The sequence below is a fragment of the Micromys minutus genome (genome assembly GCF_963924665.1).
Source record: "Micromys minutus genome assembly, chromosome: 24".
Classification (NCBI taxonomy): domain Eukaryota; kingdom Metazoa; phylum Chordata; class Mammalia; order Rodentia; family Muridae; genus Micromys; species Micromys minutus.
Genome location: NC_137959.1, coordinates 43,584,458 through 43,725,732, shown reverse-complemented (window position 1 = coordinate 43,725,732; position 141,275 = coordinate 43,584,458). Strand labels below are relative to the sequence as shown.

Here is a 141,275-nt window from a genome sequence, read left to right as displayed (position 1 = left end):
TGTGGTCTGAATACTTCTCAGTAAAATGGGATGGAGATCCCTGTGGGGGTTCCTCTTTATCCTTCCAGGGTGCTGGTTCATAAGGCTACTCAGCCTAGAAGCTTCTGTGTTTCCCTTGGCAGGAAACCAGAAACCAGGTGCCAAGGGGAAGGAGCCGGTGCTAAGATGGCACATCCTGGTCCCTTGTGTCACCATCCTCCCAGCAACTGTGTGTTCTGCCTCAGCCTCTCTTTCAGCTTCATTTGCTGACCTTAAAAAATTAGAAGAAGAAGAAGAAGAAGAAGAAGAAGAAGAAGAAGAAGAAGAAGAAGAAGAAGAAGAAGAAGAAGAAGAAGAAGAAGAAGAAGAAGAAGAAGAAGAAGAAGCCAAGGGCTGGAGAGATTGCTCAGTGGTTAGAGCACTGACTGCTGTTCTGGGATCTGATGCCCTCTTCTGGTGTGTCTGAAGACAGCTACAGTGCACTTACATATAATAAATAAATAATTCTAAAAAAAACAAAACAAAACAAAACAAAACAGATGGCCAGGTGGTGGTACTTGCCTTTAATCCCAGTGCTCAGGAGGCAGAGGCACTCTTTGCTCTTCCAGAAGACTTGGGTGTGGTTCAATTCCCAGCAGCTCACAACCAACTTTAGCTCCAGTCTCAGGGGATCCTTCTTCTGGCATCCTTGGGTTCGGGTATGTAGATGGTGCAAGGACATACATGCAGACAAAAGACTAATGCATATAACATATTTGTAGGTGACTAGACAGTCATCCTAGCACTCAGGAGATAGAAAGACATTCTTGGCTACATCCTGAGTTCAAAGCTGGCCTGGGTTACCTAGGAGACCAAAGAGAGATAGAGAGGGGGAGGGGAGAGATAACAGAGAGATAGATGATAGAGATGGATGGATAGGTAGATGAGAGGAAGGGAGGAGAGAAAGAAAGAACTGGCAAGAATGAGATTGCACACCTAAAATCCCAACACTTAGTCCATAAGAGGCAATATCATTGCCCCAGTTTTAGTTAGCCTGGTCTTAAACAGGGAGCTGTAGGCTAGCCTGAGCTACATAGGAAGACTTTGCCTCAAAATGGAAACAGATCTGGGGAGGTGACTCAGTAAGGAAGGCTCTTGCTTCATAAGCATGAGGATCTGAGTTTGGATCCTGCCGACTACATGAAGTCAGCTGAGGCGGGCACACATGTAATCCCGGAATGTGGGCGTGGAGACGAGAGGATGCCTGAGGCTTGGAGCTTGCCAATCAGTCAGCCTAGACTCGATGCTGAGCTATACAGGTTCAGAGAAAGGCCCTGTCCAAAAATAAAATAGGTGGAGAGTGGCAGAGTACTGTGGACATTGACCTCTTCCACATGTGTGCCCATGTATGTGCATGTGCACACACACACTCACCAGCACGAACGAACACATGCATACACACTCATTGTACTGACTAGTTTTCTGTCAATTTGACACAAGCTGGAGTTGTCAGAAAGAAGCCCCCTTGAGGAAATGCCTCCATGAGATCCAGCTGTAAGGCATTTTCTCAACTAGAGATCAAGGGAAGAGGGCCCAGCCCATCGTGGGTGGAGCCATCCCTGGGCTGGTAGACCTGGGTTCTATAAGAAAGCAGGCTGAGCAAGCCAAGGGAAGCAAGCCAGTAAGTAACATCCCTCCATGGCCTCTGCATCAGCTCCTGCTTCCTGACCTGCTTGAGTTCCAGTCCTGACTTCCTTTGGTGGTGAACAGCAATGTGGAAGTGTAAGCTGAATTAACCCTTTCCTCCCCAGCTTGCTTCTTGGTCATGATGTTTGTGCAGGAATAGAAACCCTGACTAAGACACTCAGGCACACACACACACACACACACACACACACACACATATACACACACTCATGTACACAAGCTCATGCACATTCACACAGTCGCACTCATGCACACAGACATATGCACTCATGCACACACACTCATGCACACAGATACACACGCACCAGGCTGGTCCGCTGGGTCACAAGCATCAGCCATGTTGTTTGGGAAGTCAGACTCCAATATTTTTGTAAATTCTCACGATTTCATTGTTACTGGGTCTCCTCCTTTAAAATACTCCAGGGGCACTGCATTGTTTTTAGTGTGCAAGTGAGGTGGACTTTTTAAAATATTTATTTTTATGTGCATGGGTGTTTTGCCTGCATGAGTGTGTGCCATGTCCTTGGAGGGCAGAGGAGGCCTTGGATCCCCTGGGGCTGGATTTACAGATGGCTATGTGCTGCCTGCCATGTGGGTGCTGGGAATCAAACCGGAATCTTTTGGGAGAGCAGCCAGTGCTCTTAACGGAGAGGCCATCTCTCCAATCCCACAGATATGTTTTCTGTGAGTTTCATTTTAAAATAAATAAGGCACCATCTTGAAGTCTTTTCAAAAGCCGTGGCAGGGGAGGACTAGAGCAATGATTCATTGGTTAAGGGCACTTGGCTGTTCTTTTAGAGGACCCAGGTTCAGTTCCTAACACCCACACTGGGTGGTTCACAACCACCTGTAACTCCAGCTTCAGGGAGATCCCACACCTCTGGCCTCCCAGGTGTCATACACACTTGTACGTATGGATGCAGACATACAATTAAAAGTAATAAAAATCATTTGTTTGTTTGAGTCACGGTTTCTCTACAAAGCCCTGGCTGTCCTGGAACTCACTATGTAGATGATGCAGGCCTCGAATTCACAGAGATCCACCTGCCTCTGCTTCCTAAATGCTGAGATTAAATATGTGTGTACCTGCAGGCCTCGCCAAAAAAAAAAAAAAAAAAACTTTAAAAAAGCCATTGAACAATGGGATGGGGAGGTAGCTCAGTGGTGAAAACTTTAAAAAGCCATTGGACAATGGGATGGGGAGGTAGCTCAGTGGTGAAAACTTTAAAAAGCCATTGAACAATGGGATGGGAAGGTAGCTCAGTGGTGAAAACTTTAAAAAGCCATTGAACAATGGGATGGGGAGGTAGCTCAGTGGTGAAGAACACCCGTTGCCCCTTCAGAAGATCCATGTTCAATTCCCAGCACACACAGATATGATGGCTCACAAATGTCTGAGTCCCAGGGAATCAGGTGCCTGTTGCTGACTTCTACGACATTGCACACAATGTGCACACACAGACAAACATGTGGGCAAAGTACCATACACATACGTTTTGAAAAGACCCCGGGAGCCAGTGAGATAGTTCTGTAGGTGAAATCACTGGCTACCAAGCCTGATAATCTGAGTTTGGTCTTTGGGAACCACACGGTGGAAGGAGAAAACTGACTCCCACAAATTGTCCTCTGACCTCCTCATACAACACACACACAATAAATAAATGCAATTATAAAATCTTTAAAAACTTCAATGTTGGAACTGGAGACATGGCTCAGTGGTTAAGAGCACTGGCTGCTCTTCCAGAGGTCCTGAGTTCAGTTCCCAGCAACCACATGGTGGTTCACAACCATCTGTAATGGGATCCGATGCCCTCTTCTGGTGTGTCTGAAGGCAGCTACAGTGTAGTCATATGCATGAAATAAATGAATAAACAAATAAACTTTAATGTCATTGAGTCAGTGTGGTTCCAGGAGCTGTTGAGACAGTTAATTACTTCCTTCCAGTTCTCAAAAAACAATGAAACTGGACCACAAAAACTACGTTTTCCTTGATTTAAACAGAGCAAAGTGTGCACCTGTCCTTGAGGCTCATGCCCCTCTGAGGAAGTGCAAAGCAAATCTCACAGCTGAAAAGTCTCTGGCCCTTCAGACTCTGTTCCTGTTGGGTTTCGTTTTCTTTAAGACAAGGTCTCTTGGGATTGGAGAGATGGCTCGGTGGTTAAGAGCACTGACTACTCTTCCAGAGGTCCTGAGTTCAATTCCCACCAACCACACGGTGGCTCACAACCATCTGTAGTGGGATTTGATGCCCTCTTCTGGTGTGTGTGAAGACAGCTGCAGTGTACTTATATATAATAAATAAACAAATCTTAAAAAAAAAAAAAAAAAAAAAAAAAGACAAGGTATCTCTGTGTAGATGGCCTCAAACTTGACAAACTTCCTGAGTGCTGGGATTAAAGGGGTGAGCCACTAGTCTGGTCCTATGTCTGGTTTTTAAGACAGGGTCTCTCTATGTAGCCCAGGTTGGCCTGGTACCCACAATCCTCATCTCTACCCCCTGAACGCTGGAGTGTGACAGATGAACACTGTCACACCTACTTCTGAAGACTCAATACAAATCCCCTTGCTCGCCTTGTCAGACATTTTCACACGTGACCTTCAGCTGCAACACGTCTGCCTGGTTTATTTTCTTTTCCCTTCTGAAGGGAGGGGCGAGGCTGACATCCCAAACTGAAAGTCTTTCTGGAGCAATCTTTGTGCCGTAACAAGTTAAATGCTGACTTGGAATGTTTCGTCAACGTTGTTTTCCTGGAAGGAAAAATAAAATAAGAAGAGCCAGGACTCCAAGGAAGTGTCTGGTAACAAATTCCCACGTGTGCATGCGGTTCGAGCCGCGTGACCGGCTCTGCTGATGCTCCCTGGGCTTGTACCCGTAGAGCTCTCTGAAGGCGGCCTAAAAGGGCTGGCTGGGCGCCCCTTTCCCCTGGTGAGGAACAGAGCGTTCACGAAGGCTGGTGTCAGAGACGCCTTGCAGAACCCACAGATGTGCCAGGGGGCGGGGGTGGGAAGCAAGCGTGGGGGAAAGGAGCCTCACCCAAACAGCCAGTCCCATGGCAAAGGAGGCTCAGGGCTGCAGTGTCCTCTGAAACTCTGCAGGCACCTGTAACCCTGTCTCTGCCGATGGAGTTAGCCGGGATAAATAAAATCAGGCTGGATCTGGGGACCCCGAACATGACAGGGATGCTTGTGTAAGCAGAGCAGAGGACAGAGGGACACACAGGGGAAGGCATGCAGGGGCAGAGGCTGGAATGGTGTGGGGAAAAGCTGAGGGATGCCAAGGACTTCAGGAGCCAAACAAGGATCTGAGAAACCAAGGCAAGTTCTGCCTGGAGCTGCCAGACGAGGGGTGGGGGCTCAATCTTGTTAAGTTCCTTCTATCTGTAGGTTCCTGCCATCTGTCATGACAGCCATGGGAAGTTCACCCAAGGCCTCTGAGGGAAAACATGGAAGTGTGTGTGCTGTTTGCGGTCCCTCCCATTTCCACGCTGTCCCTCTGTCTAGCCTACCAGGGAAGAATCTGATTTCAGATGGAGAGCAGACTATGGGTGTGGGGTCAGCCTGTCGATGGCCTTTAGGGAGTTCACAGGCTCACTGGGCCCTGGCATTGGTTAGTACCTACTAAGTGAAGCCACCTCCTTTCTCTCACAGGTATACTTGGTGACATTAATAATAAATGACACACATGGAGTTCGTTGTCCAAGAGAGAACAGACAAATGTAGAGAACAGACAAACTGTATTGTACCTGTGGCATTAGTAACTTTTAAAAACTTATTTTACAGCCGGGTGGTGGTGGCGCCCACCTTCAATCCCGGAAAATCTCGGGAAGCAGAGGCAGGAGTATTTTTGAGTTTGAGGGCAGCCTGGTCTATAGAGCAAATTCCAGGACTGCCAGGGCTACACAGAGAAACCTTGTCCAAAAAAAAAAAAAAATTGTGAATGCGCACACATAGGCTCAGTGCCCTAAGAGACCAAAAGAGGGCATCAAATCCCCCTGAGTTGGAGTTCAATTGCTTGTGAGACACCTGATGTAGATACTAAGTGCTAAAATCAGGTCCGCTGAGAGAAGAGAAATCGCTCTTAATTACTGAGCTAGCTCAAGCTTCTGCATTAATAACTTTATCAAGGCACATGAGCTGGGAACTCCACTGAAAAAGTTACTCTCCAAACAACTGCACTGTAGGTCACCGAATATCAGGTACGGAAATCGGCAAGGTACACTTGGGTAGACTTTTAAGAATGACAGAAACTGTCCTTTAAAGTGTCATTGCTTGTAAACATGTCTCAACTCTAATGATGTCAGAGTGCAGGCTTAGGGTTGGGGAGATCTGGCATTAACAGCTCCCTGTGCCTTGGGTTAGGAATGTGAAGCTAATTCCAAGGGAGAGCTAATCCGACCCTCTATGCCTGCATGTATTGGCACAGTTGGTATCGCCGCAGAGTTTTCCAACTATCTCCAGTGCATACTGACTTAGGCTGTGCCACCTATTACTGTCTATCTTCTTTTAATATTTGAACCTTCAGTTCTTAGTGGGGGGGCTCATGACCACTCAGTAGAAACTACATGTCCCAGCCTCCTTTGCAGCTCATGTGGCCATGTGATTAGGTTCTAACCAATTGGAAATAATCACAAGAGGGGAAAAATCTTGTAAGCATCATGCTTTATAAGGAAGAAAATTCCCATTCATTTCCCCTTCCCTTTGTGTTTTCTGGAATGTAGATGTGTTGATAGGAGCAAGAGCATCCAGCATAGGTCTTAGGGTGGAACCCACATGTTCTGGGGTCGGCACACAGAAGAGATGCGCACCAAACAAGGCATTTGCCTGTCGGCTAGGGTTGCTTAATCCTTGGCTGTTTCATAGGAAGCAATCTGCTCCTTGTCTATAAGGCACTGTTAGTTTGGCCTCTGTTCCAGCAGCAGTGCTGCTGATAAACCCACACCTTTCTGACTCATGCCACCCCAGGGGCTGTCTCTATCTTCTGAGAGCAGCAGGCTGACTACACAGAGATCAAGCGCCTACTTCAAGGCTGAGCCCAGAGGCTGGACTTCAGCACCTTGTCTGGCAGTGGTGGAAAAACACAACTCATTCTACTTCATTCCCCTCCTGATCCCTACATCCCAATGGATGACATGTCTCCCTGACAGACAGGAACATTCATGGTCTCGTCCCAGACATGGCTTCTTAGGCTGCAATGGGCCTTGACTATTGCCTTCTCTCTTAGCCTAACAAGATGCTCACAAGCCTAATGAGGTGGTCTCTCTTTGTTACCACCCTTCATCAGGACAGAGGGCCACTTGTGACCCAGCACGGGCAGGTAGCTGGAGCTTGACATGTGGGTTGGCTTCTTGTCTTAGAGACTTCAGTCAGCCTTGGTGAGGAGGGTCCTGTAGGATTGGCTCATACTGTGGATGAGGAAGCGTGTGAAAGGGATGAGGAGGAGCAAACGGATAGGGAAAGGGAGGGCAAGGGTGCCCACCCACAATCCCCAGCAGCCTCATATTCTATTGAGGCTCTTGGCCAATGGGATGGTCCCACTGATGTCTCAGGGTTCCTCACCCTCTCCCAGACACACTGGTGTGATACTGCTCTCCTCGGTCCTTCTCGGTCCAGCCAAATTCACAGTCAAGATCAACCTTCAAAGGCCCTAAGCCAGAAGGAAATTTTACTAGGCACCGGTTTGCAGCTATGGGCAATCTGCAGATCTGCCTTCTCCACTGCGATTTTGAGCATCCGTGGGAGATGTCACAGTCCTGATGGCTGTGTGACAAATAACCCCAAATTCTTGCAACTTAGGACAACCCCGGCCCCCGGTCATGATGATGCAGTGTTGTGACCTTTTGCTCTGCAACATGGAGTTTGGGAACCAGAGGACACAGCCCTCAAGTTTGGGATTGTCTGAAGTTGAGTTAGTGTCTTGTGTACCCTGTAGTTGGTACTGGCTGCCCAAGAGAGCTTGTCTCATCAGGCCCCCTCCTCTGAACTCACAGCAGACCCTCATGTGGGTTCACACCCCACCCCTGACCCACACCCAGGTCGCAGGGCAGTGTTGCTGGTTCCAAAAGCTACTTGTCACTAGAACATGAGAATCAGGCAAAAGTCATGTGACCCTTTTAGACCCAATCCTGGAGGTCACGTGTTAGGTCTACCATTAGAGACAAGGTCAGGAGGAGAGGTCTGAAGGACGCTTGCTCACATTGTAAGAACGTTTGGGCAGACATTAAGTTAGGAACCAAATTCAGAACATAACTTTCTGTAAACTGTAGAACTACCATCTTTCCTTCTCAGACAGACAGACAGACAAACATGTCTGTTTACGAACAACCCTAACACGTAGAGCAAAAAGCAAGGGTGTGCTCCCCGTCCTAGTCCCTGGATCCAGACCCATCTGTGGATTTATTTTCCATTTAATAAGCCTATGAAGGGGCTTTCATTCAGTTCAACAGAGTACCTGTATATAGTACATGATGCTCTGGGTTCAGTGCCCAACAGCTCAGGAAACTGTGATGGTGCATGTCTGTAATCCCAGGACTCTTAGGAGGTGAAACTGGAAAGCTCGGAAGCTTGAGATCATCCTCAGACACGCAGAACTGGTGTTTTATTCTTATTTTAGTTTGTGTATATTGGTGTTTTGCCTGCATGGATGTCTGGTCACTGAGTGTGCCTGGTACCCACAGAGGCAGGGAAAGAAACACAGAGTGCATGGTAATGGAGTTATAGGAAGTTGTGAGCTGCCATGTGGGTGCTGGGAACAGAACCCAAGTCCTAGGGAAGAGAACCCAGTACTGGAGAGATGGCTCAGCAGTTAAGAGGACCCAGGTTCGATTCCCAGAACTCACATGGCAGCTCACAACTGACTACTCCAGTTCCGGAGGATCTGACACCCTCTACCTCCTACGGCACCAAGCACCCATGCAATACACAGATATACATGCAGGCAAAATGCCCCCACACACAAAATAGATAGTTTTAATTTTAATCCCAGTACTCAGGAGGCAGAGGCAGGCATATCTCCGCAAGTTCAAGGCCAGCCTGGTCTACAAGAGTTCAAAAAAAAAAAAAAAAAAGTTCCAGAATGGCCAGGGATACATAATTAAGGCCTGTCTCGAAACAAGGCCATTCCTCTAGACCCAGATATGTGAGTTTTAGGTCACCCAGGGCTTGAGACTCTGGATAGAGGTGGGGAGTGGGACTTAATAGACCACAAAAATTATTTGGGGCTGTGGGTGTAGCTCACTGGCAGAGTTTGTTGTTAATGTAGATAGTACAAGTTCCTGAGTCCAAATTACACACATACTCACATGCACACACACACTCGTGCACACACACATGCCCGAGCACATGCTTGCTTAGTAGTTACAGCTGACCTTCTGCCACTAGCATTCAAGAGAGTCCTGATTGAGACCAGGGGTACATGGAGGTGCCCAGTTGGTACCAGGGCATTGTCTAGTGTTGTTAACTTCATTTCATTTGTGGACTTTTTTTTTTTTTCCTGACAGGTTTATTGTTGCCCGGGATGGCCTTAAACTCATTATGCAGCCCAGACTGGCCTCCAACCTGTGATCTGTCTGTCTCAACCGCCTAATTATAGATATATGCCACCATGCCTAGTGTAGCTGGTGCTTTGAAGGGGCAGTTTTCCTCTGTCCCTGAGGAGCAGGTACCGCCCTGGTCTGAGCTGTCGCTCCCTAAGGGTTCGAGGTTGCTATTTGATTTGTTCATCTGTTTCTTTGTGTGTTGTGGGGGAGGGGGAGTGGCATGCACATGCCATGGTGCACATGTGGAGGTCAGAGGGCAACTTGAGGGTATTGGTTCCTTCCTCCTGACATGTAGGTTTCAGAGATGTGACTGAGATGGTCAAGTTTGGCAGCAAGTGCTTTTACCTGCCGGGCAGTCTTGCTGGCCTTTCATTAGATCTTAAGTACCCAGAACATTCCCTTCTTTCCCTGAGGGCAACACAGCAACCATCCACAGCCCCTGGATGGTGTTGTGAAGTGGCCTGGTCCAGGAGTGGGCAACTCTTGGCTAGAACATTCCTCCAGCCTGGGTCTCCGGGGAAGAACAGAAAGTTCACACTCTGGCACCCACCTGGTAGCTGACAACAACCCTGCAAAAGACACCTCATTCTTTGTCACAGAGGAAGAAACAAGGGAGGCGGTGGCTCGTGGCTCGCTGTGGCAGTCAGCCTGTTATCAGGACCCTGGACTGTGGCATTGGCTCTATCAGATTGGCCTGTGGGCATATATATTTGTGAGACGGTTTCTTGACAGCTAACTGGTCTAGGAGCGCTCAGCTCCTTACAGGTTCCAGCCCTAGGCAGGTGAGCCTGCACTATGTAAAAAAAGAAAATAAAAGAGCTCAGCAAGTCAGTAAGCCGCACTCCTCCATGGTTTCTGCTTCAAGCCTCCGTGCCTTGACCTCTTTTGATGATGAACGGTACCATGTAAGCTAAAGGTAAATCCTTTCCTCCCCAAGCTGCTTTTTTTTTTTTTTTTCTTTTTTCGCAGACAAAACAGAACATGGAGGCAGACGAAGGTGGCACAGCATATCCGAGAGCCATAGCCGAGAAGCTCTGAAGCCGACCGTGTGCCCTGCCTTCCTTAGCGCCAGGCCCAGGGAGCCTGAAGGGGCATGAGGGATGAGGGCTAGGGGAGAGAAATGCAAGGGTTAGGTGGTGAGGTACAGTTGGGTGGGGGTGCTCAGCCCAAGAAGGGGAGGGACTTGGCTTCTGGTAAGTCCAGCCTAGCCAGCTGAGCTGGGGTTGAGTGGCTGCAAACTGTCTCCCCCTCCCCGCCAGTCTCTTGGCTGGGTGGCCACAAGTGAGTCACACTCCCCGTGCCTGCCTGGCCCCCCTTCTGCCTGGTCCTCAGTCTCATGATCCAAAGAAACAATGTTTGTCTGAGGTTTCAGGATCTGGGAGGAAGCCCTGATCAGAGTAGGCAGGGATGGGAACCTGGTTCTCTCTAGACCACAGAGGTCTGTAAAAAGACTGAGTTCTTTGTACAAAGAAAGAGCCAGGAAGAAGCAGAACACCTCCTCCCAAAGGTGGGCATGCCCCATCCCCCATTCCTAGAGCCACTCGCCTGCAGCCTTCCTGCCACCTGACTGTTACCTTTCCCAGCTGATAAGCTCCCTTATGTTCCTGTAGCAACTGTTGAAGCCTCATCCTAACTAGAGGGGCTCTGCTTCTGTTATTACAGTCCCCCAAATCCCGGCTGGAATATCTGTAGAGGCTTCGGTTCATCAACCCACAACCTCCAAGGTTTTAGAAGGAGCAGGCGGCACCCTTGGCCTTCAGGCCTTCTAGGAGAGGCACCCTTCTCCCGAGGTACCAGTGCAGACAAAGAAGTCCACATCGGAGGGATCGTGCACGGGAGGCAGCACCCTGTGCAGTCGGCAGGGAGGGTGCTCATGAGTGGGGTGGGGCTACATGTGTCAGAGCTGCTGAGATGCCAGGCAGGATGTGATTAACATTACGGTGGGTGTGACAGCCATCCTGCCTGCCAGCCCCCAAGCCCATTGTTCGGCAGCCTGGCAGCCCCCCTTCCTTCGCCCCACCCTGCTGCAGTGTGCCCAGCCTCTGCGTGTCAGGTCCCCTCTGCTCCCTACCCGGCACTTATCCACTGTGCCAGCCCCCTAAAAATAGCAGCCTGCCTGAAATGGAGGCCTGAGGCGAACTCCACAAGAGGAGAAGGCCTCCTCCTTTTGCCTTGGCGCAAGCCTCATGAGCTGTCCACCGTGAAGCTGAGCTCAGGGCCTGCCTTTGCCTGCTGTGCTAAACAAAGGGAACGCCACCAGCAGGCTTCTGCTTATAGCCCAGGCACCTGGCTCTGCTTCTGTCTTTCCAGGGATACTCTCTTCTCTCCAGGCCCCTCCGTATCCCACTGGGCTCAGCCTTGGTGTGAGAGAGGAAGGAGGGAGTTCTAGTCCTTGCACCTCTACCTCTGTCCCACCCATTGGTCCTGGAACCCTCTCTGACCACATGTCTTGTTGGCATCACTGGAAATAGCAGGAGAGATGGCTCAGTAGGTGTACAGCACCTTTTGCAGAGGACGGGGGTTTGAGTCCCATCACCCACCAGGTGTGGCTTATAACTGTCCCAAGGGAATTCAATGCCCTTTTCTGGTCTTCAAAGTTACTTCTCGCTCACACACACACACACACACACACACACACACACACACACACATACAATCAGGGACAATGCCCAATACACACAAAATAATTTAGACTTAAAACAATAAAAGACTAACAGGAGAGCTGGATTGGTGGCACACACCTTTAATCTCAGCACTCGAGAATCAGAGGCAGGCAGACCTCTGTGAGTTCAATATATATACATTATATGTGTAAATATATATGTGTGTGTATGTGTGGGTGTGTACATATACACATACACATATACATATTGGAAGAATGCTGGAAACTCAAGCATGCTGTGACATGTGACAAGGCTCGAGGAGTTAGTTCTGTGGTTTCTGGAAGCCTCTTGTTTGTCTCATCTTAGACACTGTGCCATGTCATTCATGCCCTGAATTGGTAACCCCATTATAGGGAGAGGAGAAGAAATGGCTGGGATGTGTCTCCTGAGATTCATTCGAAAACACCCATGAGCCTGGCATGTTGGTGTCCCCAGAACTTGGGAGACAAAGCTGGTGTCCCCCAGAACTTGGGAGACAAAGCTGGAGGAGGATGAGTTTGAGGCTAGTCTGGGTTAAGAGCACCAGGGTAGTTCTCAAATGCAAGCAATAACCCCAAAAAACTATGACAAAGCAGTTGGAGGTGTATCTTACCTGTGAATCCCAGTGCCCCAGAGGTCAGGAGTTCAAGGTCATCCTTGACTATACAGCAAGGGTCTGTTTCTAATAATAGTAAAAAAATATCAACAAACACATCTTTATTTGTAAATATGAAACCGTGAAATGCCCATGCTGTGGTAAAATGTGGTAACGTGGGTATATATGCTTCTTTAAGATTCATTTTATGTTGTGTGTAAAGACGCTTGGCCAGCTTATGTGTGTGTGCACCTCATGTGTGCCTGGTGCCTGAGGAGGGTTCAGATTTACTGAAGCTGGACTTACAGATGTTTTTATCAACCACCATGTAGATGCTGGGAGTGGGGAGGGGAGGGAGGGAGAGAGTCTGTTGAGACATGGTGGGGGTGGTTTGGTTTGCTTTGGTTTGGCTTGAGACAGAATCTCACTGTGTTCACCCATGCTGGCCCCGAACTCACAGAGATCTGAATGCCTCTGCCTCCAGTGTGTGCCTCGAAATTAGAGGTGTGTGCTACCACACCCGGCTCGCTTGAGTATATTTTTAGATTAAAAAAAAAAAAAAGTGGAGTGTTGAGGATGTTTACTTAGATCGTAAAGTGTTTGCATGAGAACCGGAGTTCAAATCCATACTGGTCATGGAGAAAGCCAGTTTTGGCGGATTGTATTTGTAATCCCAGCTCTAAGCTATAAATTAGAGGTTAACTATCCCATGATTGACACAATCTCAATTTCCCTCTCCCCCTCCCTCTCATCCTCCCCCTCCCCCTCTCCCTCTCTCTCCAGACAGGGTTTCTCTGTGTAGCTTCTGTGCTGTCTTAGAACTCACTCTGTAGACCAGGCAAGTGTCAAACTCACAGATTCTCGCCTGCCTCTGCTTCCCAAGTGCTGAGATTAAAGGCTGTGCGCCACCACCATCTGGTTGGAGGTTGTTTCTGAAGAGCGGAGAAGATGGTTGGAATGCCTGCTGTCGGCCATGACACTAAGATGTGCTCTCTGACATAAAACAGTCCCGTGACTTGAGCAGAGCTACCGAAACACCAAGCATGAAGCACTGGACACAGAGATCGGGCACCGTGGCTGAGTAACGTAAAGGAAGTGTGGCTGCAGTGCATACCGGGGCTGGGGCAGGCACTGCATTAGCTACCGACTGAGCAGCTTTTGCCCCAAGGAGCCTCCGAGGGACAGCTGGGAGCCTTCCAAAAGCAGGCCCTGTGGACTCACTTCCTGGAACTCAGCTGAGCCTCTTTCTCTAGGAGACCCCAGACGTTGTCCAAATAAACAAAGGGCTGCTGGGAAACAGCGGGCCGGGAGGTCAGGGAGGCTGGCGCAGCCAGGCGGAGGAGGAGGAGGAAGTCAGTGGTTCCTGGGATCCTGGGATTGTGGGCTGTGGGCTCTGTGGCTAGCAGCTGGCTCCTGGAGTCTAGCTCCGCAGGACAAACAGCCCACATGCTGGCAGGCCCAGCCCAACCGCAGAGGACTCAGGGGCTGGGCCACCGGGATCCATGCAGGACCAACACAGACTCTCATGTTTGTTCTTTAGTCTCCCGGCCCTTCCCCTTCCCTTCGGCATCTTGCATCTTGCGAGGGTTGCAGACTCACAAGCCTTAAGAAACAGCAGACTGGGGCTCAGGAGGTGGCTCTCTATCGAGTACCAGCCTTGCACGTCTGGGGACCTGAGTTTGATTTCCAGAACCACATTAAAAATAAATAGATAGGTAGATAAATAAATAAATAGATAAATAAATAAATAGATAGATAACTCATAAGCTGGGTGGAGCAGCTTACACTTGTAATCCTGGGGAGGCTTCAGGCTTCCCCGACAGTGGGCCTAGCCTATTTAACGAGCTCCACATCAGTGACCGCAACAGCAAAGTCTGGAAGGTGCGTGAAGGATAATTTCTGGAGTTAACTTGTGTTCTCTAGAAAACTGACACAGACATGCGCACAGAACATCATCAGGAATGCCTTCAGCTACTAAAAAAAAAAAAAAAAAAAAAAAAAAAAAAAAAAAAACTCCAAAACAGCATTCACTTGCCTTTGTCTGTGGCCAGTCTGGGCCTGTGGATGTTGGGAAGACCTTTCTCCATCACTTTCTTTAGAATGACCCAGAACCATACCTTCCCTGATGGCACCTTTAGGACCAGAATTCTAAGGAGAGGCAGGGCCAGGACTGCCCCCATAGTGTCTGGATACTGGAAGCTGAAGATCCCTCGGCTACTGTTAATACCTGCAAACTGCCCAGGAGAGGGAACTAACAGGGGGGAGGAGTCATGCCTGTGTCCTAACACACCCATAAGACGGAATAAAGCCAACACCAAACGTGCTAGCCTTGTCTACCCACAAGACCGGCCCAGAGCTCCGAGCCTCCTGTCGGCCTCTGTGTGAACTTCTCAGCACACACTGCATGTCCTGTCACAGCGTCTCCCACCTATGGGAGGGCCACCTGCTTGTGAGGAAAGCAAGCCCCACTTCATGGAAGCTGCTCCTCTAGTTTTACCCTTAACTTTCTCCGAGGTGAGCGCCACACTGCATGCGATGATCCTCCCTGGTGGTCCTGGGCAGAGAGGGACAAGCGGGAGAAGCCAGCATTCCAGATGTGCCGTGCTTGCCCAGCTGTCTAGCAGATCTGGTGTATTTGGGCCCATTGTCAGGTTATTGTAGCTGCTATTGTGACAAAATGCTTGGCTACTGTGTCCTAAATGACTTAATGGATTTATTTGTTAGGAGTCCAGTCTGTCAAAGCTTGGAGAATGAGGAGGAGAGCAGCTCACTGCTTGTTACGGATGACCCTGAACTTCTAACCATCCTGCCTCTACCTCCTGAGTACTGGGACATAGAGCTCGTGCCATCATATCTGATTTATGCAGAGCTGGGAGTGGAACCTATGGCTTTCCTCACACTGGGCAAGGACTCTACCAACTGAGCCACATCCCAGCCCAAGCTGCATCTGGGAGAGCTAACTCTTCTTATCTGCTGACAAATGGGTTAATCTTGACAGCCCCCCGGAGATCTGCTTCCAGCAAAGGTTATTTTTTTGTTTGTTTGTTTTTTCCATCCCCAGATTATTGCTCAAAGAAAAGGAAATACCAACACTATTTTGGAAAACTTCCATCTGCAAGCATTCCAAGAGAAACCAGAGACACACGTGACTAGTCCTAATTAATGGATAAGACCATCAAGGGAAGGAACGGCCAAAGTTCATGGTCTGCACGGAAGTGGACTTTGGAAGAAGCATCACCGAGACTTATGCTGGAAGTCAGACAGACCACTGGCAAGTCTGAATGAACGCCTCCTGTATACACAGGACCCACTGAGGGTTGGAAGTCCACAGCAACAGGGTATTAGCACGATCCTTGCCCTTTAGGAGCTTCTGTCCTCACTGGGTGTGTCATGTGTCAGCGGGGTTGACCTGTCAGGATACCACAAGTTACTCGGTGTCTGATCACACTGATGACCATCCTGACGGTCTGTACAGGTGTCCCAGAAGTCATCCCTGGGAAAAACCACCTGTTGGAATATCAAGAAGGATCAAAGGGTGGAAGGGGGCCACAGGGGTGACATATGGATATGCAGGTTTAAAAGAAACCCAGGCCCATGACTCAGTTAGCAGAGCACTTGCCTTGCAAGCAAGAAAACCCAAGTTCAGTCCCTGAATGCATGCAAAAAGAGCCAGCCTGATGACTTGGGCTTATAATCCTAACGTCGGACATAGGTCGATCCGTGGATTTCGCTAGCCAGCCAGCCTAGCCTAATGGGTGAATTCCAGGCAAGAAACAGACTGTTATAAAAAACAAAGTAGATGTTGCCTGGGGAAGGGCAGGTGAGATTGCAACTGTCCTCTGGTCTCCATGTGCACACACACGTGCAAGATGAACACAAACACACACACAAAAGAAAATGCAGACCCCCAGACTCCTATCCCAAAAGAGCTGGAGCCAGATCCCCCCACCACCACTCCCAGAGCTGCTGGGAGCCAAACACAGGAGACAATGAGGAGAGCAGTGTTGTAATCAGCATACTGATCTGTCCTTCCTGACCATGCTGGGCTCCCGGCCTCAGTTTTTCTATAATGGGTGAGAGGGTACCACTGCTGTGAAGCGATGTACCACTGAGATGAGACACTTCAGCAGGGCTGAGGTGTCTGCTTGGCTCCTCCAGGGCAGCTGAGGACTGACCGCCATTGTGAACTCCTCTCCCATATGGACGCCATCGGGACCCGGCCTCTGTCTGCAGCCCATCATAGGGGAACAGGGCAGTGGGTTCAGGACCACACGCCATCCCTGCCGCCTGACTTCCCCTGCACGTGGGGACAGTGATATACTGACTTCGAAGTGTACCACAAGGGTGAAATGAGCCGTGAAGGTGCTCTGTCTCCCGGTTGGCATTGCTCCCTTCCTGTTCTTGATGCCAAAACCTTTACTCTGGTAGGCTTGGCAGGAGGCAAGAGAAGGGTGCCAGCCTCAAGACATAGCTCTGCCATTCACTGTGTGTCCTCTACAAGCGACTTGGCCTCTCTGTGGTCAGCTTTTCTTTGATACTTAGAACTGTGGTGCATTAGCATTAGCCCACAGGGAATTACCGATTCATGTTGGAGTGTCTGCCTACACACACACACACACACACACACACACACACACACCATGAGGTGAGAGGTGCTGTGACTGTTAGAATCCTGGCAGCCCATCCACAGCTACAGTGAAGTGCTACCACACTTCACTATCTCTGCTCCTCCCAGCTCTCAGGGGGGAGGCCTGAGCTGCTTCTCTCCATTTCCAGGGAAGACCAGACCAGGGTGGACTGCTAGCTGTGGAGTGGGCAGCTGGGGAGTGAGTGGTCCTGAGGAGGGAAGAGGTGGAGGCTGGAGGGAAGGTGTGTTCACAAGCCAAGGGATGACAGAAAGACCCTCAGTCACCAAAAGCTGGCGGGCTGAGAGCCACAGAAGAAAGCAGCTTGTCTGCTTTAATGGCAGACTTCTGGCCTGCAGAGCCAGCAAGGTATCTTGTGTGCTGTGACCAAGCTTGTGACCCTTTATAGCCACTGTAAGAAGCTGGGTTTAAACTGCTGTTGAGGCTGCAGAAATGGCTCAACCCTGAAGAGCACTGGCTGTTCTGACAGAGGACATGGGTTCAGTTCCCAACACCCGCATGCAACTCACCACTGTCTGTAACCTTCATTCCGGAGATCTGGAATGTGATCCTTCTATGAACCCCAGCCCAACCCAAATGGGACAAAGTCCAGGCAGGGAAGACTGTCCTCGGTGTTTCCTCAGCATAGACTTGAGTGCCCAGAACTGAGAGACGTGTCCAGGCACGTGATTGTAGTCTCTTGGGAGCTAGAGGCAGGCAGATCTCTGCGACTTAGAGGCCAGCCTGGTCTACAGAGAGCTCCTGGACAGCTAGGGTTACACAGAGAAACCCTGTCTTGAAAACAACAAAACAAAACACATACACACACAAAAAGAAAACATAAAAAAACCCCAAACCAAGAAGTGTGTGTGTGTGTGTGTGTGTGTGTGTGTGTGTATGTACGAATGTGTGTGCATGTATGTGTGTATAGGGCTCAGTGGTTAAGAGTGCTCAATGCTCTTCCAGAGAACCTGTGTTTTGTTCTCAGTACCCATGTAATAGGACGCTCACAACCTCCTATAACTCTGGCTCCAGGGGATTGGAAGCCTCTGACTTCTATGGACAACCTTACTCATGCACATACTTCCTCACATCAACATAACTGAAAATAAAATAGTATACAGAGTCTGACACACACACACACACACACACACACACGCACGCACACAGGCACCAAACATTTTTACTATACCAGTCTTTAAGAATAAATCCACCCCAGGCGAAACCGGAAGGTAAGGGTGTGAGGAGATACTGCAGCTTTGGGTGTGGTTCGACATCTTCCAAGTGCCCACTGATAGAGTAAAAACAAGCAGAAGCCAGTGCCTTGTGAGGAGGGTGAGGCAGGTACCGGCCTTGAAGCACAGTCGTGGAATATAGGAAACACAGACCTAGAAGGAACACACCATACACACACACACACACATACATACACACACATACACCCACACACAAACACAAGTGGGGAGGAGATCCACAAGAGGATCCCAAAGCCATGGACTGAGAGATTTCAGTTGAGGGATCTACCATCCAAGACTCAGTTTCCCCTTCATGTCTTTGCCAAGTGGTGTGTGTTTCAAACACCATCTTTGTTGTGCTTTGTGACTTTAGACCATTTTTCTGGGTTGATGTTGAACTCTCTACGTAGACCAGGCTAGCAATTCTTTCACGATAGCCTCCTAAATGCTGAGATAACCTGTGTGAGACACTCTACTCAACAGAGTTTATGTGGAAAAGTCCCTAGAAAGGAAAAAACAGTTCGATTTTTATTTTTAAAAGTCCATGGTAAATGGCCAAAAAAAAAAAAAAAAAAAAAAAAAAAACCCAAAAACAACAACAAAAAAAAAAAAACCATTCTCTAATCATGTTCCTTTTCACAGCCACCAAGACAAAGTCAGAAATTTCAAATAAAAACATAAAATTAAAACCGAGACATATCTGAACATGCCTCCTGGACATTTTGGCACCTTAGGTTTCTTTTACACTATCTCGCCGGCATTTCCTTCTGCCTGTTAACCCTTGGGTTAACAGTTTATGATAATGTGAGAATGTATGCATGAGAAGGTTTTATAATTTCATTTCGGCTTGATTCTGTTCCAAAATAGTGAATAAATATCAAAAGAACATTGTTCTATTTTTAAAAAAGTATCCTGTAAGAGATTATTTAAGAAAACAAACAAAAGAAGGAAAGCCTCTAGGGGCCTGGGAGCAGAAACCCCACATCTCAGGAGCATTTCCATGGTGTGTGTGTGTGTGTGTGTGTGTGTGTGTGTGTATACACATCATGGAACACATGTAGAAGTCAGAGGACAGCTGGCAGGAATGGATTCTTTCTACTGGGAACTTAAGTTGTCAGGCTGAGCAGCAGGGGCCTCTGCCTCCTGAGAGTCCTGCCAATCTCTTAAAGGCAGGGTCTCGATGTTTCTGTATTGTTGTGTATTCCCAGGCCAGCCAGTCCCTGGACCTCTGGGAGCGTCTCATCTCCCATGTCCCACATGGATGAGCTGCCCCGCCGGGCTGCTGTCTGAACTGGTCAACAGCTGGGCATCCTGACTTGGATGACAGCATCAGGACCCATTGCTGAGGTGGTGGTGCTGGGAAGCTGCCCTGATGGTAAGTGTTCCACTAGTGGCAGCTGGAGAGGTGGCTCAGAAGTTAAGAATATTGTTGCCATCGCAGAGGACCTGGGTTTGATTCCCAGCACTCACTTGTGGCTGACAAACCATCGGTGGTAACTCCAGTTCCAGGTGGTCTGGTGCACTCTTTTGAGCTCTGCAGGCACCAGGGATACATACGAACACACAGACAGGCAAAGTGTCCATGCACATAAAAAAAAAAAGAAAGAAAGAAAGAAAGAAGAACCAGCAAGTTAGGGTCTAGGCCCCACTGAGGGGTTTAAATCTTGGGCTGCTAGAGATTGTTCCTTCTAATCAAATCCTAGTTCACATGGGGTTCTCTGTCCTGATCAGAGTCTTGGTTTGCCTTTGTGGGTTCATGGCTGCTGGGCCCCCATACTAATCCTTCTCCCTGGCTGGCTGTTGAGGCAGAGGAAAAGCAAGACTCTGGCACTGGGAGGGAAGGGCCCTTAGGGAGGAGGGTGATGCATCCTCCCAGAGTTGGGATTACTAGTACGGACACAGGGACAAATACAGGCACGTCACATCATTGGGACGGTCTACTCTGGGGACTTGGAGGGGGGGTTTAACACCACATCTCATGTAATCTGGGCTGTACTCAGTTCTTTTGAAGGGAGTCCTCTCTTCCAGATCTTACTCCTAAAGGAAGCTGGTTTGGACTAGACATAAATGCAGGCAGGCAAGCCGAGCTACCCCAGACTGGATAATGTTCTGGAAGGCTTCCGGTCTGTATGTATCAGCAGCATCTCCACAGCTGCATTCCCAGGCAGAGGGCCTTGGGGCCTGGATGACAGCCATTTCCACTTAGAGCAGGCCTCCTCCTGTGCTGCTCCTCAGAAGCTCAGCAGCCCTCCTGGTTCAGCCCGAGCCCCAGGGTCAGTTCCCAGCACTTCCTATCCTCCCTCCCCCCCAGTCCTTCCTAATATCCCGTACTCCAGTACTTGGAAAGGAGTAGACAGGCCAGGTGAGGGGACAAAGGTTGGAACCAGCATGCAGCCTGCAATCCCTCAGGCCTAGGCAAACATGGTAGTGGATGGATCAGGATTCCACGGCCAAGGCTGTGCCAAAGAGGGAGCCCTAGACCTGCCACAGACACCCGGAACTGTGCAAACCAACCCAAGGCCTGGAGCTCGAGTAGGTCTGGCAACAGTGGCACGGACAGAACATGCTCAGGACTGAGCTGAGGCTGGGAAGACAGGGTAGGGATGACAGACCTCTACAGCTCGGGTGTGTGGGTTTGAGTTTCTCAATTCCATGTCCCCAAACCTCAAATCTCCAGGGCTGGGCTCTAGGTTGCCTTTACGGATGAGGACACTGAGGCTTAGAAGGGCTGAGTAGATGGCCCCAGTCACATAGCCAGCCAGAGTCTGGGCAAGGTACCCAAGTGTCCATGGGTTCTGGGGTACTCCTGCAAGGAGTAGGGGTGTGCTCTGTTCCAGGTCAGGCTTCCTTGCTTTCTGGCTCCTAGATTTAGGAAGGGATGTCTTCCCCCAAACTGCAGAGAATTATGATTCATACAGTAGCCTGCCCTGGGTAAAAGGGTGGTAGTGCCTGGTGGACTCCCCCTAAGCCTCCCAGTACACTGGGGTAGCCAGAGAAATGTGCCCAAGAAGGTGGGTAGGGCCAGGGGGACAGTTTCCCTGTCTCTTGGTGGCAATATCTGCTCAAGGTGGGAAATCCAAGGCCAGGAATGTTCTGCTGAGAGAGTTTTCAGCACCTTGGACCAGACTGGAAGGATCTACTTACTGGCTCCATAGGCCTGGCTGCAGACTCAGTACCGGAGCTCAGCTTAGCCCAGGTCTCGATGCCCTATACACCCAGGACGTCAAAGGATGCCATCTAGGAATGGGAGTGGGGCATCTTGTCCCAGGGCCTCAGTTTCTCTGTCTACACAAGGCGGGCCCTACATTCAAAGGACTGGAAGGGGATAGGTGCCAGCCTGCCCCTCCCCCAACTGCATCCGGGTGCCAACCAAAAGCCAGGGTGGTGGCAGTCCTTGAGCCCTGCCTCTGCCCCGCGGGTTTGCATTTTCTCGGTTCCAGAGCCCCAGGTACCCGCTGACAGAGCGAGCTGACAGACTTGGCTAGCAGATCTAGGGGAGAAGGCTAGTTCCTCGCATCATCCTCGCCCTAGGTGGGCCCGCCGCCTCAAAAACGCAGGTGCTCACCCACTGTGAGCTCACTGCCTTCTTAGCAGCCCTCCCGGAGGGTATTATTACCCGCATCTTCCCCGGGAGGCACAATGGGCTCAGAGAAAAATCGCGACTCGCCCAAGGTCACACAGCTCGGCTCAGGTAGATCAGAGGAAAGTCCGGCTCCAGTAGCTCTTTTGGGCCTACCGCCGCCTCCTTGCCGTCACATTCGTGAATAAAGCATCAAGGCCCAACGCCCAGCTTTGCCCAAAAAACAAGGCTCCGGGCTAATCCGAGGGAACAAAAGCGACCCAAAATCCATCCCGTGTTTTCCACCACGCCGATTCCCACCGACCAATCCACTAGCGCGGGTCGGTAGGGGACGGGTGCAGGCGGACCCGGCGTGATCGACAGTCCCTTTCAGAGGCGGGGCCTAAGTTTCGACCAATCCTGTGGAGTTGCTGAAACGAGCCGGCACGCAGGACAGGTGGCTTGGCCAATCGGCGTGGGGGGGGCGGGTCCGGCCAGCCCGGGCTGTCGCGAGAGGCGGCCACCCCGCCCACTCCGCTGGCCGCGGCCGCCCGTGCTCGCGAGCGCGCTCTGCTCAGCTCCGACGGCCCGGGCCGCGATCCGTCCGCGGGTCCGGCTGGATCCCTCCGCTGCGCCAGGCCCGTCCGGGCGCCGCGCCCAGCCTCTCAGCGGGTAACGGTCAGCCTGGGCGCAAGCGCAGGAGGCGGCATGGCCGGGGCGGCTCCGTCGGGGGGCGGCCCACACTGACAGACCCTGCGGCGCGCGGGGAGATGGGGGCGGCCGCCTCCTGGGCGACGACGACGACGACGAGGAGCGGCCGCCGCCGCTGCCGCGCACCGGCCGCCGCTGGGGACGGGCGCTGGCAGGGCGCCTCCCCGTGAGCGGCGGCCCCGAGGCCGCTCGCCGTCTCCGGTCGCCCCGGCCGCGGCCCCGGCTCCGGCCGCCGCGGGGCCCCTGGCGGGCGGCTCCCCCGGCCCGCGCGCGCCCGGCCCGCGCCCGCGCCCGGTTCGCGCGCGCGCGGCCTCGCCCGGCGCCCGGCCGCGGCCCTGCGCGCCCCCCGGCCGCCCGCGCGCGGCTCCCGGGCCCGGCGGCGGGCGCGGCGCGGGCGGCAGCATGGTGGAGAAGCGTTGTCCGCTGCAGAGGGACGGCGTGTACCGCTGGTTCTCCGAACTGCCATCGCCGCAGCGCGTGGAGTTTCTGTGCGGCCTGCTGGACCTGTGCATCCCGCTCGAGTTGCGCTTCCTCGGCTCGTGCCTGGAGGACCTGGCACGCAAGGACTACCATTCCCTGCGCGACTCGGAGATTAAGGCCAACAACCCAGCGGACCTGGGCAGCCTCACCAATCTGACGGACGAGGTGGTGCGCAGCAAGCTGCTGGTGTCGCTGGCGCTGCTGGGCTCGGAGCAGCGCGAGGCTGCGGGCGTGTTGTACCGCACGCTCACGCACACCGACTCCATCATCCACAACTATGGGCTACAACTCAACGAGGGCCGCACGGGTGATGAGTTCCTTCTGCTCTTCACCATGGCCTCCAACCACCCGGCTTTCAGCTTCCACCAGAAGCAGGTGCTGCGCCAGGAGCTCACGCAGATCCAGAGCAGCCTGAACGGCGGCGGTGGCAGCAGCGGCGGCAGCGGTGGTGGCGGTGGCAAGAGCGCTCCCGGACCCAGCGGTGCGCTGCCCACCTGCTCGGCCTGCCACAAGGTGAGTGCATGCGCGCGGTAGGACAGCACGGCTGAGGTCCTTTACTGGCCAACCTGGAAGAGGACCCACTAGGGTCCCGGTGGTAGGCGTCCATCCGCGCCGCCCCTTTGTGTGTTCTGTGTCACAGCCCAGGCTGGAGACACGATAAGGCCTTTGTCCTGTCAAGCCCGGCTCCTAGGTGACATAGCATTCAGCAATATGTCCACTTGCACGGGCCAGATGTGGTGCTGGAACCTGGGCTCAGGTGGGCCCTGCCCCTGCCTGTCTGGCACAGGTGTCCCCGGCGTGCGTGGCAGGGGTACCGATGTATAGGGACACGTGTATGCGTGTGAATTCATGGGGGTTGTGCACACTTGTCTGTCTGGAGAGCCTGGCCACCGACAAGGTGCTTTGCAGCCTCAGCTTGTCTGTCTGTGTAAGCTGTCACTGGTGATCCACCATCGGGGAGAATCCAAGCTCACTGATGTGGGATCTGGTCTTGGGGTGATAATGTCAGCTTGCTGGGCAGGAAGGGCAGCCTGACCGTCAGCTCAGAAATGCCAGCTTTGGCCGAAATGTTTGAGGACTGGTGAAGCACATGGTTCTTGTGGAAGCTGAAGGCTGGTTGTTTGGAGACCGTGGTGAAGAGGAGATGGAATCCATCTCCGGGGTAGCCCCTCTTAGCTGCAGCTCATAGTTGTGGATGATACAGTCAGTGTGCATTTGGACCTTTGGAGGCAGCAGCCCTGGAGCCTGGAACCCGTTTGTTATGAGAGAAAGGCTCTCCAGTGCCAGGGGGCATTGAGGTCCCATACTGTGCCCTTCGTTGTAGGAGACCACATTCGGGTCTCCTGTCCAGCTGCTCTGCAGTCTGAGTTTTTGAAGTTAAAACCCTTATTCTGTTTCCCCTGCCCAAGGTGAAACCAGGTGGGGTAGTTGGGAAATCAGACCTTGGTCAGTTTTTCTTTTAGCTCTCTTTGAAGTTTGGGTTGTGGCTTCTTCTTTTTAATGTCTTCCTCTAAGAAGCGGCTGTGGTTCCTGAATGGGTTTCTGTGGTGTCTTATCTTTTCGCTGACATTTGCCTCTGATACTGTGGTTTGGTCTTTGTTTTTTTTTTTTTCTTTTTCTTTTTTCTTTTTTTCTATACATATACACACTTTCCCACCTCACTTCCCTCTTGTGTGTTAGGCAGCTGTCAACCAGAAAGGCAGGGCCCAAGTAGAGTTCAGTTCCTCAGGCCAGCCAGCTGTCACCTGTCTGCGGGCTCCTCAGCTACAGTTAGTTTCAACCAAGCCTGGGACTTTGTCATCTCCCACCCTGTACAGTCAGACCACTGTGTGAGTGAAGCTGCGCTCATCAGGGGTCTTTGTCACTCTGTGTACAAGATGGGGACTGTTTTTTAGCAGGGCAGTGAATTCAGAATAGAAGTATCTAGAACAAATGTCTTGGGTCCTCTCCCCCAACTACACAGTACTAGGGATGGCCCCACCCCACTACAACCAGCCCTCATAATTTATATAAGATAGCCTTTGTCTCAGGCAAAAGTCTCTCCATTGAGAGAACTTAGTCCTAGTCCCGAGGGTCTGGGCACTGGTCATTAGCCTTTGTCTCCTGTGCTGTAGAAGGCTGGGCTGATGTCCTGCAGAGGTGACAGGGCAGCTGGCAGCTGCGTTCCCCAGGTGCTTCCCTGCCATGGTAGCTGTCAGTGCACTTTGAAGAGGCGTGCACTGCCTGGCTTGAATGTCTGGCTTGCCCTGAGCATTGCAGCTGTTGCAGTTTTCAGGAATCTTGCGGGCCTGACAGAGTTGGGGTTCTCTTTGGAAAGTTAGGGACATTGCTTGACTCTAGCACAGGGGCTCTTGACTTAGCAATGAAGGCTGGGTCTCGTTTGCTCAGGTCCACACAGACCCATTTCTCTTTCCTTCCCCTGCCTGTGTCACTCCCAAGTGGACTGTCTGCAAAGCTGGACTGTGGGCTCCCTTGAAGCTCAGAAACTGAAGCTTGATGGTGTCCTTTGAGGGGGAGTCCCACAGAGTGCCCGCTTAGCACTCTGCTGAACTTGGACCTCGGCGTCCTCAGAGGAAGGTGGCTCTTGCATTGCTTCCTGAGCTTTGTCACTTGGTCTTGAACTTAGGACTGACACTTCGCTCTCAGAAGTGAAGGTGTAGAGTGTGTTTGGATGTCGTTTGATTTAAATTTTTTTTTTTTTTTTAAAGATGTGTTTATTTATTTCATGTATGTGAGTACACTGTAGCTATCTTCAGACACACCAGAAGAGGGCATCAGATCCCATTACAGATGGTTGTGAGCCACCATGTGGTTGCTGGGAGTCGATCTCAGGACCTCTGGAAGAAGAGTCTGTGCTCTTAACCTCTGAGCCATCTCTCCAGCCCCTCGATTTAAATTTTTATTTTTCCTGAGTTTTCTGGAAAGCTTCATTTCCCTTTTTATTTTAAAATATAATGTTCAGAGGAACTCTGAAGTTTAAAAATGTGGTTTATTTATTTTAAAGACCAAGGTTTTGGGAATGTGGGGAGGGACTCTGTAAGGGAGACAGACAGTGTTTGGGATATAAATAAAATAAAATAAAGACCAAAGTTTTATTGTGTTGCTCACCCTGGCCTGGGAGTTGCTGTCCTCCTGCCTCAATCTTTGGAAAGCTGAGAGGATAGATATACAACAAGCCCACCCGTGGACATATTAAGTAGCATGGCTTATTTCAGAAAACCATTACTGTATCTACTGATGGGAACATGGGGGGCTTCAGGGCTTGATCTACTGAATGTATTCTGTCCCTTATGTGTGATCAGGATGCTGAGAACAATATGTGTGTTTTATTTAAATAGAAAGCCTTGGTTTTGGAAGCAGGTTAAATCAAGACATTTAACTGGGTATGAGGTACCAACTTGTAATCAACCCCAGCACTCAGGAGGCAGAAGGAAGGAGGCTCAACTTCAGGCTACCCTGACACTTAAGCTGGTGTCTGAGCTGGTGCGAGAGAGCACTCGCTCTGAATTGTGGTCAGGGTTGTTGTGCAGAAGTGTGTAGCCATTGACATTGAACTTTAGATCGTTTGGTTACTCCTTAAAGACACACCAGTGCTTGTGAGCAATGACCAAATGTCTGTCTGTGAGTTTGTTTTCTCTGATCTTGTTGTATAAATGGAATCATAAATACTTAGCCTTCTGTGCTGGGCTGCTTTCGCTCAGCATGCTTTTAAGGCTTCTCTTGTAAGAGTGCACAGCACTTTGCTCTTTTTTTATGGCTGAGTAATATTCATTCATTATGTGGTTAGACCATAGTTTATCTGCTCACCAGGGGGTGGAGGTTTGGATTGAAGCTTAGTTGAGGTTGTTCTTCATGGTGAACTCCTGAATGCCTGGCACTAACACATGCTCCTTGGCACATTATCAGTGAATGGCTATCCTGAGGGACTTCATTCTCAGGATGGGCTGTCACCTGGGGGGGTGGTGCTTAAAGGTGCAGCATAGTTGTCAGGCCCTCTGGGCTCTGTGGTTACAGTGACAGGTGGAGCTAACTGGCACTGTCCTGCTCTGTGTGGTGGAACTGTGGGTTGGATTTTTTTTTTTTCCTTTAAGGGGGTCTGAAATGGTGTGCTGCCTGTGGGGTATAGTGAGGTTCTGGTCTTGGTTTTGGTGGATGTCTGTACAGTTCCAGAGCTGTCCACTTGGGTTTGGCCATGTATGCCCTAAGGTTAGCCTTGTGTAGACTTTTAACTATCTCCACAGATTATGAATAAAGCTGCTAGTAAGCTCTTGCCTGAGATGGGCTACAGTTCCACTTGGCTGCTTGTCTCTGGTAAGCTCTTGCAAGTCATTACAGTTCAAAGGTCAGGCATTGAGGCATTTTTGTCCTGTGGGTATCATGTGAGGAGTAGATGGCTTTGCTTGGTTTCTCTTTTAACCCTGACCCCTGCACACGGTTGTCAGAAGCCCCTAGCATTCCAGAAGAGCTAGAAGAGTTTGTATCTTCATCAGTGACCCGAGGCTGAGGGTGCTGTTTTCTCTAGGGTGGCAGGATCTCCTCCGAGGTCTGTACTGAGTCTGCTGTCTGTGTTTTGTCTAGGTGGGAGTACTCCAATGCAACCCCCTCAAACTCTGTTTAAGGTATATATATATATAAGGTATAAGGCCTTCTTAGTGGTATATTCCAACAGCAAGTAGAAGCTGTGTCATGTCTTGAGTTTTAGGAGGTCCCTTTGATTCACTGGTACGGCTGTGTGGTTCTGAAGTGTCTGTTTCCCCACATATGGAGCTCTAAGGCTGTGGCTTTCACGGTAACCAGCCCACATGTCCCTTCACCATTTGAACTTCATCGGAGCTGTGTGCTGGAACATCATGCTTTAGAATCTGGAACCTATCACAGCAGGGTCTGCTGCATAGCACAGTGGCATTGCATGCACAGGTATCTAGCAAGTGACCAGGAACAAACAGTGACAAGTCTTGCTGCTTTTCTGAAGTCATTTTTACTGAAGTTCCATTCTGTATATTTGCCTTGGTCCTGTATGCTATGCTTACTTTGCCTTGGGTTGAAAGCACACTTAGGATTTGGAGTTTCAGAACATTGGCATGCAAACTGCTAGAAGTGCCACCTCTACGTGCTGTGTCTGTTGACTGGGTGGCTGCTGGCCTCTGGGAGGCTAAGGGTAGATCACAGTAAAACTTCTTAAAAAGACTTATTTTTCTGTTGTGTGTCTGAGTATTTTGCCTGTAGCACATACACACCTGGTGCCAGTGGATGACCAAAAAGACACCATGCCCATGGGCCTGGAATTACTGCCATGTGGGTGCTGGGAATTGAACCCAGATTAGCCAGTGCTCTTATTTGCTGAGCCAGTTCTCCAACCCCACATTTTTATAAATTATTTCTTGCCCTGGAGAAATAATTTCTACATTAGGGTTCCCTCTTCCTTATCAGGGTCAGATTTCAGAAAAAGCCCACAACTTCCAGGAATTGAGCTCACTAGTGAGATGGCTGAGGCTTTGACTTCAGACCTTAGCTGTACTTTCTGAGGCAGTGTTAGCAAAGCAAGAAGGAATACTGTAGAAGTATGGCCTGGCAAGGGTAACGTTACTTTGTCTCTTGAGAGGCTGGGGCAGAAGGCTTGTCATGAGTTCAAGGGTATTCTTTTTTATAAAGCAGTGACTCTGGGATTTGTTGTGGGCTGAAAGGCTTGAAGTTGTTTAAAGTGAGACCAGGATGGAAGAAAACATTCACTTGTAGTGGTTCGCCTTCTAATTGCCTATAGGCACTTGGCTAGGGTACGGAGGAGCCTAGGCTGGTCTTACACTAGCTTACCTACTTCTCCTTGGCCACACACAGAAAGGTACAGGCTTCTCTTGATGTCCTGGCCTTAACTATCTTGTTTCCTTGGGGACTTTGCCAGGTCAGGTGTCTGAACTTTACTGCTTCCTGTTTCTCTTCTTTCCCTTCAGCACCTTTGACTTCCAGTGTTTTTCTGCTTGGCCCCTAAGCATGTTGATAGATTTTCTAAACAAAGCTAGCTACTCTTCTTTGTTCCTCCTGAGCATGGCTCCACCTTCTGGTCAGGTCAGCATTTCTTCTGGACATGCTCATGGTGTCTGCTCTCACCTTCAGACACACCAGCCTGTGGTCATTCCCTTTGACATCTCATGTCTTCAGCTAAGACAGTTTTTGTTGATGGGAATTCAGTAGTTTCTTAAATTAAGAGATGTTTTAAATTGGCTTTATAATCAGACAAGTGGCCAAAATGGTACAAAAAGACCCTGAATAGAGAGTCTCCTTACCAGGGCCAGCTGCTGTTCTCATCCTTCCCTGGGGCTCAGGTCCCTTAGGTTCACATTTAAGGGGCCTGCTGAAGGCCCTCCAGCCAGCACTTCAGAGGCAGATGCTACATCGTAAAAGTGCCTTAAACGGAAAACCCCTCAAAAAACAGTTTTACCTTTCCCCAGTCACCTATCCTCCTTTATAGAGCAGTTCTTTTTAGAACTTTTAGGAAAGATTGTATGTACTTGCATGTTTCTTCCTCATATACCCATCCCTTGGACTCCTCACCTGACCCTACTATATGAGCATGACTGAATTGTTCACCTTGCTCTTGTGAATGTGGCTATTTATCTGCCTTGAGTGTCACCATGCCCATGACACATCCTGCTGAGTACTGACAGGTACTGTAGTGTGTGTGTATATATGGGGGGGGGGAATGTCTGTGCTCTTTAAGGTTGTGGCAGAGTGTGTCTACATGCTCCTGTCCCCATGCCTGCTAGTGTATTAGCAGACCTTGGTCACACTCATAGAGAGCCATCCTTCTTCAGGTGACGTTGCACATCTCCTCAGGTGACCACGGTACCAGTTTGTCACTGCTTTTCCCACCAGTTAAGGGCTCTGTGGTGTAGAGACCACTAACTTCTGAGAACGCTGATGTAGGGGAAGCTGTGTTTTGTTTTCCCATCTTTGGCTTTCCTCCATGGTTTGACTGGTTATACTGTATATGACCTTTAGTGTTGGCCTAAGTAGATCACGTGTACTGAGAAGGGCACATATGTGATGCACACATGTTAAGCATAACACTGCTCAAGTGAGGGTGCTTCCCTGTATCTTGTATTTTGTGGCCAGAACTTGTTGAGCCTCTTGTCAGTTGACTCGCCCGAGTGGGAATTGATTTGGTGTGAACATGACATGCATGCGCTGGTGTGTCTCTCAGCCGTCTGCTGGATGGCGGCCTTAACTCCCTGCGTGAAGCAGCTCTTTCATCATGCTCCCAGCACTGTTTGGATTTGCTTCCGAACTATCTGGATGGTTTTGTGGGTGTGTGGGAGGATTTTGTTGTTGTTCAATTTTTAGTTAGCTAATTTGCTTACTTTGAGATAGAATCTCACTCTATGGTCTAGGTTTTCCAGAAGCTCCTACTTTAGCCTCCTTAGCGTAGGGCTAGAGTTGTGTACCAGCAGGCTGGCTCCTGTGATGTCGTTCGCAGGATAAACTCTTAGCCTTCAGTGGAGTATAAGCCTCTGCTCTGGCCACTCCTCCCTTGTCCAGGGAATGCCATCTTTTCAGTTTTAGTTGTAAGCAACATGACTGTTGAGCAGTTCCCCACATGGTGGTTTGTGGGGCAGGGCTTAGCTGGCTGCACCTACCTTGTGTGAGGAGATTGGCTCTTTTCTTTCTTTTCTTTAGGTGTATAATTCATGGTATTTTCAGCTTTGATTTTGCCATTCTCAGTCATAACTGTGTGCCCCTTCTCTGCCCCCTGAATCCAGGGCTGGAGTCCAAGTGGGCATCCCTAGTTAGCCAGCCTATGGCAAGGCAAGCTGCTCACGCCTGCGCCACCCAGATACCCAGGCCTTCTAGGTATTCTTGTCACTGCTAAGCATTCTAGCCTGGTGTAATATCCTCAGGTCCATTCCTGCTTCTCTCTTCCCCACTCCCTCTCATCTCCTCTTGCTCCCAGCAATGCTTATGGTGACAGATACATGGAACAATGTCTGTGCATAAGGCACAGATGGTACCTGGGGCATGTGCTGTGCATATACGCCAAAGGGCACGTGTGTAGCACATTTCTTCATATGCTGGTGTCATTATTGTTCATCTTAAACAGGAAACATCTTCCCAGCTTCTTGCTTTTTTTTTTTAAGTCACCAGAAAGTTAACTAACTCTCCTTAGAAATCACAGCAGTACTCGTGACTTGTGACCTTGCCCTGGGTCTGTTTTCTAATAGCAGGTATTGTGATGGTGCCTGCATTTGGTCTTGGAAAGGTGCTTTTGTTTCCCCTACCTGGCCTACAGTTGTCAGTATGCCATGGTGTGCCTGTCTCTGCATGCCATCTTCTCTTGCAGTTCCTGCTGTTTCCTCACTTCCCCTTACCTTGCGGCTGTGCAGGTGTGGCTGCCTCATTGCTGCTGCATGGCTCACACACACTCACCTTTTTTGTTTTGTCCTTAGATTTGTCTGCCTGGTAAGATCATAGGTGTCTTTTTGTTTCTGTTGAAAGACACTGGAGACAAAGGTAGTTGGTGGAGCACAGAGGTAGTGATCGCCCAGCGTCCCTGCACTGCCAGCTCCAGACACATCTATTCCAGCCTGTGGGTAGACGCAGGGGCTGGTGCTGTGGCCGGTTCCAGGTATGCTCTGTGGCACTCATGGACTGTGGGCTATTGCCAGGGAATTTCATGCTCTGTGTCCTACATAGTGGTCTTTGACTTGGTCTTCCCCCAATGCTGGCTGTGCATCTCTGGGGAGAAAGCACTGTGGTGTGGCATTTGGCCTTGTGTTGCCTGCACTGTTGACACATAGAACCCACAGGGTCCTGAGAAAGTTCACCCATGGCGTAGGCCCTGGGAGGCATGGGAACACCTTAGCAAACTGTTTTCCTGTGGCTCCCTAGTGGCTTAACTCAGTTTTGCAGAGTAGCTTTTGCTCCTGTGAAGGCTTATGAGCTGTGCTCCTTTTGTGTTCACATGGCTCAAGTGTGTTGTGGTTGTTGACAATGGCAGGAAAGGGAGCAGGCCTGTGGCTTGAGTGGCCAGCCTGCTTCTCTCAGTCTAACTGGTGACACTAGGTCACCATCAGAAGGGAGAGTCATGGAATCATTTTCTGGTTGTTTGTAATTAGTATGTCCTCAGGCCTGTATTGACTCATATGAGCCTCATTAAAGCATGTGTAGGTGGGAAGTCCTAGATGTGCCGAGTACATCACAGGAGGTTCTGCAGGTTGCAGTCAAGATTTAGTGTATAAAGCAGAGGCCCAGCACTGCACCCATTACTCTGAACATGTGGGAATGATGCCTGACAACCTCGTGGTGCTGAATTTGGTAAAGTTGAAGAGACATTTGAGGTGTCAAGTGGCAGCTATGGGAAGGTTGATGTGATATGCCCATGCATTGCCTGTGCCAGGCTTTTTGAGATGGGGCAGAGACTTCTGTGCAGGGTGCTGAAGGTCAGCAGGTGTAGCACATGAGGAGGACGATCCTGTTAGTATGGGGGTGGGGAGGGGGTTCCTGGACTGAAAAAAGAGCAGGAAGCACGGGACCCATCAGGTGGACAGATGTGAGATAGAGAGCAAAGGTCTAAGGAAGGCGGATGATGGTAGCTCACACCTTCCATGTGCTCAGCACTGTCTCCAGTGCAGCCCAGGGGCATGCTGAATTGTCACCACAGAAAGTTGGTTGATCTATGTTCTATGTTCTATGTTTTGGCACCAAGAAAATAGGTAAGTCTTAACAGTTTGCAATGGTGACATCAGCTAGTGGCTATTTTTATTATGTGTAAACAAAATGAGGTGTTTGTTTTAGTTCATTGTTAGAAATGAAAGGGAATCCCCAGGGAATGAGATGTGAAGATGGTGTTGGTCTGGAGGCTGTAGAGGCTGCAGGGCTGTTCAGTGGGGTGGGGATACCCATAGGGCTCTACCGGGGGTCTATAGTCCTCTCCCAGGGCTGCGCTGGGGCCTTCAAGCCTAGTGCTGCTCAGTCCTACACACCAGTACTTTGCAGTGACTCATTTAAACACAAAACTTACACTGGACATAAAGCATGGTCTTCTCTGCACTGTTTGGACTGTGTGAGCTGTGTGAGCAACCATAGTGCAAGGGAGACAGCCAATCTCTCTTCCATTCCTACCTTCATCCCTTGACTTCCTCAAGTCTTTCTGCTTGTCGTCTTTGTTCTATCTGCTACTTTTCTACCCCTGGTTGGCTTTGTGTATTCTCAAGGCTTCCTTTAACACTCATAGGCTTCCGTTTTCTCTGTCTTCCTTCCCACTGTGTGGTTTCATGATGAGGGGACACACACACACACACACACACACACACACACACACACAACAGAGGCCCTAAGTCCCATAGTACAGTGTAGTAGTCTGCTTCAGCGAGAGGAGTTTTTGTTCTATTTTAAAATCGAAATGATGATAGAGGCTGGGCTAAAGCTCGGTGGCAGAATACTTGCCTAGTGAGCACAAGGCCCTTACCATATAGTTCAGCATACCAGTAAATACTCAGTGTTGAGGGAGGGAGGGAGAGGAGAGCAGAGCAGAGGAGAGGAGGCAGGAAGTGGCCGTATGTACCAGTAATCACAACACTTAGAAGTCTGAAGCAGGAAGGCCCCAAGTTCAAGTCTAGCTTGGGCTCTAGAACAGAACCATCGGAATGAGTGATTGAGTGCACAGTCCTTTACATTTGCTCACATTCTTACCATTTTGTGCATTTTCTTCCCTTAGAAGCCCCAGCTTGGTGCCACATCCTTTCAGCATGTGCTAGCACACAGCTTTGCTTTTGCTTGTCCCATCAGAGGATATTGTAATGGAGTTCAGCACTCTAGGTTGATAGCTTTTTCCCTCTTCTGGCTTTGAAAAGCAGAACACTGTCTGACTGTTCTGTACTTCCTTTGTTACCCTCTGGCTAGACTCAGGATTTTCTTGTGTTCATGGCTTTGCTGTGCCCGTGTGCTCTCTTGAACTTGCCTTCTGGGTGTTCTCTGGACATTTGGAGCTATGAATCTATGCTTTTTGCTGAATTTGGGGTTCAGTAAACATTCCAGCCACATGTCTTGTTTCCGGTGAGGCTGCAGTCACAGGCATGTTGCTAGTGTATGTGGCTCATGTGTGTTGAGTTGAGGTATGTTGGAGACCAGTATCTTTTGAGCTGCTGAGAGCTTTGGTTTTTAGAGCCCTTCAGCACCTTTTTGGGTGGTTGGCGGTCCCCCAGGGCTTTGCTGGTCCTACCCAGGCACTTGCTCTGATGTCAGGACATTGATCAGGCTGGTTACACCAGGGGCTTACTTTGACATCAGAACACGGAGCAGGAACCAGCCCCATACCTGGGCTTCTCAGAACTCTTTCTGAAGTATGGCACAATGGCTGGGTAGGGTTTGGGTGTCTCTCTTAGAGTATGTGTGTGTGTGTGGGTTGTCTCTGTGCAGCTGCACTGGAATTCTACCAATAGACTAAACCCTGAATCAGCTCATGGGTTCTCTCTGGCCTTCCCTGATGAGCACAGAACACAGCTCTCAGGATAAGATCCTACCCCTCATCCTGTGATAGCCTCACTAGTCTGCTGCTTTCGGCAATGTCCAGCTTGTCAGTGTTTGGGCTGGCTGCTGATAGTAGTTTTGATGCTGTGGAGCCCATGTCTAGGGCTACACAGCAGTCCCTTTAGCATTCTGTCTGTTGTCGAGGCTCTATCTTAGGCAGCCAAGTCATTAGTGGATTTACTGTGATTTGGTCAGTTTCTCCTACAGAACTCCAAGGTGAAAACATGATTCTGAGCCAGGCTTGGTCACAGACACCTGGGAACCTGATGTGGGAACATTGCTTGAGGCCAAGATTTTGGTGACTTGAGACAGCCTGGACAAGGTAGTAAGACCCTTCCTCATTTGTTAAAGAAACATGTTCCTAACCAGAATATTGTGTGTGTGGTTTGTCTTTAATGTCAGCAGTCCTTGAGATAAACACCCACAACTAGTTTCTCTCTCCTGTTCCTTGGTTGTGGGGTCGGGTCCTGACTCCCACTTGTAGGTGTGGAGCAGAGGATAGTGTGTGCTGCCTGAGTTTAGGTGTCCTGGGTTTCTGCCTGTCAGGTTTTCTTGGGGAGGAGGGCTGAGATATGGTTTGCTGCTTTACTTTAGATAGCAGACACTGTATTGGAGTGAGCTTCTTGTACCAGGGTTCATCAGTTAAGAACACTGATTGTTCTTCCAGCGAACCCGGATCTGGGTTTGATTTTCAGCACCTACAGGTAGCTCACAAAGTGTCTGTAATTCCAATTACAGGGGATCTCACACCCTCTTTTGGCCTCTGGAGGTCCTGTACACATGTGATACACAGGCATATACATAGACGGAACATTTGTAAATACAATAAAAATAATAAACCACTAAGCATGGTCATGCACACCTTTAATTCTAGCACTTAGGAAGCAAAGACAGGTAGATCTGTGTGAGTTCAAGGCTTGGACTGGTCTACATAGAAGGCTGCAGGCCAGCCAAGGCTACATAAAGAGACCCTGCTTCAAACAACAACCAACAAATTTATGGGCTGGAGAGGTGACTCAGGAGTTAGGAATACATACTGTCCTTCCAGAGGATCTGAATTCGATTGGAAGTGCCCACATCAAGCAGTTCACCAACCATGTGTGACTCCTCTGACCTCTGCAGACACCTGCACTCCTGTGTGCACACCCATACGCAGAATTTTTAAATGGTAAACTTGACCTCTGAGCATTCTCTCACCTTCATGGTCATGATCACACCTTACTGCTAATAGTGGATCTTTCTCTTTGGCAACTGTGGAACCTCCCCACCTCCACTACCCTAGCCAGGCAGCCCCTTACCACCCACCCATCATAGAGGAGACACTGAAGCTAGAGTCTGAGTCTGAGTCTGAGATGTATTGCACAGACTCCCTTCTGCCTTTTCACATCTTCTGATGTGGCTGTATAGTAGCTGACAGACTGCGTTACAAGCCCCGTTCTGGGCTGCTCCTGAGAGCCAGCTCCTGAGAGCCAGCAGCTCAGTCTTGAGGTTCATACAATCTGTTAGAGAGGCCACCAGGGCCTTCCAGCTGAACGCACAACCAGTGTATGCTATAGGGTTCCCAAGGGCAAGAGTGCAGGCCATGGCTCTCGACTATAGGAGGCCGATGGGGTCACCACCCTGTTCATCTCTGTCTCTAGTGCCTGGACCCATTGTGGAAAGCTGGGATGGAGTGCTGGGCAGTAATGTTGCCACAGAAGCAATGAGGCAGTAGCCAGCCCCAGTCAGGAGAATGGGGAGGCTTGGACCTGCCTCAAATTGTGACAGGTACAATGAGAAGAAGCAGTTTATTACTTTGAGAAGCATTGTGTGTGCACTAAACTCAGCCCTCAGTCACATACATCTGTGGAGACACGTTCAGCACCGTAAACCAGCGCATGGTCACCAGGAGGAGCCTGCTTACACAGTTCCAGCCTCTGTGGTGCTGTAGGGTTCCTCCAGCAAGTCTGGGGTTTTTTTTGCTGACTGTGTTGAGTAGTTAGCTACCCATGTAAGGTGTGGGGCCAGTTTATGATGGGGTGTCTGTGTGTCCTACCTAGCAGACTTACTGACTGTGGAAGAAGCCTGCTCTGCTGGCCACTTAGGAAACCCTCCTAGTACCTCTGCCATAACCAAGCAGTCTTCTTTCTTCCATCTGTCTCTTAGTCTCCATTTTCTCTATCTATCTAGTAAGAAACGTTGAAAAGAATGTTTTGTGTGGAAAGTGGTTTTTGGTTAGCATTGGCTTTCATTTGGCCTAAGTCAGCAAATAGCTTTCACTATTAAACTATTTTCTTGTTCTGGTTTAGAGACACATAATGACTATTTTAGTAAAGTGCTTACAAATCAGTTTTCTTTCTTTTTTTTTTTTTTAATTTACATTGACTTGAAAGCATATAGCAGATGTTGCTCTTTCCTGCTAGCCCTGGCTGTGCTTGAGTAGACTGTGCTTGGGTTGTAGTGCCAGCTCCTGTTGCCTTGGCTGTACACACTGTCATGCCTAACGGCCTATCCCCAGGACTTGGTAGCTCTGCCTGCCAGTTATGCCTATGGTTTTCTGACCACTATCTCATCCTCTCCACTTGATCACCTTGAAGTTGTCAAACGGCATCTGGGGTCTTGATCGGGTGTCTACCCCTTCCCCCCAGTCTTGGGCAGCACCTGGGGACCTAGCTTGTAGGGGATGTGCATCTGTATTCAGACTGTATCTTTAGCTTCGTTTCTGTAACGTCTGTTCTTTGAAGAAAAGTTGGAAAATGGAAAACTAGAAAATAAAGTCAGACATGGTGGTGTGTGCCTGTAACTTCAGTTCTCAGGAGGCTGAGGCTGGAGGATCACTGCAAGTTTGAGGCCCTTGTGGGTCATAAAGTAAGATACTGTCCCAAAAACTTAACTAGTCTTTGGCCTCGTCACACATTTGCAGCTGTTCTGATGCCACTGTTACTGAGGGGTTTGTTGGGCTCTACCCTGTGGCTGGGGGGCGCTCATGCCCAGTTTCATTCCAGCTGCTACAGGAGCAGCTGGAAGGGAGGGCTCACTTCCTGCTTCCTGTGTTTCTTCCTGCCTGTGGGCTGGGTCCTGTCACCCTGTCATATCTGGAGAACTACAAGAAGCAGTAGAGAGGTGGGGCTGTCTACCCAACATCCTGTGACCAGACCACCTTTGCCAGCTCTTCCTGTCTTCTGTGGTCATGACTGGCCTTCCCTGGGATCATGGTTCAATTACAGTTACCTTTTCTGTAGGCATCTTGATGTCTCCATGGTGACAGCTGAGACCACATTTATAGGCTCTGCTTGATGTAGTCCACCTTGTAACACTAAAGTCTATTTAAACCTTGCTAAACAAGTGGTAGTCACCCATATAAATGCCTTGAACTCCTTTTGAGGTTTTTTTGTTTTGTTTTTGGTCTCTTTTTGGTGCCTCTCTGCTTGTAGACAAACTTTCCTCTTTTCTACCTGTGAACATTCTGTATACTTTCTGTTTAACGGACTCCTGGTCTGCAATTGGATGGCTGTGGTTTGTGTCACTTGTGAATTTGATGAGTGTTGATGTCATTGGTTTTCACCTGTGAAGGTGAGTATGTTTTCCTGCAAACAATTTCTTGGCCATGTCACTGGTTGGTGACAGCTTAAGACTCTGTTGAGTCCTCCAGGTAGCTTTAGTCAGTCAGAAGGTGCAAAAGTGTCATGATGTCTCTGCCTTGCCTCCTGGCTGTCTAGTAGTGACACCAGTTGACACTTGGCAGTTGAGGCTAACTGCTGCCGGTCTTGAAATATGATTGTTTTATTGAAGTTCATGTAAAGAAACGACTTCTTAAATGTCATTGCTAGTTTTAGAAGAGGCCATGGCCTGTCTTGGTAGACTTATGGGGTCTGTTTGAAGGAGACCCTGGATTCTAACACAGGATGTGGGCATTGGTAGCTGTTAGAAGTTCTTCCCAGGAGGGCAGGGGAGCTCTGTAGGACCCCTGCCTTACGACCTTTCTATGTGGTCATATGTTTTCACTGTGCTGCCCATGGCAGCCACCCTGTGTGCCAGTGTTAGCAGTAAGTGTCCAGCTCCTGTCTTCCAACTTGGTAAGCTCAGTAACTGCATTTTTAATACCACTAAAGCCCCTGGAATTACCTGCTATTAGTTTTCATGTTGCAACGAAAGAGACTGAAACAGAACAAGATGAAATCTCAGCAGTCTCATCAGTGAGCCATGTTCTCTGCCCAGTCTCTTGTCTTCTTGTCTTCCCTTCCCTCTCTCCCTCCTGTTTATTTTGAGACAGGGTCTTGTTATGTAGCCCAGGCTGACCTAGAAGTTGTGACTTTCCTGCCTCAGCTCCCATGAGTGCTAGGATCACAGATGTGTGTCCCCATGCCCACTGGTCCCTCCACGTTGGTGGCTGCCATGTATCACTTTTCCTTCCCAACTGGGCATTTGGCCAGTTGGGAGCTGTGCTTGACTTTTATTTGTAATGTGGGGACAACTTAATCTGTTAACGTGGGCTGATGGTGGTACCCACTCCAGCAGCTCACTACCATTTCCTGTTGGAGCAGTGGTGCTAGGCTATGGGAAGCCCAGGCTTCCTCTAGTCGGCTTGTCTGTGGCAGTCTGTATTTGGGGAACTCTACTTCCAGAAATCTGATTATATATGAGCATGTCCTCTTTGAAGGTGGAATTGGTGTTTAAAAATTAAATTTCTAAAGATAGTGTTCCTGATCTATGAATATTAAAAGTGAATCTACATGCAGCTTTAAAGAAACCTATGTGAAGTTTTTCATGGTTCATACAATCTGAGGAAAACCTTTTCAAAATGGTCCTTATCTGAGGGGCAATTATTAGCTATCATGATGGGACCAACATTGGTTATGAAGCCACATGACCCCCATGACTTACCTGGAAGGGATACAAACAAGTCTTGATTGGTCTGATTGTCCACATGCCCTGGGTTTCTGTTCATGTCCCTTCTTATGGAGCAGCCTTTGGTCTGACCCAGGAGTAATCCTTTATTTTGAAATGTCCCAGTAGTAGGAATGCAGAATCTCAGAATCTACCTGAGTCAGAATACACATGTACTATGTGTTAGGAAAAAGATAAAGAGAGTAGATATGTTCTGTGGAGGTGTGGTGAGGTATGTGGGTAAGGGGATGACTCTGGCGGACCCATGAAGAGGCAGATCCATGTTGAGGCATCTCTTCCCCCTGACGGACCAGCTTCAGGACGATATAGTATAGAATACAGTTTATTCAGGGCATGGGGAAGGGAGTTCCAAGAGTAGTAGGGGCAGAGAAGAGAAGAGAAAAGAGGAGTAGAGAAGTAGAGGCCGTGGAGAGGGGGGGGGGAAGGGAATGGGGAGAGGAGGGACAAAGGGGTAAGGGCAAGAGAAGAGAGTAAGAGCAAGAGAGTGAGGAGGGGGCAAGCAGCCCCTTTTATAGTGCCAGGTAACTGTAGGGTAGGGTTTACAGAATCCTAACACCATGGTCTGGAAACTCTTGTTTTGTTTTACATGGTCCTGGGTATCAAGTCTAGGCTTTGAATGTTCCAGGTGAAACTCTGAGTGAATTAGGGACACACTGCCTCTTTTCACTTTTTGAGACAGGCTATCTGTCACCAAGTCACCCAGTCTGGCCTTGAACTTAGTCTCTAGCTTGAACCATCCATCCTCTGTAGTCTCCTGACTCTCTGAGGTTACATGCCTGTACCCCTAGGTGAAACCTAAAGGTCTTTACATACTAGGGGTGTGCTGCTTGGGACAGGCACCTAAACTGCACTCCAGCAAGGCACTTAGGAACAGGCAGTAGCACTGGTGCTCAGATGAGTTTTTTGGGGCCCTTAGGAGGAGTATGTTCTAGTCTTGGAACAGATGTGAGCATCAGATCTGCCTATAGCCATGGCCTGTTGGCACCCATGCAGAGTGGCTGAGATCCTTGTGATGCCAGCCAGGCAAGATGGGAGTGTAGATCATCATCTGGAAATCAGTGCTGTTGGGGCCGTGGGAACTTGGGCTGTAGCTGAATGGAAGGTCTTGTATGAGCAGGAGATCCCTAAATGATCAGAATGGTTCATAGAGATGAGACACTGAAGGAGCAGAGTCAAGGTCCTTTAGAAGAGACTGCATGTCCACTGGGCTGGGGTGAGGAGTAGGTAAATGGGATGGGGTGTCTGCCTGGGTCTTTGAGCTATGCCACAGGCCCTGTTGGGTTTGGCTGTGATGATGCAAGGATAGTTAGCCGGACAGCAGAACCTCTGACCTTTCCATGAAAGTTGAGTAAAGTGCTTTGCTTACTCAAAGAGAGCATTTGAACTCAGGATGAGCTGGGGAAGGGTATCTTGGCTTAGTCTACAGGCCTCGCACAGTATGGGAGGGGGACATATGCACATGGGACCATTGGAACTCTACTGAAATGAGTCAGAGAGCATCTGAGTCGAACTGCGGGTCATGTGGACAAATTAACCAAAAATAGCCTAAAACAGCATTTCTGGGAATTGCAGTTGAAGACAGGATCCAGTGTAAACAGAAGAGCAGGAGGTGAGAGAAGACCAGCCAGCCAGACGGGCAGACAGACATACAAGCACATTTGGCCCAGTCATCACTTTGAAAGCATCTTTTCCTGCCTGTGTTTCATGAAGCAGCTCGCAGCCTTACCCTGACCTAGACAAGGCTGGTCACTGGCCTGAGGACAGCAGCCCTCAGCTCTGGACTGACTCTACATGGACTCAGGAAGTGCTTCCTGTTGTTACTAGAGACTCCAGGGGGCATGCTGATGTTTTGTGAAGTGGTCCTTATCTCAGTACCTGGCATCACACAAGATGAACCCCTGCAGGACTGGCCCAGGTTTATAGGGCAACCCTGGTGAGCCCTGTTGTCAGCACACCCCTACTCTGCCTTCATCTGTAGTCTTGGGGTTTTGCTAGTGGCTCTTTGTGATGGGGGATGCTGGTCTCCTGTGACTGGTGAGGACACTCCTGGCCTCCTCTTGGAACCAGGATGTGAAGTCAGGAACTGTAGGAGTCAAGCAATCAGGACAAGCTGCTGGTGGCTGATGGCTGGTAGCCATGTACTGAAAGGTTGTAGCTGAGCTGCTCACTAAGTGGTACCCAAATCTTGTCTTCTGATAGGGTGTGCCTTGTGTACACACTTTGGGTTGGTTAGTAGAGAAGGCATTCTTATTCTCAGTGTTCAGCTGCCGAAAGATGAAACTGATCTGAAGGTGGCTGGCTGGCTGTGTTGTCCAGGCTGGCTTGGAATTAGAGCACTTCTATTCTGACTTCCAGGTACCAGGGATCATGGGCACATGTAAGATAATAGCTTTACAAATGTAAACATGTTCTGTTGTCTTATGATTTTATTAGTATTGTGTGTGCACATGGTTTGGGTACGTTGTCATCCTGACACCATACATGTGGGAGACAGAAGACAGCCCTGGGGAGTAGGTCTTCCTACCTTCTTAGTTTTCAGGGATTGAATTTAGACTTGTAAATTAAATGTCTTTATTCATTGAGCCATTTTGTCCAGCCCTCTTCATTGACTTCTTTTCCCCCTTGCCTGCCTCCCCTCCCTCCCTCCTTCCTTCGATCCTGAAACAGAATTTCATCTAGCCCACATTAGCTCTGAACTTGCTATATAACCAAGGGGAACACTGAACTTTTGATCTCTTTGTCTCTACCTCTGGGGTGCTAGGATTGCAGGTTTGCTCCATCCAGCTTCCGTCTTATGGAGTGTTGGGGATCAAAGTTAGGAAGTCATGTATGCTAGGCAAGCACTCTGCCAACACTTCAAGACCCAATTTAAATTTCTTGATAACTTCTTGGTAAAGTTTGCCACAGTGAATTGTCTTTGTTAAAGTGAATGAATGACTAGGATTTGTTTTCTTGAGTTTAATAGAGACTGTCTGGTGGCACATTGCGTATAGGCATCTGTTGTGCTTAGGAACACTGGGATGCAGAGTAAGCCTTTTGTGGTGGTAGTGTTGTTAGGACAGGGTCTCTCTATATAATCCTGGCTGGCCTGGAACTCACAATGTAGGTCAGACTGGCCTCTCTGACTTACAGAGATCCACCAGCCTCTGCTTTCCAAGTACTAAGATTAAGGGCATACCTCCATGCCTGGTCAAGAGTAAGCCTTCTTGACCCCAGTTTGACCAGGTTTCTACTGAGTAGTTGTGACACAGGGCAGCAGCCTGTGCCTTCTTTATTTCATGTCCTCTATCCACCTCAGCCACAGGCCTCTGGGCCTGCCATCTGCCAACACCAGGCAGGTAACAATGGGAAGCCATGGGCAAAGGGCTAGGATTGCAGGAGCAGCTTATCCCAACTGTTCACTGCTCAGGTTCAAGGCTCTGGATCAAGAGCTGCTAGCTCCTTAACTTCATGGCCCCATGGTACACACAGCAGCCATGCTCACGAAACCTACAAGTCTTTTGCCAAGATTTAAAACGTTGAGCCTTTTTCTAAATTAGAATATTTGAGATCTTAAGACTATGAAAGCATTGCTATTTTTAAATTTTACATCTAATCTATTTGTGCTGTAAAATTTTCCAATACTGATGGGGGGGGGGTTGAGGATACTGCAGTCCATTTCCTTCCCAAGGGCCAGTCAGCTGACCAGGGCTGTGGGCCCAGTTCCTTGTGTACACATGAGAATCTTCTCCTTAAACCCCAAAAAGATTGGATGCTGTGTCACAGTGCAGCTGTGGTGTCCCATGGTGTATACACAGGGTTCCTGTCTGGACAATGAAGTTTTCTGTATCAGTTCTCTTGTCCTGCAAAGCTTTGGTGTGAATCTGCGTGTGGGATAGAACCTTTGGGGGGAGGGTGCTGAGCACATCTGCTCACCCCAGACCAGGGACCCAAGACAGTCCAAGTACAGATACCACCAAGTCCAACTTGAGTTTTATCGGGTTACTTATAGGAACATAAATGACTCAAAGACAGTTCCCTCACCAAGGCCCACCCTATCATGGGTGACAGCCCAGAAAGTTGGGGTGCACTGCATGGCCTACAGGCAACTCAAAAGGTTGGATAGTGTTCTTTCCAAGTGACTCAGTTGGTCTAAACCTCTTCCAGGCAGCTTGGTCTTGGAGTCTTTGCGACTTGGTCTCTTGACAGTCATCTTCCCTGCTCCGCTTCACTGCCATATTTACTTCTCTGGGAGTATTTGCTGCTTGGCTTTCTTCCATCTGAAAGGACTTTAAGTTTTTATTGTTTACTCTAGCAGGGAGGGCGGAGCCTAGTGAATCTGGTCAGTTTCAGGGTCTTCCTGAAGCTATCTTGAGTTGTTTACCTTCCTGCTCAAAGAGCTTCCTCTCAGGATGGAATGTTTCAGTCTAGGAAGAAGATATTACAGAACAGTTCCTAGAAGTAGAATTTTAGGATTCTCTTTGAGCTGTTCAAATTGTACCTGGCCAGATGTGTTGTTCTCTGCTTTTCTGTGGCTTTCAGAGCTCTGTGGAATTTTTCACAGGAAAATACTTAATTTAAAGCTGTAAAAACAAGGTTTTGCCTTAGATGAAAACATTCAATGCATGCCACCATGGCTAGGACTGCCATCCTGGGTGGTTGCTGACTGCCTAGACAGAAGCCCAGGATCACTGATGGGTTCGGGGAGAGGAGTGGATCACGGTGCTCCTCTTCCTCAGGAAGTATGCTGCTGTGTTGGTAGTGAGGCTTGAAGCCATGTTTGTGTGTGTGACTCTCAACAAGAGACAGTTGTGCAGCAAAAAGTAAGAAGATGATATTCTGTCTCCTCAGATGGCTCCCAGAACTGAGACCCCCGTCAGCAACATCAGCAACAGTCTGGAGAACGCATTGCATACGTCTGCACATTCCACGGAGGAGGCCCTGCCCAAGAGGCCTTTGGGAAAACATAGCAAAGGTGGGTGAGTTATGCTGGACAGTAGTGGGAGATACCAGGTAGAGGGAGAAGGTGTGGACTGTTAAGACAGTATCTTCAGGTGTGCTCAGCCAGGCTGTTCTGATTTTCCCAAGGAATGTGTGATCACACTTCAGCAATATGAACTTTAAACACTTATGCTTATTAAGGGAGAAAAGAAAAGGTTTAAATATTTTCTTTTAATATTTACACAGAACAAGGCCTAAAATCTAAAGCAGCTGAGCCATAGAACATTTCTTTCCCAACCAAATGGGCTCCAAAGTCTTACTACATGCTGATGTGGTGACAGGTACTCCTGCCCTTACTCACCCATTGCCTGCCACCAGCCTCAGTGAAGTCCCACACTGCCCATACCCTGAATAAGTAACCTTTATTACCTCTAATAAAAAACGCAATTAGAGTGTGGGTAGCTCAGTGTGGCTCTGCAGCTGATGGAGCCTCTCACCACAGGTCCGGGTCCTTCTGACTTCATGCCCAGATTGGCTCAGGAAGTACCTGGGCACTCACAGAGGTGACTGGGTATAATTTAAACAGGATGAGGGTATTGGTGAGACCAAACCTTAGCAGAGTTAGGCAGGGAGACCTGTCCTGACTGGTCATACACTTTGAGGCTCCTGGGAGACTGCCCGTGCTGACTCCTCACAGATGTGTCTGTGCCTTCTGTAGGTCGAGTGGGTCCTTCTGCCCGCTCTGTGCTTGTCTCCTGGGCACTAGCTCCTGTCTCACAGCTCTGTCCTGTGCTGGGCTTGAAAGGCCTGGGCTCCCTGTGTGTGCTGCTCTCTGCTCTGCTAGGTTGCAGCCCAGGGCAGTCTGCTTTCTTGCTGCTGTGTCACACATGCGTCTTGAGACCATGGTACAGTGGAGAGCAGTGGGTGACAGATCCTGTGAAGTCTGTTTTCCACCCGGCACTGGCTGCAGGCTCACAGTATACATAGTGCGGGTTGTTCCCAGGAGACCATATTCCTCTGTTAACCATTTGTCCCACCAGGTCTTCTTAGCAATGCTAACTCAGAGTGGAGGTTGCATCTGCTGTACCCTCCAGACCATGCAGGGCATGTGCCACACACAGGGCTTTTTCTTGAGACATAACCAAGGGGTTGTAGGTTATGATTTCTCTCTTCTCTCTCCCTTTTTAAGGTTTATATCTTCTTTCATGGATATGGGTGTTTTGCCAGCATTCATGCCTGTGTGATGTATCTGTAGTGCTTGTGGAGACTAGCAGAGGGCATTGACACCCTGGGACTGGAGTATAGACCCCTTTACATGGGGGTGCTGGCAACTAGACCCAAGTCTTCTAGAAGAGCAGCCTGTGTACTAACCACTGAGAAAACTCTCCAGCCTCTGGGTATAATTTAAAAACATGGCTTTACCTACTTTTCCCTGACTACATGCTTAAACGCCTGGGAGGATGGAGCCTGAGCAGATGTGGCTCTGGCTGTGGTGGAGCACACTGCAGGCTGTCCTGTAAGACCATGCTGCTCACTCTTAGCTGACCTAGCATCAGCCATCATCAACCAACACCAGGAGTTTTTTCTGTTCAGCGTAAGTAGGCAAGCTAGCTCAGTTTTCATTCCTTTCTCACGGTCCATTCTTGTGTGCTGGGCAATTTTCTCTGTTGTCTTAGAAGTCTTAGGGCAGTATGATGGAACTCACTGAATGGTCAGGCATTGGCAGCACTCGTAAAGCATCTTGTGCTCCCACTCTTTCACAGTGCTCTCAGTATGGAACCAAACCCTTATTCTCTGCAGGAACACACCCACTTTGCAGATGAGACTTAAGTCACAGACACGAGCTGTGTCTGAGAGCCTGCTGAGATGAGGAGAGGGAAGGGGTAATGCCAGCAGTGCAGTCTCTCTCCTGATGCTTTCTCTTACCTTTTTGTGTAGGAGCAGAGGTATTGGTTTGGTGTGGGAAATTCACAGACCTGGAGAGTGGTTGCCTTCCCTCCATACTCCCTCCTCCTTCCCCCATCCCTCCCTCCCTGATGTGGTTGGGGACCATTGTACCTAGAGAGCTCATCTCAGATCCCAGTCCCTGTGCCGCTTATTTAAGCACCAAGGGACTAGGGGCCTACCCAAGTGCAGGTGGAAGAGGAGACACCACTGGTAATACTCACTGCGGGCGGTAGGGGCTGGGGTTCTGTGCCTGTGCACCCAGAGCTGGAGTAGCATCTGTTTCTGACAAGAGTGAAGGTAGGCTGCTTCGGTTGCCTTGATTAAATGCAGATCTGAAACATCTCAGAACTCAGGTTCTTTGTACTCTTAAAAATGATAGACTTGTTCACATGTATCAAGTCTGTAGTAACTGTATACCTTCAGACAAAGTGGAGGGTCCCAGCCTGGGCAGTGTTTGGTTCTTATATTATTTGTTATATAATGTTACCATAGTGAAGAGCAGCTAAAAGACTGAACCAACTGAAAGAGTCTTGGGCTTTTAATAGAAAATGAAACTCCAAGTAAAAGCATGAATTTTAGCAAGCTAACTACTGAAACATAGCAGTGTGTTCTCCTGAGTTTGCTCTGGGACCACAGTGTGGAACAGATAAGAAGCCTTAGCTCCAGATTCTCCTGGTTCTGTGTTTGGCCTCACCTGAGGACAGAGAGCATAGTTCAGAGCTTTGGCAGTGAGTGCCCTGCCTGGACCAGTTTTATGTTACTGTTCTGGCTTTTAATTTGTTGTTGTGGTTGTTGTTGTGCAGTGCTAGAGATCAAACCCTGGGCCTTGCACGTTGTGTCTTAGGTCAGTGCTGTCCCATTTCTAGGTAGGCTATTCACAGCCTTTCTCAGCAATTCTCATTTGAACCACAGGACACACAACAGCATTTGAGTGACTTCTTCCTCAGTTTTCTTAAAGAAAATGAAGCTGGGATTTGGGATTAAGAGACATTCCCCTCAGGGTTTCTATAGGAGGTAGGTGAGGCTGGGTAGTGTGCACCTTTCACTTTTCAGGCTCTACCTGAGCTAACATCCCACACTTTATATAAAATGTATGAATCTGGGTTAGAAAGATGGTTCAGTGGCCTGGAGTCCAAGGCTGCTCTTTAGGAAGACCCCAGTTTGAATCCAGATGATGGCTCAAAACCATCCCAATTCCAATTGCAGGGAGTACTATGTTCTCCTATGACCTTTATGGTCACCAGGAATACATGTGGTACACATATATAAATGCAGGCAAAATATTTATACACATAAAATTAAGTAAAATTTGAAAAACATAAATCTAAGAGTCTTGGCCAGTGTGTGCACACACCAGCTCTGGAGATTGAGCTTCAGGACTCAAGTCCGAGATGTTGATTGGTGGCAGTGTCACCACTTCTGGCAGTGGCAGGAGCTGTGAGTGAAGGTACTCGGAATGGCTGTGGTTCCCACGTGCCCTGTGCAGAGCTGCCACGTGTACCTCACCTGCAAATGCTGTGGACTTTGTCTGACCTTAAGGTTTTTGCATCAATTTTGAGAAGGGGAAACGATAGTCTTTGAATGATGTGTTTATCCCCCGGCTGCCCTTTTCTTCCTGAAAGCTTCTGCTCGCAGTTTATTTTGTGCTGTGATCTGCAGGTATGGACTCTGCCTCTTTTCTTTAGCCTGACGATGGATATGGCTCCCTATGTCTTAATTCTTGCTGCTTGTGTGATGCTTGGCTGAGTTGGTTTTGCTCTTGAGCTTTGCCAGAGGCGCTTCTGTTTGTCTGCCTGCTGTGTGCGGTTGGCAGTCTTTATGCCAGGGCTATTTTTCTCTGGTTGTTTTTGCAGTTTTCTTTGGTTGGTAGTCATTTGACTACACTGTCCCTATGTGTGGTTTTTCTTATAGTTCCATCACTTCTTGTATTTCCCAAGTCTGGAGGATTTCCAGCTGTTACAGGCTCTTTCTTCTCCTTTTCATTGGGCACTCCAGGGGCTGTGTGCTGTTTCTCCCCATTTCAGATTCGTTTGCACCCTTACCCTCTCCTCCAAGACAGGACACTTCTTCTCAGCCTGCCTGACACTCAGTATTCTTACATCGAGATAGCATTTCTTCATTTAAAAATCTTCATTTAATTCTCCTTTTGCTGTTTGGCTTTGCTTTGTTGAGGTAGGATCTCATGTAGCACAGGCTAGCCTCAGACTCAGCTGCATAGCTGATGATGAGCCTGGGCCTCTGACCCTGTCCCTACTTCCCCAGTGCAGGGATTGGATTTAGTTACTACACTTAGCAGATTGGTGCTGATGGTAATTGGGGTGCAGAAATGGTTGGTTTTCTCTACCGAGTACAGAACTACAAAGTACGAAAGATTTGTGAAGGCAAATTCTGTATGGACAGTGAGACAGAAAGCAGGTACCTGGATGATGAGGGCTGTAACCTGGGGTCCCAGCAGAGCCACCATACGAGACCAGGGAAATGTGGGTCCCTCCTAGTGTTCTTGGTCTCATTAATGAAATAATTTAAGAAGGGACACAAATGGAAGTTTGAAGACAATTTACTAAAATCTGAAAGGAGAACCCTAGGCAGGCAAGCTCTAAATCTCACAGCTGCCTAGAGAACAGAGAGGGTCAGCCAGCATGGGGGCAAGCGCGCCGCAGAAGCAGCCTCGCAGAAGAAACTGGAAAGAACACAGACACTAAAGCACTAGTTAGAAAATAGGCCCTGGCCATCTGTAGGAAAAAGAAGTGTTTACACATTTCTAAGTTAGATCCCAGGAAGGTGAGCAGACCCAGCCGAACCTCAGGGTGGCTCATAGGAACTACCCAAGGGGTGGGAATTCTGGAAGGAAAAATATCTTACAGTGAACCCATACTCCTAGAGATGGTCCTGGTCTTTCTTACTTTTCATCTTGTAAAGTTTGTTTTATTTATGGGTAAACACTGACATGGATATATGTTTACCACATAGTGTCTGGTGACATCAGAGGACAGAGAGGACATCAGATTCCTCCCTTCTGGAACTGCAGTTACAGACTATTGTGGGCTGCCATGTGGGTGCTGGGAACTGAACCCATGTTCTCTGAAAAAGAAGCAAGTGTTCTTAACTGATGAGCAATCTCTCCAGCTCCCCCATTCTTTTCTGTTGCATGACCAAAGCAATTCATAGAAGGAAGTTTCTTTTGGGTTAAGGTTCTAGAAAGTTAAGAATTCATAATGTTAGGGCAGGGGCAGCAAGCAGGCATGGTGGGTAGGGCAGGGGCAACATGCTGAAAGCTCACATTTTGAAGCACAGACACAAAGTAGAGAAAGCAAACTGAAAATGGTACAAGTCTTTAAACTGTTAGAGCTCACACCTAGTGACATACTTCTTCCAACAAAGCCACATATTCTAAACCTCCCCAAACAGTGCTACTAACTGGGACCAAGTATTTAAGTGCCCCAGACCATGGAGGACATTCTCATGCAAACCAGCACTTAGGACTAGAGTTTGATTCTGTAACCGTAGCCCCAGGGTATTCTGTGCCCTCTTCTGACCTCCACAGGCACCTGGCACACATGTGGTACATACACACACAAACAGGCAAACACTCACACACAAAATAAAATGAAAAACCTGCAACAAATATAAAGAAAAAGGAAATGTCAGGCAGCTTGTGTCGTACAAGATGGTCCCAGACCTGTGAAACTGTCAGGCCTGGACCTGTGGACTCAGTGTCTTCTTGCGTCTGCATCTTCATCCTTGTTTTCTGGACTCTCCATTCTGTTCCTCTGGTGAGGACTGCTGTCTTAGCTCACAGCCTGGCAGCATCCCAAGCCCTGGTGCTGTGGGTGTTGGTGTGCTGTGTTGTAGTCTCCTGAAGTTCCTCTCCTTGATGAATAGACGAGGCTTACAGGGACCCAGTAACTGCCAACACTATGAATGGCAAGCCTCATACCACCATCAGGCCATCTGGACAGTCATGAGCTGCCTAGAACATAAAGGTAAGCTCAGGGTTTCTTCACATGGTATCATGAGTGTGGCCCTCATTCCTCTGACCTTTTCTCTGACCCTGGTATCATCTGACACTAGCTCTCAAGGTAGTCTTGTGGACAGCTGTAGTGTCCTGCCCCTAGACCTTGATAAGCATCAGCTGTGACTTGTCCACATCAGTGCTGGGTACAATCCTGGTGGCACAGTGCCAGCTCTTCACAGGATTCTTTGAGTACCTGCTGTCAGCTTCATTTCCTACATTATACAGTTGCATGCAAAGATGCAAGATCATAAGAACCCACACACTGCCAGGGTTCTTAAGTGTGGTACAGTCTATCCTGACATACAGGAAAGGAAGAGCAGTAGAAGCCAGTGCTCAGAGGTGTCCTTTACTTACCTTCTGTGGGTGCTGTTCAGAGCAGTGGGCAGGGTTCTGGGGAGCAGCTTTGTCACTGCCCTAAATGCAGATACAGAGCTGCCTCGCTGTTGTGTGGGAATGCCTGTCTCTGGCTCTCTTTTCCAATGGAGGAGGGGGCAGCAACCTCAAGTGCTGCTCAGTCCAGCTTCGGTGTGAGGTGCCTGCTGTTGCTGTGAGAGTCCGTTCGAGGCTCATGTGCATACCAGGGATGCACTGCCACTGAGGCAGGCCTCTGATTCCTACAATCACGGCACCTAGTGACCTCAAGTTGAAGAGGGCATTGAAACGTGGTGTTTTAAAGCATTCTTGTTATATACGTTTGTTTGTTTGTTTGTTTAGTGTGTGTGTGTGTGTGTGTGTGCGCGCGCGTGCACGTGCGTGCGTGCTATGACGTGGCACATTAGTGCAGGTCAGAGAACTCACATGGTTGGTTCTGTCGTTCTATACCATGCATCCTGAGGATTGAATCAGGCCATCTGGCCTGGTGGGAGGTTCCTTTACCTGCTAAGCCACTGTCCTGCTCTGGGCATCAGGAACCTGGAAGAAGAGCCTATGATTATTAGCTGGGTGTTGAGGCTGCTGGCAGCAGGGCAGTAAGATTAGTATTTAGCTTTAAAACATATTTCATGGGCTGGCTGTGAGTCCTTGGCCTCGCTCCAGAATGCTTTTATATTCAGACAGCTAAATGATATTTATCTACTTTGCCCATTTTCCTGTCCAGCTGTGAGTCACTTCCCTTGGTCCAAATGAGCTTTTCCTTTTTCCTTTCTCATGCACCCTGTTGCTCTTTGGTCTGGGAACACTGGGTTCACATTGATTCTCTGGGTAGGGCAGGCAGTGGTCCTACAGTTGCTTAGAGAAGGGGGTGGTGTAGAATGTTGTTACTGAGTCTGGGCTGAGGGTTGCTTCCTGCCCGTCTCTAGCTGATGGAGGGACTGGAATGGCCAGGACACCATGCTGGCCATCAGGATAATGGCACATATCTTTTCCCTGTAGATCCCTGACTGGCCTTCATTTTCCCTGCAGCTTATCTTTACTGGGGCCTTACAGTCCGGTCACGCTGTCTGAGAAGCACCGTGATCCTCCCAGACCTTGCTGCACAGAGCTTCCTTGCAGCAAAGCTGAGTGACAGTGGGCGGGCACCAGGCTTCTCATGTAGACTGTTCACCTTGGGAGGAAGGACACCATCATGCTCTTCCCAGGAATTGGACCCAATTCATGATCACCTTGAAGGACAGCACAAGGACTTACAAATGTGTGGTTCCAATCAAGACCCTACACTACACTTCCTTTCTTGGGATTTGGTTGTGGGAACTCTCGAGGCCCTGGTTCTGGCAGCCTTGTATGGGATAGCTACGTGTTACTTGCCCAGTAATCATGTGTAACTTAAAGTTTTACTTCCTTCTTAGAATTCTGTGTTTTGTTTTTACAGTGAATGTTGAAAAGATAGACCTGAAGGGATTATCACACACGAAAAATGAGAGAAGTGTTGAGTGTTCCTTTGAGGTAAGCTGCTGTTTCCCCTCTCCTTGGAGCTATCCAGAGGCACACATGTTACTTCACTACCACAGGAAAAGCTTTGCTTCCTGCATAACAATGGTGCTGAGGTGGGCTTGGAGCCTGGCTGGGTCAGGGGTCTCTAGGGTGGGCTAGGGTGTCAGGGGATACCCACCTCTTCAGAGAGAAGCTAAGCTCTAGGGCCTATGAATTTAGTCCTGGTTACATGTAACTGGGACAGTGGCTGAACTGGCCTTCTTCCTTGGGGGAGGAGAGAGATGGTTGCATTCACTCTGGGTGTGGAAAAAGTCTAGGCTATGACAGTAAGTACCTAGATGTATGTCCCTTGAGACACATATACATGCTGGTTGCATGGCTAGTTGATCTCAAGGGAAATGTGCTACAAACTGACACGCCATGGAAATAGGACTATGTTTGTGATGAAAAGCCTGCCACAACTGAGACAATCCAAAAGTTCCTTTTATTTCCTAGTAACGGTGCTCAGGGAGGTAGACCCAGGCCTCCATCAGAGCTGGGTCCTAGCTAACACCAGCTTGCCTTGCGCATGGCTGCAGGGTATATAGTTGTTGGCCTTGTGGTCCAAAATGGCAGCTGGGGCTCTAGTACTCAAATATGCATCCTTATTGGGGGGCAGGACTCAAACTCAAAAGGAGGAATGTGCTCAGGAGCAACTGGAAGAGTTTCCATTTACATTTTGTTGACAAGAATTGGTCTAACTTAGCTGCATAGGAAGCTGGAGATGCATTGCTGGCTTGTATTCATGGTTCTGTTACTCACCTGACATGGCAGGCTAGACATTTCTCAGACCCTGTCTTCAGACAAAATGGCAGATCATAAGACTCTGCCCCAGCAGTAATGGTAAGCACACTCAAGAGACTCCTGTTCAGTGTTTAGCACTGCATGTGAGCCAGACCTCTTTTTCAGGAGGTACTGTGTGGTAAGAACCTGTTGTGTTGCAGAAGAGCCCTTGGTAGAGATTCTAGAGGCTGTTGACTGTGGTAACACTGGAGCACCATGAGTCCACCAAGCCCTAGTGCTCAAGGTGGTGTGGGCAGCAGGTTCTAAAGGGCCAGGAAAGTCTGTGGTCACAGTCTACTTAGAAACTTGGATGTCTTGTGGTATTTGAAGAGGTGATCTTGTGTCATTTCTTCCTGACTGTCCTGTTTTGCTCTGCTTTATCTGAGAGGGGTGTTCTCAGCCCCGTGAGGACTGTTGGCAGAGATAATGTGCATGGATTCTTCTGGTCCTCAGTACAGTTACTGTGGCAAAGGAATCTGGGCTTTGGTGACATGGTACCCAGTGCTGCCTACAGCTTTTTCATGTAGAGGCAGATGTTGGTAGTGTGGCTCCCTGACCTCTTCTGGAAGGAGGAGCTCTTAGTAGAGAGGATAGGAGTTGTTGCTGCTATGTGCTGAGGACAGAGCAGCAGAGGTCCCCAAGGCAAAGTACTGCTTGCTGGAGCAGACTTTCTTGGTGCTCATCTGGTGACTGACTAGTGGCACAGGACCACAGAGATGCTTTCTGCCCCAGAAGTCTGAACTGGTTGGCTCTACAGAGGACAGAGGCTCAAGGAACACAGGCTGACTTGGAATAGACATCTGCCCTAGATCTCACTCACAGGCATTAACTCAGAAATGACCAGAGACTTAACTGGCAGTCAGGTACTATAAAGTTAACTCAGAAATGACCAGAGACTTAGCTAGGAGTCAGGTACTATAAGGTTTCCAGAGGAAAGCAGAGAAGGCTTTGGGAGACAAGTGGAAGGCTCTGAGCCCAGTGCTAAAGTGTGCTCTATACCACTTGCAGCTCATATAGGTAGGCTGTTGTCTGCTGTAAAGCTGCTGTCCAGGGCTCTGAAGAGAGAGAAGAGTTGACATGTGAAGTCCACAGAGCTCTCAGCTCAGTAATGAGAACATTTGGTCAACAATAGGGCCAGACTTGGTAACTCATGACTTTAGTCCCAGCACTGGGGGAGGCAGGGGCAGTGGAGCTATATGAGTTCAAGGCCAGTCAAGGCTATATAGTGAGACACTGTCTGAAATAAAAGAGACAAAGAGAGAGAGAGAGAAACAGACAGAAAGGCAGAGAGAGACAGAGATAGATACAGAGAAAGAGAGACAAAGACACAGAGAATGTGTGTAAAAAAAAAAAATTGGGCAAAAGATTTGGACAGACAGTACCAAGAAAGAGGCATGACTGGCAGTGAGCATGTGTGGAAGGCGTGCGGGCAGCCTGAACTCTTGTCATGCAAAGAGCTGACGTGAAGAAGGCTGGCTGCACCTGATTTTCTAAGACTGGAGTTCTGTGTGCATCTGTCTCTGGGAGTGGGGAGTGGCTTAGGCACACTGGGCATCCGACAGCTTTCAAAAGGCAAAGAAACTCCTCTGCAAGATCTTTTGAGTCCTTGCCTGCTACAGATCCTTGTTTATGTATGTGCTGCACAGCATTATTTGTGATGCTTCAGGATGCAAGGTAAAAGATGGGAGTGCCTGTCCTGGGAGCCTGTCCGCAAGTGGGACATTACTCGAGGGGTGCAGAGAGACACAGTGACCCAGACTCTCTCCCAGATAGGTGTTAACTGTGCAAGCCAGTTACATACAACTTTATAAAATGCAAACTACTCCATGGTGAAGGAGCTTACCAGAAGCTTCTGTGAAAAGGATGAGTGAGAGTCTGCTGAGGGCCTAGGGGTGATGTGCTCAACTGTCCTGAGTAGGAAGGGCTTCACAGGTGCAGGACTTCTGACCACATGCTTGTATGTGGCTTACCATCAACTGTAAGTCAAAAGGGAACTTTTCCTTTTTTTTTTTTTCTTCCTCTTTTTAAGCTTCCTATTGATAAAGTCTAAGGTTTTGCTGTGTGTCCCAGGCTGGCTTTGAATGTGCCATCCTCTTGCTTCAGCTTCCCAATTGTGGCTTACCAGAGTGGGTATCAGAAATCTTTTTGTTTTGTTTTTATTGGATATTCTCTGTATTGACATTTTAAATGTTAAAATCTTTTTAAAAGATTTATTTATTTATTTATTTTATGTGAGTACACTGTAGCTGTCTTCAGACACACCAGAAGAGGGCATCAGATCCCATTACAGATGGTTTTGAGCCACCATGTGCTTGCTGGAATTTGAACTCAGGACCTCTGGAAGAGCAGTCAGTGCTCTTAACCGCTGAGCCATCTCTCCAGCCCGGTATCAGAATCTTAAAATGTTGTTTGAGAATCAGTGTGCCCTGACTCCACAGACCGGTGGACTAAAACAGAACGTGTGCCTAGTGAGCGGGAGCAGTATCTGGTGCACTGCTGCTTGAGCCCTGGAGACTTGTGGTGGCCGTGTTTGCAGTGTTGGACTCCATGTGCTTTGGGAGAGAAGCCTGTGGCTTCCACCCAGCTTTATGGCTCTCTAGAGCTTTGTTAGATGGTTAGGGTTTCTGCTGCTGTGACAAACACTGTGATCAGAGCAGCTTTGGGAGAAAAGGGTTTTTTTCAGCTCACACCTCTTGGTCACACTCTGAGGGAAGTCAGGACAGGAGTTCAAGGCAACAACTGAAGCAGGGGCCACAGAGGAGTATTGCTGCTCATCCAACTTCTTACACTGCTCACCTGGGCTGGGCCTCCCATAGAAATCAGAGAAGGTGCACTGCAGGTCCTCCAGAGTCATTTTCTCAGCTGAGTTTTGTTCCTCCAAGTGGTTCTTAGCCTTCCTAAGGCTGTGACCCTTTAATACAGTTGGTGACCCCAACCATAAAATTATTGTCCTGCTACTTCATTGAAACTGTATGAAGCTTTCCTGTTTCTTTCCTATGGGTTTGTGTTTGCTGACACTGCACTTGCTAGTCCCACTGAGGCCCAGACTGTCTTAGAACGAACACGGGGAATGCATCTGAAGGAAAAAAAATAGCCGAGGCTCTTGAGAAGTGTGGAGGATAAAAAGGAGAAACGGTGGGGACTGAGTTCAGTTGACTTGAATTACAAGGCAGAACTAGTGCGATGCCCCCTCAGAAGCCACTGTGTTTTTTCTGTCTTTAGGTTTGTTTTCATTTGAGAGCTTCTTGTTGTTGTTTGGTTTTTGTTTGTTTTTCAGTACAACGTTTCTCTGTGTAGCCCTGGCTGTCCTAGAACTCACCCTGTAGAGCATACTGGCCTCAAACTCAGAGAGAGCTGCCTGCCTCTGTGCCCTTAACTTCTAAAGGTGTTTTATTTTTTGGCTTATTGTGGATGGTAAATCACTTAGAACAGGTGTGTGGTCAGATGTTTTGGCACCTCTGAAACCCTTCCTACTCAGGATAGTAGAAGGTGTCTGTCATCACCGTCCCAGCTGGAGGCCATTTTTTTTAACCCTTTAATTTTTTAAAATTCTGATTCGCCATTTTAAACCAAAAAGGAAAAAATAAATCAAATAAGTTCCCCTGCCTTGTGTTATGTCTGGTTAAGGCAGGGTAAATCGTCTTATGGAGTCAAAGGGAAACTTCATTCTCTGGCCCTGTTTTTATTCTGGCTATCATTAAATGCCTGGCTGGGTGAGAAAAACCTAGCTTTTTATAACAAAAGCATTCTGTCTGTTGAAATCTCTTGTGTTATTCCTTAATTTCCTCTTTAGAAAGTAAAAGCAGCTAAGCATGGTGGTGCAGGCCTTTGACCCCAGCACTTGGTGGGTTTAGGCAGATGGGTCTTTCAAGCTTGGAACCAGCCTAGGCTTCATTGCCAGCCAGGGTTGCATAGTGTGGTGATGTCTCTAAAACACCCAAATCAAAAAAATCTTTTCAGAACAACCAAATCCACGCTAAACTTCTTGTCAGAGGCTCATTTTAAAAGCACATAGGGAAAAGACAGGACAGAAAAGATAAACTTACCTGGTATACATAAGATTTAGGGTCAGGCCCCGGAGAAAGGTGGGACCATAATGAGGCAAATAAGTTGGTTTTTCCTGCTGAAATATACAGTGAACGTGGACCACCAGTTCCCTGTGCTGTATAAACACAGGTATAAACCTTGTTTGGGGCCAGCTTTCCTGATAGAAGATGAAGGTCATCCAGGCACTTTGCTCTGAGCATAATCAGCAAAGTATTTTGTGTCTTTGCTCTCAGACCATGTTCTCTAGTCTCATTCTGATTTTCCAGCCTGCTAAGGAGGAAACCATGTGATGGCAAAATCTAAAATCTCTTCATCTTAGTCCCTTGTCCTAAACTTTGACTCAAATAGAATGGCACTTGTCTTTTAAAAGGCAGCCATGCCTGTCAGTCTGTTAAACACACTTTAAAAACAAAACAAAACTGAAGTCCTGGAATCAAATTGTACAAACGAGGGGGGGTTAAAAGAAAACAGCTTCTTGTAAAAAGAATGTCCATGAAAACACCAATTGGACTAAACCATAAAAAGCGTGTATTAGTCACATGCATAGCAGAGGCTGGCCCCTGGCTAGAGGCCATTTTTAACTAGCCAGACAAGGTGGTGCAGCCTGTACGTGGCCATAGGGTGACTGGACAGCACCCGGCAGTGCTGAGGGGACACCTTCCTGGCTTATCCCGAGATGTTCTCCGAGAGTGGTGGCTGTTGTAGTTGTTGCTGTTGTGTGTGTTCTCCCTCCAGACAGGGTTTCTCTGTGTAGCCCTGACACTCGATTCATAGACCAGGCTAGCCTTGAATTCAGAGATCACTTGCCTCTGCCTTTTGAGTACTGGGATAAAAAGTGTGTGCCATCACCGCTGGCCAGTCATCCATTTTTAACAGTGTCTGGCAGAGCTAGTCGGGCAATATTATTTGATGCTTTCTGTTGAGATGCTTCACCTAACCCCACTGGCCATTAATAATGAGTTGTATGGCTTTTTTTTGTTTGTTTGTTTGTTTTTTGGGTTTTTTTTGTTTTGTTTTTGTTTTTGAGAGAGTTTCTCTGTGTAGCGTCAACTGTTCTGGAACTCTATGTAGAGTGGGCTGCCTTGAATTCACAGAAACCCACTTGTCATTTCTTCTTGGTGCTGCCATTAAAAAACAAGTATGCCATAATGTCTCTACTCAGCTTTTCTGTTTTCTCGTTTGTCTATCTGGAGGTTTACTGGGGCCTGTGCTGTCTTCTGTGGCATACCATTACCTGTTCCCATTGTCTCAGCCCAAGCTCCTCTTGTGCTCTTGGCATCAGCGCCTGAGCGCGTGGGCTGCAGCTTTCATCCTCCATGCTGTGTTTTCTTAAGATGCCTGGGAGGTTGGGTAGGTAGAGTAGGGGACCTTAGGCTGTGTCTGCTCCCAGGTACCTTGTGGGCTGGGTGGGGCCTTCTGCCAGCACACATAGCACCTTGCTGGTATGGAAGGAAGCACATGGCATTTTTGTGGCTCTAGACAGAGGTGCTGCATGTGGGGCTGGCCCCCACCTATGTGTTGCTTGCCTGTTTTGTCTTTCTTGTGTGATGTAAGAATCAGGTCAGTCCCAGCATTGCTCTGCAGCTCTTAGAGGAAGTAGTTGGTGCTGTGTGCCTCCACCCTCCTGGAGTGCCTGCTGATGGGGTGGGAAGGGATGGGTTCCTGAAGTTGGATGGCAGAGGCCAGCTCTGATTGGGTGTGTACTGCATACATGTCTTATTACTTCTCCCTGCCTTTGTGTGGCCCGTCTTCCTCCAACACCAGTGTTGAGTGGGTGGAGAGTGAGTGTGGGGCCAGAGCAGCGTTGGGCCCTGGCCAGCTGAAGTTTGGTAACTTGTAAATGAATCCCAGTGGGTCTCTGGGACCTGCCTGTGACTCTCCCAGCCTGTGTTCTTGGCTGCAGTGACAACCCCAGAACACAAACACAGGCACAACCGTGTCATGGCAGGGTTGGAGTGCTGCTTTCAGCATGACTGTCTTGCTGCCCTTGTTTGCCTGTGGGCTTCGTGCTTTCCTTGTATTTGATGCATTCTGTGGAATGGAGGTGGAAGAAAAGACTCCCGTTAGAAACAGGTTGCCAGCCATCTCTACTAAAGGCTTTGGGTGACTCAAGTTTTCACTTTAATCTGGAATGTCAGGGTGGATATAAGCCACACTCAGGGACCCCAGCTCTGTAGAATTGTTAGAGGACCAGATGCACTGAGGCATCTTCCTACCAAGTGCATACAAGTCAGGATGGAAGCCATGGTTCTGGTAGCAACTGGCTGAGACTGGAGTTGCCCCACCTGTGAAGTCACAGGCCTCTATCCATTTGCCGAGCTCTCTCAGATTATTGGTAGAGATCTCAGGAATACAAAGGAAGGATTGGAGGCTTGGCATCTTGAGCTCTTACCTCTATACCAGGCTAAATGTGATGGGTTCCTTGTGGACTTCTGGCTTTTAGGTACAATTTGTGTTTTGTATCTCCCAGTCAGCCTGAGCCTCAAGCCTTCTGTGCTTGCCTTTTTAAGTGGATACAGTTTTTTTTACAGAGACCACTCCCTGTCCCCAATTAAAACACACACACACACACACACACACACACACACACACACACACCCCTCTGCAGAAGTGGCTTCATTCAGGCTGCATAGCACCGTCATGAGCACAGGCATTACAGTCAGAAGGGACGCCAGAGAGCTCAGCCAGTGCCACAGCTGTGTGAAGTCAGAAGCCCGTGCTGGCCACAGTGCTATGGCTACAGCAGGTGCCAAGCCCACAGGCATGTTTAGCATCTGCCATCAAGTTCTGCCCACCTCCCAGAATCTGAGGGCCCATGCCAGCCTTGGATCAGATTTTTATGTAGCCACAGCACCTGTGTGGTACAGACACCTGCTTCCAGATGAAGAGGCTGATTTCTATGACTTGATGCTGTGTCCAACATCACATGCACCATGAAGAGAAAAATACATGCTTAGTACACATGGGTGTCCAGATGGCAAGCAACTTCCTAGGAGTGAGCCCTTGGTCTAGTGACTCAGCAGTGCACTAATGCATTGGAGTTATAGGAGTGCTGTTTTCACAGCAAGTCAGGAGTGTGAGTGGACCCTTTCCCCAGTAGTGGTTACAGCTGTGAGCCCTGGACACTTAGACTGAGTGTGTGGCATCTGTTTTTTAAGGCTTGTTTATTTGTTTTTAAGGTCTTATGGTCTGATTCTTCAATAACATCAGTAACTAAGTCTTCCTCAGAAGTGACTGAATTTATTTCAAAGGTAAGGTAATGAAGGCCTCTCCAGCAGTCAGAAGTGCACTGGTGTCCAACCTTCTTCTAGTTGTGACTGTCAGCAGAGGCTCTGGGGTCACAAGCATGAGCCACCTTATGTCTCCTCATGACACTGGCAGTTGTCTCCCTGACCCATATTTTTGCATGTCTCTGAGGTGTTTATTGAATCTTGGGCATTATCTTTGGAAGGCTGTAGAATCTGAGGGAACAGTAGTTATGCCTACTGTGGGAACTCTTCTCCCCCAGGCCAGTAGTAAGGTCCTTGGGTCAGTCTAAGCAGGCATTGCTAGTGATGAGACATCTTCTTTGATGGGCTGTTGTTTCCTGGGTTTGGAGCTTTCTGGAATATTGGAGGGCTGTCCAGAGCCTTGCTTACTACACAGCTCTCAACAGTCCCAGTGCACCTGAGATGCAGAGATCTCTTCCTGTTTGTGTCCTCTCTCAGATGATTGCTAGTGCCCATTACTTGGTGCTAGACTTTTGTAAGGGTAAGAGAAGGGTTTTCCACTGTCCTGTCCTGCTCGTAGACACAGGGCTGCCATGCCTGTTTTTGTCAACCCCAGCCCCTTCCTGGTGAGATAGGGTCCTACACCCATGGGGATTTTATGTCCTTGCTCCTGGGCCAGATGTTAACTTTTCCTGGACCAGAAGTTTTCTCTTCTAGAGCACTGCCTGTCTGAGAAACTGGGGGCCTTTTTAATACACCGAGCCAGGAATAGTCTCTCCTAAAGGTTAAGGACCTTTGCCTTAGAGACAAAGCTCTGGGAGTTTAGATCTGTTACCAGGTACTTGTGGCACCCTTGGTGGCTCTGTCTCTGTATAGTGGCCATGTGTGGCCCAGGGGAATTCATCCATCTTACCCCATCTGTTCTGACCATGGTATAGCATCAAAGAGTCTGTGTTTTCCTTAGAGGCTTGGTTCCTGTTTACATTGTGGCCAGGACCTGGCCCTGTGGCTCATTATGTTAGACTCAGGGAAAGTTGAGTAGATTGTGGGGCTTTGCTTGCCTGTGGTGGGATGGGTGTCGTGCATGCTTGTAGATCCTTAGTAGCTGGAAAGGTCCAAGTTCTACTACCGACATTTGAAACGAGGCCCCACTGGTGTGCTGTGGAGACTGACCTTCCTGTCCTTTCTTTCAGTTATCCCAACTCTGTCCTGAAGAGAACTTGGACAAACTCATTCCTTGCTTGGCTGGCCCAGATTCCTTCTATGTGGAGCGTAACCATGTTGATTTGGAAGCAGGCCTAAGGTAAATAAGGCTCTTGGCTAGGTGGCTGTGGCTGTTCTGGTGTGGGCCTGCGCTTATCTCCAGGACTGTTGTGAGGGTCTGAAGGATGTGGCCTACCTTACAGTAAGTTGAGGAAGAGGTGGAGGAATCAAATGCCATACATGTTGTGGGGCTTTGCTCTGTGAGATATAAGCAGTCAGCTGTGAAGATCAGCTCCCTGGGTCTTCACCATGCCCCACACAGTGGCACGTGCCCTGCTGAGACTCACTGGTTCTGTTTTGTTGGGGTTTTTTGAGACCAAGGAAGGCACTTCATTTGTAACCCTGCTTCTGGTATCATGGGCGAGCTTGCTGCACAAGTTTATGTGGTGTTAGGATGGGACCCAGGGATTGTGTATGCTGGATAAACATTCTACCACCCGAGTCACTGCTACAGCCTGGGCTGCTTCTCTAGTGTATAAGAAGCTACTGTCTTAGGCTCTGGCAGCAATGTCTTCATGTTGTGACTCGGTTCCAGCAGCCTCGGACTGTAGGTTCTAGTGCTTGAGTCATTCATTGCAAGAGACAGCGAAGGGGCTTGAGAAGAACTGTACAAGCTGAATGACAGCAAAGAGTCAGGCTGTGGACTTGTTTTTCTCTAACATCTTATTCTCTTGGATGAAGTTTTCAGAGGCTCTCAGTGTTGCTGGTTTTGTTGTGTTTTTTGGGTGTCATTTCAATGCTGATGAGCTGCTGTGTTGCTCCCCAGGTTCTTGGCGTCAATGCCTTCACATGCACTGAAGCACGACCATGTTAGGAAGTTCTTCAGTGCTTCAGCTCCCTCCCAACAGCTCCAAAATCCAAGTAAGTTTGTAAAATGGTTAAAATATAAATAAAGTTACGTTATTATTGTCTGTAAGTGTCTGTGATCCTTTTCTTCTACTTTGTAGGTCCTGGCAACCCCTCCCTTCCTAAAGTGGGCACCATGATGGGTGTGTCTGGAAGGTTAGTGGCCCCCTTTAGCCAGCATGGTCAGCAGCGTCTCCTGTGTGTGAGCAGCTGTTCTTGTAGCTGCCTGAGCTACATCTTGGATAATACCAGGAGAGGATTGGGTAGAAGGAATCAGCTTTTGGCTTCCCAGTTTTATGGTTTTCTCATTGCTAAGTAGCTTGTTTTAATGCATGATGTACTGGTATCATTTTGTTCCTTGGAAGTGACAGAACCAGGTAGCTCAGTTGAATCTCTACACACAAACACACACAGCACACAGGCACAGGAGTGTCCTGTGGGCACTGCTGTGAGGAGGGATGACGTGGTGGTCGGACAGGATTCCAGGTGTGCTATGAGCTGAACACCAGGTGCCGACATGGGATACCTCTAACCTGGTGCTGCCTGGCAGCTTGGTAAGGCAGCACCTGTACTCCATTGTCTCCTGTCCTGCAGGCCTGTGTGTGGCGTGGCTGGCATCCCTTCCTCGCAGAGCAGTACCCAGCACCACCTGCAGCACTCAGCCAGTACATCTGCTTCCCTGCCCCACTGCTCCCACGCAGGAGGCACAGGCTCAGCGCTGGCTTACCGCACCCAAGTGGACAACTCACCCACCATCCTGATGCCCTCTAGTCTGCAGGCGCCTCAGCCCCAGGAGCAGAATGGGATTTTAGACTGGCTTAGGAAACTGCGTTTGCACAAGTATTACCCCGTCTTTAAACAGCTCACCATGGAAAAGGTAAGTTGGCTACTCAGAAGGCATACAATGTGCTTTGTGTTTCCCTAGTAGCCCGTGCCCCATCCTCATTCCTAGAAGGGTCAAGTAAGGCTTTTAAACACTATAACATGGAAGAGCTTGGGTGGTAACCACATGGCTTGGTGCCAGAGAGGACCAGTATTTCATTCCCAGTCTGCAGCCAAAACAAACCAAAGCCAGACAAACAAATAGCTTTTCTGACGTTCAGGTCTTGACAAACCAGGAACTCTATGACTTAAAATGGCTCCCTCCCTCAAGGTGCTGTAGGTCAAAGCTCATTCAGATGCTGTTTGCTCCTCTTTAAGGCAGTTCCATTATAGCTCATGTCTTAGTGTGGCCACAAGCAAGTAGGGCTCAGACAACCAAGGTTATGTAACATTTAATGGTTAGACCTGAAGTCACGGAAGAAAGCTGGCCTTCTCAGAATCCCATGTTTTAGTGGACGGTTTTGACTCGGGATAGGTGTTGGCATTTTCTAAGCCAAATGATTCCTGCACAGGAATTTGGATTCTCACTCCCCCTGCTGGACAGGATGACTCCTAACAGTTCTACCCATCTAAAACTCCCTTGTTAACCTTGAAGATGGAGCTTTGTAGACAGTGGCAAGTACTTCCGATGCTGCTGATGAGGGTCCATAAATCTTAAGGACAAGAGATTTTTCCTACCAATTGTCATAGTCAGTTTGAATTTTCTACTCAGAATTATGAGGGGACTAGATTCCACAGCTGGCTGATATGGTAAGCCAGCTGTCCTGGGGTGTCAGGCCTGTGAGTTCATCATTTCTTCTGGATAGTGCTTTCTTTCTACATTTCTTGGGTCCTCACCAAGTTGCTGAAGGTGATTTGCTGGGGAAAAAAATTTTTTTCCAGGTCTTAAGCCAAGTAACTCAATTCTGTTCCAGTGTACAGAGCCTGGTGTATGCCAATAAGACCGTCTTCAGCGGGCAGAGATGGCCTTCAGTTGTAAATGTTTAGTGGTTAAAACTGTGAATCTCTGCCTAGTGACTGGGCTGCAGGAAATGGTGTCAGGGCCTCAGGTTTTTGTTTGCTATCCCTTTAGTCTGTTACCCTCTCAGCTCCTGTCACTTCCAGAGTTCTTGTGGTCATCTTCATAACTGTCTTTTGTTTCTCCTATGCAAGTTTCTGAGCCTTACTGAAGAAGATCTGAACAAATTTGAGTCCCTTACCATGGGAGCAAAGAAAAAACTCAAGACTCAGTTGGAGCTAGAGAAGTAAGCATGTTCTCATTTGTATGCTGGGGGAATGGGGTGCATGCCTTTAATCCCAGCACTCAGGAGGCAGGTCTCTTGTTTGAGGTTAGCCTGGTCTATCGAATGAGTTTCAGGATAGCCTGGGCTACACAGAGAAATCCTGTCTTGAAAAATCAAAAAAAAAAAAAAAAAAAAGAAAGAAAGAAAGAAAGAAAATCATTTGATGTGTGCTTTGCTGGGTGGGGCCACAGTGCAGTTCTAGTACTTAGGCTGGAGCTTGGAAATTTGAGGTAGCCTGGGCTACATAGTGAGACAGTGTCTCAAAACACCAAATCAACACAGAACAAACTCTGTTTTAATTTTTCATTTGCCAAGCAGTGTTAGAAGCTGCAGGTCTTTACAATGTCTGTCCGGGTTACTTCGTTTCTTACCCAGTTCTCAGTGAGACTCACCACAGGCATAGTTCTGGCCTCTGGACCTGTCTGGGAGACGCACTGTGCTTGCTATTCACAGGGAGAAGTCAGAGAGACGGTGCCTCAACTCCTCAGCCCCATCCTTGGTCACCAGCAGTGGAGTGGCTCGAATCACCCCCACCAGCCACGTGGGGCCTGTGCAGCCTGGGCGTAGCAGCCACGCTTCAGGTGTGTGAGGCCTTGTACAGATGTGTGGCATGTATACAGGTGTGGTGTGGTGGTGTTTTGACTTTGGAAGAATTTGGGCATTCAGTCACTCTTGTTTTATATTTACAGGTTCTAAAAGATCTTTTTTTTTTTTTTTTTTTTTTTTTTTGTTCTGACTCATTAGTGTCTAGTACAGGCAAGTAGTTGTACGGATGGCCGTGGGCGCCAAACACTAGTGCCTGGCCCAAGGTGATTTGGGTAGCACTTTAGATCCTGAACTCTTACGCTGTGAGGGGAAGCAAGTTACAGTCCAGAGAGCTGAAAGGATCTCTGCCACGCAGGTGCCCTTCAGGCATGAGCTGTCCTGCAGGAAGTGCTAAGCTCTGCTCTGCTCACCAACAAGATGAGCTGTGCGGTGCGGATTGGGAAGGAATCAGTCTGCACTGAACAGTGCTGTGGGGCCCAGGGAGCCGTGTTCTCTACTCCACAGCATGGAGCAAGGTGTCCCACACTGACTGGCCCTCCACCTTGAGTGTACTAGCCTGAGTCACAAGTACCCCTTTGGACCTGGAGAAGTGGCTCAGTGGTTAAGAGAACTAGCTGCTCTTCCAGGTGACCCAGGTTCAGTTCCCAGCAATCAAATGGCAGCTCACAACTGCCTGTAACTCCAGTTCCAGGGGATCCAGTAGCCTCATACAGACATTCATGCAGGAAAAAACAAATGCATAGGAAATAAAAATAAATTTAAAAAGAAGTACCCCCTTTGATTTGTCACTTAAAAACGCAGCCTTGAGTGCTTGGTGCAGCTTTCAAGATTCTTGGAACTTGGTCTGACTTTGGCTGGGGCCCTGCTCCTGTTCATGGCAGGATTCTTCTGCCTGTGGGCAAGTGCCACACATCTGTTGACCTTTACCTGCCTTCTCCACAGAGCTGAGGGTGGAGGTGGAGCCACCGGCTCACCAGCTGCCTCGAGAAGGCAGCTCCTCCGAGTATTCCAGTTCCTCCTCTAGCCCCATGGGTGTGCAGGTTCGAGAGGAGAGCTCAGACAGCGCCGAGGAGAGCGATAGACGTAAGATCCCTGTGCTGTGGCTGTGTCCTGCCCCACCCACTGAGCTTGCAGTTACCCTGCTAACAGTCTTCCCTGTCCTCAGGTGTGGACATCCATGTTGAGGGGACTGAGAAGGAGAAGCCTGTGATGCTCCTGGCTCACTTCCCATCCAGTTCTGCAAGACCCACAGCTCAGGTTCTGCCTGTGCAGAACGAGACTGGCTCCAGCCCTGCGGGCCACCATCCTCTGCCCCCGCAGCTCGTGCCTGCAGCTTCACATCTGGCACCTGTCCGCATGCTCAACTCGGTGCACAAGTCAGACAGAGGCAGCACAGACGTGAAGCTCCTCTCGTCTTCTGTCCACTCCCTTCTGTCTTTGGAAGAAAGGAACAAGGGGCCTGGTCCTAGAAGCGGCACGAAAGTGGACAAGAGCTTTGGTGGGGCTGTGCTGGACACACTGCCTTCAGCAGCGCCCCACCCGCCAGTGCAGGGCCTCTCAGGCCTGGTAGAGAATAACTCTGTATCACCCACGGTCTCCTTTGGTCCCCGGGCCAAAGTTGTGCACGCAGCTACACTGGACAGGGTGCTGAAGACAGCACAGCAGCCAGCCTTGACTATAGAGACCAGCTCAGCCGCCACAGGGACACCAAGCACCGTCCTGCATGTGGCCCGGCCACCCATAAAGCTGCTGCTGTCTTCCTCTGTTCCTGCTGATGCTGCCATCTCTGGGCAGACTTCTTGTCCCAACAACGGGCAGATCAGCGTGCCCCCTGCAATAATGAACCCCAGGACTGCTCTGTACACAGCCAACACCAAAGTTGCCTTCTCTGCAGTGAGCAGTGTGCCTGTGGGCCCACTGCAGGGCAGCTTCTGCGCCAATAGCAACACTGCCTCCCCCAGCAGCCACCCCTCCACATCGTTTGCGAGCATGGCTACTCTGCCCAGTTGCCCAGCCCCCAGCTCCAGCCCTGCCCTCTCTTCTGTCCCCGAAAGCAGCTTCTACAGTGGTGGTGCCGGCAGCAGCTCCCCAGGAAACATTCCTGTCTCAAGCCAGAGCCACCACCACCACCACCACCATCAGCAGCCTCCTGCACCCCCCCAGCCTGCCCCACCCCCACCTGGCTGCATTGTCTGCACGTCCTGTGGGTGCAGCGGCAGCTGTGGCTCCAATGGCCTGACTGTCAGCTATGCCAACTACTTCCAGCACCCGTTCTCGGGGCCGTCCGTGCTCACCTTCCCTTTCCTGCCCTTCAGTCCCATGTGTGGCAGTGGCTACGTCAGTGCTCAGCAGTATGGCGGTGGCTCTGCCTTCCCTGTGGTACACACAGCCTACAATGGCAGTGTGACTCCAGACCCTGTCCTAGGTGGGCAGTCCACATTTGCAGTGCCACCCATGCAGAACTTCATGGCTGGGACAGCGGGGGTGTACCAAGCCCAAGGCCTGGTGGGCAGCACCAATGGCTCCAGTCACAAAAAGAATGGGAATCTGTCCTGTTACAACTGTGGGGCCACTGGCCACCGTGCCCAGGACTGCAAGCAACCGTCCATGGACTTCAACCGGCAAGGTAAAGCATCAGGAGGAGCCTTGGCCCCCTGCTCTGTTGCTTGTGGCTCCTGGGAGAAGTGTCCACGGCTGTTTGGCTTTTCTGCAAACAGTGAACTTGTTTTTAAAGAGAACCAGGTTAAGTTCCTGTACTCATGTTGGGTCGTTCACAACTGCCTGCCATTTTAGATGTAGGGAGTCCATTACCCTCTCCTGGCCTCTGTAGTCATTTGTACACGCACAACACACGCACATGCACACCTTGAAAACAAGAACCTCAGAGTCTCTTTATCTAAACAGAATGAGCTGGGTGGAACTTCGGGATTGTAGAATTGTCAGCCATTGTTGCCGCCTCCTGGAAGATGTTTAAGGATTGAGCAGTCAGCTAAGGAATCCCTCGCCAGCATAGCCCCCTCTGCTGGTCTGCCTGTTCAGTGCGGCTGTATGCCTGTGTCAGGCTGTGTCCTGCTGACTGGCAGCTGCCGCCTTCCTGTTAATTTCCTGTAGTCTGTGCTCTTCACATTGAAATGTCTACTGTATCATGCCAGGCTTACTTACACTTTTGTTGTATTGCCCGGTGTCAGCCTCCAGAATGCTGGGATGCCACCTACCAGGTTCTCCAGGTTCACTCCTGCTATTTGTTTTGGGAAAATTACAGTATGGTTAGGAAAATTGTTCCTACTTTGCCCAGCTCTAGGACCCTAGCACCTCCATCTCTGGTTGTGATTCTCACCATCTGCAGAGCTTTTTGAAGCCCAGTCAATACCGTGGCCCGAGCAGTGCAGTAGTGGTGCAGGGTGCTGCGCCCATCCCTTCTGAGGGCCATACTGCATCTGCCCAGTCCAGGCCTTCTCTGCCCCTGTGTGTTACCAGTTTGAGTGTAAGGTCCATGTCTAGAGAAAGATCCAATGACTGAGATGGGCAGTGATGCTCAGTGGTCACCCCCGGGAGGTCTCATACCTTTGACATGCAGCTGTGCATGGGTGTGGTTGGTACTAAGTGGCATCTCAGAGCAGGTGGGTGGTGTGTGCACTTCTGTAACTGACTCAGGCTTCACCCTCTCCTCTCTCTCTCTCTCTTTCTCTCTCTCTTTCTCTCTTTCTCTCCAGGAACTTTTAGGTTGAAATACGCCCCTCCAGCAGAAAGTCTGGATTCCACGGACTGATCCTTTTTTTTTTTTTTTGGAAACAGAACATTTTATTAAGCCATGAAAAATCACATAGAGAACTGAAGTCAAGTTGCTGTGGAGCCATGGAGACCTAAGGAAAACCACATATTGAGCTGAAGTCGAGTTGCTGTGGAGCTTAAATATTTTTAACCCAAAGGTGCTTTACTTCACTATACTGGATAGCGAATCTAGCGTACAAGTACGTCATACTCGATTTCATTGCCAAATTCCTAGTTTTGGAGCTTGATCCAAGGATTGCCTAGTGGACACCGCTATGGCAGTAACGTGGCTGTCATACCATTGCTGCAGCATGAAGACCTGTCTCCTGAAGGTCGATGGTCCTTCTAGGCTCACACGTAATTCCAGGGCAGCTATGCACGACCTGAGTCAAGACTGCAGGTCGGAGTTCTCTCAAGTTCCCCCGTCGGATCCAGGACCCCTTTTTGGGCTAGGAAGCACCAGCTGGATTTTGCTGTTTCCTAAAGTGGGAGCCTCATGTCTGGCTTCTTAGGGATTGCACTACCTGGCAAGGGCCTCTGCAGTCTGGGAGGCGGACTCTGCTGGACCTGACAATGTAGGGGACTCCATCGGTGGGCATTGGAGTTGGCACCAGCAGGCTGCTCCAGCAAGTACACCCAGAAGTCGATCGAAGGGTGTTCTGTAGACATTTGGAGCAGTTCCAGGTTTTTAATATTTTTTTCTGTAAACAAATTTACACTATATTAGTAAATAAGACATAGCTCACTCTCGACAACTTCATTTCTAAGGGTCCAAGTCCCAGGGAATCCAGTTACCAAGGCTTGAGACCACCCCTCCCGTTGGAGGCTTTGAGCCTGTTCTCTCCAAACAAGAACCAACTCTTGAGGACACGGGGAATGACTCTGCTTTGTGAGTTGTCTATGACTGATGCGCCTCATTCTTCAGGAAGCTGGCAAGCTGTTGTGTCTCAAATGGCTTCCCCAGGACTACAGCCCCAGAGCTCACTGCTAATGAATTCACTCTTGACACAGACATCCAGCAGTAATATAGTCCTGTGGTCTGTGAACAAAGGACTGGAAACTGTCGGCTTTTTTTTGTATTAGGCTGTGAGTTGATTGTTAATTCCGTTAAAATTGCCTGGAAAACTTCAGTAGAGAGATGCAAGACTCCTCGGAACCGCTCACCAGTTACAGTCCAGACCAAGAGTGGGGGTGGACGTTTCAACCCACCACAGCGGAGGCATAAGGGACTTAGACCTCCGAGGTTAAAGGGAATTTTATGCTCAAATAACATTATTTATAATGCTAAAGCCTTCAGTATTAAAAATTGATGGTAAGATCTTGCCAAGGATTTCCCAGCTTCCTGTTCATTGGAGAAGAAAAAAAAAATCACAGTCCTTAAACCATTCTTCTGATGGGACAATCACCCTCATGCTGAATTAGTGTAAACACAAAATACCCTAGAACTGGAGGCGCAGTGATATAAGGCTTCGTATTCACAGACTTTCTATCTGTGGAGACCCACGGAAGGCTTGAGTGTTGTGGGTTCTATGCAATGCAGGATCGATAACGTCTGTTCTGTCCGTGGCACACAGCATCACGTCTGTTCTGAGGTGACGGTGATGAGGCATTAGGGGGTGCTCTGTTGATCTCTCACCCAGAAACACTACAAATGTCAATACAAGAACTGACACAACTTTGCCTTAAAGAGCACAGACTGGGATTGGTCGCATTGTGTTAATAAGGAAGACCTAGAGTGTTCACTGATGTTTACGATTTTAATATTTCTGAAGGCCATCACAGTGGCCTGGGTATGTGCTGAAAGCCAAACTTTTAAAGTTTTTTTTTTTTTTTTTTTTTAACAAAGAAATATTTTAAATAAATCCTATTTCAACACAGTTGTTGAAAACTGTCTCATAGCAAAAGAAAAAAATCATATTTAAGTTTTCTGTTTTGTGGTCAGTATAGGGAATGGGAGTGTCCTAACAGCTGTTGACCTGCTGTGGCAACTTCCATGTTACCTTGTGGCATCCAGCCGAGGTGAGCGAGCTCCAGCACCATCGCAGCTGCACAGGCAGCAGAAGTCTCCTTTGGAAGAGCTTGTGCGGTGCAGCGTTTCTGTGAACCCGCTGGCGAGGATGAGGAGCATGCGCAGCCTGGAAGTACAGGCGGATGTGTGCAGGTGGGGCTCCTTCCCAGAGCCTGGAGCCAGCCTGGCCAGCAGGCGCTTCCTCACCAGACTTCAGTGCACACACCTAACAGACCAGCCCTTCCCCGTCATTTCTCTAAAACTGCTCAGTCAGGTGGCAGTGGTGCCCAGGTGAGATGGCCCCAGGACTCCATGTCAGATTCTAACGCTGTATTAACATCTCGGGTACAAAGTGGGATATTCATATAGGAAGGAGGGCACAATGTTGGAACAAAACAGCTATGTGACCTTTTTGTTGTAGCAAAATATTGTTTTCTACCTTCCTTTCCAGTTATTTCAGTCAATAGTGAAAACTGGAAAGTGTCTTAGTGCTGAAAACTCCTGCTGCTGAGGGGCGCCGAGATGGGATCTAGTGCTCACAGTACAGTTGTTTGTGAGCGTATGTATGGTTGGGTGTCAGGAAACCAGTGGCATGTTCATCTCCAATGATGACAGTACTCAGCAGTTTCTGTGTAGAACTCATTAGGCTTCCAGTCATTTCTGCAGGTCAGCCTGGCTTGTACCACACGCACATGCATGTGTGCCATGACAGTCCCCCCAAGGACAGTCCGATGGGAATTGGGTCTCACCCTCCTCACTCCATCCTTGTTTCTCTGCTTCCTGGCATTTGGTCTGACATGCTTGTTTTACAGCCAGCTAACAGGTGACATTACTTGCTGAAGTCTTAAAAGGTTGCAGGGACTTAGTCTATCTGTTCAACCTCATCCCCAAGGACTTGGGGAACTTGAGCAGGGACAACTGTCCTTTCCAAAGTGCAGATGACTTCTATAGAGCAAATCAGGTGGCCCAAGAAACCATCAGTCCAGAGATGGGACTGCTAACCCATCCCAGGGTTTCACTGAAAATGCAGGCACCTGTAGTCAACACTTGGCAATACTTAAGAAAACCACACACTGTACTGGCAGGGCCAGGGCACTGCTCCCAGCCTTCAGCACAGGTCAGTTCTTACGCACACAGTGTTGGTACCAAGACTGAAACCTTCAGATTCTATTGGGCATATTTTCTTTTTAGGAATGAAGGACAATTCTCCCATTTTTGAGCCATTCTTTTGTCAATTCTACAAAATTGCATGTAACTTTATAAATATTTTTAAAAAATATAGTTTTGTAAATATTTAATATTCTGCTAATTTGATTTTGAATTGTAAATGTCAAGTATTGTTTTTGGGGTTTTTATGTTTTATTATACTTTGTTAAAAAAAGAAAAATTGTACATTTTTAGACTGTTTTTATGAGTAAATTTAATGTACGGAAAATAAAAATTTTAAAAAACTCCAAAGCGTTCAACGTTCTCAGATCTTTGTCAGTGAGGCAGGTCCTTCCATTTTTCCTTGCTATCTGTCAAGGGTCCCAGCTTTACAGTGTCACATAGGACTCTAGGATATGGCCGGCCCGCCCTTCCAGAAAGGGCACCTGCTCAACAGTACTGCCTGAGACAGACTTGAATGATGCTCTCACTGAGGTGGCGCTGTATTACCCAGTGCCTTATTATCCTGGGCTGAGGGCACTCTGCAGCATTGCAGAGCCCGCTGTCTGCCCTAAGCTGACGTTCAAAGCACTATCAGCTGTCCACGTGAGTAAATTCTTTGGTATGTGCTCTGGTGGCAGTGTCATCATGTGTTCCCACAGCACCAATGTGCACCTGACAGTTAGCAGGTCAGCTACTTCCCCCTCCCCAGCCAGAGTAGCCTGGACACTGCAGGACCCGATTCCCACCCTGACAGCAGACAGCACTCAAGACAGGTTCAGTTGTGCCTTTATTGACTTAGCGCATCAGAGCGTACAGTGTCCTAGAATGGAGGCCACCCTGTGGGCAGTGTTTTAAAGCAGTACACAGGAATCCTTACTGATCGCACCATAGTTATAAAAACCAGGGACATAATGACATACACAACCTACACACGACAGCAGTGAGAATATACACAATGTAAAATTACATTGAGGGTTAGCAAGGACAGCTGCATGCAGGGAGGGTGCGGTGCCTGTAAGGAGCTAGGTTGGAAGGTGGCTGTGTTGGCTTCTGTCCATGACAGCAGGCAGCTCTCACTGAGATTCTCAGACCAGTGAGTGAACAGGGATGGTCTGAGTGTCACAGTGGGCTACATGCAGGTAACAGGAAGCAGAGGCTTGCTTTAGTTGCAAGTGACCATGTCTGTCAAGAGCATGACTCCTGTTGCAGTTGCCTTCACAGCTAACATGTATATACTGACATGAAATGGGGAAATCCCAACAGCGGTCAGAACCGCCCTTACAGTTACACGCTAACAAATAGGTGTGAGCCAAGTCCAAGGTGAGTACATTTGGACTTCCAGGCTACCATTTGACAACTGCATCCTAAGGCCAGCATTGCACACCTGCTTGCTTTCTACCTGAAGCAGGCATGGACCAGACAAAATCCAAACCAGGAAAAAAACCACTTTGCTGTGCAGTCTCTTAAGCTAGACTAAGCAACCCCTGGACACGGTTAGAGCTGGCCTGAGCAGTGGTGCGTGTGGTAACATCTAGACAGCAGCAAGTGAGCATTCTGCACTGCTGAGGAGAAATGGCAGAGTGTCTGGGGGTCAGGACCAGGACCCACTGGGGTCCTTAGAGCTATGTCCTTACACACCTGACCTGTCTGGGGCAAAGCCAGACCCCCCTGGGGACCTCTGCTAGGTAACCTGGGCGAGACAGTTTAGAGGGACTTCTCTCCGAGTGGAAGCCCTTTTAGAGAAGGCAGCAGGTCCCAGGAAGAGACTGCCCCTGACAGTGCTCTTCTGTCAAGTCCCTACTAGGGAGAAAAATGTCAAAATAACTTGGTCTCTTTATTGGCAACTTAGGATGCAAAGTATTTTATTTTTAAACTTCTAAAGTTTGAACACAAGATAGCCTAGTTTAGATGAGTTTCCAAGCTGAATGCACTTGCATGGAGCTCAGTTTCTGGCTGATAAACAGTTCCTAATACCCTATGTGGGTGCCTACGTTCTGATCTGTGTGGGGTGAGCTGACAAGCTTCCACTGGTAACGTCCCTTTTTGCCTTGGTGAGGGCTTAACAAACATTAGGCATTGTTCTAGTCTTACACAGCCAGTGCTGTCCCGAATGTCTCCTGGGAGGCATAGACCATGTACAGGAAGCCGTCTTCATCTCTCTCACTCTCGTACACTTCAGAGATGGGTGTGGACACACTCACCATGCTGTGCCCATTCACCAGGAGAAAGAAGGCTTGGTTAGCATTGAGCTGCAGGCGCCTCCTGTGGAGAGAAGAGAGTGGGTGGGTGGGAAAGCTCACTGAGGTCTCTACAACCTCGGCTCCACTGACCAGCAAGACCAAGCATGCTCCCTGCTCCCGGTGATGGCTGGAATCAGGGACTAGCATCCACACGGCCATCAGCGTTCTCAGCCTTTGAGCTGCTGCAGCCAAAAGATCTTACAAACGCTCCCTGTGCAACTCAAACTGGGGCCAGCAGCAATCCACCATCCAGTAGGTATGTCGACCCTGTAGTCCCTCAGAGGTTTTGTCTTTATGCTAGAGCACATTCACAGCTGACCTGAGATACACGCAGCTGAAACCTGGACACGCCTGACTTTAGGACATGAAAGAAGCAAGAGGGACCTAAGTTTGGCACGGAGATGGTTAGAGAACAAGTATCACTCAAGGGAACAGGGTAAGAAGTGGCCAGATACCTAATTATCTTGATGAGCTCACTCATATTCACGTGATCAGGTACAAGGAACTTGGTCTTGTCCAGGACGGGTAGCTGCTTCTCACCCTTGTATCGCTCTATGATCACCTGCAGAGAGAGGCCAGACACTCAGCAGCACACACAGCACTCCCCATGCTGAGCCTGGCAGTCCAGTCACCTGACCCAGGCCTACTTTGCTTGCCCATAGCACTCTTGTGATCAGTGCTCGTTCACAGCCGCCAGTGTCCCCGCAAGCAAACCGTGACAAGGCCACCAGGGACCTCTTTGTTGTCTGAACAGTGCTAGGATTAAAGATGCATGCCATACCCGGTAGTTTCACATAGTAGACCAGGATGGCTCTCCACCTGCATCAGCCTCCTGTGCTAGGATTATAGATGTGAGCCTCATACCCAGCAATATACTCAGCCGAAGTTTTATGGAACAGATGGTTGTGAGCTGACGTGGGTGCTGGGAATCAAACCCAGGTCCTTCGTGAGAGAAACAATGCTCTAAGCCACTGACCTGTCGTCTCTCTGCCCCCCCCCAAATTATTAAATAAAAGCAGCCTGGTATGGTGGTACACACCTTTAATCCCACCACTTGGAAGGTAAATCTCTTATGAGTTTGACACCAGACTGGTCTGTCTACACAATGATTTTTAAGACAGCCAGACCTACATAGTGAAACCCCACACCAATAAACAAATCTTAACCAAAATAAATGTTAATCTAGGGCACATATTTCTATTCCCAGCATCTGAAGACTCAGAAGTGAACTGCCTTGAACTCAAGGCTAGCCTGGATAAGACCAGCCTCCAAACCAAACCAGAAGGTCTGAGTCCTGAGGACTGCTGGCCTGGGAACCTCAGCACTCCACAGCTTCCAGGTGCCACGGACATTCACCTGCACGACAGAAAGCCATGCCCAGTCACAGCATGGCAGAGAGGGACACCACCTGTGCGACTTCAGGAGGGAAAGTGCTTGTCTCAACATGCTTCCTAGATGTAACCTGCGTGTGGTTCCTTGAAAGGCAGCCTTAAGCTGCCATCCCTCCCCATTCCTGACAAGACTGAAAGTTGCATCTTGTGGGCTGTTTGGAAGCACCCATAGGGAATGCCAGCTATGGGTGCCACACACCTAGGGTTGAGGCAGACTCCCCAGAGGAGAACAAAAGAATAAAGGAGGTCCAATGCATTCTTCCACAACACCAGGATGCTGGAGAGCTGTCCCTGTCCCCTTTCCTTGCTCACTGTCCTAAGGCAGGCTGTGAGCAGATTCCAGCCCCTTGTTGGGAAGCCCCACAGTGACACATCATCAAAACATGCCTGGCTCCCTCTCCACTCCCTAACTTCTGCTTTACTCTCTAGTTTGGGAAGACAGACTGGATGGTCTGAAATAGGCCTCTCTTCAAAGTTTCCAGCCTGGAAAGACTGGGAGCCACCAGTGCGGCCACCCTGTTCTCAATGAGGCAGCAGAGCCCGGCTCTCGTGCTTGCTTGGTGTCAATAGCAGAAGATGGCAGCTGAGTTTCCTACTTAGCAAAGATCCTCTAGCACTGTAGAAGCCCTGGCTGTGTTGAGACCACAGCTTGCAGGAAGCCGTGTGCAAATCCTGGCAGGCTTAGACAGCTGAGCTTCCTCAAGTAGGTCGGGCAAGCACTCCAAAATGAAGGACTGTTTCACCCAGGAAAAGCTGTTCACAGGACTGGCCCAGGAAGCCCCACCCCCAGGTAAGGACATACTGGGAATGTCCAGCCAGTTCCTAACAGCACTGCCCCCTCCACACCCCCCCAGTCTCCTTCTCTCCTTACCAATGCTTCTCTTTCAGAAAGGTTCCAAGGCTGTGGAGAAGGCTGCACAGGGATACACATGCAGGGTTTGGTGCCGGGGCTTTTAACACTGGGAAAACGGACATACTACCAGAGAATGAGGCCTGACACCAGAATCCTTCCCAGATGTAAGGTCTAGCTGGAGAACAGCCATTTTAAGCAGTGGCCTGTCTATGTGTGACTCTGCATGCAGCTCTGTGTAAGGTCTAGAGCAGGGCATACGGTATGCAGGGTGTATGCAGTAGGGGCTGAGAGTCAGTCCTTTATCTCCATAAAGCAGTCATGCCACCCCAGGATGACTGACCCCACAGCAATTATCGTTTCCTGCAGTTCATCAACAGAATCCCTGACACCACAGAGAAAAAGCAAAACAGTCTGGCCCACCTGTCCCTTTCCCCTTTGACATGCCCAAGAACAGCAAGCTCAGATTAGGAGGCATGTGGTTAGTGGCCACATAAAGCCCATGAGTCCAAGGGCTCCAGGGGGCTCTAATGGGGCTTGGGGTCCCCTCTTGCCCGGAAGCATAGCTGCAGGAGAACCTACTGGGATCTTGGTGGGGTGCTGCTCCCGGATGAGCCGAACATCTTCCACTCTTTGCTCTGTAAGAAAGAGACACAACGCTATCAGGGGCCATGCTGCCAGGGTCTGCTTTTGACTGTCCCATGTGCTGAGGCAGGGCACTCAGTAGATCCTACCAACATGGTCCAAGGGGTAAAGCCCTCATTGCAAGGAGCTGCAAACCCAGATGGACAGCCACACATCTGGGACAGAAGGTACCCGTGTAACTTCTATCACCACTGTTAAGTTTTGTTAATTTTTCAGCCCTGGTAAAACACGGACTAAAGCTGTTTTTGCTGGGAAAGGAAGGATTGGCTTGTTTATTTTCTAAGATGGTCAATGTATCTATCCCAGGCTGGTCTCCACTCAGATCCTTTGTCTTCCCAGTACTGAAATCGTATCTGTGCACCAAGGCTAGTGGGAGATGCTCTCAAAACACTCCCACCCCCTCCCCCAGCCAAAACACCGTAGCCAACTGCTGAATACTGTTCTGAGAACGTCTCCTTCCCACTTTGTTTTCGTGATAGGCTCTCCTGTACTACAGCTTAGCCTCGAACTCATGTAGCTAAAGATGACTTTGAACTCCTCACTCTGCTGGGAGGTCTTTGGCCAGCCTTATCTTCATTTTCAACCCTGTACCAAGCTTGCACTGCAGGGTCTAAGCAGGTAGCCATGCCACTGGAGATGGGCTTGCCCTGCGCACTTCTCTATTTTGAAGTACTAGCTGACCTCTCCAAACCATTCCTGTCACCCCACAGATGGGATGGTACCATCTATTCACATGGCTTCCTGCAACTTTCCAGAAGGAGCCTCCATTTTACACCTGCTGACTACTCCATTTCTGGCATCTATGGGCACAAAGCATGCACATGGTACAGACATATATGTAGGCAAAAGACCCAGACAGATAAAATAGAAAGTAGAACCCAACTTGGCAAACTCCAGGCCAGCTTGAAGTACAGAGCAGAACCTGCCAAGCAGTGGTGGCACATGCCTTTATTTAATCCTTACACAGCAGGAGGATCCCTATCCAAGTTTGAAGCCTGATCAGGGCCACATAGAGAAACCCTGTCCCAACAAAGAGCCAGGCACAATGACACACCTTTAATCCCAGCACTAGGGAGGCAGACAAGAAGGTCTCTGTAAGTTCAAGGCCAGCCCAGGCCACACAATGAGGCCCAGTTTAAATCAAGAAACCAACCACTGACAGCAGAAACCCTTAACCTAGCACAGGGTGAGACGGGACGGGGTTAGAGCTTCTTTATGGGCAGAAACACTTAACACTGGTATGAGAAGAAATGCAGGCCACAGAGTTCTACCGCCAACTACAATGTCATTCTGATTTGCCCCAAAGGGAAAGACAGGAATAGTTGCCTTTACTAAAGCAAACAAGGGCCAACACTGATGGCCTATAGGACCTGCTCAGCCCTAGCTGGCTGCAGGGACAGGGACCCAGGAAGAGGCCTGCAAGAGCTGGGACACTCAGGCACACTGGTGGCCTTTTTAAGCAGACAGCTGTGGGTAGGCCAACAGCTTGTACTGAAGACTGGCTCTTTAACTGCTATGACATACTTATCCATGTCTCTCTGCACACACGGTCCAGCAACCAGAGACAGCTTCAGCAACTCCTTGTCCCACAAGTGCCCCCTCACCCCGCTTGTGAAGATGACTAAGGACCAAATAAAAATCACAACATGGCAGGGACCCACTGAAGGGGCTCAGCAAGGTCCAAGCTTAGCTCATTTCCTTCAACCTCTGGAAACCAGGAGTCAGGAGAGCAGACACGGTGAGAGCACGTCTAAGAATGTACTGTCTTTAGGAGTGATCTGGAAGAACACCACCCCTAGCCTCCACTGCTACTTTGTATCTCCAGCCCTGAGAGACACAGCTTAAATTCCTGAAGCCACCTAGGTGTTTTGTTTGAGAGAGGGAGGCGGCCTGCCTCGGCCTCTCCAAAACTGGGATTAAAGGCGTGGACCACCACGCCTGGCATCTACTTGAGATTGCTGGGAATCTCGCTCTCCCCAGGGCTATTTATTTTGTCCCAGCCAACTTCCCAGCAGAAACCCAGTTCGCTGGCGTTTAGGACCATCCTTAAAAATGAGTAAACACAGGATCACCCCAGAAAACCTCGGTGGGAACACTTGAGAAAGGCCTGAAATCACTTAATGAGTTCTAACTCAGAAATTGGGCACTTCCTTCTAAGAATCTGCAAGCCTCCACCTCAGTCTCCTTACAGCACTAGGGATGAAGTACAAGAATTTATGACAGAAAGCTAATGGGACTCTGCCACTAGGCGGATCCTGAGCTTCTCGGCCCTAGGCCCCACCCAGGTGCTTCAGCTACAAAGGGTCCGTTTGGAGTGAGCCCTAAATCCATCCACCCAGTAACTATCCCCTTGGTCTGGATACTGCAAACTCCAGAGCTCCAACCTAAATCCCTCCAAACTCACTGGAAAAGAGCAAAACTAGTCTTGGCCTCCTCAAAGAGGCCGCTCCAAACAACGTCTGTGTGTGGCAAACCTCTAAACTGTCAGCGCCCACTGTCAGGGCCAATAAAATCAGAAGCAAGGAAAGCAGAGGCCATCAGATACCCGCGCTTTCTTCAGAATAGCCGGGGTCGGCAGAGAGCAAAGACAATCTAGGGGAAAACATCACAAGCCAGGTGGAGCTTTGGAGAGATTTCCCCCGGCCACTCTGGGGACCCGCGTCCTAGCTAATGTGCACGCCTCATTTCTTAAAGACTGTTCCAGAATAACTTAAGATCACTATAAGCAAACAAAAACAGCTGTTAAGTTTTCGTTATGAGACAAAGGCCACCTCTCCCACACACACGTCCCCAGACGACTGCGTGAGCAGAGGCGGCAGGGTGCTGCCCCGGGGCTCGAGGGGCGCCCGGACCTGGAACCCACTAAGGACACAGCCGAGCGCGCCGCGCCCGCGGTACCCTCCGCCACCGGGGTGGGGTCTCCAGTCCCGCGGGGGACGCTGAGGCCACGGGCGACCGACGGACAAGGCGACGCTGCGCGCCTGGGTTACCCCGGGGACTGAGCCTCCGGGGACCGAGCCCTCACCGGCCCCCGCTCCCGGCCTCTCTTCGTCCGGGCCCCGCACGACACCACTGTGGAGACCCCACCTCAACCCCTCCCGACACCCGGACCTCCCACCCCCGGGCCCACGGTGCGCACCGAAGCTCCGGCGCTGCTTGAAGGTCTTCTCGGACGGCATGGCGCGCGGGGGACCCGGGTCAGACGATCTGGCTCCCGCGACGAACACTTCCCTTGTGTGTCTTCTCAGCCCGCAGCCGAGTCAGGTGACTGGAGGCATGTCAGCGAGGGTGGGGCCAAGGGCGGCCCCGAGAGCCGCCATGACAGGCGTGGCGGAAGCTCAGCGGCGCGCAGGCGTGCAAGCGCTCCCCCCAAAAGGTGTTCTGCGCCTGCGCGGGTCGCGCTGGGCACTCGCTGGGCGAGCATCTGTTAAGTGTCTCCCAGGGCCCGGCGTTGGTGCGGTGCGGCCCTGCATACCTCATTCCCCTTCAGCCCTCGCATGGCCTAGCTGGTGTTCCAGTGCCCGCCCCCTTGCCGCTGTATTTGACATTCCTAAATTCTGCCCCCTGCCCCCTGCGCAAAAAAATTAAAAACAAAAAACTGACTTGAGGTCTCGCCTGCTAAGTCTTTACATTTGTGGACTCCAAGACGTCTGGGCTTATGGTTGGATCTGATCTTGTAGCGCTTCCCCTGCGAGTCTTGGGCTGCCACTAACACAAGTATGTAGCCCTAAGTCGAACTCGTAGACAAGCAAGGTCTGAGGAACTAGAGTTGTCACTGGAGGGCAAGTTCAATGACGTGTTCCAGCAAAAAGACGATGACCCACCTAGTGTCCAGCCTGTCCATTTTCCCTTCCTATAAAAGCCCTTTTGTGTATTGAGCTGCTGAGCACGGAGTTTGAGAGACAAGGCTCACCTAGACTTCCTAGGGTGCTAGACTATGTGTACCCTTACTTCCTTCCCACCACCTCTCATACATTTTTTTGGTGGGTGAGCAATCAGAATGTCCACGAACTCCAGCAGAGGCCTGATTCAGGCAGGATCCACCTTGGAAAATCCCAGAGGGTAATTCTGTCCGGAGATCTTTATCTTGGCTGTCTTCACAGACAGACCCTTCTACTTCAGATGACTCTTGGGTAGCTTTATCACAGTGTCCTCACTTTGACTCATGCAGAATTTGGGCCTGCCCACTCCACAGCCACAGCAGACTATAGACTAGGTAGGACAAGGTTTCCATCTTAGGTAAGGCCCATGGTCCTTCAGCCACTGTTTAGCATTGAGCCTGGAGTTGCCTGGGAGGTCATACTGCCTCCCATCTTCAGTTTGTAAGAGCAGGTCTAGAGTTCAAACCAACAATGTTGAGCACACACACGCACACACACACGCGCACACACACACAGACACACACACACAGACAGACACACACACACAGACAGACAGACAGACACACACACACACAGACAGACACACGCACACATACACAGACACACACACACAGACAGACACACACACACAGACAGACAGACACACACACACACACACAGACAGACACACACACACGCACACACACACACAGACACACACACACACACACGCGCACACACACACACACACACAGACACACACACACACACACACACACACACACACACAGACGATGCCACATCTGAGCCAGCCTTGTGTCCCTGTAGATCCATCGCCTGACATGGTACTGTCTCCACAGTCCAGACTTTCTCCTTTAACTGGAAACAACCGTCACACGATGCTTGTCCAAGGGATCTCCATATACATCTGCGTGAACAGGAAAAGTTCAAAGCACATTACTGGGTGAATCGCAGAGGACTGTCTACTTTTGTTCGCTTGCTTGCTTTGCATTGTTTTTGCCTGAGGGCTATTGTTTTGTACGAAGCTTCTGGCCTGAGGTGCAAGAGACCAGGCTAAGAGTAAAAATGGAAGCCAGGTTTGGTGGCACAAGGCATGTCACCCTAGCTCACTGGAGGCTGAAGCAGGAGTATCAAAAGGCCAAGTGGGATGTGATGCCTAGACTTTTAATCTCAGCACCCAGAAGGGAGAGGCAGTCTGGTCCCTTGTGAGTCTGAGGCAGCCTGTTCTACACAGCATATTCCTACATTGTGAGAACCTGTCTCAGAAGAGCAGGGGAGGAGTGACACAGGGAGAGGGATGCAGGGTGGGGTGGTCCAGTGGTTAAGGACACTGGCTGCTCTAGTTGAGGACCTGGATTTGGTTCTCAGAACCCACATGGCAGCTCAGTGGATCTGACACCCTCTTCTGGCCTCCTCAGGCACCAGGTACCCACATGGTACATATGAATACATACAGGCAAACACTCCTACACATAAAAATAAATCTTACACATGAAGTAAAAAAAATCTTAAAACAAACAAACGAAAAACAAAGGCAACAAAACAATGAAAGTCCAATTCCCCCCTTTGAGACAGGGTCTCTCTGCGAATCCCTGACCGTCACTGCAGCGTGGATCTAGAACCACATATTCCAACACTACGCCGTGAGAAGAAACCAAGCCAAACATGGGGGTGGGCGGGTGGGGGAGTCAATGGTACTTTACAAGTCTTACCTAACCCTGGGAGAAAAACTTTATTCTCACGGAACAAATTCTTTTCAAACCAGACTAAGTTTTTCTCGCATGCAAACAGGAGAAGCAGACTCCTGGGTTTGCAAGTGCATGCCCCAGTTACCCGGTTCTCTTTGGTCTTCTCTAGTAGTGCCAGGAACTGAGTCAGGGTCTGACACCTGCTAGGTAAGTAAGCCAACACCCTCAGTCGTGGAGTGCCTGCCCAGTTTCCAAAAAAACCCCAGCTCCATCCCCAACCAAAACCAGAATGAAAGATGCATGATTTTTATGATACATAGAGTATGGTTTGTGTACATATGTGAGGTTCTGAATGCATTTCTGTACACTTCTGTGTGTGCAGTGCCCACAGAAGTCAACATTTGGTCCTCTGGAACTGTAGACTGCGAGCTGCCATGTGGGTTCTGGGAACGGAACCATTCTTCTCTGGGAGCTCATAAACCCTACAGACATCGCTTCAGCCCCACTATAACTTATTTTTAGTAAGTGATATTATTCATCTCCCCCAACCCCGAGATGGTAGTTCACATACAGTAAAGGCGAGAACGCAGCATTTCTATAGACTTTTTCTGCTTATTCGTTGAATTTCTGGTGCTTTTAAACCTAACTACTAACTGGGTGCGGTGGGCACACCGTTAAGCACTCTGGATGTAGATGCTGGAGGGTTTCTGTGAGTTCCTTGCCATTCTGGTCTACATAAAGTGCCTTTGTCTAAAAAAGAACGAGTAAAACCAAGCATATCAACAAACTGCTTATTCTTGAGCCCAGGCAGTGGCTCATTAAAAGTTCCCACCCCAGTGCTAGTTCTTACAATGACACCTAAAAACCCGCACTCATTCCCAGCGAAGATCCCAGGCTGGAACCTGGGTATTCCGGAACGCAGAGAGCCGGAAACCAGATCACCAGGAGCCGGGCGGGCACTTCCGGCTGCTGCACAGAGCCTAGGCGCCACACTCAACATGGAGAACGCAGGGCCCCGAGCGTGCTCAAGGCTGCGGGGCCTGCGCGCGACTCGCCCCGCCTCCACTTCTTTTTGATTGGAAGAAGCTGACCGTCGGGTTTGTTGTCTAGAAAACTATTGGCTAGCTGTGCAGTCAGTCACCTGCTCTTCAGAACAAGTAAACAAGAATTGCTCAAGATCGTCGAGGGGAGCTGGGCTACTTGTCCCGCGGGCACCGGGGCCTAACTCGGGCCACTGGGTTGGGGCTTCGGTGTCTTCCGGCCCATACACCCCGCGGGGCCTTTCAGGCTAGCAAGATGGCTGCGCCTCGGTTCCATCCCGGAGCCTGTTGCAGGGCCTTTCCTGCACTTAAAACTACTCCACTTATGCGTCTGACACAAACGGGCAAATAGACGCTTCTTTTCACTATGTTTTTATTTATTCCAAAGGTCTCATACAATAGACCATGTTGTTCTTGAACTTGCCTCTCTCCTGCTACCTCAGCCTTCTGGGTGCTGAGATTGCAGGCGTGAGCCACCATGTTTACCCAAAGTCGACACTTACTTGGTTTTTGAGACTGGGTTTCAAACACTCTAGGCTTCACTTCCAACTTCCAATGTAGCCAAGGGTGAACTCCTGATTCATCAGTCCCCATCTGCCAAGTGTTGAGATTGCAGCTGTCACACACACACACACACACACACACACACACACACACACACACACACACTCAATACTACTTGATACTACTCTCAATAACTTTAGAGGAAGCCCACTGAAAAATACACTGTCCCAATTTTCCATTTCCTGTCACTAACATATCACTGTTGCAAGCTTGGTTAACTCTTTGGTGTAGTTTTCCTGCTTTTAGTAGTAATGCAAGGCTGCAAACATATCTTAAATCAGAGTGTTTGTGCACACTCATCCGCATCCCACGCTGCCCCGGAAGCCTGAGCTAGCTTCCCAAAACACCACTTTCAGGATTGCGTCACTCTCCATGGTCCTGGCTCCGTATCCTGTTTCATCTTCTGCTCAGATTCCCGTCAGGCCTGAGCCACCCTCTCTGCCTGCTCAGTCCTTGTTTCCTGGCAGGTCTTTGCTGTACTAAATTTGGTGTATGCCATTGCCTGGTACTAGCTTACTTTGCTAAGTTAGTACTTAGTAATTGTCTACCTCTTCTTTCCAGAACATTCTACCTCCTGTTTTTCCCCTAGCTAACTTCACTTCTTTATGTATGTATATATTCTTATTTATTCTTTGTAATTTTCCTTCTTTTTTTTTTTTTTAAAGGGTGTAATGGCTGGTTGTGTGTGTCAACTTTATACAAGCGGGAGTCATCAGAGAGGACAGAATCTCAGTTGAGAAGATGTTTCCATGACATCCAGCTCTAAGGCATTTTCTCAGTGATCAATGAGGGAGGGCTGAGTCCATTGTGGATCGGGCCATTCCTTGGCTGGTGGTCCTGAATTCTATAAAACATCAGGCTGGCCAAACCATGGGAAGCAAGCTCAAAAGCAACATCCCTCCACGGCCTCTGCATCAGCTCCTGCCCGCAGGCTCCTACCCTGTTTGAGTTCCTGTCTTGACTTCCTCCAATAATGAACTATGATCTGGAAGTATAAACTGAAGACCCCCTTTCTTCTCCAACGTTTTGGCCCTGGCATTTCCTCAAAGTAAAAGAAGTTCTGACTAAGACCCAGTGGTTTACTAGGTAGGTCTGGCTGGAACGGGTCACTCCACAGATCAGGTTGACCTTGATCCCAAAGAGATCTACCTGCCTTTCCCTATGGAGTGCGGGAATTGCAGAGACCTCACCCACAGATCTTTATCAACAGATTAACTTCTTTATGTCTGATTCAGGGGATTGAATTCAAACTCTACGCACTTCTGTAATCCCAAATGCTGTTTCCCCAATATCCTTTCTCTGAGCTTTCTAAGACAATCCAGTTTTTTTCTGAGCACAAGGATCTCAGGTCGTTGACTTGCTGACGTGTGGCATAATCGATTGTTTACCGTCCTGCTGAACTTCTTACAGATTTGTCTTGTTTGTTTTTCCAGGCAGGGTATGCCAGGCTGGCCTTGAACTCACGCGCTTCCTGTCCATCACCTTTTAGTTGCTGAGTTCCTGAAGTCAGGCTGTAAACATAGGCACAATTCTTCTAAAGAGGAAAACCAAATTGTTTTATGTTTTAATAAGCATTCAGCTCCTCTAGGGAAGGTTTTGCTGCACTGACCGTTTTCTGCCCAGCTCCTGTTGTACTGACATTATGAGCAGGCAGATTTGTTGATATTTCTCCAGACAGGCTGTACCTGTAGCCTAGGGAACTGCCTGCCTCAGCTTTTGTTTTCGTTTGGGGTCACTCAGAGATTAGCCAGATCATGAATAAATTTTAATAAGAGGAGGCATCTGGACTTCGTGGGGTTGGGTCTGAACCTGAGGCTCATAAAGGCAAAAGCCATAAGTTCTGTGTGTTCTGTCTACGTGTACACAGGGTCTAATTCTGACAGCCCTGGCTGTCCTGGAACTCACTCTACAAACTCTCAGAGATCCCCCTGCCTCTGTCTCCCGAGTGCTAGGATTGAAGGCGTGGGCCACAACACCCGGCTAAGACCAACTACCTTGCTTGAAAGGCATGTCTACAACAGCAGACAATCTAGGAATACTTCCCCCCCCCCCCCCCCCCCCCCCCGCAGTGGTGGGACAGGCCTTTAATCCCAGCACTCTGGAGGCAGAAGCAGGTGGATCCCTGACTTGGAAGCCAGCCTGAGATACACAGAAACCCTTTCTTGAAAAGCAAACACACACAAAACCCAAACTGACCAACCAAACAAAGAGAATAGTGTTCGAGGTCTGGGAAAATGAAGGGAAGCCGGCTGCTGGGTTAGAGCATGGACAAGCTGGGGGCTTGCACAGCTTTTGCCTTTTGGTCTTTCAAACTTAGTTAAGCCTATACTTTAAATGTAATGTTAGCCGTTTCTCCAGGCTTCGATTACTGGAGGGGGCGGTCAAGGCCGGCTTTGTCTTTGATTTTCGATAGACCAAGGTGTAAACAGAGCACGTCACACTTTGGAATGGAAGCAGCCTAGTCCGCAGCTGGGAAGGTTGCTGATGCAACAGCAGTACCTTCCTCAGGCTCCTTGTTCTTCCTTGTGACGCCTTGTTTGTTTTTATTTCACAGGCTCCGAGAGTAAACACACACACCCCACGTGCCGCTTCCCACATCCAAACGGTGTTTATAATAAACCATAACCTTTGCCCTGGAATAGTGTGTTCTATGAGGGACAACTGGGACGCTTCATAGAAGGCGTGGTTAGGATGCTGGGGAGAAGGGTGTGGGGTCCCCATGGATTGGGAACTGTATTCTCCAGGGGCACCCCCTACTCCCTCCCCACGCCCTGGAAGCCAGTGAGGAGATGGCCCAGATTGGAGGTGAGACAGAAGCTAGGGCTAGAATGTGAGGAATGTGACGTGGGCAGGAGTCAGTGAGGTCAGGGGGTCAGGGAATAGTTCCAGGGAGTGAGCAACACAGAACTTGAACTCATTTTGTTTACCAGGCAGAGGACCAGAGTCAGCATCTACACCCCACCCCCGCACCTCACTGTTGTTCAATGAAGGCTGATTGACAGCCCATAAAATGATAGACCAGAGGGGTTCAGCTTGGAGTGGACAGCCCAGGGCCCCATCCACAAGCCCACAAGGAGCTTACCCTCCCCAAGGGCCTTTTTAACACACAGGGGCAAGAGGCAGCAAGTGCTCAGCCACATTTTTTCACGATGTTAATATTATCATGTAATTTAACTTTTTTTTTTTTTTACATTAAATATTGCCCCGTAGCTCAGGCTGTCCTGAAAGTTCCCATCCTCCTGACTCATCTTCCTAAAGTCTAGGATTACAGCCCACCAGGCGGAGTCTTTGCTTAATGTTATTTTTAATTAATCAACGAATGAACTAGATAATGTCTCTTTGCTTGTTGGGATAATTTACTGAATGGACTTCTGTGCTGCGCGGGGGAAATGTGAGCTGGAGAGTAGGTTGGGGACACCAGGAACTCCTACCTCACTGAACACCAGATCTTTCCTTTGCAACCAAAGCAGCAATGGTAGCAAGTTAGTTTAGATGTAGTATTGCTAGGCGACGGTAGCTTTGGTTTGCCGTTTCTTTCGCCAAATTTTGTTCATGGCGAGGCCATCACCTGTGCAAAGGCCCTGGCGACAGGGCAAACGCTAAGGAGCCTCGTTAGCGCAGTAGGTAGCGCGTCAGTCTCATAATCTGAAGGTCGTGAGTTCGATCCTCACACGGGGCATCCTGCATTGATTTTTGCTTAAGGCAAAACTCCTACATTCTCAGCAAACTCAGTCAGAGGTGGGGCTTGTGGTCACTCCAGGGACGGGGATTTCCGGAGCTGAACCCTGCGACCCTCTTTTAGTGAGGCCCTTGGTTTACGGCCAAACGCTCTGAGGGCGGAGCCTGAAAATAGGATGTGGCGACTTACAAGGGCGTGGGCCTAAGAGAGGGCGTGGCCACACGCAGGGCGGGGCTTACTGCTTGCGAGGCGTGGCTAAACATCTGGGTGGGGCTTGAAGGATGTGGGCGCGTCTAGGGGCGGGGCCTACTTCTGGGGCGGGGCGAACCTTTGCAGTTTGGGGGCGGTTAGAGGGCGTGGTCACGCTTGGGGGTGGAGCTTGAGTCTCCCGCAAGCCGGACTACGGCCATCTCGCCGCCTGCGCAGAGCGCCGTGCGTGCGTGCTCGCGTGCGTGCGTCCGCGGAGGTGACGGGCATGGCGGTGTGTGCTCGGCTCTGCGGCGTGGGCCCCGCGCGTGGGTGCCGCCGCCGCCAGCAGCGCCGCGGCCCGGCCGAGACTGCGGCGGCGGACAGTGAGGCGGACACGGACCCGGAGGAGGAGCGCATCGAGGCGGGGCCGGCTCGTTGCTCCCTGCTGGAGCTCCCGCCTGAGCTGCTAGTGGAGATCTTCGCGTCGCTGCCCGGCACCGACCTGCCCAGTCTCGCGCAGGTCTGCAGCAGGTTTCGCCGCATCCTGCACACGGACACCATCTGGAGAAGGCGCTGCCGTGAGGGTGAGCGAGGGCATCCCAGATCACGGGCACTCGACCGAGGCAGGAGCATGGTGCGGAGTTCCAAACCAGGCCTTCTGCAGAGTGAGAAAACAAGACGGCCAGCAGGCCTGAGCTGTAGCTGGAGAACCTTAGAAAACCAGGTAGTAGAAAGGCCTGGGCTGCAGAGTGAGATCTTGTCTATAAAATTCCCGTTCCCCCACTCCCTCAACCCCCCCCAAAGCCCTCCACAAACCTACAGCCCACCCTCCCGGTGCAGCAAGAATAAGGACGCAAAGTGGTCATGGTCCCATTTGGAAGGCCTTCTGTCCATGTACACACAGCACGGTACACAGCCCCCGAGTAGCTTGTTGGTGTGTGTGTCCTGGAGTCTTGCTGGTGAACGGAGCTTCAGGGATCCCACAGGCTAGTGGCCTGACTGGGCTTCGGCATTTTCTGTCGTCTGACCACAGCCCACTGGAGACTGCTTTGTGCGTTTTGCAGAAATGCAGGGGATTTCCATCTATCTTCTGGAAACCTCTGGGGTGGTTGATCTCTGTGGGCCTGCACTTCCCAAAGTGGGATTGTGGGATAGCAGGCTGTGTGAGAAGCCTCCCCAGGTCCTCCCCCCCCAGCAGGGTTCTTGTGTAATTTCACGGTTGACATCAGAGTTCGTTTTCAGTTTTTCTCTGAGCTCTGCCCTCTTCTTTTGTTAATTATTATTGTGTGTGTGCTGTGTGTATGACCTGTGTGTGGGAGGTGGGGGCATGCATGTCTGTGGAGGTTAGAGGACATCTGCTTCCTCTAAGACGGTGGTCCTCCACCTTCCTAATGCTACAGTCCTTTAATACAGTTCCTCATGTTGTGGTGACACCTCCCCCATACAGTTATTTTGTTGCTACCTCCTAACGGTCATTTTGCTACTGTTATGAATTGTGACACCCATATCTCTGCTTTCTAGTGGTCTTAGATGACTCCCATGGAAGGGTCACTCAGCCTCCAGTCGGTTCTCAATGCACAGGTTGAGAACCTCTCCTCTGGGTTCAGGGGATGGAGCTCAGGTTGCTGGCCTGTGCAGCAAGGGTTTTCTTGACACTCCAAACGTGCTCTCCATTGACCAGCTGAGCCTGTGCTGATCTTGGGGGAACTGTAGGAGGTTCGGGTAGGGTCGTTGCTAAGACCAAGATCACAGACTTCTGTGAAACTAGAGATTTCAAAGGGGTGCTCTGCTTATGCTAGCTGAACTGGAGCTTGGGGACACACTCTGAGAGTTGTGAATGGAAATGTATGAAGTCCCATTGCTGCTGTAGAAAGTGGTGGGGGCAGCTTGGGGGAGTCTCTTCTAGCCACCCCCTACCCCCTGCTATCGCTCTCAATAGTTGGGTGGGACTCCAGAGCCATGACTGTGAGAGTACATCAGCTCACCTACGCCAGAATTCCGATACTGAGAAATTAAAGGCTCAAGAACCAAAAGGCTGCCAAGTATTCGTGGGTGCTACACGTGTGAGCCACCGCACCTAGCATTAAGAAGGATTTATTATTATTATTTCTCTCTCTCTGTGTGTGTGTGTGTGTGTGTGTGTGTGTGTGTGTGTGGTTGCAGGTACCTACTGGCTCCAGAAGAGGGGCATAAGATCCCCTAGAACTGGAGTTGCAAATGGTTATGAACCACCCTGTGGGTGCTGGGAATCAGACGATGTCCCCTATGAGAAAGAACGGTTTGTGCTCTTAACTGCTGAGCAGTCTCTTCAGCCCTTACCCAGTGTTTTCCCCCTTTGGTCTGTGGGTTTTATTCAGGTAATCTGGAAGGATTTCCATTTGGTATTTCTTTGTGCTCACTTGCTTTTGAACTCATGTGGTAGTTACTGGCCTTGGAAGTTTGTCTCGGGCACTCTGAGGTGCTGAGCGTGGCTAAGGCTGTGCTGACTGGGTTCCTGGCAGCCCTTGGTGAGACAGTATCTGCCAGTATAGAGGAGGCTGGCTTTGAACTCCTCATTCTCCTGTTTTGACCACCCCCACACTGGATCACAGCCCTGTCAGGCCACCTGGCTAATCGGCAAGGTGTACTCCAACCCATGGGGTCCAGGACAGCTTGTCTGGTGGGCCTGAGATTTGTGGGTCTCACTGAGGCAGTCTCTTTGTGCCTCACATCCTGAGGAATTGCCGTGTGTGAGACAGTCTTGCCCTTATTTCTCTGAGTCCCAGAGCATCTTCTTTCTTGGATTCCAAAATCTGGTAGATTTATGTGAGAAACAGCACGTAGACCCTCCCTGTGAGCAGCCTCTGTGGTTTCCTGGCAGGGCTGTGATGTTGGGTAGGCTCTGTTTGTGGTTTTTCCCAGGGGAGTAGGCGAGGCTGATTTAAGTGTTTGTGAGTTTATTGCTGGGATTTATTCTTGCTGAGACTTGGGCCAGGACTGACCATCAAGGTGTGGACCAAACATCTGCTTTAATACATTTGAAAGTGGACCTTGGAGGGCCAGGCTTGTAATCCAGCTCTCAGGAAACTGTAGCAGAGGAATCAAAAATTCAAGGCTGGCTTGGGCTGTAGAATGAGTTCAGGGTTGGCTCTTGTCTCAATAAAAAGTAAAAAGAGGCTGGGTGTAGCTCAGAGGATGGGCACTGGCCTGGTTTGAGCGAGTCCTTGGGTTCTGAACATGAAAACAAACAAAGACACAAACCCTTCTTTTCTCTCAGGCAGGGTAGTCTCAGACTGGGAGGTCACGAGGACCTTGGGATGGTGTCGTCTGCGTTTATACTATTGATAGAGTGCTTTAGGACCTGTGTCCCAACAGTGAAGTGAGCGGTTGCTGCCTTGGTCCCTCTGCTCTGCTGTTAGGGTGTAGAGTGATCGTCTCTGGGCGGGTCAAACACTGCTAAGGTTAATGTCGTCTCCAGAGGAGAGAGACAGACCTAGCGCCCAGTCACCTGGGCATAAACTTTTTTTTGGATGCATCACCCCCATGGCCAAAGGCCAACTTTATTTGTGTCCTGTGGGAAAGAAGGGCTGTAAATAGATCCTACTCTCCAGAGCAGTGAGGGCAGGAGCCCTTGCCTGACAGGACTGTGGTTAATGCTCCACCCAGATCTGCTGCTGGCCAGCTCCAGTGCTTCATGGCTGAGTGGGCTTCCTTATAGAGTGTAGGGCTATCTATCGACTTCAGACTTCTAGATCAAACTGTCCATACAGCGACTGGTAAGGCTCTGTCACTACACTACCAAACCCGATGCCCTGCGTTCACTCCCTGGATCCCAACCGGCGGGAGTCCTGCAGGCAGTCCCCTGACTGCAGTGACATCCGTGACATCCGTTGTGTGTTTGCTCGTTGGGCCCCTCACGCTCAGAGCTGATGGAGGTGGAGAGTGGCTAATGCCCTTGCTGTTCCCAGCTTGACTGTCAGGATGAGGATTGTAACTTTGTTAAGTAGCTGAGCTTGGAGGTGCTATCTTCGGAGGATGTCCGAAATCCATTTGGGAATAGTTAATGTCCAGTGGACATGTTGAGCCCACCCATGGAAGGGGCATGGACTGTCCACATTTTGGAGGAATGAAGGCTCAGAATTGAGAGGTACTACCTCCTCTCTGCCCTCCCAGTCTCACACCTCCCTGCTGAGGAAGCCATTTAGCTCTTGGGTTGTATTTTATTTTACTTTTTTAAGATTTAGTTTATTTGTGAGTACACTGTCGCTGTCTTCTGACACACCAGAAGAGGGCATCAGATCCCATTACAGATGGTTGTGAGCCACCATGTGGTTGCTGGGATTTGAACTCAGGACCTCTGGAAGAGCAGCCAGTGCTCAACATTGAGCCATCTCTCCAGCCCACTGAGTTGTACTTTTGTGCTTTTGTTTTGGTCTGGTTTCTTGTGAGGCAAGATCCCACGCACTCTGTAGCCTAGGGTGTCCTCAAACTTGGACAGATCCTCCTGCCTCAGCTTCCTGAGTGTTGAGATTACAGATGTGAGCCACCGTGCCTGCTTCAGGTTTTCCTTGGTGGATGGTGGCTTAAGGATCAAACCCAGACCTTGTACCCGGTGGGTGAGCTCTCTTACCATCTGGCTTTGGGTTTGGCTCCCGGTTCTTCCTGACTACTTGCTTTATTTTTATTTATTTATTTATTTTTTTGAGGCAGGTTCTTGGTTTGTGGTCCTAGTGGGCCTTGACCTCCCCGGTGCTGGGAGTATACATCAGATTTAAACCTGTTTTACTTTTTGTGAGACAGGTCTGGATTTGAACCTCCTCTTCTGAACTGGGATGATGGGTGTACCGTCACAGCCCAGATTAGGCATTTAAGAGTCAACTTCCATACACAGCCTGTGTGGCCTTTCACTTGGCTGCAGAGGCAGGGGGAACGGGAACAGGCGAGCAGGCTGGGTGTGAGTCTGTCTCTGTAGGCACAGGGAAGGCTGGCCTTGTCACAGTGAGTGGGTGGACCTGGGTAATTGGTTCTCTAAGATAGCCACAGGGCATTGAAGAACTGGGTGTGTCTTCCCTCTGGGCACAGTGTAAACACAGCTATGCAGAGGAGACTCACCTCCTGAAACCCACACACCCTCCCTCTCTGTCAGAGATGCCTGGACCTGGCCACTGTGAGTCAGTGTCCTCTGGCAGCTGGCCAGCTGTCCCCAGTGACGAGGGAAGGGTTGACCAGGACTCATAAGCCTGGCACTAGTGTGCGGTAATGTCCCATGTCCCAAACCTCTGAAGGGCTCAGGGCAGCCTCCTCTCAGATTTAAATGAATGGAGGCTCTGCCCACAGCAGCCCCCACTGTGCAGGTGTCTTGGGATGACCAGTGGTTAGTACTCACTGTGAGGGTAGAATGGGCTTCCAGAGGTGTCTCCTGGAGATGAAGATTGCTTGTCTTCTGCCGGCTGCCTAAGAGGCCACATGGACCATGCGTGCATTTCGACTGGTCTGCTTGTCATCCCCTGAATGCTCAGGTGTTCACGCACAGTGTGGGCATAATATTAGGAATGAGTGTCCAGGATGGGAAGATGTCTCAGTGGTTAGAGCACTGCCTGCTCTTCTGGAGGATCTGGGTTCAATTTCTTGCTCTCACATGGTCTGTACAACCAACTGTAAACCTGTTCTAGGGAATCAGTGTCCTCTTCTGGCCCCACGTTGTATCACATGCTTATGATCTACTTACATGCAAGCAAAACACTCATAAACATGAAATAGAAACAAGTAAATAAATGTTAAAAAACAAAACAAAACAAAACAAAGCTGGCTTAGCTAAGGGTGGTGGTTGCTCTTGCTGAGAACCCAGGCTTGATTCCCAGTGCCTGCATGGTGGCTCACCAACTTCTGTAGCTCCAGTCTCGGGGGAATCCAACCTGCTTTTCTGGCCTCATCGGGCACCAGGCACACTCATGGTGCACAGACATACATGCAGGCAAAACACTCATGCACATTAAAATAAATAGATCTAAAAAGAGGGGTTTGGGGAGCCAGGTGTTTCCTGCAGCCACCACAGTGGCTGAGTCTAGTATCTGTGCCTGGACAGACAGACATATCTATGTCGTCTGAAGCCGAAACTGTGCCTGGGTGGAGGGGTGACCCGAGTGTTCACCCTGTTGCTGGTGAGTTCATCTGTCATCACCGAGCTCATGGCCTGGTCCTGTGAGTGGACTAGGAATCTGCCTCCAAGGCCCTTGTGGATGTCCAGTTTCACTTGCTGGCCCCTTGTCCATGCCTAGAGCCACTGTGTGCTGTCTGTGTGGGACTTCCTCTGGCATCAAGGGAGAGAGACATTTGGGGACAGTGACACTAAGTCCCCAGTGACTTCAAGATGGGCCCATCTGCAGGGAGCAGCTGCATTGCATGGTGGCTGGGTAAAAGTCTGTGTCCAGAGCTGTAGCCCTGCAGTAAGATCCTGATGGGTAGAGTAGTCCTGTCTGGCCTGGAACTCGCTCTGTAGGCCAGGCTGGCCTTGAACTAATAGAGATCACCTGCCTCTGCCTCCGAAGTGCTGGGAGTAAGATACCACTGCCTGCTCTTTTTTTAAAAAACCTTTCTTATTTATTTATTTATTTATTTATTTATTTAATGTAAGTGCACTGTCACTGTCTTCAGACACACCAGAAGAGGGCATCAGTTCCCATGACAGATGGTTGTGAACCACCATGTGGCTGCTGAGAATTAAACTCGGGACCTCTGGAAGAGCAGTCAGTGCTTTTAACCTCTGAACCATCTCTCCAGTCCCCTATTTTTCTTTTTTTAATCATTAAACTTTCTGTAGTATTTGAAGTTAAAACCTGTGTTTTGTTTTGCTTTTTATTTATTAGAGTAAAAAATATATGTAACAGCTTGGGTGTGGAGGTGCCTACCTGTGATCAGAACACTCAGGAGACAGAGGTAAGAGGACCACAGGTTTGAGGTCAGTCTGTGCTGATAGTAAGACCATGCCTCCACACCCACAAATGTTCATCTCTAGATCCAGTTTCCCTTGGATGTCTGCACTCAGTTCAGGGATGGCAGGCTCATCCTTGAAGTATATTTGTCAACTTGCCCTCCTCAGAACTGTCCCTGCAAACTGATGAAGGTACTTATTTATTTATTACACTGTGGTTGTCTTCAGACACACCAGAAGAGGGCATAGATCCCATTACAGATGGTTGTGAGCCACCATGTGGTTGCTGGGATTTGAACTCAGGACCTCTGGAAGAGCAGTCAGCACTCTTAACCGCTGAGCTATCTCTCCAGCTGTAGGATGAGGGTCTTAAGCCCACACCCACAGTGACACAACTACTCCAACAAGGCCACACCTCCTTATAGTGTCACTCCTGGGCCAAGCATATGCAAACCATCACAGGCAGTGTTGGGGTCCAGAGTTGCCCTCACAATCCCTCCTCATTTTGCTCGCATGTATGAAAGTGATGTTCCAGGGTTCAGAAGCAGAATCTCAGGGTGTTTGCAGGTCGTTGGTTTACATGGTGTCAGGTCCTCAAAGATCATCCACACAGTGTGGGTCAGAGAAGTTTTTCTGCATCTTTGTGCCGGGATTTACTGACCTCCCACAGACCCATGGTGTTCGGCTGCTGTGAGGGGCATATAAACAAGGAACATGGCGTCTCCGCAGACCCTGCTGTCGGTTCCTCGGGCCTGACCCTGGCCGCAGACATGCTGGGCCAGGGTGGATCTAAGTTGAATTTTCTTCGGGCCTGTGACACACAGGTTTGTAGACCCCACGCTCTCTGCTCAGGCACACACCCTCCCAGGGGTTGTCTCCTGCTGTGCTGCCTTTTGTGGGGTAGGCGCTTCTCAGAGAATTACTTACACCACTTACACCTGGAACTTGTTAGCTTTCCTGGAAGTGGGAGAGGGTACCACTTAGCTGCTGTCCAGGGTCTGGCGCGGGAGCTAAGCTAAGGGTATCTTTTGATGACCCGTGGGAAGGTTCACAGCAGTGCCAGGATGTGGGATTGATTGTTCTTAGCCCTCTGCGGACAGGAGGAGCAGTGGGGTCAGGATGACTTTGCTCTTCTCTGGCGGTGGGTGAGAAGGAAAAACCCACAGTGGCTCCATGCCTTCCAGTCCTGTAGCGCAGACTGGCGGCTCTCGGTGCTGACGCGGCTAGGCTCGAGAAGGATCAGACTGAGTCACTGCTCTTCAGTGACGTGAACAAAGACTGCTGTGACGGGAGCACAGTGTGGAAGTGTATCTATCAGTCTGATGGTGCAGGATGAGGAAATTGGTCCCAGCCTGCTGGTCTCTGGAGCAGACCTGGGGTCTCTGACCCTTCACCCGGGTCTGACCACACTCGGCTCGATCTGAGACTCAGTGTTGCTGTTCGTGCTCAGGACTTCAAAACTTGCAAGATCACGTCACCCTCAGCACTGCGGTGGGCAGCCTGGGGTGTTGGGAGCATTCATGCTGCTGCCGTCTCATATTGATATGCTCCAGCTGACTGGGCATCCCGCTAAATGCTGCTCTGCACACTGGGTGGTGCACCTCAGAACCCACTCACAGTCCCTACAGCTACCACCGCTGGTCAGGACCCCCAGGCTGGCTGCCACAGGCTTGGGGAATGCAAGGGCAGTTATGTTTACCCTAAGAGCTTCTGCTGAGTTAGGGGTGGCTACTTTCCAGTTCTAGCCTCGCCCCTTTTTATTTTTGAGACATCTTACACTGTGGCCCAGGCTAGCTTGGAATTCACTCTTTAGCCCAGGCTGGCCCCAGACTCAATGTGCAGTTCGGGATGACCTTAAACAGCACCTGGTTTGTGCCCTGTTGGGAATTGAACCCTGGGCCTTGGATAGGTCAGGCTCTCCTAACTGAGCTACATCCCTAGCATAGAGTAAAGAAAGCACAGTAGGAAGCAGAGGGGTGGATCTAAGTGTTGGGTCTACCCTGGTCTACTACAGAAATAAAGGATAAAGTCAAACAAATGTCACAGTGTTGGTGTCCTGGTGCTCTGGCTTAGTGGCAGAAAGGTTGTTAGCATTGTTTTCCCAGGGACATTCAAGTACTGCAGAGAGCGTCACAGTCATAGGACAGTCCTGCTGCCTGACCACGGGGCGGGTTCTGTACAGGTACCGTGGGTGCACTGCCCATGCCGCCGCTCACCTCAGCCATATGGCACAACCTGCACAGCCACCATCCTGTGTCAGCCTTGTGACAGCTGAAATCACTGGGGAGCCTGCCTGAGGGACACCCCGATCCCCACTGCTGGGGTGGCACATAGGACCTCGTGAACGGGAGGCATACATTCTGCCACTGAACTCCATTCCCAGCCCACAATACCACTTCCTGTGTTTAATTTGTAAACTTAAATCATGGTAGTGGCCAAATTTCCTATTTGAGGTTAGCTTGGTGCCTGGATCAAATCTGTCTGTCTCTTTACAAAGGGCTGAGGCCTCACGTAGTGTTTCTTGGGGATAATCAAGCGGGCATCTGAATGTCCTCCAGCCTTTGTCACCCCATATAGGGTAGCTTGGACATCGAGCTCTCCAGCTTTGGAAGGCAGTTCACACAGATAAATTGTAGGTTTGAGGACCTGAGCCAAGGCACTTTAGGGGATCAGGTTAGTCAGCATGAAGGACTGGCGCTGCCCCCACTGTGTGTACCTACTGTGCTGCAAGACCCAGTACGGCTGTGCCAGGTAGTCGGTTCTGGTTCTTCCTGGCAGGGTTGGCAAGGACGCCTCCAAGGCAGTCAAGTTCAAGGTTCCTGGGTCTGGGCCACATCTCCGCCTTTGTCTCAGCCCCTCCCTCCTCAGCTGACTTTATAGGAATCACTCAGTCGCAGCAATCAATTTCAAGGATGGATTGTGCTGGCTCAGCACATCTGAAGTTGTAACTGGGCTGAGGAGGTATGGTGGTTCTCAGGAAGGTGAGCCAGAGACACACGGCTGAGATGCCCGCATCCTGGCCCTGCTGACCCGTGGCCTCTTCACTTCCCCTCTCCTGTACATTTGTCGATGAGCATCCTTCCCTCCAGTTAGAATTGCTGAGTGGGCGGGGCCTTACAGGCAGCTGGCCCAGTCCCCGTGGTGTGCTGGAGCAATGAGCTCACCAGTGGCATGTGCCAAGGTGTGCAGCCGTGGAGCCAGGCTGTGCCCCTGCATGACTCAGTCTCCAAGTTTATTCATCAGCAACATCATTTCATCCCTCCCCCTCCCCCTCACACACACACACACACCCGAGCCCCCCAGTGCTGGGATCTTGCCTGGATCTTCCTTCCTGGAGGGGACAGATAGACAGAGCTGAGAGAGAATGCTGAGTGGGTGTGTACTCTGGGGCCTGAAGTGGAGTAGGAAGTCTGTAGGAAGCTGGAACTCCTGGCCCCACCAGAGCTGCCCAGAGAGCCTCCTGGATGCTCGCCTTGACGGCCCACGAGTACTGGCAGTACCCCACCATCCAGAACATGGAGGAAAGGACCGGTCTCTGGGGATCATCAGAGCTCAAGTGCTGAGGGTGTGGCCTTGGAGGTCACTGAACATCTGAGGGGGTTGTGCTGCGAAGCCCAGCCTGAAGCTGCACACGGCGTGACACTGGAAGTGTGAGCTCCTAAGGGTTGTCTCTGGGACTCACGGCTCATCACATGTTCCTACACCATGTGTTCACCGCTAAGAGCACATGGGCCTTTGTTCAGGTCACATGACCTGTGCCTTGTGCCTCAGTACTAATGGAGAGAACATGGGCTTTCCTGGATGTTCTGGCAGAGGGTCCCCGCTAGCCCTCGGGGATAGCACTGTGGGTGGAGGCTGCTCAGTGGTTAGGGCTGGTGCAATTAGCTGCTGGTTGTCCCCTTTTCCCCCATCCTGAGACCTGAGGCAGGGGGCTGGATGGTGCTTGGATGAGGTGTGTCGGGTGTGGGCTGTGGCTGTGGTGGGAGGGATGGTGACACGCATCAGTGGGTTGGTGGCCATGGGGGAGGGTGGAGGAGGAGGTAGGAGGGTGCTGAGCACCTTTGCATTGATGTAGTATTAGAAATGGGTTTGCGGTGTCAAGAAAATCACCACATTGTCCAGAGCACTCAGAGAAGGAAGAAGATTCCCTTCTGTAGTATGCCAAATGAAGTATCAGCCACTCTTAGTGGGGGTCCCACTTGGCTTTCATTCTGGAGTCAGAGAAAGTCCTGAGTGGTCCCTCTGAGAGCTCTGCCCCACCCTCCCATACCATTGGCTAACTTACAGGGACAGCTGCCAGCAAAGCGCCTTCCTGAGCAGGGTGCAGCCCTGGCCCTGCTTTGATCAAAGTGCCGACTGGGGGGGATCTGCCAGATGATTCTTTACAGGTTTCTCTCTTTGTAAACCCTTTGACAGAAAGGACTGTTTGCATTTTCCTCAGTGGGACTAGGGCAGCTTGCCAAAGGGACATTGGGTGCTGCTCTCTAGAGTCCACTGTAAGGACAGGTCCAGCCATACTATGCTTTTAGTAGGCCTCTGGCCGTTGGGACCTAACACCAGCGCCACAGACCTCATAAAGGTGCGAATGGCCACCGTTTCCAGAGGACCGAGTACCTCAGCTCATTGTACAGTTAGGTCACCTCACCACAGCACAGCAGGGGCTTCATTTGTGAGCAAGCAGAGAGGTCACACAGTGAAGGCAGAGTCCTTCTCATGAGCGAGTGTCACCATCTCTGCTGCCTTGTGAGTTCTTGGTTTTACATCTAGTGTGTTTCTTGTTGCAGAGTATGGCGTTTGTGAGAACTTGAGGAAGCTGGAGATCACAGGCGTGTCTTGCCGGGACGTCTATGCAAAGCGTGAGTTGGTCCTCTGTCTTCTGCACCCTCGCCTTTGTACCAGGGCTCAGCAGGTGGGGCTGCTGCGTGCTGCTGTCCTGGACACACTCCTTTTAAGTTCATAATGGTCGGAGGCATCCAGGGCCTGCATTTCTGTTTATCTAATTGATATTTTACTTTGCTGCTGCCGGGGATTCAGCGCTAGGCAGATGCTCTCTTTGTCTGTGCCCCACATCCCAGCCCATATATTCTGCTGCAACATATATGACAATTGTGTGTACCTGTGGGATACAGTGACCTCAGTACATGTAAACTGACCAGGTGGGGTGAGTGGCATATCCCACTGGGAGCATTTGTGGTTCTGTGTCTGTGTGAACTGTTGTCTGTAACTCCTGCCCAAGGGCAGCTCACACCTGTTAACAGAGCCGAGAGTGTAGGCTGGGTGGGAACACCCTGGCCTTCTGGAGTTGAGTTGGGCCTGCAGCCTGTTGAGACATTGACCTCCCTCAGTTTACAGAGCGGCTGCCTCTGTTCCACACGCTTTATCCTTCCGCAGCTCCGGTTCTCTTTTCTGTGAGTGCGTCAACCCCCGGCTTGGTTCCCATTAGCTTCTTCACTTCCCTGTCAGCCTCTCTTCAGAACCTGTGGGGCTCATATGTGTCACACTGTAGTCAGGTGACTGTGTGGCTGCCTGACCCTCATCATTACAAGCCAGCAGCACAGCTTGCCCCTCGGGAGTGATGAACGCCAGCAGCCTCATCCTCACAGGGACGCAGCTGTGGACACGGACCAGGTGTCACTGTCCTGTGGCAGCTCACGGAGCACACAGGGATGGTGTTCCTCGGAGCTGTGCTCCTCTGTCCTGTGGGAGAACCCTCCTGGGTACAGGGCCTGGAGACAGTGTTGTGTGGCAGAGGCAGACAGGTGGGTGAGGGCAGCCGAGTTCTGCCGTTTGGCTCTGTAAATGTGCTGCAGGCCAGTCTCTGCCTGCTTCTTAGCACCTGGCCAGAGCATACTTCAGTGCTGAGTCCCACTGAAGTATGGGGGCTGAGATTCTGAAAGTCTGCAGACACGCTTCAGCCTGGGACTGATGGCCGGGGAGAGTCAGCCCGAGTCTCTGAGCAGGTGGCTGAGCCGGCCAGTCTGGATTCAGCAGTGACAGTGCCTTAAAAATACACATCATGAGGACAAGGAGAACGTGAGGCCATGCCTCTCTAGGGATGGAAACCTGCACGACTCTAGGGGCCTGTCAGCCACACTGCACCCCCACTTCTAGATCCCAGTGACAAGGGAGTGAGGCAGCCACAGGGGCCACCTGAGTTTATGGCTGCAGGGAGTTGCAGTCGACAGGGAGACCTGCCCCATAGTGTGCTCTGCAGCCAGCTCGGCCAGTCTGGGAAGTAGGAGTAGCCGGAGGAAGAGGTTATCGGGTCACATGGCAACTGCTCCCATGTGATCACATGGCAGCTTCTCACGTGTAAGGGGACCCTCAGCCTCTCCTGCTGTGTCCGTTCAGGTATAAATCCTCGCGTGAAGTCAGGACGATTCATGAAAATTCTCCCCGATTATGAGCACATGGAGTACAGAGATGTGTACACCTGCCGTATGTACCTCACGCCCTGCGCTCTGGCTGCTGTGTTGCTGCATGGACGCCCGGGGGCTTGCTGTCCAGCCCTGGGAGATGCTGCCCCGGCTTCTCCGCCTTTACTCTGCTGCAGCTCTGGTGGGCTGTGCTAAGTGGAAGCCTAGGCTCTCTCTGTTTATGGGGTGGGTTTCCACAGTAGCTTCTAGGGTCTTGGGCAGCACTGTAGAAGTTAGGCCCGTGCTTCTGCCTCCCAGCCCCATGCTCCCAGAAGTAAGACTCAGACTCAGAATGTAGTTACAAACACCTTGGCCATATAGCTTAGGATCTTCTCTGACTAGAATCATAATTTAAGGCAACTCCATTTATTCTAGTCTACATTCTGCCACGTGGCTGATTACCTTGTGTCTGTCTCTTCACATCTTCCAGGGCCGACCTCCTCTGCCTGGCTCTATCCCAGAATTCTTTCTGCCTTCCGGATGTCCTAGTTCTATTTCCTGTCTAAACCTTAGACCATAGGCTTCTTAATTGATATTCTTTCTCTCTTCACAGCACCGTTGTGGTGGTTTGGACAGGTATATCTTACTAATATTTCTTAAGGCAGTTGCAGAAAAAGTCAGGTAGAGCAGAGAGCAGAAGGCTGTGTAGAGGCCTCTAAGGCTCCTCCATCTAAAATAACAAGTAACTGGGCTCAGTGGCACATGCCTGTCAGTCTAGCACTCAAGAGGCTGAGGCAGGAGGATTGCTGTGAGTTCTGGGACAGCTTGAGATACAAAGTAGAACTACCGTCAAATACAAAAACAAAATAAGACCCCCTCCACCTGCAAAGACCCCAGAAGAAATTTAAACCAATCTCCACATTTGTCAGTTAATTATGTGAGTGCACAGAAAATTCCTGTGTAATGTCATGTCCCTCCCCTCCACCCACACAGGAGAGGGGTAGGTAAACATGCTCACCTGGTTACCCCAACTGATTCCAGTCAATTGTCTCGCCTCCAGGTTCTGACTGTGGCACATGCATGTGCACACACAAACAAAAAGATAATGGCCTTTTAAACAGCCACCTGCCTTCCCTCTCTGCTGTAGTGTGAGAGGCTTTCTTTGATGCTGAAAGGATGGGGGAGAGGATTTCAGCTGTTAAGAAAGATCAGAGCTAGAACGGCAGGAGAATTGGGTTCAAGGCTGGCTTTGGCTGTATCGTAAGTGTGAGGCAAGTCCTGTTTCCAACAACCTCCAAACAAAAACGTTGTGAATGACCTTTTCCTGTCTGTCCAACAAAAGCAGTGACAGACTTGTGACTGATTTCCCAGAGTGCTGTCAAGGTCTGGACACCAGGTTCCCGCTCCCTGTGGGGACAGTCCCAGCTTTGTGTGACATGTTGCCTTTGTCTGGCTTGCTCCTAGGCAGTGTGTGGGCACTTTGAATAGCTGCTAACACACCTTTGCTTACATTGGCTGGCACATGGGTGGACTGACTGCCAAGGTCACGACAGGGTAAGGGAGGACCTGGGCATGGCGGGGCACAGGACCTGGGCAGGGCTTGAGCTTGGCCACACCGTGTTGGACAGGGTTTCTAGAACACTGTGTCCCGGGCCCAGCAGCCCTCCCTGCTGAGCAGCAGATCCTGCCAGCCCCACGTGCGGGGCCTGGCACTGCGAAGCCATGACAACAGCTGGCCTCCATGCAGGGCCACAAGAGATGCTTCCGGAACTGCCGGGATGCCCGGCCCTCCCAAGAGGTCTGTGAAGAGCGCCGAGTCTTCTCCCTCATCACCGGGGGTGCTGCTGCGTGCCTGGATTTCAGCCTCCTGTTTGGGGGCCCTGCTGCTTGCCTTTGGCAGCAGGGGCTGGGTGGGGAGCACCCCTGGTGGTGAGCCTCTGGTAGCCCATGGTGTGCCAGAGAAGAAGAATACAAGTCCTGCCTCCTGACCTACTGTCCTCTCACCTCTGGCTTCCAGGCACATAGCACCATCTGGGCTCTCAGGGAGCTCTGTCAGCAGCCTGCTCTGATGCCTTGCCACAGGAAGGCTTTGGGACCTGGCCCTACCTGGGTTCTCCATCCCCAGGGGCTGCTCCCTGAGGTGGGGACTTGTGCGTAAAGGCCTTTGGACCCCGGGCTCCTGGGCTGGATGGACTGAGAACTGTGAGAGATATCCTGAGGCTAGGACTGTCCCAGGCAGACTCAAGATGCAACAGATCTATGGAATGCCAGTGTATTAGAGGATTCAGGGACACTTATGTCTTTGGATGGAGCTGTTGGCTGTTCTTTGCGTGGGTCACTTAGAGTGACTGTGGGTGCCAGGTGATGCTCCAGAGGTCTGAGGCAGGTGCAGGATTAAGGACAGGGAAGGACTTGGTACCAGGATATGATGGCCTCTAGATCCCTGGGTTGCACATCGGAGTGTAGTGGGAAGCCCCCTACAGAGCTCCAGATGTTCCCCTGCCAAAGCCACTGACACTACCGCCTTCACAGAGGCGTCGGAGAGTCTGAAAGCAGCTGCTCATCTTCTGATTCCTACAGTGCACCAAGGTCTCCTGGCTGTGACCCAGTGACTAGGACCAGACAGGACTGTTGGTTGCGTTTTTCCGTTGGACGAGAGGGGAGTGTGGGGCCACTTGCAGGCTCACCCACAGTCTGCAGAGAGACCTGGAGACATAAACACATTCAGTTCTTTTCCATCATGGGTGGGAGCCATGTTTTGGAGTTGTCCTGGTTTTCCGAATATCACTGAATGTTCCGGTGAGCCTGGGCTGTCACTCTGGGGGGCAGGTTGGTTCTGCGCACTTTGTAGACCGCTATAGACTGGCTGCTGGGAGAAGCAGCTTGTTCCTTGTCTGGGTGTCAAGCTCTCTCGCTGGTGTGAGCTGAAGGAAGGGGGCTGACTGCTTCTTCCCAGGGTAACTTAATGCCCCACTAGGGTAGGTCACCCCTGTTCCCACAGCACACAGTCACTAATGTTTGTGATTGCAATTTTTTCTTTCTTTCTCAAATGATTCTGAAATGGGTGATTTCTCCAGCTTTTCTCTTTTATATTATTTTTCAGCCTGAAGCGATGGCAAAGCATCACTTCTTTCTTCTTACATTCTTTAAGCTCGCTCCGTATACGGCAGCATGACACAGCGGCCACAGAAGTGTGCCCCCATCACCGTGTGCTCCAGGCTCACATGCTGCATGCTGTGCTTGTGAGTTCAGAGGCAGGTGTCCCCGGGATTGGTGCACCTGCAGCCCGTGTGTCGCTGTAGCTCTTTGGAAGTGGCTGGTGACATCAGGGGCTAACCAGCCTCACACTTACGGGAGCTGCTGAGGATGTGGCTGGTGTTTGGTGCATTCAGAGTGAGGTGTCCATATTAGCGTGCCCTGTACCTGGCCCTTCCTGGGCGTTCTGTGCGTGTCCCTGAGCTGCTTGTTAGTAGCTAACGTGTGAGCATCAGTCATGGCTGCTTCACTGTATCTAAAAGTCTGAAAGCCTGTGCCTGAGCTGTTTTTGGAACCCCTCTGGTCTTGGGCTGTACCTGGGGTTGATGGTGGCAGTTCTTCAACGGTGTCCAAAGGCTGGGCTGTCCCTCTCCCTGAATCCCAGGCCAAGGCCTCTGGTCCCTATCCCTTTGTGGTCTCGCCTGGTTAACTTGAGTGTGAGCTGTGTTCAGTAGCTGTCACGACCTACGGGAGCACCCTGATTCGCCCATCTGTCACTCTGAACAGAAGCAGTATCCATGGCAACAGAGGTGTTTCCTTTGCCCTAGGAGCATGTTGGGTGAGTGGAGCATGCTGGGTAATTGTGTCCCTCCTCTCCCAACAGTGCTTCACCGATACAGACACATTTTGGGACTGTGGCAGCCAGATATTGGGCCATATGGAGGCTTGCTGAACGTCGTGGTGAGTGGGAGCCTTGCGGTGGTTCTTGTGCAAGAAGGAAGTGCCCGTACTGGAGACCCCTGGGGTTTCCTTTCGGGGCCAGATGTTACTTTCTTTAAATGTTATTGGTCTTCTTTCTGTGCCCCTGGACTGTTTAAGAGCCACAGGGCCCTCAGCTCCTGGATGCAAAAGCTGCGGGCTCATTTGTGAGGACACAGGCTTTGATGTGCACTTATTGACTGAGAGAGCACCCCGCCTGGTGTGACCACTGCCTCTCTGCTGCAGGTGGATGGACTGTTCATCATTGGCTGGATGTACCTGCCTCCCCATGACCCCCACGTCGGCGACCCCATGCGATTCAAGCCGCTATTTAGAATTCATCTGATGGAGAGGAAGTCGGCCACGGTGGAGTGTATGTACGGCCATAAAGGGCCCCACAATGGCCACATCCAGGTAGAGGAAGGCTGGCCCCCCTGTGACGTGACGTGAGCTGGGCCCCCCGTGACGTGACACGCATGTGCAGTGAAGGGCTGGCAGCCTCTGGCTGTCACAGCCCCAGCGCCATCCTCCTGGGTGCCAGGCACGTGTGCTGCGGCACCTTCGGCAGCAGCCTGTCACAATTCTACCGTGATCCTGTGGCTGCAGGCCGTGGGTTGTCCAGCTCAGTGGGGTGGGGGAGGGTCTTCCCCACACTGTGAGGCTGTGTGAAGATGAAGGCTGCCAGAGCCCACTGGAACATTGTTGCGCTTGCTTAGAGCCTTGCTACTCTCCCCTTGGGGTGGCTCCCCCCCCCCCCCCCCCGTTTGCCAGACAGGTTTGGGGATCAAATTTAGATCTTCAGGCTTGGTTGACTGACAACAGCCTTCCAATCCATCTCACTAGCCCCTTAAAAATTATTTTTATATTCTTTTATCATAACGCATGCCTTCACCTGTGTGAGGATGCCTGCAGGTGTGCATTCACCTGTGTGAACATGCTTGTTTGAGGATGCAGGTGTGCATGTACTCCATTGTGTGAGGATGCCTGTGTGCCCGTGTGTGCATCCATGCGGAGGTCGGACCTCCTCAGGTGTTCTGTACTGCTACCTTTGAGCCTTTTGTGTGTTCTGAGTCAGGGTCTCTTGCTGTGACTGGGCTGGCCAGTTATGCTGGGCTGGCTAGTGGGCTGTAGGAATCTGCCCGTCTTTACTTCCCCAGCTCTGAGATCACAAGTGTGTGTCCCCATACTACCACTCGGGTCCTCACAGGTCACCACAAGCATGCCAGAGCTATCACCACTGAGGCCAAGTAACATGCCCCAGTCCTTCTTTTATTTTGAGACAGTTCACTGGGTTGCCCGGCCTGGCCTGGAGTTCACCCTCTTACTCAGGCAGAACCTGGGGTCTCCTGCCTCGGCCTCTCAGGTAGCTGGAATTGCAGGCCTGTACCACCAGATAGATACACATGGGTCTCAGTGGGTTTGGTGGGGAGGGTGGTTGGTGGACACTGGGACTCATTGTTCCTCCTGGTCCTTTTCCCTCTGTGGTCACACTGAAGATTGTGAAGAGGGATGAGTTCTCCACCAAGTGTAACCAGACAGATCACCACAGGATGTCTGGTGGGAGGCAGGAGGTAAGTCCTGGAGTCAGGGAGGGAGGATATGGAAAGACATTTTTGTGGCTGGTTGTCTTTTCTGTCGGCACTGGCCTGGCCTCCTGTTGGGTTAGGTAGAGCCCATCGTTTGGAATTGCTGCACTGTCTCCCTAGCCCTGTCTGTGCAGTGCGCTTGTGGTCCACCTTACAGAGACATCCACCGCTTACGTTCTCTGTTTCCAGGGTCTGTGGAGACCCACAGGAGTGTTCTGGTGAACAGTGCTTGCACTTGGTGGAGTCCCTGTGCCATTTAATTTTGGTTTTGTACAGTCTCGACTTGTTGCCCTATGAGATTGTTGGGATTCTCAGGTTTTTCCAACATGGCCCTCGGCTGTTAGGCCTTAGACAGAGGTCATGGCTCTGTGTCTGGAGGTCCTGATGGGATTCTAGGGTTCTAGCTGGCTCGCTGGCTTTGAAGGAGGATGCGTCCTGATTACAAATGCAGCATGCTCCTGGCTGAAATGAGGAGCGTGCACTTTATGGGGAGCTGGGTGTCAGGCTAGGAGTGATGTGGGGGAGGAAGTACAGCTCTGTCGGCACTCCTGGGGCCATTGGGAGTGTATGCTGGTGATTGCCCAGTGCCAGGAACAGCATGTCCCCTGGATGGACATAAACATCACTCCTGAGCTGGATTCCAGGCCCTGATGCTGTCCTCCTGTAGCTGGGACTCGCCCTGGTGATTATTTGTGTGTGTGTGTGTGTAGGGGGGGTGTTCTTTGCATTTCTGTAGGGTTTATAACAGACGCCATGACCACGGCAAGTCATATAAGGACAGCATTTAATTGGTGCTTGCTTATAGGTTCAGAGGTTCAGTCCATTATCAACATGGCGCCATCCAGGCAGGCATGGTTTAGAAGCTGAGAGTTCTACATCTTCAAGGAAGCCAGGAGCAGGCAGCTAGGAGGACTATCTCCAAGCCCAGCCCCAGAGTGACACATTTCCTCCAACAAGGCCACACCTTCTAATAGTGCCACTCCCTGGGCCAAGCATATGCAAGACATCACAGTTCCTAGCAGGGGATTAACCTGTCCTCAGCGATCAAAGGTTGTCCTGAGTGAGCAGGACTTTCAGGAGAGGACAGCATAGTGCACGAGTCACTTTGTCTCACACATGCTGTGTTCATGAAGGCCCCTTCTCTAGAAATATATGTGGACTCGGCAAGCTTCGTAGGTGCCGTGGGAAAAGAGAACCCACCCACCTGTCAGGCAAGGTCCTGCTGTGTGTCTCTTTGGCAGCAGCCACAGGTGTTGGCCCTGCTGGCTGGGATGGCAGAGGCCCTGCTGTGCCCAAGCCTGAGGTGCCTGAGGTCTCCCAGGCTGTGTAGGGTGCAGCTGGATCAGGGTGGATCACTGTCTCCACTCGCTGCAGCCCAGTACAGGGGTTCTGGCCCTGGCCTTGCCTGACAGAAGTCCTGTGACCTCGATGCCTTCTAGGGAGTCTGAGGCTGTGAGCCCTGGGAAGGTGGGCACTCTGGTTTTTCCTAGGTGGGCCACCCGCCCTCAGACCCAAACCCCAGGTGCTCACAGCTCCTGCGCATGCCTGCCCACCCAGAAGCCTGCTCAGCTTGGAAGTGTTTGTTCATTCAGCACCACGCAGCAGCCTCTCCCATCTTGGTGACTCCCACGCCCTTGTTCTCTGAAGGAGTTTCGGACGTGGCTGAGGGAGGAGTGGGGCCGCACGCTGGAAGACATCTTCCATGAGCACATGCAGGAGCTGATTCTGATGAAGTTCATCTACACCAGTCAGTACGAGTGAGTGCAAAGCAGGCACCTCACTGTAGCTGTGAGTACAGCCGCTCTCTGTGAGAGAGTGTGGCCTGGCTGTGGGACCATGCTATCCCCATTCTCTAACTATGAATACAGCCTCTCCTCTCTGGGTACTGTGAGCACAGTTGTCTGCTCTTGTTGGATTTCATTCTTTTTCTGTGTGGTACTGTGGACTTAGTGTGGGGGTTTTATAGGTACAGGTTCCCTTTCTGTGTGTGCTGTGGGCACAGCCCCATCTCTTATCCCTACTGTGGTGTCTATTATCTTATGTCACTCCAGCACATCAAGTGGCCTGTGTGTGCTGAAGCCAAGTGTCCCTCTTAGCCCCTGGCTCCATGCCTGGCCATGGCCCCTTCCCAGTGCTCTTTTTCTGAGAGTAATGCTGAGTTGTGCTGTGCCCATGGGCTTGCCCTCCTAGGCCCTGAGGATGCGCATGGGTGGCAGGAGGGCTGTGCCCAACGTCTGGGGCAAATGGCTTACCAAGTGGCTGCTCAGGCATGCAGGGTGCCTCTCTAGCCAAGCTGAGCCCCTTGCTTCTTCTACCTCCCCGGTGCAGCAACTGCCTGACCTACCGACGGATCTACCTCCCACCCAGCCACCCTGATGACCTCATCAAGCCCGGCCTCTTTAAGGGCACCTACGGCAGCCATGGGCTGGAAATTGTGATGCTCAGCTTCCACGGCTCACGTGCCAGGGGTACCAAGATCACGGTGAGCCAGACCAATATCTCGGTAGCCACCTGGTGGGCAGGCATGAGTCCACCGTGCTCCAAAGGCACAAGCTTCAGTGGATGGCCACCCTGTACTGCTGGGTGACTTCCTAGGTTTTGTTGAGCTGCAGCTTGAAAAGGGGGTCCAAGCTGCCTAGCTAACAAACACCCCTGTGCAGCATCACTGGGCCCTCTGCTTCAGCAGATTCCCCACAGCTCATGTTGTGGGCTAGGCTGGGCTCGAGTCTCAGATAAAGCTCCTCTTCTGAGCTCGGGACAGCAGGTTATATGCATGGCTGTTCCTTGCCAAGGCCTCTTTGCCATCATATTCCCCTGGCACCGAGTTCTGGGAGGAGGGTTTTAGGTCTCCATTCAGGCTTCTTGTCCCTCTGCTCTGGAAGAAACTCCACACATAATTCTAGTAGGATCTAGAATCGGGGTTCCAGCTGTGTGATGGCACAGCCCTTAGCCCCTCCCTTGGGGTTTTAGCACCCTACCAGCACAAGTTAAGGAACTGAGTTTCTGGCCTGTCAGACCCTGGGAGGGCCCACATACTTCACAAATGGGGGTTTCTAGGCACCTGTGTGTGCCTGAGATCCAGCCGGCCGCCTTCACCCTTTTGCCTTGTGAGACACTGCTGCGAAGTCTGGCAGAGCTTGAGCCTGCTCCACAGGCTGGGAGGCTTCTGTGGGTCTCCCAGCCCTCCTGACTGTTTCCAAACGCTCTTTCCACAGGGTGACCCCAACATCCCTGCAGGGCAGCAGACAGTAGAGATTGACCTACAGCGTCGCATCCAGCTGCCGGATGTGGAAAACCTCCGGAACTTCAATGAGCTCTCTAGGATCGTTCTAGAGGTCCGGGAGCAAGTGAGGCAGGAGCAGGAGGCTGGTGAGGGCCCTGCCCCACCCCGGGAGCCTTCAGCCAAGGGCTCTGATGGGCCACCTGCTAAGGACAGCAAAGAGCCGGGCAGTGGAGCTGAGGCAGCCGAGCAGTCGGCATTGTCTGGGCAGGGGCAGCCGTTTGTGCTTCCTGTGGGTGTCAGCTCGAGGAATGAGGATTACCCCCGCACCTGCCGGCTATGGTAAGGATAACAGGCCTAGCTCTCAGCTAGCACAGCTTCCTGGGAGGGTGGAGGGGGAGGCGTGTGCCACGGCTCGAGTGGTGGTCAGAGGACAGCTGTGAGTCGGCTCCCTGCATCCTCAACGCTGGTTTCAGGGCTTGAATTCAGGATGGCAGGTGTCAAAGCAGATGTCCTTACCCACTGGGCCATCTCATTTGTGGTGGTGGTGGGGGCTGGGCTGTGTTCCTGCCATAAGTGTGTGGCAGAAGCAGCTAACAAGTGAACCGGGAAGAGTCTGTCCCTAGCAAACTCCTTCCTACAGCTCGGCTCCACGTGCTGAGGGCTCCAGCCTTCCAGTGCCAGCAGCATTGGAACCCCTGAGCCTGGGGGTGGGGCGGGACAGGGCACACACCATTGCAGATCAAACATAGCACCTGTCCTAGAGGGACCCACAGTGGAATTTCCAAGAGTTCAGGACGTGGCCACTGCAGGTGGCACAGATGGCAGAGCTCCTCCGGTGGGTTGAAAAATAACTTACGTGGTTAGCCAGGTGCGAGACGAGGAGAATGCCCCACAGATTTGGCAAGGGGAGCAGGGGAGGGTTTCAGTGCTGCCTGGGTGTCCTGTGGGTGGCGTCACCGTGCGCATCTCACACTGGTGAGTTCGGTTCATGGGGCTGCTTGATTCCTGTCTCTCCTCCTGCTACTGGCTGTATCTGGTGCCTTTGAGATCAGGCAGCCCTTTGGTGGCTTTTGTCATATGTGCCAGCTCTGCTGAGGGAGAGGTGACATCTTCCTCCCCTGTCTATCCCTACATGTGGTGGGCCACTGACTTGTAACCAAACATACTAGGCACCAGCTCATGCCCTTTGACCTTTGCCTCTTTAGCCATGGCCACTGTCTTCAGTTTATGTTGGCCATTCCCCTTGTCACTCAGACTCTTCTGCATAGATGAACAAGGGCCAGGCCCCTGCACTCTGAGACAGAAAAACTCTGTGGCCCTCTCTAGGTACCATGGCCTTTGGTTGGCCTGCCTGGAGGATATGCTTTTCCCCATCTGAGGAGCCTCTGATCCATGCTGCTGTTCTCCCTGCTCTACTGAGCAACCTCAGGCAGCAAACATGCCTGGGTGCAGGGAGGGGTGTGGGAGAGTCCCTGGTGGGTCTGCATGGCAGGCCCACTTCAGTTGCCACAGTATCTTCTGGGCCACAAATAGGTAAGTCTCGGTCTGTTGTACACAGACTACATAAGTGGCTCAGGGCCTGGCCTGTGTCTAGGGCTCCCGTATGCTTATTAATGAATTCAGTCAGGAACCTGGAGCCCAACCTTGGCCCTGTAAGGAGAGACCCTCCTTGGGTGCTGCCTACCTGCAAATTGCTGTGGTGTGGCTGGGAGCTATGGAAGTGGAAGTGTGCGCTGGGTATTCCATGCGGTGTATGCTGTCTAGGTCCCTTCTGATGGTGCCCTCTCTCGTCTCTCTAGTTTCTACGGCACAGGCCTCATCGCTGGCCATGGCTTTACGAGCCCTGAGCGCACGCCCGGCGTCTTTGTCCTGTTTGACGAGGACCGCTTTGGCTTCCTCTGGCTGGAACTGAAGTCCTTCAGCCTGTACAGCCGAGTCCAGGCCACCTTCCAGAACGCTGAAGCGCCATCGCCACAGGCCTTTGATGAGATGCTCAGGAACATCCAGTCTCTCACCTCCTGACCTCCGCGTGGGCGGAGAGGCTGCCCCAGGGCCCGGGTGGGGGAAGCATGCACTTTAGAAATGAACGCACACCTCCTCACTGGGGTCCTGGTTGCCCCGAGATGCTTCTTGTATAGTGTGTAACATACTCTTGTACATTTGATTTGTCGGTAGCTATGAAGGTGGACGTTAGGCATGGTGGGAAAATAAAGAGTTGAGCCAGGATGGGTCTGAATGGTTGGTGCCTGTGGCACAGAGAATCAAATGGGTGCCTTCCGGCTCTCTGCAGAGAGTGACTGTCTTTAGGAACGGTTCTAACACAGCCACCATGGGTCATGGCAGGATTCTGCTGCGCCTGTCCCCTTCTGATCATCTAAACAGTCACTGCTGGGAGGTGGCCTCCAGGAGATGGTGGAGTATCAGGCTCAGGGACCCCGATGGGCTTCCATTTCCTTACTAGCTTGCTTAGATTTTGGATGAGGGCATTCCACCATGACCTGTTTTCCTGTCCTGGTTGCTAGTGGAGCCACCAAGGATTGCAAGGAGTCTCTTCTCTGGCCCCTGGTGGCCTCTGGGCCACACCTATTCTAGCAGTAGAGCCGAGCTGTCAGGCCAGCCATTTGCTTGTCCCTAGCCGCAGCCTGCTCTCCCTCGGTTCTCCGTACACGTTTATCTGGAGGGCCTGCCCTGCTGGACACATCCCCGATGCTTTCATTTCACGGCTGTGCTGGTGCCTCCCACAGTGTTGATGGTGTCAGCTGAGGATGCTGTGAAACACGTCTGTATGACCATGTGCCCAGGAGCATTGCTTACTGAGGGCTTACCTCCTCGGAGACCCTGAGTGCTGGGGCATGCTATGTTTGGGAACCCTGTCTGAGCATTAGTGTCTTCAAAGAGCAGAGGCTAAGAGCTCAGACCTTTGGGACCGTCTGCCAGAGCTTCCAGTGTTAGCATGCTTCTAGGCTGCACCCCACTCCTACCCCTGTGGCTGTTCATCCTCTGTGGCTTCGGCAAGCCCTTGTGCTAAGAACTCAAACCACTGCTGAGGGACCTTAGGAAGCTGGCAGCTAAGTGGGAATGGTTCTATTCTGACAGCTGGAAGGGCCTTAGACTCAGGAGAGAGTGCGGTGAAGGACCCCTGCAAACTGGCTTTAGCTTAGAACAGACCTGCTGTGAGCTGCCAGGCTGGGTCCTGACCTCCTGTCTTTTATAGAATTGGGCTCAAGGTCTTTTGTTCCTTCCCATTAGTCATGAGAGGCTTTGGACAGTGAACGTGACTGTGAAGCCACAGGGTCAGAGGAGACCAGGCAGCTGGAGGTGGCTCTCGTCAGGTTTCACTGGAGAAAGGCAAAAGTATGCATTACCCAGAACCGGAGGCTTGCTCTGGGTCAGCTTTAGTTTAGGTTTTCTTAAGTGTCCAGTAGGGGCAGCCACACTATATTAGCCAACCACGCTCTGGCTGTCCTAAACACATGCCCCGTTTGCTGCAAGCGAGGGTTGTTGAGGGCCTAATGAACAGCTAGGTCCTGGTCTTCCATCGGGACAGGTGGACGTCTTTGATGCCAGGCCTCACCAGGTTGGCACCGTTGGCTGGCCTTGTCATTTTGCTCCTTGGGCTGCCGAGCCCACGGATTTTGAAGAGAAGGCACCTTGTGGGTTTTGCACGCTTGGCCTGCCGTGTGTGGAGATGGTGTGGGTCAAGGGCAAGCCTCAGGAAGTGTTTAGCGGGGACTGAATTCTTTCGAGTGAGGATATTGGTGATGTCTATGTCCTGATTTGTTCGGGCCTGACAGTATCAGGACATTGGCTGCCATTACTCAGACCTCAGACATCAACAGTCTGTCAGTGGAGGGCGCTCTAGACTCCATGCATGGGTCCTGACTCACCTTTTGTCCTTTGACATCAGCTGTCTGTCTCCATGTGGCATGAGTTCAGACTCTGGGCTGTCTGTCAGCTCTGCACATTTCCTGTACTTCCTCTTGGGACCTCCCTGTCCCCGCATGTCTACTTACAGAGTGGGTTCGTGGCAGTGACTTCTGGCCAGATGCTGTGCCAGCCAGGCCTTCCTCATATCATGCTGCGAGACATTCACCTGTTAGCCTTCTTCCTTCACCAAGGACTTGGAGCTAAGCATGCTGTGGCCTGGCCAGCTGGGACTCTGCCCACCCCCACTGCTCCCCCCACCCCCGGCCGCTGCTGGCTGCCTACTCCAGCCCTCCAGCAGCTCTCTCTGCCAGACCGTGAACAGCACACCACCTTTGTGTATGTTCACCTTTCGGTACCTGTGGGTCCTTTCCTGCCCAGCTGTCAGGACTTGGCAAACCCCAGGACACCTGCATTTCCTAGTTCCTAGTTTGGGGCCGTCTTTTTCTCAATGGTGGGGCACAGATGGCACCAAGCACCTGACCTGTAATCGGATGCTGGGCGGAACAGCTGGGTGTGCAGAGCCCCTTGCTATGTTCCCTGCCTTTCTGTCCTGATGGGGAAGTGTCCTGTGTAACCCTCACTTGACTTGGGTCCACCTCCCCTGGTCACCAGCTCCCACTGGCTGTGGATGACCAAGCCTGTGGTTTTGGTGTGTGGGAGTGGGTGGAATGGCTCCCTGGAGAAGCTGTAATTGGGGTGGGGGTGGAGCATGGCTTAGAACCCTTGTGTGAGGAGACACTGGCGGTCACAGCCCTTGGCCCACATGACCCACCTCCCGAGAAGGGTTTAATGGTGGGTAGTGACGCCGAAGGAACCTGCCGGTGCTTCTCTGTGGCTAGATCCTTTTTGTACAGAGACCAGCACAAAGAGCCAGAATGTGCTTTTCCAGCTGTTTCTCAGAAAGCCTGTTGGGAGAACAGGGTTTGTCTGGAGCATGCCCCTCCCCCCGCAGCTCTGGACAGAGGATGGCACTTAAAAGCTCTCTCCGGTTAGCTCCGCTTTGCCTAAGGGTCAGGAAAGGACCCTGAAACAGTAGCTGCTGTGTGCCTGGTGCCTGACGTCACCTGTGTCACTTGCCTAGGACACGCGGTTCTCCTTTCAGTTCTCAGTAAAACTGTTTTTGAAGCCTTGTTGTTGATTTGTTTCTCTGATGTCCTTAAGATGGAGATGGGAACCCCAGGATGAGTGGGTGGCTGGGGCTGTGCATCTCTCTGTCACACACACACACACACACACACACACACACTCACACACTCACCTAATGTGTGTTTTGCTTGCATGTATGCATCATATACATATGTCCAGTGCCTGAAGAGTTCGGAAGATGTCACATCCCCGGCACTGGAGTTACAGATAATTCTGAGCTGCCACATGGGTACTGGGACCTGAATTAGGATCCTTTGCAAGAACAGCCATACTTTTAGCTGCAGAGCTAATCTCTCCAGCCCGTGTGTTCTAAAGAGAACCTTCCGCTTTTCCAAATGAGGACGAGGGATCAACGTGACTCCTTAGAGCCCAAGGAAGTGTGGGCTTGTGACCCTGTCCCCATCCAACACCCCTGAGGGACAATGACGTGTGGTGGAGGGCAGTTGTGCTGTTTTAGGGCTGAAATGGGTACACATTCTGTCAGGCACCCACTGAAAAGGTGGCAGATTTGAGAACTCTATCTGGGGGTCTCAGCAAAGCCAGAGGTTCCCAGCTCAGGTACCTTGAGGATACGGGTGGACAGGGCCAATGTGTGTGGATCACTGTTGCGCAGTGGGACACGAAAACCTGAGTTAAGATCCCCAACACTGAGGTGCCACTTAAGGTGACTGAGGAGGCAGTAACAGGGTCAGTTCCTGGGGTCCTCTGAATAGTGAGCTCAATTAGATACTTAGGAAGTAATGTGGAAGGGTCAGGAAGGTGCATCAGTGGATAAAGGTGCTGGAGCAGTCAGGGGACCTGGGTTCTGATTCCTGGAATCCATATTAAAACAAAGCCCAGATGCTATGTTTGAGTCTAATCTTGGCATTCCGTCCACTGGGAGAATTGGCTGGAAGCTCACGTGTGCAGCGGAAGGGAAGAACCCACTCAGCAAATGTGCCATCTGATCATCCGACCACATGTCAGTTGTGACAGACACACAAAGTAGTCTTTAAAAATTATTTTTTAAAAAAGTGGGGAGGGATCAAGGAAGACTGTCATCCTCAGGCCTCCACCACAAACACGTATAGCCACACAACAGGGACACACAGATACAATGCATAAAACTTAAAAGCGTGCAGTTAACACTGCAGCTTTGTGGCTGCCATTGGGCTTCTGTCCTCCCCAGGATGGTATCACTGCCTATTTTTGAGGTGCAGCCCCAGGCCTGAAATGCTTTAAAGCAAAATATCAGGTGGTTCCACCAAATTTTCCCTTTCCTAAACTTAGGCTTTTTCCGTCCCATGGGAAACAACAGCCAGTCAGCCATAGTGGCAAGAATGAGTACTTTCTGGAGCTGAGATTACAGATGTGGGCTCATGGAAGGTCCTGATCTATCATGTGGCACCTATGTGGCCTACTTCCTATGTCCAGGTGTCTAGTCAGCTCTCCAATCTCCAAGGCACAGTCTTGATAATCTGACACCCAGCCATTCCTTTCAAAGAGGTGGTGTGACCTCTAGTGGGCGCTCAAGGTCATTGCATCTCAATACCTGGTAATCCTGGGTGTCTTTATGAAATCCCCAAGTAGAAGCTCCCTGGAAGGGGCTCTAGCCAGGGGAGAGGCCCTCTGCATCCCCATCCTTAACAAAGGCTAGAGAGGAAACCCCTTTAGCAGTGTGGGGTGTAGATATAGGTAGAAGAGGAGACAGAAACCCAGGGAATGATGGGTCACTTGCCCAAGGGTACAGAGCTAGAGACATTTAGATGAGCCTAGACAGGCATTTTTGGATGGTAAGATTGCCTGTGTATTCATGAACACTTTGTTTTTTAAAGACAGGGTTTTCCCCCCGATTGCCTTGGAACTCTCTGTAGGCCAGGCTGGCTTGAACTCTCAGAGATCCACCTGCCTCTACTTCTGGAGCTCTGGGATTAAAGGTGTGTGCCACCGAGTCTTTACTTTCCTGCTGCTGCCTTTCGAGTGCAGCTGTGTGCAATCACTTCTGTCCAGCTAGAACTGGATTTATTTACAGGCGGTACCAGGAATTGAACCCAGGACCTTGCATATGCTGAGCAAGTGAGCTACTGTCTCCAATGACTGCATGGCAGTTTTTGAGTCGAGGACCACTTAAGCCCCACAGTGGGGACAGAATGTTGTCACCTCTCCAGACTGTCAAAATTGATACACAGTTCACTCCTTTCCCGCTTCCAGAGTGTTCAGTCTGTGCACAGCTCATTTTTCAGCTTGTTTTCATTACTGTCCCTTCATGGCTTTTTTTTCAAATGTTTCCATGGGGAATACACACTCACACACATCACACACACCACACACGCACACACACATCACACAGACATCACTCACATCACACACACATCACACACACCAAACATCACACATCGCACTCACAATATCACATACCACACAAACATTACACATCACACACACACTCATCATACACACATATCACACACACACACACCACACACACATCACATGCACACCACACACATCTCTCTCTCTCTCTCTCTCACACACACACACACACATATCTCACACACACACACACCACACACATCTCTCTCTCTCTCACGCGCACACACACACACACACACACACACACACACACACATATGAGTGACAGAATGTCTCTAACTAGATGAGGCTGGCTTGAAGCTCCTGCTGCTTCAGGCTCTTAAGTATTGGAATTACAAGCTGGTCCCACCACATCTGCACGTCCTACAAGAATAATAGTACATGCTCTTTTCCATCTGCATTTTATGCTTCAAACTTGGGCTGCTCACATACAGCCATCTGTCCCATGGAGGTCATTTTCCTGTAGAGACTATGTAACTGCTCATGTTGGGGCTCCCCCCACCCTGCAGCACCTGTCAGTCACAGTCCTGCATGGCTGACTAGCTGACTAGTGCTCTGGGGCTGGGTGCTTCTCAAGCTTGTCTCTCTCCTGCTACTAGATCTTGGATTGTTTGCATTTGAGTGTTCTGGGAAGAGTTCTGCACACCCTGGCAAATCTTTAGAGTATGGAGAGGTACTGTGGGGGTCACAGCCTTCAGAACCTGCCCACGGCTGGAGAGATGGTTATGATCATGGTTATGAGAACTACTGCCCTTGCAGAGGACTTGGCTTCTGTTTCCAGAACCCACGTGATAGCTCACAACCGTTGTGTAACTTCAGTTTCAGGGACTCTGGTGCCCTCTTCTGGTACTGTGGGTGCGGTCCAGATGTGCAGGCAAACATACTTGTAAATACCTTAAGAACAGAAAACCAGCCCTGCTTAGGTTTGACAGTGGCTGCACCTCTCCAGCACAGGAAGAAGAGTATGCTCAAAGCCCCTTATTGTCCCTTGGCATACCTACCCCAGCCTTACGGGCCATTGTGGTGCCCACTCCTTAATGGTCAGTGTGGCCTCTCTGTATGCACACCGGGTTGATGGCCACGCACAAGATGTTCATTCAAGGTCTCTGCACTGTCCCTGCAGAAAATGCCAGGGGAGAAGTGTGGGAGGGAGAAAGGACACAAGGAGCCATCTGTGTAGGGAACGCCTGGGCATGAGACCAGGGACAAGTCAATTTGGAGCAGTGGCTGGCAAGAGCTACGTATGGCCCTGCCATTTTGCAGAGAATGGTAGCTGAGTCAAACTCTGTACTTCTGCTGGGTCCCAGGCAGGACTTCCTGAGTGCTGAGAACTCACTGACCTGACTACAAGTCTCTGTCCCCCAGTGTCACCTGAAGAGGTAATCATGGAAAGGACATGCAGAAAGTACACATGTCCAGCACCTCGAAACCTTAGCTTAGCTGGTATCATCTCTGTCATCCGAAAGTCACAATCTGCCTTGCTCAGGCTGTTTAGTAAAGCCTGTTTGTGGGCCCCAAGTAGTGAAACCCACGGATGGCTGGTGACAGGCAGAGCATTGCGGGCGGAGGGCACAGGTGATTTAGTAAAGGGAGCACACGGCACTGGGAGCAGCAAGGAGCTTCGTGTTGGGGAAGGAGGCTGAGCTGCAGAGTGGATGGAGTCTGTCAGTGTGGCTGTGTGGACGAGGACACAGGAACCCACATTACCTACTGCCCCAGAGGCCATGATAAGGACTGTGGCTCTTTGGATGTTACGGAAGCCCCTGAAGGGGCTGAGGATATACTTGGGCTGCCTTGCTGAGAATGGCCCACAGGGCACCGAGACAGCTGCCGAGAGGCCTGGAGATACGGGTTCTTGGGTGTCTAGGTATGGATGAGAAGCTAGGGAGGGTCAGATGTGGGGCACAGCTGGAAGAACAGCTGGGTGTTGGGGCTGACTCCACTTGCCTGTGCACCAGTGAGGCCATGATACAGCTGCTGCCTGGGGCCCACCATTGTGTGGCTAAACTCTGGAGCCTGCCACATGGAGCTGCTGGGTCACTCTGGACATCAGGTGTGGACAGCTGCTGCTGGCCCAACAAAGCAGCCACTGGACTCTTGCCCTTCCTGGGCCTTTTGAAGACAACCACTCGGAAGGTAACCACTGAGCTTTCCACACCCTGAGCCCAGTGGATCTCTTCTATCCACTTCTGCAGCTCCTGGGCCTATGCTGCCCTTCTGGAGCCAGTAGGGGACAAGGGCTGCCTTCGAGGGATGGCCTGTCCCACCATCACCATGGAGCTTCTGTCCCCAGCGTTCCATGGTTCCATTGGAAGGCCAGCTCCCACGGAGTACCATGGTTGTGGGGGATACAGATGGTGCACAGGCAAGTAGGTGGCTGCTTCTCCCATACACTTCACAGGGAGCCCTAGGACCATGGGAGCAGGCTGACAGAGGCATGTGGGGAGTATTAGAACCCGCGTCGGCCTTTTCCCTTTCCCGCTCTGATGTCAGTGAGGATGATGACGGTGACACCATGTCCCACAGCACACTGGAGGGCGGAGTGAAGGAAGACCAGGCACAACCACTGAAAGAACTGGGCGTGTCACCACTGGAGGCAGAGGAACGGGATAGCGATGATACCAGCGACCCCACGAGGAAAAGGTAATGGCCGGGCCGGTAGAGCTGACAGAGCGTCTACCTGGGACGCTCACAATGACACAGTTGGGCGAGATGCTAAGAGCCCTGTAGCAAGGGCACAGGACAAGAAATGTAAGTGACTCTAGTTGTCGGAACTGGGGTGACCTTGTCCTAGAATCCTCCAGCGTCCTGCCTGACAGACCTGGGAAGTGTCTCCAGGAGGGAATATGTTCTTAGCATTTTAATTTCCCTTTTCTGTACACACACACACACACACACACACACACACAGAGTTTGTTTTTGTTTCGTTCAAGACATGGTTTCTCTGTGCAGCCTGGTCCATCCTGGAACCCATTCTGTAGTCCAGGCTGGCCTCCAACTCAAAGAGATCTACCCGCTTCTGCCTCTGCCTCTCTGAGTGCTGGGACTAAAGGTGTTTCCCCCTTCCACCTGCCTGATTTTTATTTTATATTTTATTTAAAAGAAGATTTATTTCTTTTATGTATATGAGTACAATGTAGCTGTCTTCAGACACACCAGAAGAGGGCATCAGATACTATTATAGATGGTTGTGAGCCACCACATGGTTGCTGGAAATTGAACTCAGGACCTCTGGAAGAGTAGCTAGTGCTCTTAACCACTGAGTCATTTCTCCAGCCCATTTTATTTTATTTTAGTATTTGGAGTCAGGGTTACTCTGCAGTCTAGGCTGGCCTGGAAGTCTTGGCAATCCCTATGCTCTTGAATGGTTTGCATGCTTAGCCTCCTGGGTAGCTGGGAGTGCACCTTACCTTTTCTGCAGCTTGGATGCCTTAGCTGTGGGCTTGCTGCATATTTCCAGTATGGCTGCGGTGGCCATTCGTCCATGGGTTTTTCTTTTTGTTGAGTTTCCTGTTGTTTATTAGCAGGACCCAACACCCTGCTGTATCAGCCACCACCCCTGTGAGCAGGGTGACTGGCGTGCCCGCCCCAGCCCACCAGGTCTCTGAGCCGTTGCCAGCTGTGGACTGACTGTCTGTGGTACAGTTGCAGCAGCATGAGGCCGATGGACTGGGGTGGGAGTGGGGGTTCCCCTTGGTGGGTGTTGACTGTCAGCGGGGTGCTGGGAAGAATTTGCCTCAATTTGGGATCTTCTAGGGGCAGACCCCAAGACAGAAATCCAAAGTAGTCACAGGGAGGTGACTCAGGACACAGATGGGAAGGTCGGCCCAGGGGCCCCAGAGTCACTGGGTGGTTTTAGAGATGTGCTCTGGAGTGGTTGCCATGGCAGTGCGGAGGCAGGAACAGGTATCCACATCCCCCTCCTCTGCTAAGGGCAGCCCCAGGATGGAGCCGAAATCTGTTCCCTTTACCAGCCCGATTGTTGATCAGCAGCTTTGTTCCCGTGGTATTTAACTTTTGCAGTTCACTGTAAATTCTGAATTTAAACCTCTGCCTGAAGCATGGCTGGATTTTCTCCCATGCTGTGGGCTGTTTCCGAACAGGTAGGTGAGATGTGAGGGAGTACTCACCTTCCACCACATGAGTCCTGGGATCGAACTCTGGTTGTCAGGTTTGGCAGCAGGGGTTCTCTTCTGCTAAGGAATCTCACGAGCCCCAAACGCTAAGTCTAGTCTGACCAAAGCCCTGTATGGAATCCTTTGTTTCTTTTTAAAGATTTATTTATTATGTATAAGTACACTGTAGCTGTCTTCTGACACACCTGGAGGCATGAGATCTCATTACAGATGGTTGTGAGCACCATGTGGTTGCTGGGAATTGAACTCAGGACCTCTGGAGCAGCAGTCAGTGCTCTAAACTGCTGAGCCGTCTCTCCAGCCCCCGAAACCTTTCTTTTAAAGTTACATTTCATGCACATCTGACGCGTCGTGTGCGCAGAGTTTAGATTCTCCAAGCTGTCACCGCAGTTAATAACAAACAGCTTTGAGTAGCGGTAATGTCTGATGGTATCTGTGACACACAGAAATAATGAATGTCTCTGACGGGCTGTGAAGTTCTGGCTCACCAAGCTGTTTCTCCATAACAAATGGCTTTGGGGATCCATGGTGGTATCTGAGATCCACAGCAGGAATTTAGCCCATGGGGGCCGCTTAGGTCCTGTCCGACGTCCCTCTGTCTCTTTTCAGGGAATCGGGACCGGGTTGCCCCATGCGCGCACAGACCCATCCACAGGAAATGGTGAGTGGCTTCGGGCTGGTCTCCATCTCATCTACCAGGCGATGAGATGATAGGGAGCGCGAGCAAATGTCCTCTCTGTCCCACTGCGCCCATGAGCCACTGCGAATAGCCAATCAGCTGTCAGCTCAGTGCACACTCAAATATGACAGCTTCTGATTGGCTGGCCGAGGGCCAATAGCAGGCCGAGCGGGAAGCTGTTGGGAAGCAGCGCAACCCTCAGGCCTTAGTGAGGACCTTGGTTGGACCTTGCCTGGCTCTGGTCCGACCCGGCTGTATAGCACATGCCCAGTACGGAGCATCATGACATATCAGGTCAGCCCACAGTCCGCACAGGTGACCTCGGAGCTCACCTGTGAGTGCCCGGAGCCCCGAGGCTGCCAGGTCCAGCGGTAGCGCAGTGGCGACCTACTCTCCATCCCTGGAAATGTCAGGAGCGGGTCTTCAGGCATGGCTGTATCCAGGTGTGCACGTACTGCGGTCCCGGATGGTTTTCCACCAACTCTCTCCTTTTCCTTTTTGTGGGTTTTTCTCCCAGGCCAGGTGACCACCCAGACTTCCTGTGGTAACAAGGGTAGCTCCTTCAGCATAGAAGGAGACCAACTGCTCTCGCTAGTTCCAGCAGGCAGTTCCAAGGGGTATGAAGCAATAGTGACTAATCTTGGAGACCAGCTTGACCTCTCTTCCAGGCTGGGCTCCTGTGGGTAGGCCGGATGCTGCGCCAGTCAGTCCCCGGGTCTTATTTTCAGTTATCAGCCACGCGAACTGAGGAGTGCCAAGGTCTGCAGCACACCAAGCATGCTCCTGTGATCCCGGCACTTGGGAGTCTGAAGCAGGAGGATTGCTGTGGGTTACACAGTGAAATCCTGCCTCGACAAAACAACAAAGCAGACATTAATGATTGGGATTATTGTATAAAAACCACTCGGCAGCGGCGCTTTCTGACATGAAGCAAACTGACACCTGCTGTGGAAACTCAGTTTTGCCCGGCATGCCAGAGACTCTCATGGCCACTATCCTGCCAGTGTGTGGCTGGGATCCGGGAAGAGTACCTCTCACTCTGAGCACACTGTCTTGTTGTGTCCCCCTGTCCCAGTTGTCCTCTGCCCTCCCCCTTTATTCCATTCTGCCCACTCTGTGCCCCTATGTCTTGCCCTGTCCTCCTTGAGGTAAAGTCACCAGGTTTACTGAGATTTTGTGACAGTTTTGATAATCTCCCTCTTATTGAAGTAAGCCTGTGTACACCCAGTACAGCCTCACGGGGGGTCGATGAAGCCAAGCCTGGCTTTAGCTGGAATGTATTGGAACAGGTCGGCTTGCGAACACAGGGTCCCACATCAGTTGGGAAGTTATCACGTGTGTGAGCCCGCCCTTTGGTCTCCCCGAAACACCGCCTGGGCTCAGAAGGACGACCCCTCCACCCTGATCGTAGTGCCAAGGGCCAGCAGTGCCCAGTCTGCAGTTTGTACAGAGCCCAGAACCTTCATAGCCACGTTTGTCTTTTTCTAGGAAGGGTTCGTTTCAGACCTTTGGAAAGAATGTGTGCATCACGGGTCAGTCGGTGAGGAAATGCCCTCGGCCTCTTTTTCCTCCTGTGGGTGAGAGGAGGGAGAGGACAACCTCCGGCCCTGCCCAGGTTGTATGGGTCATCTCTGTCCGCTTGCATCTGTGTAGTCACACCTTCCCTACTAGTGCCTCCTGAGACCGGGAGTCACAGGCAGTCCAGAAGCCCCTTCAGTGACTCGTCCTTGTCATCAGCATCTTCGTCTGCCCCTAGAGGGGGTGGTGGCCCTAACAAGTGGTCCATGCAGAAAGCCACAGGTTTGCCAGGGAGGAGATGCCTCGCCCCCGCCTCAGTTGCTCCAATCCGCCATAGACAGACCTGCTCACCGTGAGGGGCCAGGGTCCCCTGCAACCTAGCTTGCAGACTCTTGCTGGCAAACAGCCATGCCTCATCCTAAGTCACAGGCAGACCTGAGTACCTGTCCCTTCCCCTGGGTGCCGCCCCCCACTCCTGTCACAAGAGCCCTTCACACTCAGTTCCACCCCATCTGTGTCTTGCTCAGGTGTACCCTGGCCTCCGCACTGTCCTCCAGGAGTGCGTGTGTTGCCAATGCTATGCCAAGTTTGGGGGCCACCTGCCTGTACCCCGGGCTGATGCACTGCTGCCCTACTGGGTGCCTCTGTCCCTGAGACCACGAAAGCAGGTGAGTGACTGACTGGCAGCCATCGCTTAGGGCCAGGACACCTGTCCCAGTCCAGAGCCCATCAAAGTCACAGGCATCCTATGACCAAGTTTCTGGGGTACATTTTCGGTTTTCTTTATTCGTTGACTTTATGCTGGGGCTTGAACAAACTCAGCAAGTGCTCTCCACTGAGCGACAGTCCCTGCCCACCTTCCTCCTCTCCTTCTCTTTACCCCCTTTGTTTCTTTTAAAGTGAGTGTGTGCACAACAGGTGCATGTGCACTGTGTATATGTGTGTGTTCATGCAGTGTATGTGTGTGTGCATGTGTGTGCATGCAGTATATGTGTGTGCGCACGCATGTACAGTATATGTGTTGTATACTTGTTTATGTGTGTTGGAGGAACACATGCATCCACATAGATAAATCTGGAGACCAGAGTGTTGTGTCAGGTATCTTTTGCCTTGTTCCCTTGAAATAGTCCCTCCCTGAACCTGAGGCTTGCTGTTCTGCTAGGCTAGCAGTCTGCAAGCTCCTGGGACCTTCCGGTCTCCAACCCCAATGCTGGGCTTACAGTCACAGATAGCCATGTCTGTCTTCATAAGGGTGTTGTGGATCCAAACTCAGGTCCTCAGTGGCACACAGTAGGTGTCCTCACCCACTGAGCTCCCCAGCTCCTTTCTCCTTTTTTATACATATTTTGGCACATGTGTGCATGTATGTGTGTGTGTATGTATATGTGTGTGTGCACGTGTGCATGCATGCATGTTTGTGTGTATACATATGTGTGTATAAAGTGGTATCATGGTATAGTTGTGGCGATCAGAAGACTACATTTGGGGCTGCTTCTCTCCCTCAATCCTGTGAGTACTGGGGATTCAAACACGTCATCAGGCTTTGTGGCTCTGCACCCTGACCTGCCAAACCATCTTTTCGGCTTGCATAGATCTTTTGAGATTCACTCATGTGATGTGTGTGTCTCTCTGTGTGTTTAAGTCTGGAGTGTTCTCCCAGGTCCCTTGTACCTGCCTCTGACTCTCTTCCATGGGGAACACGTTCACTGGGAGCAGTTCACGGAATGACATGACCTTGACACCCATGGATCACCCCACGTCATCCTCCTTGAGGACAAGAGGAATCCAGGAAGAGCCACGCAAGGGCAGCTACTTCTGTGCCCCTGCCACAGGCTCCTAGATGGTTCATTTACCATCGGCACCATGCCAAGGCGGTTCTTCGGCATGGAGGTCGAGGCCAGCCAGGGCTCTATAGAAAGACTCTGTCTTGAAACCAAAACCAAACCAAACCAAAGCAAACCAAAGCAAACCAAAACAAAATATAAAGAAGGAAAGGGAAAAGACCACACATCCCCTAAATTTTCTCAAAGAATGACAGCAGCTACAGACCAAGTATTCAAACAGAGGAGCCTGTAAGAACCACTCTCATTCAAACTACCACAAATACCATGCTTGTTTTGAAATTTGTTCTCTCTCTCTCCCCTCCCCCCTCCCATCCTTCCTTTCTTTCGTTTATGTGTGAGTGTGTATGTGTGTGTGTGTGTGTGTGTGTGTGTGTGTGTGTATGTGCGTGCATGCGCATATGCACATGTGTCAAGGGCATATTGGAAGTAAGAGCAACATTTACAGGAGTCATTCTCTCTCCTCACTGTGAGTCCCAGGGCTTGAACACAGACGCACAGGCTAGGCAGCAGGTGCCCCCTACCTGCTGAGCCATCTTCTGGCCCCTACACCTGATGGTGCTGGAGATGGAATTCAAGTCCTTGTGTGTGTGAGGTAAGCACCCCCAATAGCTGGGCTATTGTCTCCCTGACACTGAAAGACAGATTCTCCCTGTGTAGACCAGGCTGGCCTTGAACTCTCAACAGTCCACCTGCCTTCTGAGTCCTGTAACCAGAGGCAGGTGCCATCACACCTGGTGCATCCTCGACCCTTCCCCACTATCCACTGGTAGGTCTCGAAGATGATGCGGTGTTACTTCCCCAAGGCCATGAGGTCGTGCCAATGTTCCTGCCACTGCTTTGGGGGCCGTCTTCCAGTGCCCAGGGACAGGGCTGTCATGCCCTACTGGGTTCCCCAGGGGCTGAGGTCACAGAAGAAGGTAAGAAGGTGGGGGGGCATGAGACAGGGCTGAATGAAAGGGAAGGAGTCTAAGGGCCTCCCTGATGGCTGTGGCGAGAGCAGAAGGTCATGGGAAGTGTGGGCCCCAATTCTCTGAGAATGAATGAGGATGGGTGAGGTCATGTGGTACCCAGGGTGCTGCATCTTTTCCTTTTTTCTGTCCCTTGCTCCCTCACTACCTTCAATGTCCTGTGTCCATTTCTCTGCCCCTGTCCAGAATCCTGCAGTGGTGTCCAGGAGGGGTTGTGGCTCTGGGTTTCCTTCCCCTGACACTACCTGCATCCCCACAGTGGTAGTTCCAGACTACAAGGCCCAGACTGTTCACACCCAGCCTTCCTGCAGCCTAGAGGACCTTCCTAGTGTTTGGGACTAGTTAGAAGTCTGGTCTTCCCCTCCTCCTGCCTTCCACTTTGGGTTCCTCCATCCCTGAGCAGCAAGCTGTCCCCAGAACAAAGAACTCTGTCCTGAACTGGGAGTCACAGCATCCCTGCCCTGAGATCTCAAGTCCCAACTACTCTTCAGCGGACAGACACACCATTGGTCACTAGATGACATACTGACCCGCTTTCTCTTCTTTTAGATAACACACTGACCTACTTTGTCATCTTTTAGGTAGTGAAGAGGCTGGAGAATGTGAAAGACACTCCAGGTAACTCCACACCATATGGGAAGGGGATGGGATAAGGCCTCACAAGTGACATAACCACCCCCAACCCTGGCCACGTATCAGCAACACCTGCAAATGACCCAGACAGATTGCCAGTCTTAGCAGTGACGAGCCAGGGCTGGCGACACCTAAAGTGGCCTTTTTAGGCTATAAACGTCTTTCACTTGTAGTATGGGGTGTGTGTAGGTGTTCACTTTTGAACTGGTGTGTATATCTGATGTGACAGCTCTTGAATTATAAGCACACACGTGTCTTGCGCATGCACCCTCTATACAGTACAATCATAACTGTGTGTGCACGTGCTGCACAGTGTGTTCAGACATGTATGCATTCCTGTATTCATGGTTGACAATGTGTGTTCATGGCATGCACATACATGTTGGGCAGCACACTCACACACACTCACTCTCGCCACTCCCCCCCCCCCATGTAGCTCAAAATTAGATATCTGAATAAGTCTCCTTGAGATATTACTTGTGGTTTTGTACCCAGTATCCTGGGCTTGATCTTGAAGTCGCTTCCAGGCTCTGGTCTGGTGTCAGGTCCCCCCGTGCTGCCCCAAGCTTGCTCTACAGAGAAAATCCCTTGTGCAGGGTCTGGGGTGGGGTTGGCTTTCCGGGGAAGGACGAGAAGCACTTGGGAAATGGACAGCCAACAACCGACATGTTCTTTTTTTTCAAAATTTAGATTTATTTATTTATTATATATAAGTACACTGTCACTGTCTTCGGACACACCAGAAGAGGGCATCAGATCCCACTACAGATGGTTGTGAGCCACCATGTGGTTGCTGGGAATTGAACTCGGGGCCTCTGGAAAAGCAGTCAGTGCTCTTAACCACTGAGCCATCTCTCCAGCCCCCTCCTGACATATCCTTAAACTCGAAAAATGTCCCATTCCCAACCACAGAAGCAGCAGATTGGAACCCTGGTCCTCTGAGCTGCCTCTCCACCCCTTCAGTCATGCTTTGTAGTTGAGGTTTTATTTGATTTATTTGCTTTGTTTTCAAGGTGAGATCTTACTGTATTGCCCCGGCTGTGTGTGACCTCTAAGGCGCAAGCCGTGCCCCTCCTCAGCCTCCCTCGTGGTAGGGACGGCTGGTGCCTCACTGTGGCCCACCATACGGACGACTTACAGAATCCATTTCAGCAAGACTCACCAGTTTGTGCTAGGAGGCTTCAGAGACAGGATCAGGAGGACAGCCGGTCCCCTCTACTGTCCCCTCCTCTGTCTCCTCTTCCAGCTCAGTGTAGGCCTTTTGCATGCTGAGCTACAACCCCAGACATGGTTTTGATCTTACATTTTTCTCACAAAAGAGGTTTCCACGCTGTTTTGCTTCATGCTTTGGTGGTGGGACTTTTCAGAAGGGAAATGTATTTTTTCGTGCTACATATTAAGAGCCTTTGGCATTGATGGAAGTAGGGCTTATATTTCCATCAATAGCGCATTCGTAGTGTGGGAGAAATGCGTCAGGAGGCTCCAGCATTGCCCAAAGCTTACCTGAGAGCTACTAAAGGAGGTCAGGGCGCCCACACACGGGCACGGTGGGAGCATTTGTTATAGAAGGTGCGCAGAGTCAGCCTGGGAGGCATGGCAGGTTCACACATGGTAGCCATCATTCCAACATCGCATCTTATGGAGGACTCACGTGCCTCCAAGCAGCCAGCCACTCGCACACTCAGGTTCCATGGTGTGATGCTCTAGGGTGCAGGTGCTCCCAGGGCAGAGAAACAGCCGATCAGGAGACGGAGTGTGCATGGGGGAGGAGCACATGCCGGAGGAGCACAGTAAGCACCGAATACTGGAGACTGCTGGAGGAGCATGGCACGGTGTGTGTGTGCGTGTTCATGTGGGTTACATACATGTGTGTATGCATGCGTCGGCATCAGGGATGTTTTGCCAGCATGTATGTCTGCCATGTGCTTGCAGTGCCCGTGAGGGCCAGAAGGGGAAGGTGTAGAGTCTGGAACTGTACAGATGGTTGCTAGCTACCATGTGTGTGCTAGGAGTCAAGCCTAGGTCCTCTCAAAGGACAACCAGTGCTCTTAACCACTGCGCCATCTCTCCAGCCACAGTTGAGAAGTCTTTAAGTGGCGCTTGACTGCTATCCTGGAGGGGGAGACAGTTAAACCAGCGATGCTCCTGTAACTCAGCTGCAGTAGCCCAATTACGTTCCATCTCCACTGGACTCTCTTTTCTAGACAAACAAACAAACAAATGAGGCCCCAAATCCCAGCTATCCACTTTGAAGAATAAAGACTTAAAAACTGTCTGACGATGTTTGGTGTGAGTGGCCCACACCTCTAGTTCCAGCACTGGGGACACAGAGGCAGGCAGATCTGTGAGTTCAAGGCCAGCTTGGTCTACAGAGCAAGTTCCAGGACATCCAGGGGTTACACGGAGAAATGTTGTCTCGAAGCCCTACTCCCCCCACCCCCCTGCAAAAATGAGTGAATAAAACAAGGAAAGAAACTGTTGATCATCGCCCTCTGGGGGCCAGCTGGCATCCCGCCCTCTCTTCCACAGTGTTCCTCTTGCTTCTAGATTGCCCCCAGGACCCAAGCAGATGGTATGGGTGCTGGCGGATCTGTGGGGACCAGCATCTCCTCCTCAAGTGGCAGCGGCTCCAGGCCCTGTATCAAGAAGAGCTGCCCGGTCTTCAGGACGATGAGCCACATGCTGGCCTCTTAGGCCTTCCTCTGTCTATCAGCTCCAATCTCCTGACCCTGCTGCAGGCAGTCCTGAGGGCCCTCATGGCCATTCGGTGAGCTGCAGGGGAGTTGAGGAGGGGTGGGTCTGGACTCATCACTCACTTTGGAACTTTAGAGTCCCTGCCACCAGCACCCTGCCCGAGACTTACGTCCTTTACTGACGTCATGGTGACAGCACACGTGAGACTTTCCCAGAGCTGCCCCTGGCTCCACAGGTCTGGCTCTGGGTCTGCAACTGAGGGTTTACCTATACTGTCTTTGCCGTGGAGGATCCTGGCAAGGCCAGGCCAGGGACAGGAGAGGCTCAGCCTAGGGGACAGTGAGGGCTCTTAGCCTGGGGTCAGTGAGGGCTCTCAGCCTGGGGTCAGTGAGGGCTCTCAGCCTGGGGTCAGTGAGGGATCGTAGGCTGGGAGACAGCTCTCAGAACTTGCCTTCCTCTTGGTTTCTAGTCATTTGTTCTGGGACTGAACTGAAGTCTTCAGCTACTGCCAAGATCCTCCGCAAGAATGTCAGTCCCCGTCATGGTCCTCAAAGGAAGCTCTCAGCTCAGGAGGATCTGCTGTTTCCACACAACATAAGATCCACGCCCATGGTCCAATCTGAGCTAGGAACCATCACGTGACTGCTCGTTGAAGGGGGACTGGTACGAATGTCCACACGAGTCTGTTGTGAATGCAGCCAATAAATGTTATTTGTGAAACTCTAAACGACTTTTGTGCTCTGCCTGCATGTCTGGCGGTGCGCTGTGTGTGTGCATGGCTGCACGCAGAGGCCAGAAGCGCTGGAGATAGAGGTGATTGTGAGCCATCATGTGGGTGCTAGGAACCGAACCTGGGTCTGGAAGAGGAGTCAGTGCTTAACCACGGTTCCCAAACTCGCCACATTTAAAGCGTGACCCATGGATTTCCTTTGGTAAGGAGGGTCTTGTCTTCTGGGTCCCTGGAGAAGACTCATTTCTGCATCTCTGTCCTCTGCTCGAGGATTAAAAAGGTTTTATTTAGTTTAATTGTTATTCATTAGAATCTACCTACCTACCTACCTACCTACCTATCTATCTATCTATCTATCATCTGTCTATCTATCATCTATCATATATATCTATCTATCCATTGATCTATAATATGTTTATCTATTGTTTATCTAGTGATTTATCATGTCCACACATCCATCCATCCGTTTATCTATCATCTGTCTATTTACTATTGAAACAGGGTCTCTCTACATGGCCCTGGCTATCTGAGGGCCTACTCACTGTGTAGACTAGGCTAGCCTTGAACCTCTGAGTGCTGGGATTAAAGGTGTATATAAAAATATGTGCAAGAGCAATACAGGGCTATAACTGCTCACCTCTTCAGCCTCTTGAGGGTTTTTTGTTTGTTTTTTTGAGACAAGTTTCTCATGTAGACTATGCTGTCTTCAAACCCTGATCCTCCTGCCTCCTCCTCCCAAGTGCTGGTTATAGGTGAGTAACACTAGGCCTGGCATGAACTGAAATCTGAACGGGGACATCATTTGCACGATGTAAAAGTTGCCACCTTAAAGTCCACTCATCCGCTGAACCTGGACTCAGGATTTGGCTCTGGGGATCCGCCCATCTCCATCCCAGTGCCTCTATTACCAGCATGCACTGTGTTTGTGGAAAAGCTGGGACCTTAACTCAGGTCCTCCCTGAGTCATCTCCCTGGTGCCGCTCCAAAGCGTCCTGCAAGAGACTCTCACCCTGGGACCCCTTCCAGCCAAAGTCCTTTCCAGCTGGACACTAGTCTGCTTTAACCTCAGAGCCCCAGGACCCAGCCTTCCTGCCTGATAAGATTGCCACACCCAGTGTCTCCTGAGCCTCCCACAGCTGCCTCACTAGTCTCACAGGTGTTTGGGGACCTGCCTCACCTCTCAGAAGATGACAGTTGACTGTACAGATCGGCCTCAGTGCCTGTGCTGTGCAGAGCAGCCGTAAGACTTCTGTCCCCAGACAGCAAGGCAGAGGTCAATGGCAGCTTTTGTGCTTGAAGGCAACAAAGTTCTCCAGGCCAAGAGCTGAAGGAGTCTTTGAGCAAGGCCGTCCTCCCGGCAGAGGGTGGGTCAAGAGCTGCCAAGTCCATGGCTGTTGGGCTCCAGCAGGCTCCAGATGCTACCTGACTGTACTTAACCGCACAAGTTGACAGTGCCTAGCTCCCAGCATCGCAGGGTTGCTGCTCAAAGGCAAACAGTACAACCACAGGCTCCCCATGGGGGATCCCTCCAGAGCTAGACGCTCACCCACAACCTTCCCAGGACTTCTCCAGTGGCCACCTTCCCTGGGTCTCAGAGGTTACCACGCCCTCAGCTTTGCAGAATGGTAGCAATCATTCTTTAGGACATACTCCCTCCTAGATGCCCATACCCTAAGCTCCGAACAGTGTATTCATGTGCAGACGTCTTATGGAAGACATTCTTAAGCCCTGGTCCCTGGCTGCCCTTAGCAAGGGGGTGGGGACATTGAGGGGTCCTCTTGCACAGTGCTGGGAAGGACAGAACAGCTGAGGACCCTGGCCACCAAGCCTTGCTGAGTCTTCATCTCATTTGGGGTTGGAGGAAAGCTGCAGGAAGGAGGAGCTTGGCTCGATCTCTGAACACAGCTGGTCTGAGTCAGAACTGGAGTCTGAATCCCAGGGTTGACAGCTGAGAAGTGGCTTCTAGTTCCAGATCCCCAAATGTGACTACACAGGACCTGGATTCATTCATATGTGTGTGTATACATGCATGTATATGTATATATATGTGTGTGTATATGTATACATATTTATAATATATAATAGTATATATTTATATGTATAATAATTAGTTATATATAATACTTATATATAATTAATATAAATATATAACAATATATAATAGTTATACATATAACTATATAAGTATAATAATAATGTATAATAAATAAATATAACTATTTATTATTATATGTATAATGATTTTTATATTATATATAATATATATAATAAGAAATAGTTATATATATAAAACAAAGAAATGGGCTGGAGAGATGGCTCAGCGGTTAAGAGCACTGGCTGCTCTTCCAGAGGTACTGAGTTCAATTCCCAGCAACCACATGGTGGCTCACAACCATCTGTAATAAGATCTGATGCCCTCTTCTGGTGTGTCTGAAGACAGCTATAGTGTACTCATATATAATAAATAAATAAATCATTTAAAAAAACCCCAAAAACATAAACAATCTTACCAGTAGACTCATGGACATGTGTGGCTGCAACATCCTGGCTGTGGCAGGGTGACATTACAGGGCTCCTTGCCTACATTGTGCTAGCCTAGGGTCTAGTCTAGGTCACAGCAATCTTGGCCTTAACGGCCCTGATGACCTTCATGATGCTGAAGCCACATCGTCATTGTCCCCCCCCCCCCCGACCCCTTGGTGACCTTCCTGAATAAAGTAATGAGTCCTGAGCCCCAGCTGCCGGAAGACTCTCTTCATGGAGGTGCCAATGCCCAGGGGTGGGCTTGAGGGTCAGTAGGAGAAGGGTGAGGTGTGGTCTGGTGAGAGTACTTGCAGCCTGTTTCCCTCTCTCTCGTCCTGTGTCTACTGGGGCCTCCTGTGGTTCAAGGCTTCCATCACAGCCCCACAGTGTTCCTTGGCTCCCCTGCTTTGATGTAAGAGCCTCAGGGGTTGCCTAGGCCACTGAGGGTGGGCAGAGACACCAGCTGGCTGACACCTTAGTTGTTCCTCCCTCCCCTGGCTAGTTCCCAGAATTCATTCATATGTGTGTGTGTTTATATATGTTGGTGTGTGTGTGTGTATATATATATATATGTATATGTATATGCATATGTATATGTACTTACAGGATATCTGGTTAAATATGTCTGGCTAGTGTGACCTAGTCACTAGGAACTGGAAGGGATCATTGAGGACCTCCAGTCCCAACCAGCTCATGCACACACAGGGATGCTGGATCCAGAGAGGGCAGTGTCCCCTATCCATAGTCACACAGCTGCTGGAAGCTAAAGGCCTGATTGCAGCCTCTGCTTCCTGCCCAGGCTGCTTGGGGGGGGAGGGGGACTTCTCTCCACCTCCCCCCAACCAACCCCCCTGGAAGAGGCTCCTTGCCAAAGGAACAGCAGCTGAGCTTATTTTAAGGAACCTGGCTTAGTGGGGGAAACGGAAGCTCTTCAATTGATCGATGATGTCTGTTTCAAGCCCAGGCTGGGCTTCAGGAATGGGAGGGTCCTGGAGCTTTCATTGCAGTTACTGAGCTCTGGGGAAGGGGGTCCCAAGAGCCCCCCTGGAGCAATGGGAGCTTCCTGTTTTCTCCTCTGCCATTTCTAAGAGAAAACAATGTTTCGAAGACACAATTGTGTGTGTTTGTGTGTGTGTGTATGTGTGTGTGTGTATGTGTGTGTGTGCTTGTGTGTGTGTTGAAACAGCAAAGACCAGGCTGATCCAGGAGTTCTGGAAGGTGCTGGAATTCTGGAGGAGGCCAATCCTGGCATTCCTGAGTGTGCAAACACTGCCAAGCAAGCATGCTCTTTCCAGACATCCCACACGGAAGGAGGAAATACCAGCCATCACAGCTTAGGCTGGGGGAGCTGCAAGGGCCCACAGAGTCATGAGTGGCTTCAGCTGCAGGCTTTATACCCTCATGTTTTGCCAAAGGCTCAGGGCCCAGAGGCGGGCAGAGGGGCTCTGAGCTCAAACTGCCTTGCCAAGGCCAGATAGAACTGTCCATGCGAGATAATTGTGAAGTGAAGTCTTTTGCCCCTTGACAGTTCCTGGCTCTGACCCACAATGTCCACCCCCCTCTTGCCCACAAAAGGCTCCTCCTTTGTCCCACAGTATCTGCCCCTTGTCCTGCTCCCATCCAAGGTACCTGCTCCCCATTCCTTTGGAAAACATTTTCTTGTCTGTGAATGTTCCATTTTTTTGATTACATATGTTTTGATTAAATTCACCCCCATTCCTAACTGTTCAGTTTCTTTCATATTCCCTCAACACTTTCCCCTCCCAACATCCTATGCGTGCTTTTCCCATCCTCCACACCCACTGTGTCCATGCCTGTGTGTGCAACAGCATAGGGCTAGTTAATCATGGGCAGTCTCTCAGGGGCTTCATCACCTGCCTTCCCTTTGCGAATAGCTCCTTAGATACGGGTGAGCGGGAACCCGTGGTCCATACATGCTGGGATGTTGGCTGACCTCATCTGTTCCAGGTCCTGTTCACACAGTTACAGTCAGTGTCAGCTCTTGGGTAGGCTTTGCTGAAGATGCCTACTCCCTCTGGCTCTTACAGTATTCTGCGCTCCCCTCTAATTCCACTATGATCCCCCAACCCTGAGGTGTGTGTGTGTGTGTGTGTGTGTGTGTGTGTGGTGTGATATAGTGGATTCATCCATAGCCAAGTATCCACAGTGTCTAATTCTCTGTACCTTGACTATTTTGTAGGTCTCTGCGTTAATCACCATCTGTCAAACAGAAGCTTCTCAGTTGAAGGTTGAGAGATGTACCCATTTATAGAGGGCCAGGCTGGTCCAGGACTTTCCCTCAGGCCCTGAGGTGTGAAGAAAGAGTTTTGAAAGGCCAAAGATGTCCTGGGACCAGGGCCTTGGGGTTTCAGATCCTCAGAACTCCGCTTGCTCCTTCATTCTCGAGTGGGTGTGGTTGTCAGTCTCAAGGCCCTTGGTCCCCGTGTGACACACTTCAGATGTCCCGTGTTTCCTCTGTGCAGTATTGCTTGATTAGCTTCCTGCTTTTGTCCACTGTAAGATAGCTTCCTACAGACTCTGTCCCATTTGTCACTTGCAAACTGTATGTAATAAAGTCACTTGGAAGGAACCATCAGCTTGTGCAAGACTTCCTGGTCCCAAACTTTGCTATCGTCTTGATTTTTCTCATTTCCTGGTCCCCTCTCTCAGCAATCTGTCACTGAAGAATGAGCTGCTGTTCAGGACAGCAGTTTATGGGCATAAAGATAAGAACTTAGGGGGAAGTTCATCATTACGTTCCTTTGTCAGAATAATAGTACTGGATACTCCCTAGAACTTCCAACCGAGCCAGCGATGTGTTCTTGGCCCAGAAAATGGTACCAGGACTGAATTCTGTCTTGCAGAGTGGCCTTTACATCCAATAAGAAAACAGTAAACAAGATACGAACATTAACATTCATGCCACCCCTGCACCCAGAATTGGGCTTGTGACTCTGTCAGTTTGAAAAGGGACGAAGAAACTTTAATTTTAGTTCTGTGATTTCTAGAGACTCATCCCGCACCTAGAGACTTGATAGACCATGGACAAGGCACTGTGCAAAGGGGCTTCCTGGCTGTCACACCTCTGTGTTGTTCTGGCTAAAAGTTTCTGGAGGGTCAGCCTGGCCCTAGTGGCTTAGTGTCTCTTGTGACCACGGATTTAGTCTAATGTTTGACAGGTCTGAGGTCCAGCAGACGTCTGCTCTCTCAGCTTAGGTCTGTACTGGTTGGTTTTGTGTGTCAACCTGACACAAGCTAAAATCATCAGAGACAAAGAGGCTTCAGTTGAGGAAATACATCCATGAGATCCAGCTGTAAGGCATTTTCTCAGTGGTCAGTGAAGGAAGGCCCAGCCCATGGTGGTTGGTGCCATCCCTGGGATGGTGGGCCTGGGTTCTATAAGAAAGCAGGCTGAGCAAGCCAGTAAGCAGCACCCTCCATGGCCTCTGCATCAGCTCCTGCTCCAGGTTCCTGCCCTGCTTGAGTTCATGTCCTGGCTTTTTTTCAGTGACCTTAAGTGATCTGAAAGTATAAGGCGAATTAACCCTTTCATCCCCAACTTGCATTTTGGTTATGGTGTTTTGTTGCAGCAATAGCAACCTTAAGTAAGACACAGCCTTTGTGTGCCTGTGCTTGAGCCTGTGCCTGTGCCTGGCACTCAAGGCTCACTCCTTGCACACGGCTTTGATCTTTGACCTTAGCACCTCTTGTTGGAGATCTGGGAAGGGCTGTGGTTCTAGTCTGACAGCATCATGGGTGGGTTAGGAAGTGGTTCCTCAGCCCCTCCATCCTCAGCCCTAAGGTGGAGGCTCCTGTAGACAGAGGTGGCACCAAGCTCCACTTGGCATGGGACATCAGAATTACGAAAAATTCGAGATTGGCTTTCCAGAGAACCTCTCCCAAGGTTCCTGGCTAAATGATGGTTATGGGTGAGGGTGGTCTGGGGAGAAAGATGGGCGCCACACTTGCTTTGGGAGCAAGCTCCACCAAGTCTTAGGCTTGGTCCTTGGGTATCTAACCTGGAGACCTGTGTGAGCCATAGCCATTTAAAATTCTCCACAGGACACATTAAGACAAGTACAAAGGAACAATTGAAATAAGAAAAGAAAAGAAAAAGAAAACACTATGTGAGTGTGCATCCATGTGCCCATGCCATGCCTGTGGAGGAGGTGGGTCTCCCTTTTCACTATTTAGGTCATGGGGATGGAACTCAGGTTTTCAGCCTTGGCAGTGAGCAACTTCACCCACTCAGCTGTCTTACCAACCTGTAATAAGTACACCTAAGTTTAACAATTGTCTTGGGGTTGCTATTGCTATGTTGAAACACTGACCGTGGGGGTTTGAATAGAAATACCCCCCCCATAGGCCCATTAGGAGGTGGGGCTGTGGAGTGGGTGTGGTCTTGTTGGAGGAAGTGTGTCACTGGAGGCGGGCTTTGAGGTCTCAGATGCTCAAGCCACGCCCAGTGCCTCACTCTTCTGCTGATCTGAATGTAGAACTCTCAACTCTCCAGCACTGTGTCTGCCTAAGCACCAGTTCCAGTGTGCTGCAGACCTATGGTGGGAGCTCTCTTAACTGGCTTCAATGCTCCATTGTCATGGTGACAGGCTCACTCCATCTCCGTGTTTACTCACAGCATGAAGATGGCAGTAGCCTTCATTCCAAGGTGAGGTATGTGCCTGGGGAAGTTTCCAGCTTCCAACTATCAGGTGCCAAGTCTGGTTATGAAATGTGAAATGCTGTCATTTGCAAGGAAGAAAAAAAAAAAGTAAACACCTATTTTTCACCAGGAGTTGGAAGGGTGCAGCCAAACCTTGGACTGCTTGGGGAATGCTTGTTGACTGTAGAAAGCAAATAAGTGGAAATTTCTAATACTTCCTTGAAATGAAGGATCCAGCCTTTCACATTCAGAGGAATAATAACCCTTTCTGATTTTTTTCAGCAGCCTACCAGCTCACCTACCACACAACTCCCATTCCAGCCATCCCCCACCCATTCCTATCCATCCACCTACTCACCTATCCACCCAGACTCCTACCCTCCCACCAACCTATGTAAACTCCCACTCATCCACTTACCAACCCATCCATCTGCCCACCCATCCCACCTACCCACCAACACATGCTCTCATTCACTTGTTCATCCATCACCTATCTAACCATCCACCCATCCATCCATCCGTCCGTCCGTCCGTCCATCCATCCATCCATCCATCCATCCATCCATCCATCCATTCTGCATCCATCCACTATCCATTCATCTATCCAGTTGTCATCCATCAATCCATCATCTATCTATCCACCTGTCCATCCATCCATCCATCCATCCATCCATCCATCCATGCATCCATTGCATCATCCATGCATTTATCCATGCATCCATCCACCTACCCATCCATCCATCCACCCATCTATCCATCATCCATCCATCCATCCATTCTTTTTTTCTGGGGAAATGCTATCATAACATTTATGATATGCAAGATGAAAATTCATTACCCATCTAGTGAGGCAGCACACAACTGAAACCCCGGCATCCTGAAGGCAGGAGGACCACTAGTCTGGGGCTTTGGTTGGGGCTGTTCTTAGTCTATACTGCGGTGACTGGGACCTGCTTTTCTGGGGCTTTCTAAGGAGATAGAAATTGTCCTCTGTAGCAGGCAAGCCTAGATGCTGGCTCTCACCTTCCTCCTGGGGATTTACCTCTGACATATCTTTGCCTTCCTGTGGGTCAGTGGGAGAGAAACTGGGTAGCTGAAGTTTCTTTCCCACTGCCCCACAAGGTGCAGCCAGGCCAGGGACTGGTCCACGTCTGTGTGGGCTGAGAAGTTGTGAGCAGATTAGTGGACTGTGGGGGAGGGATGGAACAAGGACCATCCCCCATGGTGGCTTCCAACTGCCTCCTGCTACACTCTGCCATAGGCTTCCCACTGCCTCCTTGGTCACAGAGTTTCCTCTGAGCCAGGACACATGGATGATTCCATCAGCTGATATGTATTGAAATATTCCATGGGCACGTTGGGGGTGTTCCTTGCCCAGGATTTGAGCATAAGACCTAAGGCTCTTGCTGTCAGAGGGATGTCAAGGGTGACTTGGGGTTGTTTCCTGTAGACTCACTAGCTGAGCTGCTCAGGGTCTTGCCAAGGTCAGACCCAGAAGTACAAGTACCTATCTAGGCTGAATGTGTTCAGATGTGAGACCATGAAGCCACTCTGCGCACTGGTTGTGTGGCCCTCGATGCCTTTTTTCTTTTTTAAAGGTAAGTTTATTTTTTCTGACGTTTTTTTTAAGCAGATAAACTCTGCCTCAGTGGCTGGGAGGGGACTGTCTATAGAGGGGAACTGGCTGAGGGTTGTTGCGCAGATGAGAACTTAGAGTTGCCAAGCCAGCTGTTGGGTTACCAACTTCCTGAGAGTCCCAGAAGGAAAATCTACCCCCTGCATCTTTGGCTTCTGAATCTTTGGGGTCCCATGTGAGGAATGGACTAATGAACCTGGGAAGTCCCCTGGTCATTCTGGCACACACTGGAGGTCAGCAGTGGGCTAGACCTGCACGAGTGACCTTGTGTGTCCTCTGCAGAGCCCTGCTTAGTAGGCATTCAAATTTGGTCAAAGACACACGGGTAGAAGCCTCTCAAATCCCCTGTTCAGGGCTCACCACAAATCTTACCAGTGCCCAAAACTACCAGACGCCGGTCTTGTGTTAGTGACGGTGAGTTGACGAAACCCTTCTGTCTGAAAACCAACAGCATAGTCTCACGGTGGCAGCCTGCTCTGACCGTGGTGTCACTCCACCCACGGCATAACGACTCCCCGCCTCCAGCCTTTGGATATTGTTGCCGACACTCTGAATTGTTCACACCAGTCTCCTCCTCACCTACAGTCCTTTGCTTCCAAAGCTGCTTTAGCCATTGTGTGTATGGTGTATGTGTACGTGCGTATGCAGGTGTGTGTGCGTGTACACATGAACATAGAGAAGAGAGAGGAGTATGCCATGTGCCTTTACCTCTCTCGACATTTTTATCTGTTTGTCATTCACTTATTTTTATTTTGTGTGCGTGTGTCTGCACATGCGTGTCATGGTAGAGGCCAGAGGACACTCTGTGGGAGTTGGTTCTTTTACCATTTGAATCCCAAGGGTCAAAGTCAAGTCTTGAGGTTTGGAGGCAAGTGCCCTTACTGTTGAGCTAGCTTGCTGGCTCTCTCTTTCCTTCCTTTCTTCTTCCTTCCTTCTTTCCTCTTTTAAAGATAGTTTATTTTTATTTATGTGTATATGTGTTTTGCCTGAATATATGTCTGTGTTTCATGTCTATTCCTGGTGCCCAGAGGCCAGAAGAGGCGTGTCAGATATCCTGGAGCTGGAGTTACGATGGGTGTAAATTGTCATGTGGGTGCTGGGAATTGAACCTGGGCCTCAGAAGAGCAGCCAGTGCTCTCAACCAATGAGCCATCTTCCCAACCCCTCTTTGCTTTTTAAAAGTATTTTATCAGGTAGCCCAGGCTGGCCCTGGGCAGGACTCAGGAAGCACGTGCTCTCACTAGGACTCTGGTTGACTCCGCATCTCTCTCGGGAACCAGGCCTCACACCCGCAGTGAGTTCAAGAACGTGCTTTAGTTTTCTGGGAACAATGAGATGAGCTGAGGTGAAGGAAGCCTGGCTGAGGTCCTCAAGCTGGGATGGCCCTGTCCTGCAGGATGGAGCCCATTTCAGGTTGTTCTCCTAATTATAGGGCAAGAGAAGAGTCACATGTAGCCAGAGGCCAGCGGGAAGGTCTAATTGTACACTGGAGGGAGGGAAATGTCCATCCTCAGGGTCTGGGGGCTTGAGGAGCAAACTATCTGAGTCTCTCTCAGCAAGACTCCTGGATCTCTGCCCTAAACCTCTCCTCAGTTCTCCTAC

The 141,275-nt window shown here is 50.4% G+C and overlaps 4 protein-coding genes across 6 annotated transcripts; 3 read left to right on the top strand and 1 right to left on the bottom strand.

The window, feature by feature from the left end:
* Nucleotides 1-22,969: 22,969 nt before the first annotated feature.
* ZCCHC14 (zinc finger CCHC-type containing 14) lies at nt 22,970-72,248 on the top strand (the record flags this gene model as incomplete). 2 transcript variants are annotated; one of them, XM_080936975.1, is made up of 13 exons in its annotated part: nt 22,970-23,560; nt 44,285-44,408; nt 52,144-52,217; nt 60,254-60,325; nt 61,477-61,586; nt 62,313-62,407; nt 62,494-62,548; nt 62,987-63,269; nt 64,427-64,518; nt 65,011-65,138; nt 66,046-66,186; nt 66,269-67,729; nt 68,899-72,248. In XM_080936975.1, 13 exons carry the CDS (start codon nt 22,970-22,972, stop codon nt 68,916-68,918), a joined length of 3,246 nt encoding a protein of 1,081 aa, XP_080793101.1. In that variant the 3' UTR covers nt 68,919-72,248. The 2 variants fall into 2 exon arrangements, with proteins under 2 accessions (XP_080793101.1, XP_080793100.1); XM_080936974.1 differs by having other exon boundaries at nt 68,817-72,248.
* Nucleotides 72,249-72,797: 549 nt separating this feature from the next.
* MAP1LC3B (microtubule associated protein 1 light chain 3 beta) lies at nt 72,798-80,410 on the bottom strand. Its single transcript, XM_080936873.1, has 4 exons — nt 80,297-80,410; nt 77,095-77,150; nt 74,727-74,833; nt 72,798-74,293 (listed from the first exon to the last, which is right to left on the bottom strand). The coding sequence occupies exons 1-4, from the start codon at nt 80,334-80,336 to the stop codon at nt 74,119-74,121; spliced, it is 378 nt and encodes a 125-aa protein (XP_080792999.1). The 5' UTR covers nt 80,337-80,410; the 3' UTR covers nt 72,798-74,118.
* A 7,977-nt stretch (nt 80,411-88,387) lies between these two features.
* Nucleotides 88,388-115,284, top strand: FBXO31 (F-box protein 31). Of its 2 annotated transcripts, XM_080937128.1 has the most exons (10): nt 88,389-88,782; nt 99,893-99,964; nt 101,460-101,546; nt 105,324-105,400; nt 105,665-105,832; nt 106,915-106,989; nt 108,652-108,761; nt 109,333-109,486; nt 110,220-110,566; nt 112,027-115,284. In XM_080937128.1, exons 1-10 carry the CDS (start codon nt 88,485-88,487, stop codon nt 112,247-112,249), a joined length of 1,611 nt encoding a protein of 536 aa, XP_080793254.1. In that variant the 5' UTR covers nt 88,389-88,484; the 3' UTR covers nt 112,250-115,284. The 2 variants fall into 2 exon arrangements, with proteins under 2 accessions (XP_080793255.1, XP_080793254.1); XM_080937129.1 differs by lacking the exon at nt 101,460-101,546 and having other exon boundaries at nt 88,388-88,782.
* A 4,983-nt stretch (nt 115,285-120,267) lies between these two features.
* Nucleotides 120,268-130,201, top strand: LOC308436292 (uncharacterized protein C16orf95 homolog; the record flags this gene model as incomplete). Its single annotated transcript, XM_080937152.1, has 7 exons — nt 120,268-120,295; nt 122,398-122,449; nt 123,956-124,007; nt 124,513-124,653; nt 126,600-126,746; nt 127,379-127,415; nt 129,978-130,201. 7 exons carry the CDS (start codon nt 120,268-120,270, stop codon nt 130,199-130,201), a joined length of 681 nt encoding a protein of 226 aa, XP_080793278.1.
* Nucleotides 130,202-141,275: the final 11,074 nt, after the last annotated feature.

What these genes read in the sequence shown, in the direction of transcription:
- MAP1LC3B (XM_080936873.1), bottom strand. Translation starts at nt 80,336, where the DNA reads ATGCCGTCCGAGAAGACCTTCAAGCAGCGCCGGAGCTTCG. An exon ending in CAAGCAGCGCCGGAGCTTCG is followed by an intron (nt 77,151 to 80,296) that starts GTGCGCACCGTG and finishes TCTTTCTTACAG; the next exon opens with AGCAAAGAGTGGAAGATGTT. An exon ending in GAGCTCATCAAGATAATTAG is followed by an intron (nt 74,294 to 74,726) that starts GTATCTGGCCAC and finishes TTCTCTCCACAG; the next exon opens with GAGGCGCCTGCAGCTCAATG.
- FBXO31 (XM_080937128.1), top strand. Translation starts at nt 88,485, where the DNA reads ATGGCGGTGTGTGCTCGGCTCTGCGGCGTGGGCCCCGCGCGTGGGTGC. An exon ending in CCGGGACGTCTATGCAAAGC is followed by an intron (nt 99,965 to 101,459) that starts GTGAGTTGGTCC and finishes GTGTCCGTTCAG; the next exon opens with GTATAAATCCTCGCGTGAAG. An exon ending in CCCCGCACCTGCCGGCTATG is followed by an intron (nt 110,567 to 112,026) that starts GTAAGGATAACA and finishes TCGTCTCTCTAG; the next exon opens with TTTCTACGGCACAGGCCTCA.